The sequence below is a fragment of the Dipteris shenzhenensis genome, chromosome 15, assembly GCF_047967505.1.
Source record: "Dipteris shenzhenensis isolate YYH24624 ecotype China chromosome 15, Dip_SZ_1.0, whole genome shotgun sequence".
NCBI lineage: Eukaryota > Viridiplantae > Streptophyta > Polypodiopsida > Gleicheniales > Dipteridaceae > Dipteris > Dipteris shenzhenensis.
Genome location: NC_141610.1, coordinates 1,390,625 through 1,523,466, shown reverse-complemented (window position 1 = coordinate 1,523,466; position 132,842 = coordinate 1,390,625). Strand labels below are relative to the sequence as shown.

General features: G+C 45.0%; 2 protein-coding genes and 1 pseudogene across 2 annotated transcripts; 2 read left to right on the top strand and 1 right to left on the bottom strand.

The window, feature by feature from the left end:
• Window positions 1-18,161: 18,161 nt before the first annotated feature.
• Window positions 18,162-81,486, top strand: LOC147893195 (nifU-like protein 5, mitochondrial). The gene is made up of 6 exons (XM_087386556.1): window positions 18,162-18,520; window positions 18,749-18,923; window positions 26,595-26,770; window positions 57,377-57,480; window positions 80,352-80,463; window positions 80,876-81,486. Exons 1-6 carry the CDS (start codon window positions 18,278-18,280, stop codon window positions 80,942-80,944), a joined length of 879 nt encoding a protein of 292 aa, XP_087242682.1. The 5' UTR covers window positions 18,162-18,277; the 3' UTR covers window positions 80,945-81,486.
• Window positions 81,487-103,085: 21,599 nt separating this feature from the next.
• Window positions 103,086-104,319, top strand: LOC147893194 (aquaporin PIP2-7-like; annotated as a pseudogene).
• Window positions 104,320-121,761: 17,442 nt separating this feature from the next.
• LOC147893193 (tubulin alpha-1 chain-like) lies at window positions 121,762-124,209 on the bottom strand. The gene is made up of 4 exons (XM_087385537.1): window positions 124,013-124,209; window positions 123,176-123,410; window positions 122,704-123,074; window positions 121,762-122,608 (listed from the first exon to the last, which is right to left on the bottom strand). The coding sequence occupies exons 1-4, from the start codon at window positions 124,103-124,105 to the stop codon at window positions 121,952-121,954; spliced, it is 1,356 nt and encodes a 451-aa protein (XP_087241663.1). The 5' UTR covers window positions 124,106-124,209; the 3' UTR covers window positions 121,762-121,951.
• Between the last annotated feature and the right edge of the window lie 8,633 nt (window positions 124,210-132,842).

Here is a 132,842-nt window from a genome sequence, read left to right as displayed (position 1 = left end):
AGAACATAGCACTATCAGTGCATCACCAACAATGTGTCAAAGCTGTCCCTCAGCATAAAATAGCATCCATGTGCAAAGCGTCCATAAAAAATAGCATCCCACAAGGCAATTTGGGCCTATCAGCGCATCCAACAAGGACCGCAATGCATCCAAATGGCCTATAAATCATCCACTGCAACCCAATGCATACCACGAATGAGCGCACACTGCTCAAACTGCAACCAGAGTGATCTGCATAAGGTATGCTCAAGAAATCATAGTCCCACGGTAATGAGCGCTACTGAAAATAGAACCTGAGATGCTTCAAAACATGGGCACCATTGCATAATCGTAATCAGCAAGAAAATCTGCAAATATCTCTCTTCTGCCAGAACTCCAAAATCCCAACCGATGAGTGAGAAATGGGAATCAACACTTATCCACTGCCATGTGGCATAAATCTAAGGTTTCAAAACCTTAGAATGAAAAATGCATAACAGAGAGACGAAATCGAATACACAGAGATCTATAACTCTGAAAATCCTCCACCGAATCACGCAAGAACTGATAGGTAGGGGTTTTTGGGCATCCGGAACGCAATGGGACAGACGGTTTTGGAAACCGTGGTCTCAATCACTGGGTTCAACACATGGACTGAAAAACGTTTTTGGAAACAGAGCTATCTGTAAACTCCACCGGAGTGCGAATGATGAGCAACATAGAAGTTTTAGGACCTCCTGAGTCCACCGGAACTGACAGATCTGCAAATGGTTGCTCCAAACTTGAGTTCCAACACCCGGGCAAAAAACGCAGGAACTGATACAGTGAGTCAGAAATCCACTGAAATGATCCCAGATTCAAGAATGAAGGTGTTTCCAAGCTCCTGAAGTAATGTGGACACCAAAAGCAAGCAATAGTTGCCTCTACAAGTCAATACGGAGTCTCTGTCATCGAACGGAACAGGGAAAAGCTCAAAAAACGACTTTTTCTTTGAAAGCTCTTAACAGGCTCTCAAAACCACTTCGCAAAGCCAAAGTGACTTTTCCAAAAGGTTCCTCCAAGGTCTTTGCACACTCGGATGCAAGTAAAGTCACCCACAAAGCTTCCCACAAAGCTTCTCCTTCCTCCCACAGAGCTGCTGAGCTTCAAGCATTCACGCACGCTCAGCTAGATCACCCGGGCTCTGATACCAGTTGAGAGTGCTCTCAACGGAAGCAAGAACGGAAGAAGGAGAGAGAGAGATAGAGAGCCACACAAGTTTGGTGGGTGCAGAACCACCCTAATCTTCTTTTTCATTCATTTATATATGTGTTTGAGTATTGTACATAACTGGGGTTAAGGCACAGTGACCTTTAACCCCCACACATGCAAGTGCGGGAAGGCATCCCATGACTGACCGCACTGAGGGTAGACAGAGCATTTCTCGGGGCAGCCCACTCTTAGGTTGCCGGGCTCGTTTGGAGCCTCAAATGATCCCGGATGCTGAATGGAGCTATAGGTCAGTTGCTCTATCTTGCATGCTGATTCTATTATGTGGTCGGTGGCCTATTTCGGGACCGCCCAATCGGCCGTTTTGGGCAGACTGGGTCGGTCACCCAATTGGGTCTAACCGACCATGACTGGTGGCTATATAAGAGCAAGCCCATGAAGCCCATTTCATCACTTGGCTATAGCAACCCTGATTCCTTAGCATCCAACCTCCGTTCTCTATTGTTTCCAGCATGCCATCAAAGCTTCTTTCACAGGAGCACATAGCTGGGAGGCAACGCCATCTATTGTATCAGTTTTACAGTAATCAAATTTTTTATTCTCCATTCTATCTGTTTTTCTCTCTTGCGTACGAGATCCTGTTATCTGTTGAGCATAGACGTTGTATTGTTTTCTTACAATAAACTCTCTAGTTGTGTGTGTGAGAGAGAGTGCTAATGATAGATAAATTGTTTGTTGTGCACTGATATGGTGTGTGTTCAAAGTTGCATTACCTACTTTATGTATTCAATCATTGGTGAGGGCATTCATTTTGAGGCTATGCTTAAGTGCTTCTTTTACTGTTTTTATCATTACTTTGTCAAGCTTGGTAATATAAGATGTGCAATAGGTAGCAACTCCGTGTGGATTCAAGACAAATTGAACTTCGGTATTTGCCCCCCAGAGTCTCAATAAATTTGGAATGAAGCTATTCATGACCATGTCCTTTGGCTACCTCTTCAGAAATAATGTCACCCATGAGATGTTGAAGCATAGAGCTAGTATGTGCTCTTGTTCTGATAGGCCTAGTTGCACAAATACTTGGTCAAAATCAAGTAGCAATGTTGCATGTTGTTGCAAAAATGAACTAATACACTTGATGTTTTCTTTTGAAGGTTTAGATGTTGTCATTGCATCTAGAGGGAGCAAGATTTGTGTTTTGTGCATTGGTGGACCTGGAAAGTGAACCTACGATGTTTGCCTCTCTTTTTTTATGAAATGTTTGCCTCTCCTCTTGCATGTCTTCTTGTGTTTGTGAGTTTGCAACTCCTTATACGATAGATCAAGCCTAGAGGTGTAAGTTGTGAAGTATTGGTCAACGTATTGTTCTATCTTGTCATTCATAAACTTTTCAAAATTAGTGCATCCCCTGCCCATAATATGACCATGGTCATGCCGACTTCTTAAATTTTGGTACTTCGTAACAAAGAAGAAGTCAACAATGGTGCCCAAAATAGTACTATCATGTTTAAGCAAGGTCTTTATGGCTTTGAACATGTGGAAATAGTACAAATCAATCGTGATTGGATCCACTCAAATGAGGTTATGAATGTCAGTGGAAGAGCTCGGTGAAGTTTCAACATTTGATGTTAGTTGCAATGCAAGCAAGCAAGCAACAAGTGGCTCCCACAGCCTTTCAGAAGGAAAGAAAGTTGATGGCCCTAATTGTCTAATCATGGCAAAGAGGCTCTTAAGGCATTGCTTTAGTCTGCACATGTTCACAAGTAGGTGAAGTCATCATACCTAATTTGTGATTACAGAAGAATATTCTCAATGTTTATGTCAAACAACACATATTTGTCTTTGAGCATCGCACTTTTCAATTGAGCCTTCCTCGTATGCACTTAGGTGGATGAGAGCCCTTGTCGAATCGTGATTTTCATTGCCTCCAAAAACAAGTATTCTATGCAAAGTGCAAAACGACTGTCTTTATTTGTTAGCTCTTATCTTGGTGGGAAATTCTTGGAGTCATATTGTACTTGTGTCGATGCCCATAGAGCAGTGTTGGAAATGACAACTCCTCATAAAATTTGTTCTTAAATATGCTCAAAGGTGAAAACCCTTTCAAAGGTGTGATCTCTGTTGTTTTGTCCTCGAGGTACACTACTTCTTGGCTTGTGTGCCATGCACCAAGGTGTCTACCTCTAGTTCATCTTGTGGAAAATTGGTGTCGTTAGGTTGCACGTCAAGTTTATTTTCTTGCTTTGATGCTTGCAAGTCAAGTTTATTTTCTTGCTTTGATGCTTGCAAGCAGGTTATGTATCATTTTGTGGAAAATTGGTGTCATTAGGTTGCAAGTCAACTTTATTTTCTTGCTTTGATGCTTGCAAGTAGATTATGTATCATTTGTACTTTGTTATCTCTATAGAGAGTGCTATCAAGCAACTCGTGCAACACACACAAAGCCCAAGTGGGCCGGACTAGACCACTCATGCAATTGTACGCATACTCAAGCCTCTACTTGATTGCAGCCATGACTGTCACATTGTCAGTCAGGAATTATGGTAGCACACGATATGCTCTCGACATCTATGAACACATTGGCCACTCTTGCCTGCAAACCAAATTAACCTTCATATGTCAACTCTCGTATTTGGGCAAATGGGATCCTTATTATCAACAATAATCATTCTTCCACATTATTGAGAGCAAATGCATATTTTTTATGGTTGCCATGATCATGTTATTCATGCTAAGTTTTGGAAGGTTGTTCTTCCATATATGGTCCAAGCAAAGAGAACACACAAATCTTTGCTTTAATGGTATGTCCTCAGCCAACACTACTTGCAAGATTTAGATTTTTCAACTTATAGTAGAATGTCAGGTAGCCAACAAGAACAATGAAATTTTGGAGAGTCCTTGATTTTCATGGTTTATAGAGATTGAGTGGTGTTTGCAACTTTTTTCCTATTCCTAGTCCCAAATGGGTTTTTTTCGCAATTGGATGGTTGTGGTTGAATGGAGTGCATTGTTGCCACATTGTGTGCTACTTTGTCTTTGAGCAAACCAAGTGGATTTTCTTTACCCGTTGCAATAGCTTTGATTCTATATATTTTATTGATAATGCCTTGGATGGAGTATATGTCATGTGCATATTGTTCGTCATACAAAGTGGTTGTCCTCTTCAAAAGTTTTTTAAATTCTGCTTCATCTAGTCTTGTCAATAGAATGCACATGTGTGCGTCTTAATTATTGCCACCAATGGATGAATTGTCATCAGGATGTTAGACTCATCCACCAAGAGCACGTGGTTATTGGTTGCTATGGAGGCGCCAAGGAAATATGACATAATGATAATGTATCCACACAATAAAGTTGTACATGTAATAGCTATGAAATCATAGAGAGTACAAGCAATGCGTTTAGTGTGATTGTCATTGCCAACGAACAAATACTATTGTAATTGAATAATTTGAAATGCAATTATCATGAAATGGTAATATGTGCCATAATAAGTTCAATAAAGTGCCATGAGCAAGCAAAACATTTGTACCTCCTTTTAAATTGTTCTCAAAATTGCATACAAATGTAAATTTCTCTTCATGTATTACAATAACTATTTGCATCATTGTCATAGGATAATGCCTCTCTACTCAAGCATATGCAACGCTGTCTAGTAACTCTATGGGTGAGACATGCATACAAAACATTCAAGTAAGTAGCTAGCGTGTACATTGATGAAAGGAATCACGATAAACTACCTGCGTGTGAGATAGGCAAAGGCAGAGCAAGAGATCTAACAAGCTCATAAGGAAAGCTTGTAATGTCAAGAGGAGTTCAAGGGGATAATAGAGTCATTACAGAGAGAACCGCGAAGGAATCTAGTCAATCACTGCACATGATTCAACACACCTAGCATTTCCCAAGGGCACATCATCTATGAAACAACACTTAAACGTGAGGCATAGAGTGTCTACTCTGCTCTTGAGCTTCAAAAAGCATCATTGTCCTTGCACATCCTTTACATTTCAGCATGTTTGACACAACAAATGAGAACCAATCATATTTAGATGTAGACAAAGGAGAACATGCTTTCAAATCAAGCATACGGCCCTCAAATGACTATAGGCCATCATCTCCCAGTCATATTGGTGCCCTCTAAGCCATGGTATGTGCCATGTAGCTTTAGTTATTGGCACTTAGGTCACCTAGTACTTTTAGTGTCTTATGACACCTAGTACTAGTGGTACCACTAGGACATTGTCCTAGGGTTCCCCTTTATTTTGTACTTTGTACTTTCATTTGTTAGTTATTGATGTGATGGCTTTTAGCATTCTGCTCCACGTTTGTACCTCCTTCCACTTCCTTGAGCCTATAGTGGTATCAGAGCATGTTCCTACTCATGCCTACTGTGCCCCAACACTTTGCATCGCCATCTTGGAACATCCAGATGAGTTGACGTTGCCACTCTTCAACACGCAACACCTTTTTTCTTCCAACATAGCTCCATCGACGTACTATCATACAATCCTGCATTAACATCAAGCAATCATACAACACACTATCCATATACTGCAAATAATCTATTGTACGCTTGCACGTAATTTGTCGTATGGTCAGAAGTATGCCCGTATAATATATTCATCCGTACATGCATTGTCCATACATCTTCCATACAACATCGCTAATCGTCAACAATTTGTCCATACATTGCCGTACGATTACATCTGACATTGTCTACATAGTACCTATCAAACTTGGCACAAACTTGGCATAATCTGGGGCATTTTGTGTTCATTGATAGATTTTGTAATCAGATTTGGACATTTGTAGATATTTGGGGCTTTCCATGATTTTGCCCTCTTTTGTTGCAATTTGCCTTTAAGAAATTGGAGCTTTTCATATTGGGCTTCAGTTTTGCAAAGGACAAGGCCTTTGACAAATTCGCAAGTACTTTTTCTCTCAATTTGAGTGAGAGAATCTGACATTTGCTACCTCTAGCAGTTAGATTGGTCTATTTTGGCATTTTTGCAAGACATTGCAGTCAGATTGTAGGATATTCTCAAATTTGTAGGTTATTTTGCCACATTTGCTCAAATAGCAATGACATTTACCTGCTTTGATCTGAAATTGGTGGTTTTCAATGAAATTGACAAGAAATTACAGGACATTGCAAGACATTTGGTCACATTTGCAAAGTTGCATCTTAATTTGGGGCTTTTCCACATTTGCCCTCTTTTTGGCCATTTTTCCTTCAAATTGTGGGGCTTTTGCCTTAGCTTCTATTTGCAGTGATCTTCCTTTGATTCAGCTCTCATTTGGTCACATTTGAAGTTGAAAGCCTTAAGGCTATTTTTGCATCACTTGGTCAGTGCACTTTTACTTGTGCTATTTACAATGGCTGGCAACAACAATGATTTGTTTGGCGTTCTCCGTGAAGATGATAAGTTGGATGGCACCAACTATCCTATGTGGTCCTACCTTATGAAGCATATTCTAGTCGTAAGAAGCTTTTGTAATATTGTTTCAGGTATTGATTTGAGGCCAGCCAATGCTCAAGTGGCTGCCCCCACTGCTGGCACTCCTCCAGGGGGGAATCTTCCTAACTCTTCTTCCTCTCGTACTCCTATCACTACTCCTCCTACTCAGGATCAAATCAGATGGGACTCTTGAGATGCAAATGCACACTCATATATTGCCTTATCATGCAAGAGAATCATTATTCCACACATTCGGTCATGCAGGACAATAAAGGATGCTTGGGATAAGCTAGCTTCTCTTTATCAGGTTCACAATGAGGCACGGGTTGCATATTTGATAAGACAATTGCAAGAACTCAGCATGCAGGAAAGTGACTCAATGGATACATATTTAACAAAGGTGAAGGACCTCATGGAGCAACTTGCAAATATTGATGACCTGGTTCCTAATTCTCAGCTTGTTAGCACTACATTGAATGGATTGCCAGACACATATCAAGGGTTTGCTACAACCCTTAGACTTGTAGCCAATGGAAATCATGATCACTACTCATTTGATTAGTTAGTCACTTTGCTTTTGCAAGAAGAGCAAAGTCGTGCTAATAGGCAAGCTACTATTCCTAATCACGCATTTGCTTCATAGCAAAAAGGAAAAGGCAAGGCTTCCAAGCCTATGGGCAAGCCTAAATATGCGCCTAACAGTGGCAATGAAATTTCAGAATGCAGGAAGGCCAGGGCATGAAATTTTAGAATGCAGGAAGCGCATTGCTTCGAAGAAGAAGAAAGCAAGATTGACACAGTAAATGCCTCACATGCAATTGAATCCCATGCCTCACATGCACATGCTCTCTAACATGATTGGGCATGGGTTGTCCATTGCTCTTTTGATCCCTCCAAAGTTGATGCATTATTTTCTGCTAGTGATGCTCAGTCTTGGTATTTTGATAGTGGTGCTTCCAAACACATCACCTCTTGCAGATAGTTGTTTCATTCCTTGGCTAATGCACCTCGAGGGGGGACTGTCACATGTGCTAATAATGCTTCCTATGCTGTAAAAGGAATTAGATATGTGCAGCTCACATCCATTTCAAGCCATCTTGTCACTTTGACAACTGTTTTTTTGGTCCCTGAAATTTAAGTCAACTTGATTTCAATTTTAGCAATTGCCACTTCAGGTTTTAGAGTGATTTTTGATGGATACAGATGCCTAGTATATGGTCTTCGTGATGACAATGCCATAGTTCTCACTGGCACTTTGAAAAAGGGGCTTTATCACCTGGATTATCACTCAACTGCACTTTCTATTGAAGCATTTGCTATTTCAGATTCACAGCTTGCTAAAACTCATCTTTGGCATGAGAGAATGGGTCATCTAAATTATAGACCTCTTGCCAAATTACATTCATAGGGCATGGCAAATGATGTACCTCAAACTCACACAGTTTCCAAACATGTGTGTGAGGGTTGTCTTTTGGGTAAGATGCATCGGTTTCCTTTTCAAAAGATTGTCTAAAATTCTCACAGAGGAAATTGCAGCTAGTGCACAGTGATGTTTGTGGCCCAATGAGGACAAATGCCATTGAAGGGTACAAATATTTCATGACTCTAATTGATGACTTCACAAGATATTGCTGGGTATATGCTTTAAAAGCCAAATTTGAAGTGCTCTCATGCTTTCAAAGGTGGCTGAACATGGTTGAAAATGAATCAGGATGCAAGCTTGTCACCCTCAACACAAATAGGAGGGAGAGTATATGTCACACGAGTTTGATGCATTTTTGACTTCACGGGGCATTGTTCACTCATGCACTACTCCTTACACTCCTCAGCATAATCATGTTCCTAAAAGAAAGAATAGGTCCACTATGGAGATGGCTAGATGCATGCTTAAGGCCAAGTCCTTGCCCAATAAATTTTGGCATGATGCAGTGACGTGTGCAACTATGTGCTGAATAGATCACCTATAAGGGCATTGAGGACTGTTACACCTTATGAAGCATGGAAAGGCAAGAAGCCTTCACTTTCACACATGAGAGTTTTTGGGTCTCTTACATATGTACAACCAAATACTGGGAAGATTATTGTCAGTAGAGATGTAATCTTTGCTGAACATTTAGCTTCTCCTCTTATGGACTGCAAAGCAAAGCCAAAAGTTGACATGTTTGATGCCTTTGACTCTTGGTTACCTCTTCTCCTCCCAGGAGGGGACTTTGACCAGCAACATGATCCTCCTGTTGACCCTCCAACAAGCGATGATCAGCCACCACTAGCACCCCATGCTGATTTGCAGGTTCCTCTTCCAACACAAAATGATCCCAATATTCATGATGCAGTGATTGAAGAAAGAGCTGTCAATAGACAGCAAAAGCAAGTTCCCAGATGGCTTCTTGACACATTGAGGGACAACAAACAAGATCAACCTCTTGCTGCCTAGACAAGTTCAGGGCATAGACAGATGCATGGTCACTTTCTTGAGTTTGCACTCCTTGCTACAGCTTGCAATGAAGAGCCTTTGTGCCATAAAGATGCTTTTGACAACAAAGAGTGGATGGATGGAATGAGAGCTGAGCTACAATCTATTGCCAAAAATGACACATGGGAATTAGTAGATCTACCTCCTGGCAAGCATGCCATTGGTACTCGGTGGGTCTACAAATTAAAAAGGAAATTTGATGGTAGCATAGATCGACACAAAGCCCGTCTTGTTGCCAAAAGGGTATGCCCAACAACAAGGACTTTGAGGAGACCTTTGCTCCCACTTCCAGGATTACTACTATTAGATGTATCATTGCCATTGCAGCCCATCACCATTGGCAAGTGCATCAGCTTGACACCAAGAGTGCCTTTCTTCATGGGGATCTGCAGGAAGAAGTTTATGTGACACAACCTCCTGGCTTTGAGGTGGTTGGCTCAGAAAACAAGATATGCCGGTTGAGAAAAGCCCTTTATGGTTTGAAGCAACCACCCAGGGAATTGTATGCTAAAATTCATGCACACTTACTGTCTCTTGGTTCTTAGAATAGCCCAATAGAGCCCACTCTTTATGTCCATGGGAGTGGATCTGATTTTTTAGTGCTGATTTTATATGTTGATGACATGTTGATGATCGCGGGCCCTAATACTCAACATATTGCAGCTTTCAAGGCTGATTTGTAGCAAGCTTTTGAAATGTCAGACATGGGACAGCTGCACTATTATTTGGGCATTCGGTTTGCTCATGTTGAGGGGGGTATTATGATGACACAGTCTAAGTATATTGGATAGCTCCACGATCATTTTCAGTTTGAGGATTGCAAGCCAATCTCTACTCTTGTGGACCCTGGCTTCAAATTTTCAGCTCATGATGGCAGCCCACCATGTGATATCACTCTTTACCAGCAAGCTGTTGGATGTCTCATTTACTTGTGCCGCACCAGACCTGACTTACAATATGCAGTATCCCAGCTCAGCAGGTTCATGCACATGCCCAGTTCATAGCATTCGCAGATTGTCAAGAGAGTCTTCAGATATCTCAGAGGCACTCAAGATTTAGCCCTCTCCTATGGTGATTTGGGTTCACTTACCATGCATCCTTACACGGATAGTGACTGGGCAAGTTGTTCCGACACTAGAGTGTCACATACCGGCAACTGTTTTTTCTTGGTAGTTCATGTATCTCTTGGCTCAGCAAGAAGCAATCATTGCTTGTGAGGCTGAGTATAGGGCAGCCTTCACCGCTATAGTAAAGTGTATCTGGCTTCGACAGTTACTTGTATCCACGAGACATCCTCCACTATGGTCTACACTAACAGCCAGAGTGCTTTGGCTATTGCACGTAATCAAGTGTTTCATGCACGTACCAAGCACATCAAGGTTCACTACATTATGCTCAAGAGCAGTTGTCAGCAGGGTACATAGAGTTGTCCTACCTTCCCACAAAGGACAACATAGCATATCTGTTTACAAAGGCACTTCCTCGTCCCAAGTTTGAAGTCTTTCGATAGGCTTTACACTTGGTTCCCTTTGTTACATGATCTGGCTACCTTGTACATTCATAGGTGGCTATATCCCTTGGGATGAACATGTGCCACCATGACCAAAAAATACCAGGTATTCTAAGTCGTTTCCAGAATACTTCAGCCCATACCATGGAGGGAAGTTTGTAGGCCATCATCTCCCGATCATATTGATGCCCTCTAGGCCTTGGTATGTAAAGAGAGTGGGAGAGAAGGAAGGAGTCTCACTTGCAGCTTTCTCACATACACAATGGGGGAATACACACAAAGGTGGAGGCTGAAAACAGTTTTCCTCTTCTTAGTTGTGAAAGCCAAAAGAACTCTCTAACTACAAAAGGAATAGATGAACCCTATATGTGGGTCTCAAACCAAACTCAGCTAACCTAGGTGGCATACTAACTGAGCCACTAACTAGAGTACATAAAAATAGCTGTCATCCAGCTATTATTCATGGGCGGTGTACCAACCACATCTGCAGCTAACAAGTCGGTGACATAAATGCACAACGGTCACCCTGGCATATCACTAGTGGAGCTTGATATCTCAACACTCCCCCTGAGCTCAATCTCAATTCTTGCACACCAAGTAGGTCTCTGAACTTGCGGAGCTTCTTTGCACCCAATGCCTTCGTGAATATGTCAGCTACCTGATCCTCTGTGCTGACATAAACTAGATCAATAAAACCTACTAGAACCTTCTCCCGCACATAGTGATAATGCACCTCAATGTGCTTTGTTCTAGCATGATAGACTGGGTTATTTGCCAAGTGTATAATGCTCATCAATAAATGACAACTGGCCCATCTGTAGACTGATGCATATCATAAAGTAGCTTATGCAACCAAGCTACCTCACATGCAGCCATTGATGCACCCCTATACTCAGCCTCTGTGCTCGACAAGGCAACTGTAGGCTGTTTCTTGCTGCTCCAAGTGACTACAACACTCCCAAAAGAGAACACATCCACTGGTAGATCGTCTATCAGAAATACTACCAGCCCAATCAACATCAGTGTATCCATGCAACTGTATGTGAACCCCAGTCTCATAAAATAGTCCATACTACGATGTGGACTTCACATACCTTAGTATAGCCGCATCCAAATGCGGTTTTCTTGGAGCCTGCATAAACTGACTTACCAACCCAATAGCATAGCTCACTGGTAATAGTCATATAAATCAAACTTCCTATATGCGTCTGTACATAGTAAGGTCTTCCAGAAGCTCACCTGCATTTGCACTCAACTTCACATTTTGCTCCAAAGGAACTAAAATAGGCTTACACATGTCATCCCATATTTGGACAGCATGTCCAATCCATACTGCCTCTGCAAGAGCCATATCCCATTTGTGGATCTAATCACCTCAATGCCCAAGAAGTAATGCAGCTCTCCCGAATCCTTCATCTCAAACTTCTGCTTCAATAGCATTTTCACATGAAGGATATCTTCATCACTATCATCTGTGATGATCAAATCATCAAGATAAATGACAAGCAGCATAATGCCTTTCTCTGTTTTTCTCACATAAAGTGAGAAATCTGCCTTGGAAATCTGAAAGCCAATAGTGACAAGATATTGTCCTATCTTGTCAAACCATGCTTTGGGTGCTTGCTTCAAGCCATACAAGGCTTTCTTCAAAACAAACTTAGGATGAATAGCATGAACATAACCTGGTGGCTGCTCCATATAGACCTCTTCTTGCAAATCATCATGCAAGAAGGATTCTTTACATCCATCTGATGTAAAGACCATCCCTTTGATGCAGCCATAGCAATGACTGCTCTTACGGTTGCCATCCGTGCAACCGGACTAAATGTTTCTTCATAATCAATGCCATATGTCTGTGCATACCCCTTGACAACTAATCTTGCCTTGTATCTGTTCACAGAACCATCTGCATTGTGCTTCACCTTATAAACCCACTTGTAGCCAATTTCATTCTTGTCTTTAGGCAAAGACACCAATTCCCATGTAGCATTTGCTTCCAAGGCATCCATTTCTTCATCCATGGCTTTCTCCCATTTTTCTTTTCCCATGGCTTGCTCAAAAGAAGTGGGTTCTGGTTCATGTATCACTTTGACCATATAGGCATAGTGAATGGTTGTAAATCCATCATATTTTAGCCTATCCATAGCATACCTAGCTCTGGTAGACCTGTGCAAAATAGGCTCACTACCAGGTGCTCTCAAAACATCCCTTGTCTTCCTTACTCCAGGTGTAACGACAAAAGGAATACCCAACTCATCATCAAGGCTCTGTTCTGAGCCACTGGATTCACCATCCACGTAAGAGTGACCTGCATTCACATCAACCATGGGCTGATTTACTTTCTCTTTTCCTTTTCGTAATACTTGCATACCACTATCTGCATTGCTTTGAGGAGATCCTCCTGATCTCAATCTGCCTGTCCATGGCGAAGTATGTGAACCACTGCTAGAGGACACTATAGGTCCACTAATATTTTGTGATTGCTGCTGTGAATTCTGTGCAGCATTATCATTTTGTGCATCTACATCATCAATCACATTTACTGGTTTATACCAGCTGCTCATCTCATAAAAAACAACATCTCTACTCACTGTAAACTTATGAGTAGAAGAGTTATAGCATCTATACCCTTTCTGCTGCAGAGAATAACCAATAAAGATGCACTTTTTGACTTTTGGATCCAACTTGGATCTCAACTCATATGGCACATGAACATAAGCAATGCAACCAAAAACTTTCAAATGAGAAATATCTGGTTTCCTACCAGTATACCTCTCCTCTGGCGTCATGCCATGTATTGCTGCAATGGGAGTCCTGTTCATTATGTAGACTGCTGTAGCAGTTGCTTCAGCCCAATAATAATCTGGCAGGTCTTTTTCGTTAAGCATGGCACGAGATACCTCTCCAATATGCCTGTTTTTCCTTTCTGCAAGTCCATTTTGCTATGGGGTATGACTGCATGAATATTGTTGCTTTATGCCATGCTCCTGCAAACTCATTTGAGAGGTACTCTCCCCCTCCATCTGACCTTAGGCATTTTATTTACAAGCATGTCTCTTTTTCAACCATAGCTTGGAAATGGTTTCCTTGCCTGTTTTCCAAATTGATAGGATTCACATACCTTATGCATTTCTGCAACCTTGAACTTAGGCAATCCTGCAACAATATTTTGGGCCTGCATTAATTTAAGTCGATGTACATTAACATGACCAATGCGTTTATGCCAAATATCAATATCTGCAACTACACCGGTCCATTCAGGCATGTCCGCATCAATGTAAACATCATGCCCTTCTTCTTCCCTTTTTCTATCAAGTGATGTTTATTTTTCATATCCTCAACAAAGCATCCATACGGATTAAATCTGACCTGCAAGCCCTGCTCAACGACGATTTGACCAACAGAAACCAGGTTCTTGGTGATATTCGGGACATGAAATACATCAAACAGGTAAATCTTTTTCCCATCCTGTATAGACAAAGAAATTCTACCAATCTGCATAATAGGATGTGCAATATCATCACCAGTCCCCACAAATCCTGGTTTTTCCATTTTCCTTGCATCCTGCATCCATTCTGCATGACCTGTCATGTGGTTTGACGCACCTAAGTCAACATACCACACATCATTGCTTTCTTCTGCACTTGTCACAGAATTGGTCATGTGCTGCACCATAAACAGATGCTCATTTCTGTCATCACCCTGTCTACTAGAGGATGCATAATTGCCTTGCTGTAATTTTCCAGTCATGATGTCATTTTGCTTTTTATAGCAGTCTTTAACCATATGACCCATTTTACCACAGTAGTAGCATTCAACATTGCTATTTGCATTTTGGCCTCTCTGCCATCCACCACGACCTCTTTGGGTCCCCGTGCCTCTAAAGTTACCACGTCCTCCTCCATAGGACTGGTTTTCTTGAATTTGCTGCATATTCTGATTTCTGCCACGGCCTCTAGATCGTCGGCCTGCTCTTCTATCTCTTCCAGTATTTGAGTAGAAGACAGTTTCTTTTGAAGTTCCTCCTGAAGAAGATGCACCACCATTTCTCTGCTCTTCAGAAATTAGAAGAGAAATCAACTCCCCAAAATCAAAAAAATTCTCACGGATGGCAATGGATCTCCGGAACTGTGCATAATCCTTTCCTAGACCATTCAAGGTCACAGAACCTAAATCATCATCTTCCACTGGCGACCCAATGGAAGCAAGTGCATCTGCAATCTTCTTCACCTTCATGTGGTAGTCATTGATGCTCATATTTTCTCTCTGCACATTATGCAACTCCTGCTTGAGCTGCATTTTCCTGGCTTGCGTATTTGTGCTACACATTTTTGTCAAAGTATCCCACGCCTCCTTCCACGTGCTTGCATCTTGAATATGCACAATCATAGAGTCTGAAATACTGATAGACAGCCAGTACATAACTTTTCTGGCTCTCTCATGCCATCCTTTAAATGCCTGCAACTCTCGTTGATTGGGAACATTAGGAATAACTGGTTCTTGTTCAGCTTTAGTAATGAACTCCCAATAGCCTTTTCCCTTAAGGAAATTTGTCATTCTAAACTTCCATGCTTGAAAGTTGTTCTTATCATGCTTTTCAGTGACTATTTGTGAAAGAGCATCAGACGCCATTACAGAACACTGCAAAAATATTTTGTCACTGCAAAAAATACAACTTCTGCCTCACAAGGGCAAATCTGCAAAACTAACGAAAGTGGTATTTGACCACACAATCACTTCCTAGTGATGATTTTGCATCAACAGGCAATAAGAATGATTCTGTCACTCTCAATATCTCTGTGCACATAGATACGATGCAATTTCTACGACAACTTTTCACCGACCTGTAGAACAGTGGTCGCATAGCAAAAACAAGGCGCTTTTCTGAGTGCTTGTGAAAAACTTCCGCCACTAAAACCGGCCCCAAAATAGCCTCAAATAAAAAAAGCGTAGCATATACTGTCCTCTTGCCACACCGCGAAGGGAGTCCCAATCTGAGATAGTGCACCCTTGCACTTTCCGGCTGTGCTACCTGCAGAGATTTGCTCCCAAACTCGAAAAAGAAAAGCAACACTGATCCTCTTACCAAAACACTGTGAACTTGGTTTGCTTTCTTGAGCTCCTTACCATGAATCGAGCTCTGATACCATGTGAAGAGAGTGGGAGAGAAGGAAGGAGTCTCAGTTGCAACTTTCTCACATACACAATGGGGGAATACACACAAAGGTGGAGGCTGAAAACTGTTTTCCTCTTCTTAGTTGTGAAAGCCAAAAGAAGTCTCTAAGTACAAAAGGAATAGGTGAACCCTATATATGGGTCTCAAACCAAACTCAGCTAACTTAAGTGGCATACTAACTGAGCCACTAACTAGAGTACATAAAAATAGCTGTCATCCGGCTATTATTCATGGGCGGTGTACCAACCGCATCTGCAGCTAACAAGTCGGTGACATAAATGCACAACGATCACCCTGGCATATCACTAGTGGAGCTCGATATCTCAACATGGTACGTGCCATGTAGCTTTAGTTATTGACACTTAGGTCATCTAGTACTTTTAGTGTCTTATGACACCTAGTACTAGTGGTACCACTAGGACACTGTCCTAGGGTTTTCCTTTATTTTGTACTTTGTACTTTCATTTGTTAGTTGTTGATGTGATGGCTTTCAGCGTTCTGCTCCACGGTTCTACTCCACGTTTGTACCTCCTTTCGCTTCCTTAAGCCTATAACAACAATCCCCCACACCTTTTCCTCACCACTAGCTCTAAACCCGTTTGCATGTTAGCTCCTTTGAAAACGAATACACCATTAGAAGAGACAAGATGCCAAAGAGAACATACCATGCATGGTTTTTGATGATTGTACTCCACATCCTTTTGCATGGTTGGCCATAACGACTAATTTTCTTTTGACATGAAATCCTGTCAATGGTCACTCCAACATGCACTTTCGCGAAGCATTCATGTGAGACCTTCACATTGAAACTACTAGGAGCCAAAGACGTGGCATCAACACATGTTGCTTGTTTTCTTTCACCAATCTTCAACATCTATGCAAGAAATGTGTTTAAATATTGATAAAGAAGAAGTATGAATGCGAAGTGGGAAAATCTGAATCAATAAAAGAAAAAGAAATGCGAAATCAGGAATTCACAAAAACGATGCATTCTGGAAATTGCTACTTTCGGTGTCCATCGAATCGTTAGATTCTTCCAATTTTGCCATTCTTGTTGTGCTAGCAAATTGATGATTGAGCAAACAGATAGCATGACCAGCCCTTGCAGCCCTTTATAAGATAGAATGGAGCGATCAAAATTGGGTCCAAAGAAGACCTTGCAAGAAGACAAATGCATATTCTTTGTGTTAAGTTGAATTCGGTGACCATGAAAGTCGCCCCGTAATGACCTAGTCACAAGAAAAATCCAATGCAAAAAGTGCATTCAATTAAGGTCTTAGCTACCATGCACATTACCACATGGCTAAATTCAATGCACGCGATATTTTTAGGACTGCCAAGGCTTTAATATTTAGACGGCCACCAAATTACATTCTAGAGTGAATTTCGTTTCTTGAAAATGAACTCCTTTAGTTTGAGGACCTCCCTGCATTAGCCAGTGGGGCTGGTCTAGCACCAGTGGTAGCAGGGGAAAGTTGTAGCCCCGTCTTCACTAGCTTAGATTTCTCTAGCATTGGCATGTTGAGCCAACTTCCTTGATTTTCAGAATTCTAGCGAATAGGACAGAGAGCAGTTTCGAGGTTTTTGGCCTTGCAAGGGTCCTAAGGGATGAGTTGGTTAGTGAGGCCATAGTTTTGAAGTTAGTTCATTTGGTCAATTTGACCTCGCAAATTATGGTTAGTATGAGGCTTTAATGTGGGTTCGTAGAAGTTCAAGGGCTTTTAATGTGTTTAGGGTTTAAGGTTTTCGTTTGCTTGTGGAGGTCCTAAATGCTTTTGTCTTTTATTCCAAAAGCTTTTATCTTTTGTTAGGTATTTCTCTCTAAAGATGGAGGCTCTCTTTGTCTCTTGTATGACACCACAAATAGGCAAGTCCCCACTTTTATTTAATGGCCCATTCACCACACACACACACACACACACACACACACACACACACCCCCCTTTTCACCTCTTTTCTCTCCTCTCTTTCACTCATCTACCTTTCTCGGTATTCCTTCACCTTCACTTGCTTTTTCTCTTTTCCTTTTCTTCCAATTTACACCTATAGTTTCCTTTCACAGTTATTCGAAATATTGATGGAGCTTGGACTTATAATGACACTCCAAAAGGCCGGGCCATAGTGGGATCCCCACCTTGTTTAGACTTTGAGAAGGCAGGCTAGCCGCTAAACAGGTCTACAGAGCTAGTGCTGCCGGGACTAGCAGGAGTCTGCGAGTGCATATAAAATGTATATATTCCATCTTGTCGCGCGGTCTGACAAGTGGGGTCTCGGCACGCCAAGGGGGGAAAAAAGGACACGTGGCACTGACATTTCTGATGATGATGATGATGTGTTGAGCAAGCAAGTTGTTTTCTCGAGCAATTTTTTTGGGCAAGAAATCAACCTGCAGCGGTTCAGGTTCCCTCGTCTTCTTTGCTTCCCTCTCATTTTTCGTGTTGCCAAGGTTAGCATCTTCGTCAGACGTAGCAATGGCTCCGCTGCTTTCACGTCTGCCTTTCTGGCAGAAATTTGTGCGGAAAAAATGGCATCCCGCTCTGCCTTCATCGGATTTCTTGCCTTTGTATCGTCGATCGCTCCATGGTTTAGCCTTTCGTGGCGTCCCGCTGGATCACACTGCCGGTTATCATTCTGCTACCAGGATTGAGAATAGGATGGAGACTCTTGGTAACTTGTCATCGTCGCTGCTCTGTTCCGGAACAGGGCCATTCAAGGTACGGAAGTAGGGAATTTCCGATGTTGCGTCTGATGGCGTGAGTTGGGTCTCTGTTTGTTTCCTTCAGGGAGCTTTTCAAGCTTATCGCAAGAGCATGTAATGGTGTCTCCTTCTAGTGTCACTTTTTGTCTCCACGCGAGGAGAAAATAATATACCTATAAAAAATCTGGTGACTATTCCATTGACATTGTCTTAAGTCAATTCATTTGCTTTGTGTGATGCCTAGCTTGGCTCAGTCGGACAGCAAAAGAGTATTTTCATACAAACGCAAACGACTCCAAATCCACAATCATTAATGTTCTTTCCTGGAAAGCCGGTAATGGAAGTTGGAAGTGCAGATTTTCCGAACAGTCGGGCAGGCATGTCATCCCCACTTGCTAAGGCTCTTTATGGAATTGATGGTGAGCAATCCCTCAAATCACTCACGTTATGTCCTCGCAGTTGTCATATACTCTGTTGAAAGGGTTGATGTATCAATTTATTTCAAACATCTAAGCCATGGACCCATAACTGTGACGATACTATGGATATGTTGAAGTTGTTGGAACTTGGCCTTTTGGACGGACTGATTGGAAATTGTGGCAGTGTACTTGTTATGAACATTGAGAGAGAGAGCGAAAGTTTTATTTTTGTTTTTGTTTTTGAAAGTTTTCATTTTCTTTAGTTTTTCTTCTTTTTGGTGGCCACTTAGCAGCAGGTACCTAAGGTAGTCGATCAGGTTTCACGGCAATAAAGAGAGTGCTCTGATTGGAGGGGGATCAGTGGCAATCCAGTTTTGATGCTTTAGCTAGGATTTACTTCAGGCTTCTAGGCCTTTACACTTCAGTCCCTTCTCGACGAGCCTATGACAGATGCTACATCCCATGCCGATGGATGTTTAGCCAAACACACTTTAGACGACCTTTAGCTCATGACAGTTGAGCGCACAGGTTTGACAGGTTGCCATACCTTGTCAGTTCTACGGGCCTCTTATTCAGCAGAGAAGCGTATCATACTTGCAACTTTGGCCCCAGATTTTCAGCCCGTGGATCACTCTGTCTACATCGACTATGCAGTCTTCTATGACCCTGCATCATTTGACAGAGATTATACTTCTACTGCAGCATACCTCACACATTGCTGTCAGTTCTTTTGGGTTGGTGACACCCTTGTTTGTCACAACCTATTGGATTGTTTCGGCATAGCTACATCGACTAGCCTCACATCTGGATTCCTCTTCCTTAGAGCAGTTGCACAGTCCACAGTGACTTAAGACATGTTCAGCCTTGACATGTTCAGCACGCAGCCATACACACAGTCATCTTTCGATCGACCAGTCTTTGATCTAGGTGGACTTGACTATCTGCATATTTCCTTCCTCTTCCTTTCAGCATATCTTCTGGGTTTTATTTCCAAAGGCGAAGGATGACCCACAACTTAAGAGGGGGAAATCACATTATGTACAGGATCGTAAGTTGTACTCATTGTACATTCTTCCGCTACGTAGTCACTGTGCTCACATACGCACATACTACTCTGATTGCTTTTCAATTTTGGATGCTATCATATGCACTAAACAAAATCCACAAACATGTCTTGTACATGCACCCTCTACTTACCCAGTGCAATTTAAGAGGGGACGTTAAAGATAGTGTAAATTGCAATATCCACATAGGGCATAGGGGCAAACCCTAACCCTAACCCTAATCCTAAGGGGTTCACATGTATATCTTCATGTTCATTGTTAATACACTTAGTGCATAGGTAGCTATATCGTGTGCACTCCTCTCTCTCTCCCTCTCTCACTTCCGCTATCAGAGACACTTGCCACATATGGCTTGTTCCATTTCATCCTCACACACACCTCTGGTTGGTACTGCTTTCATGCTATAAATGAAGTTATCTTGCCTCGTTCTGTGTCGCTCTTTGTCTCCCTCTCTTACGCTCTCTCAAGTTTATGATTCCACAATGTGCAACGTTGACAGAGGTTTGTGTAATTAGCCAATTTGTAATTCAAATCCTGTCTCCCAACAAGTGGTTCAAGATTATCCACTTGTCTTGAATTATTCACCCCAGAGCATCAATCGCCATAGCAAAATGGAAGGGGGTAGGAGAACCGGGCAGGTGGCAGGTGGACAACCGTGTGAGGGCTATGGGACAAGTGTTCACTCTTGAGGACAAGGGGTGCATGCCCACAACCATACTCCATTAGCCTCTTCCTCCCTCCCTTCATCCCGTAGCGGGGTTGGCTCCCGTTTTCACCCGTATGCGTTTACACCTTGCAGGGCAAGGCTAGGGGGGAATTTCCCCCCTCTGGCAGTCATTATTGCAGCAGTTGATGGGTCTACCAGTCTTCCATCATGGACACATACATCATAGCAGCTCTCATGCAAGCATTCTGGGAGTAGGATTGTCTCCTGGAGCAGAATTAGTTCTTGCACGAGCAGGAAACGAAGACAAAGGAGGATGCAATGACATTGGACCGTTTCTAGCTTCTGCTGGAAGAGGAATGCCTTGAGCGGCCGTGCATTAGGTTAGACGTCTTGCTGACTTGGCAGCATTGGAGGTCCAGTGCATGTGAGACCAAGAGCATATGCTTTCTTACCATCAACGATTTCTCCTGGCCTGCTCATAGTTCCTCTCTCTAGCAGCAACTACTAGTGTGGTGTCCATTATCGGCTCAGGGGTCTTCCACCCTAGACCATAGTGCAGTGGACTATTCCGCAACACCCGTAGACAGTTCTTCATCTGCAGGTGGTCCTTTATATGCTTAGGAGTCTTCCATCTCAGAGCGTAGTTCAGTGGACTATTGTGCAACAGTTCAGACATTGGCTTCTCCTGGGTCTACCAGCCCAGGGGACCATTCAGTTTGTACAGTAGCTGCATCAGCTCCTCAAGGTTGTCCACTCGTGGGGTTATTGCAGCTAGTTCCACAGCCAGCTCTCAGGGGTCTTCCATCCCTGGGGCCAGGTCAGCTCAGTCAGCACGCCAAGATGATGAACCTCTTGGGTCTACCACTCATGGGGATCATCCAAGTTCTGCAACTTATTCTCCTGGGTCTACCCCCCGTGGAGATCATGGGGTTCCCACCCGAGGGGATCATTCAATTAGTACGGTTAGTTCGGACGGGTTTTTCACTCATCTAACATCTTCATCATGTCCACTTTGTTCCTCTAGTCTTCCGCCCAGGGAGTTTAGTCAGCTGGATTAGCTTTATCAGGGGAGCAGACAATTCTCATAGTTATTTGTGATGGGTCTTCCATCCTTGGATACATCTCAAACCCATCAGCAGTTACAGTAGATGAGTCTCTTGGGTCGACCACCTGAAGGGGTTGTTTAGTTCCCAAGGCTAGTTCTCTTCCACCCAAGGGGACAACCCAGATACAACAGATTGTTGTGATTGGGTTTTCCATCCATTAGGCCTCTCCATCAGTTACAGCTAGCTCCTACGGGTCTTCCACCCTTAGTCCGGATGACTCACATTCCACCTTCTCATCAAAATGCCTCCGAAGAATCTGAGTGATGGCGGGAGCTGCTAACGGAGCCTGTCCCCCGGAGATACCGATGGACTAAAACTGATGAGCACACCCTTGATGCATTGACCGAACTGTTGTCATCGCCAAGGGACCTACCGGTGTAGACACTAGTCACTGCTACTGCTGGATCTGATGAAGAGAACATTGACTGACCCACTGAATGAAGGACACAATGAAGCGTCAAAACCTCTCGACTGACAGGTATTGCAACTGCTGCCTCCCTAAAGAACTGAGGAAGGGGAACTATGGACGGAACTGCATGACTATCCTCACTAACAACCAAGGAAGCATCGACACCCATATTCCTGATAGCTACACCAGCTACTCAAAGGGTACTCCCTCCTGCTAGGCCTGATACTAGTCTGGCGAACTCCTAAGATGCCCCCTCCTACAGAGCGTCAAGGCCAGTGGGGCTGGAAACTGAGCCCATTAGTCCTGAACACTCCACATCCACAATTCTAGGAGGATGCAGCATTTTTACTCTCAGCGTTATCAGACCAGCAGAGGAGGCAAGTGCATTCCAGCTTTCTCTCACGGCAGTCATGCAAGATAGTAGTACCTCAGTTTCCAAGAGTGCATGTGAGTATTCTGGAGTTTCCAGGCTTGCAGTTTTGGCTGCCTAGCCTTAGTGGCTTTGTCCAGCAGTTGGTAGCTAGTTTCATGCCATTAGTAGTCCAGAGTGCAGTGCCTCCGCATAAGTAGCCCAATCAGTCGTCAACGGTTCAGGAGGACAACATGCAGTTCATATTTCCAATAGCCTATCAGAGTGCCATACCACCTGTTGATAAGTCGTAGCGTGGTGGGATGACTGGCCACAACAGTTCCGCTTCTAGTCTTTGCGGCAGTACCAATTCCCAAGAGTTTTAATTGAGCCGCCATTTTATCATAGCAGAGCATTCGTTCTTCAGCCTTTTGGTGCGGTATCGTCCAGTGTGTTATTTACCAGGTCTTTGAGAGGACAGTCAAGTTTTGAGCAGCAGTTAGTGGTCATCACGATCACATTCGCTTGGCTGATTCAGCAGCTACCATCATCTAGAATTTAAGCAGGAGGGAATGTCACATGCACGAGTCAGGCATGAGTTATGTTGTCTACACCCATTTTTGGGTGCTGATGACATCAGTGGGGTAGTAGTAAGTCCTTGCTATGTGATGGAGTTGATGGTTTCCAACTGCACTATGTTCTTTAGGGCATGTTCCTGGATTCATCTAGATATAGGCACGAGTTATGTGGTCCATTCCTATTCACAGGCCATGGTGGAGCTGTTTGGGTCGCCAGGGCAAAGCGTTGCGAGGTATCCACCTAGCAACAAGTTATGAAGAGGGGAATGTTACATGCACCAGGGCCAAGTCCAGGTTGCAGTGACAGCTGGTTTGTCTTGTCTGCAAATCGCATCACCCCAGGCAGCATATTTGCAAGGTTATGGGCCCCCAAAGACATGCTCCTTGCAAGGGAAAGGGGCTGGGGAAGGCGCCTTTTATAGGCATCCTTGGCCCCTACCAGGTCGGCCCCTAGAGCTGCTAAAAGGAGCCCTAACAGCCAGCCAACCAGCCGACTGGCTGGTAGGCCTGTTTGGGCTGGTTAGGTAGGGCCCTACAGTCCCGTATATAAGGGCAGCCTTGCCCTCCATTTTGGCTTTCAGTCAGCCAGCCTCCACCCTTGTTCCAGCCCTCCTGCAGCTTCAGTATGGGCCCCAGTACAGCAGAGGATCTGCCTTAATCGAGATCGCGATTGGTGGCAGCATCTACACGCCGGGGTTGGACAGCATATGGTTTAGTTTGGTCAGTCTGTTTCAGCATAGCTCAAGCTCCCGCAATTGCAGTTAGGGGAGTTTCTCAGCTCAGTTTTGTATGCGATTTGGCATGGTGAATAAAGCAGTGTACAAAAGTTAGGAAGTTTTGTATGCCGATTTGGCATGATGAATAAAGCAGTGTACAATAATTAGGAAGATTTCTTGTGTCTTTCATGCTTGAGTTCTTCTTTTATGTTCATATATTTCCGCACAGCAAGTCCCCGCATGTTACAGCAAGGGAGCCCTAATTATAGTGTGGGGGTAGGGGCTGCAGACAGCTGACCCTGTCGGTTGGTGGGCGTGCTCGACGTGACCCAAGGTCAGGTTGGGTGACCCGATCTTGGTCAGCTGATTGGCCCGACCTTGGTCAGTCTCACAGCTGGCCTGGTTAGCCCCTGCCAGCTGGTACAAGACTGGCCTTTAGCAGGCCCGTTACAAGCCTTCTAACCTGCCCTTAACCTGGGCTAAATGCCCTGGTAAACAGCCCCAAAACTGAGTGAACTACTTCTTTTCCAGGGCGGGCATAGTGGCACACCCACATAGAAGCCCTCACTCTTCACATGAGATGTTCTAACAACCTCAGCCCTTGAAAGATTTTTGATGATGTATCTGCAAACTTTTCTTCAGCCTCAGGATCATCACAATACTGGTTACAAAATAAAGTGAAAGACAAGGATTAATGGCTCTTGGCAGCAAAGGATGCCAAATAATTGATAATGAATGGATTTTTAGGTGCTCGGCATTTGAATGGCTTTTGACACTGTCAATGAAAGCTAGAAGGGATTGGTTTTTGGAAATATTTTCTGCAACTTTGACAGCTGGATGGGTTTACAAGCTGTAACAGTGGGTTAGCAGTCAGCAACTTAAATGGGCCCAGTTAGCCTTAAAATGGGGTCCCATTCATTATAAATAATTTGGTATTCTCTTGTACTTTTAATAGGGGTTCTAGGCTTCATTGTGGGTTTGCCATGTACTAATCCCATAAGCAATTGTGTTGCTTGCCCACTTTCCAAAAATATATAAAGGGGCTTCAGCTGTACTTCATTCTCATTCAACACTAATACAAGTACATTTCTTTCTTTGAGTGTTTGTACCTCCTAAGCAGCATTCTGAACATGCAAGAAGGACAGCATCTAGCAGTCATGCTAGCCAGCGCATGTGGGAGCTCCCAATTCCCATTTTCTCTTCATGTAAGAGAGACTCTATCCTTCCCCCTTGCTTCCATTTCTGCCGTCTCTACTATTTTCTGCTAAGCAGTCCCTAAGTTTGGTTATTGTTAGGAAGCATTAGTAGAAGGTTCTGTTTCAGTTGGTATCAGAGCCCTTTTTTGGGAATTTGTGGGTGAATATTCATTATCTTGTCCTGGAAATTGGAGCATCCTATCTTGAGCCGAAGGGTTACCTCTGCAAAATTTCATCGCTGGAATGAAAATTCCAGTTTCAAGCTGGAAATTGTCTTTAAAACAGTGCGCTTAATCTGCTGCGATTTGCATAATGCCTGCTGAAAATGATGATATGAATCAGGATTTGCCTCAGCTGTCAGAATATCTGTACCAAGTTTGGGTGTGACTGGACTTCATTTGCCCATCCATCTGTCCAGAAATCTGCTCCAGTAGGTGCAAATTAGGGTTTCTCTCGAGAGGGCTCAGCGAGGTCTATGCCCTTTCAGAGATGCATGAAGTTGGAATCAGACACCTGGATAAGGGGAAGTTCAATGTGGATGATGGTGTTCCCCAACACAAGCTAGTCATTACCTCATGTTAGAGGGTCTGTTTGATTCGGGGCTGGACATATGTAGAAGGTTGTGAATAAAGTTCTCGTGGACAGTTAAGAGATTTAAAAAATTTGAGTAAGAGGCAAAATATCTGCAATTTTCTGAAGATGACAGTAAATACCGCAATAGCTAGGTGACGGAATCTAAATCTCATGGACATTTGAGGTGATTTGGGAAAGAGGCAATGTCAACAACGGCCTGCTGACTTTGTCACAGAGAATAGTGAATGTATGCTCTCACATGGCCAAATATATATACATCCTAACATGAGCAAAGAAGGTATTTGTACCGACTTTCTGATAGGGAGCCCAATACAAATTGAATTGTACAGTAGTCAAACGTGTTACCTTCAACAACATCAATTGCTTGATGAATGTAGCTCTTAATGACAATGTGTATACACAGCAAAGCACCAGAAGATATGTCACATCATTCACCAAACATAATGCGTCCAAAATGGGCTTATATTCCCTTGCCAAACCACATGTAATTGCTTCTATCATTGCTTGAAACAGCCAAGCAAAGCCTGCGTTTCATTTTTCTAGACATATAATTAGGCTTACTCCAAGGGTTCATATCAAGGTTAAAAAAGGAGGAAGGCTAGCCTCACAAATTTAATAAATAAAAAAATCAAAGGGCCAAGAAAAGATAAGCATAAATGTACTAATATATGCATTTATTGACTTTAATGCACTTGTTATTATGTTTGAAGATTGACTGTTTGCATGATCTATAACATGATTTAATTACAATGGAAAGGACCATATAACACAACATTCAACTTATGTCTCAGCTCAAGCTGCTCTATGCATATTGGGGTGGATGACAAGCATCCTTCTGGGTGGCTATTGTGAGGTTTCAATTTGTATTTTTATTTACTTTTGCATGCTCAGTTGGGCAATGTTTCTACATTTGTATGTCTTTTGGGGCAAGAAACTTGTATTTTGAGTCTTAATTGAGCATAATTACTAAGAAGTATGATCCTCTTGGGCAGGAGTTGTTCGTGTCTTTTTCGGCTCAGATTTTATAACTGTTACAAAGGCAGAAGATTTTTCTTGGGATCTGTTAAAGCCGGAGGTTTTTGCAGCTGTTATGGACTTCTACACTTCAGGGCAACCACTTTTCTATGATGCAAAAGCATCTGCTCCATCTGACACCGCCATTAAAGAGGTGATAGCTCAATTTTTGGGAGTTTTGGATTATTGGTCAAGTATACCATCTGTGAATGGGTTTAGATAATGGATCTGCTACAATTTGGGCATTCAACTTCCTATTGCGACTTTTAAATGTGAAGTCTGGACGATGAAAGGGGTCTTTGGTGATGAGGGTGTGACTTTGTTTGTGTGCAACCATCAAATGTGAATATGTTGTCCAGAAGATGAAAGGGGTCTTTTGGTGATGAGGGTGTGTGAACTTTGACACAACGCTTCTCCAATCGCTCAATAGTTCATGTGCGACATGTTTTTGGTCATGGTGTACAAGCATGATGTGGCTTTGACCACGCCTTGTTAGCCACCCTTGGTCGAGCAGTTCAGGAGTTCTGCTTGTTAAAACCTTCAGCCTTCATGATCCTTGGCTTTGTTGCTCTACAATATCTTAATAGTCTCTTTGATTTGGGCAACGGTGAAGAGTGTAGAGTTAGTGGACTGGGGATGTCCTCCAAACCATGTGTGGGCTGGTTGGGAATATTGTAGAGTTTTCAGGCGTAGGCCCTTAATTTTCTCGGCCAGGACATGGTGATCTCTTTTCATTTAAAATGCTTTGAAATTACTGCTATACAGTATGCATTTTTTTTTGGGGGGGGGGGAGAAAGAAAAAGAGTTTATGAATGTCATAGAAAGACCAAAGGGTTTATGAGAGAGTGAAAAACCAAGATACAATGAACCCTGCGAGAGAGCGAAAACCCAGAAGGGGAACATCATGGGGGAGCCCTCGGTCGTCTATGGATCTGTTAGTTGCCCGTTCGAGTGACTGGACCAATTTATGCTGCCTGTGTGTCCAACTCCATCGTACGAATGAGTTGAGACAAGATGAGAGACTGAGGAGAGTCAAGCGGAGCTCATTTGGCAGTGGCTCTGGATTTGGTGAGGGTCGGTGTTGAGGAAGAAAATGAGTGATGGATCATTGCTGATGCTCAGCATGTCTAGGTTCATCCCTCCTCTATACGAGTCTTTGGATAGGCTTGTTGCTATTGCAAATTGAGGGAAATCCTAAAACCGCCTCCTCTGCTATCATTACGAAACCCCATACAGCTTTAGGAACACTAAACAAGCCGATCTGTTTTGGACCTCGATTTTGCTCCAATTTTACAGTCATCTGGCTGACACCTTTTCGAGATTACACTAGTCTATACAGTTGCACTGTTGTGTGGGCATCTCACATATGCAGTCAGTTATTGTGCAGACAGTTGTTTCTGTAAGAGATTTGGGGATTGTGCATGTTTGGTGCATTGGCAATGGCAAACGATCTTTACACTCGAAGATAAATTAGATGGCAGAAACTACCCCATGTGGTCCTACATGATCATATGTTGGTAGACAAGAACTTATTGTAGGCTTTGATATTAGGCCTCCATCACAGGTACCTGCCACCACTACACCTGCTACTACGTGTGGCGGCAATGCTATTGAGTTTCATCTTTCAGCACTGCTGCTCTTTTCTCTCCCACTCAAGAAAAGTCCGGATGAGATGGCAGAGATGCACATGTCCATACTTCCTTTTTTTGTTTTCTTTTCAAAGAAAGGAACCTTCTATCAATGCTTGAAAGATTTCATACAAGACAGCGGCCCTGAAGGTGCTGAGTATGGAAAAAAACCAAAAAAGGCTGAAAGAAATAAACCGGCCTGTTCCAGAGAAACCCAGCTCATTGCCTAGGGGATCTTTGGAATTGGGGCTAACAGCCAAGTGGGGGAGCTATACAGCCAGCGAATCCCTTGCGGAGTGAAGATGTAGAAAACACCCGCAGGCCAAGCCTTGCAGAAACGAGCACGCCTCTCGATAGTCGCCCTGGAGCCTGGAGTCCCACGCTCCCAGGTGGACCGTAGAGTGTAAATGATATCCTGTCAGATGGCAACTAGGGTAGCCGAGGGTGGAATCGGGTGCTCACCCATACAAGACCGCAGCGAGCCACCCAAATGTTCCAAGCCGTGATGCTAGCTACCACCTCCCAAACACTGTCCTGTTAGAATTCAAGAGAGTGAGAGAGCAGGAAGCAAGAGAGCTGAACGTAGTGTTTGCAATAGAAGAAGTGACTGTTACAAGAAGTGGGATGGGTTTTGTCTAAGTGACAAAACCTTATCCTTCACTAACCATAGTTAGTGAACTAACTGTGGTTAGGGGGAAAAACCTCTAAATGAGGGAAAAATGCCCATAACCTACTTATTACATTACATTGGTCACTGCTGAATTATAATAATAATTCTAACACCCCCCTGCAGTGCCAATGTCATGTACAAGAAAAATGATCAATCACCAAAAGGATATAAGTTCAGGGCATTGCAAAATGCCTCAAACTTTTCACGTGGAAGTGGTTTGGTGAAGATGTTTGCAACATTGTCATGTGTTGACACATAGATCATACTGATCGCTCCTGCATGCAACTTCTCTCTGACATAGTGATAGTGAACCTCAATGTGCTTCGTGCGAGCATGAAACACAGGATTCTTTGCCACTGCTATAGCACTCTGACTATCAGTGAGAATCGGAGAAGGACCCTCCAATGAAAGATGAAGATCAGCAAATAAACGACGCAGCCAAACACATTCAACTGTCGCTGTGAAAGCTGCCCTGTACTCAGCTTCACATGAGGAGGTAGCCACTGTAGACTGTTTCTTGCTCAACCAAGAAATGCAAGCATGTCCTAGAAAGAAACAATTCCCACTGGTGGACTGCCTAGTATCATAGTCTCCAGCCCAATCTGAGTCACTGTAAACATGCATCTGCAAGTCACCTCCTCTGGGAAACATCAAGCCAAAAGACTTTGTACCTTGCAAGTAACGGAAGATGCGTTTTACAGCTTGCCAGTGTATAATCTTTGGGCTGTGCATATACGTGCTCACCTGAGAAACTGAAAACTGAATATCAGGTCGTGTATTGCAGAGATAAATGAGGCATCCAACAGTCTGACTATAAGTCTGACTATAGAGTGTGACATCAATTGATTCACCCGCATCATGCATTGTAAGCTTCAGCCCCGGCTCCATGAGAGTGGACATAGGCTTGCAATCATGCATGTTGAATCTGTCCAAGAGCTTTTGAACATACTTGGATTGAGACATAACAATGCCACGTTTCTCTTGAATAAACTGGATCCCCAAAAAGAAATGTAACAAGCCCAAGTCTGACATATCAAATGTAGCTTTCAATTGGGCCTTGAAATCTGCAATTACTTCCTCATTTGATCCGGTGAGCAGCATGTCATCTACATAAAGAATGATGACCAGAATATCCCCCCCATCCTTCTTGATGTAGAGGGTGCTCTCAGTTGGACTATTGTGCAGCCCCTTGCTGGTCAGAAAGGCATCAATTTTGGCATACCATGTACGTGGGGCTTGTTTCAGCCCATATAAAGCTTTATTCAGCTTGCATACCTGAAGTACATTTTTTGAAATTTGAAAGCCCGGAGGTTGTTTGACATAAACCTCTTCCAACAGGTTTCCATTAAGGAAAGCTGTTTTAATGTCCAACTGATGAACATGCCATTCAAAATTTGCAGCCATGGCTATAACCGACTTGATGGTTGTCATCTTGGATGTAGGAGCAAAAGTCTCCTCATAATCTATGCCCTTTTTATGAGCATATCCTTTTGCAACCAGCCTTGCCTTGTACCGATCAATGGACCCATCTGGCTTTCTTTTGACTTTGAAAACCCACCGTGTACCTATGGCATTCTTACCTGGTGGCAAATCCACAACATCCCAAGTCTGATTTTTATGAATGGACTGCAACTCATCGTGCATGGCATTCATCCAATGCACATTATCTTTTGCTTCTTCAAATGTCTCAGGCTCCTCCTCATCAAGAAGAGTACCTGCATAAGCTGATTCAACTGAATGAGCTCCCTCCATGTCCCTTACTGCACTACGAGTTTTGCCAGGCAATGGAGCTTCAAGCCTACTCTCCCTGAGAGTCTGAAGCAACCAATGCGGGACTGTTTTGGCTGCGTGTATCTCTTGAATTTCTTGCCTGACAACTTCATCCACACCCTGAGGTTGTACCAATTCAGCTGGGGGCTGAATCTGTACTTGTGGATTTGGCGGAGGTTGCTGTAAATTCTGATTTTCAGCGGGGGAACCAAATGCTATAGGAAGCATCTCCTCAAACACATCATCTGAAGAGGCCGGAATCTGAAATTCAGCATTTGTATGTGCAGAATTTTCAGAGAATATGACATCTCTACTGACAAAAATCTTGCGTGTAGCAGGATTGTAGAGACGATAGCCTTTGCTTTGTGAACTATATCCCACAAAAATGCATTTTAGTGCCTTATCTGACAACTTGTGTCTGAACTCCACAGGCACGTGGGCATATGCAACACAACCAAAAACTCTGAAGTGGTCCACTAAAGGCTTTCTCCCATGCCATGCCTCATAGGGAGTGATTGTCTTCAAAGCCTTTGTAGGAGCCCGATTTAAAATATAGTTTGCACACATGAGGCCTTCCAGCCAAAACTTGTGAGGCAACTTCTTACTTGTGAGCATGCATCTATCCATTTCCATGGTGGTGCGATTCTTCCGCTCAGCTTTTGCCATTCTGTTGAGGTGTAAGCCTCACTGTAAGCTGATGCATAATACCTTTTTCTTTCAGAAATGTCTCAAATTCATGAGACATGTACTCCCCCCCTCGATCTGTGCGAAGTGTCTGCACCTTGAGTCTTGTCTCATTTTCAACCATAGCCACGAAGTGTTTGAAATGCATAAACACTTTTGATTTTTCCTTGAGACCATAAACCCAAGTGTAGTTGGTAAAGTCATCTATGAATGTAACAAAATAGAGATAACCCCCAAAAGCAGATGTCCTCATGGGACCGCTGACATCACTGTGAATAAGCTGCAATTTTCTTGTAGCTTTCACCGCACCATCCTTCTTGAAGGGAAGCCTATGCATTTTGCCAAGAATGCAACCTTCACATGCATGAGGACGAGGGGACTCCAAAGGAGGTAATGCATCAACCGTATCATGCCTCTGAAGTGTCATTAAGCTGCCATAGCTCATGTGCCCATACCTGGCATGCCACAACTCCGCATTGTGCATTGCAGCAGTGGGAGTGATCTTTTTTCATATAAATCAAGCTGAAAAAGACCGCGATACAAAGTGCCAGACAATCTCAAAGCATATTCATTTTCTTTGTATCTGACTGCACACTTGTCATCATAAAAAACAACCTGAAATCCTCCTCGATTGAGTGAGGACACTGAAAGTAAATTCTTCTTTATACCTGGCACATAGAGTACATCTGAAATTCTGAAATCTGTGCCATCAGTGGATGTGAGAATAATATCTCAAACTCCACATACTAAATGAGAAGAATTATTTGCACATGTGACTTTCTTCTTGGTGGGTGAAGAACGCAAAGTTACAAACAGATTTTTCTTGGAAGTGATGTGCTTTGAAGCACCACTATCAAAATACCAAGTATGTAGTGTCTCATCAACACTGAAAGAGCATTCATCCTTTGAAGGATCGTAACTGCAAGTCAAAAAAGCATATGGGTCATCATCATTAGTGGCTGTGGTATTTGAACTACCCACTGAAAAATCTGAAGTGCAAGTCAAAAAGGCATAGTGCTCTTCAACCAAGTTGGCTGCAACATCTCCTCCATCATGGCAATGTGGACCTGATGCATCTGATACAGCCATATCTCCCTCCTCCATATGTGTATGGGAAAGTTCTCGCTTCAGAAAGGAAACTCTGGCATCGTTTCTTGCTGCAAACATACTCTCCGGTATTACCCAAGCTGCCATATATGTCTTGCATGACCGAATATGAGGTATAATGAACCTCTTGACAGAAAGAGAAATTACTGAAAGAGCTTGTGCATCTCTAGAGTCCCATCTTTTCTGCTCTGCTGTGGGAGCTCCTGGAGCGGCTGCTCCAATTACTTGTGCTGTATTTGTACCTCTACCCCTGCCTCCAGCTGGAGTGACAGGTATAGGCGTTGTATCTGGTCTTTCTTCATCTCCATTGACATAATCCCAAAGATTTCTGCCAACTAAGATATTGCGAACCATGAAACTCCACAAGGAGTAGTTGGTGCCATCCAACTTATCCTCCTGTGTGAGAACCCTGATCACCTCATTTGAGTTGTTATGTGCCATTTTTGCCAGATAAACTTAGAAATACAGCAAACTGAACAAGTAGAATCCCTTCCTGGGATGTAAGATGCACAAGTAAATTCTGCAAAGAAGAATATGCCCACAGTGACAAATACTGTCATAGCCTATCAAAGGCTCAAAATGCACCACAATGCTCTGCTCAATGCCCAAAAATCTGCAAATAGAATCTGCAAAAGGTGGCAAAAGTCTGCAATTTGACTTGTACTGAGTCCAAAACTGTTTGCAAACTTCCAAAATGCTCTTTTACCTGCAAAATTGCAACTTAAATGCAAAAGCCCCAATTTCTTGTGGGAGATTACATACAGAAGAGGGCAAATGGTCTGAAAGCCTCAAATGTTGGAGAAATTGCACTCTGCCTACAAAAGCCCCAAATTTCATTGCAAAATTGCAGTGTAATTGCAAAAGCCCCAATTTTTGGGACAACGTGCAACCCAACTGTAATGTCTGCCCACGAATACAAAATGCCCCAAATTTTTCAGCCAAACAATGGCTCTGGGCACTAATTCCTGGCAAAGACAACCTTCTGTGTAAATCTGCAAATGCACTTGCAACTGTATGGAAACCTGCAACTGTACGAAATCTGTACAGCGTATGGATACTTGTACGGAACAGTATGGCGCAGACAACACTGAATGTACGGTGTACGAAAACCTGCAACTGTACGAAATCTGTACAGTGTACGGAACAGTACGGCGCAGACAACACTGAATGTACGGATACTTGTACAGAAGTGCAGAAATATTAACGGCAGTTGTACGGCGGAATTGTACGACGGTACGACGTACGATTGTACGGGCTGGCGCAACTGTACGGAATGCTGGCGGGCTAGTCGATGGTACGGACACCGTACGGAATGTACGGAAGCAGATGTAGATGTACGGACAGCGGGAGCTCTGTGAGCTTGTACGGCACCTCGAGAGCTGAAGCGTGGGCTGCTGTACGGAATCAGTCCGTACAGATTGTACGGACGGAAGCTGCAAGCAGGGAGCTTGGAGCAGGAAGGTTTTGCGGGCAAGGAGCGGGGAACTGGGAGCAGGGTCTTGCTGCTGTGATACCAAATGTTAGAAATCAAGAGAGTGAGAGAGCAGGAAGCAAGAGAGCTGAACGTAGTGTTTGCAATAGAAGAAGTGACTGTTACAAGAAGTGGGATGGGTTTTGTCTAAGTGACAAAACCTTATCATTCACTAACCATAGTTAGTGAACTAACTATGGTTAGGGGGAAAAACCTCTAAATGAGGGAAAAGTGCCCCTAACCTACTTATTTCATTACATTGGTCACTGCTGAATTATAATAATAATTCTAACATGTCCTCCGTAGGAGGAGGAGCTAGGCTGTCAGGGGGGACTGCCTCGTGGAGTGCAATCCTCTGGATGCTCTGACCTTGTATCCCCAGTAGGCTGGGGAGAACTCATCAATTTGAAACGCGTGTCCTCCCTTTGTCAACCAAGCCTTCGCTGCGCTACGATAGCTCCACATGCAATGCGGGATAGTCTCCAGGACACCATCGGAGCAACAATAGCACTGCCCCTCCACTCGCATCTGCTCCAACCACGGTCCAATGGGCAAGCCTCCGTGGGCGGCCAGCTAGAAGAAGTATGAGATCTTCCTCGGCCGCAAGTTGGACCACAACCGCGTCCAAAACCTGGAGCGCACATCCCGAGGCACTCTCTGGGTCACCCAATGTCTCTCCGTCGAAGGGATCTACCGCGACAAGTCCATCTACAGCCTCTTGCCAATCGGTGTGGTGTAGATAAAGAAGGGCACCTCATCCACCGGCTCAGCTAGGCCGTCCCTAGACCCCACTGGACCTCCCTCAGCAAGAACCACTCTCCCGGACCCCACTGGACCTCCCTTAGGGGTCTACCCTCCCACAGCTAAAGGCGCCATCTAGAGGCGTCCTGCTTTGAGATACTGGGAGGGTCAATGTGCCACTCTTTCCCCAAACGTCCTACCACTCTGATCATCTGCCAGTGTATCCCATCAAGACTCCCATCCATCTCAGGGTCTCTCTCAGTGAGTTGCTGAAGTAGGCCTCTAGGTCCTACGCGGAAGAAGCCGGGGTGCGTGCTGCCACGCTGCATCAACATCCTCAAGGGAACACCAGTACGGAAAAACTGTCCCAACCATATGTTGTCTCTCCAAATGTGAAGTCCTTCCCACTAGGACTCAGGAATGGCTAAGTCAATCTCGCCCACCTGCTGCCTTGTCCCTCGCAGATGTGCTAGGGCGTCAAGCCTCGCCTCTGTCTCCATAGGTAGTTTGCTCCAACGGCCAAAGGACCCCGCTGGACCATTGTCCCACTGTGCCCAACCAATGTGAGTCCGCTGTTTGAGCATACGTCCCTCCTGATCTCTGATCTCTGATCTCTGGGTGCCACATTAGGGGCTGGCGCTCAAACTCCTCTCTGCATTTGGGCGGAGCACGGATGAGATCCCCTGCCAGTCTCTGCCATACCCTGTGAAGACTCCTCATCAGGGGGGAGCCCTTCTCCGTTAGGGGGGCCTTTGAGAAGATCCATCTATGTGAAGGCTGCCACTGTCCCCCAGTGCGTGGGGTGTTCCTTAGAAGCCCTTGTTGTAAGAGGAGCTTCCAAGGCTCTGCACTTGGGGTGAGGCCACGAACCACCAACTTGCCTAGAAGGGCCCTGCTTTGTATCTCCGGATAAATGACACCCAAGCCTCCCAGTGCCTACGGCATGATCACCGTCTGCCAAGCTACTCGGGCCCTAGTGATCCTCGTGTCGTCTGAACCTGCCCAAAGGAAGTTATGTACCAACCGTCGGAGCTGCCCAATGCATCCTCTGTGAAAGCACCAGTAGGAGGCGATATACCAGGCCAGGGCAAGAAGGACTTGGTTTGCCACTAAGGCGCGACTTGCTAGGGAGAGTTTGGCCGAGCTCCAATAGAGAAGCTTGCGCCGAACACTCAAGGACCGGGGCAATCTGCTGCTCTATTGTAATGTCAATACCCACCTGGCATCCGAGGTATCTCGCTGTCTGGCCCTGCGGTATTTTTCTGAAGCCAAAGTCACTCCCCCACTCACGGATCTCCTGTGTCTCCTCAAAGCCAGTGAAGAAACCTATAGATTTCGTCTAGTTGACCCGTGCCCCCAAGGCCTCACAGTAAATAGCCAGGGCGCCTTTGACTCTCTCCAGGCTCGCTGTGGTGCCCTCAACATACAAGGCCGTGTCATCTGCAAACTCCGAGTCAAGTAGCTCCTCCTCTTGTGTGATTGGGAGCCTCAACCCCGTGAGACTTGCCACTTGCGATCTCAAATAGTAGCCCAAAGCCTCCGCCACAAACAAGAAGAGGAAGGGAGCGAGTGGGCAGCCCTAGCGGACTGAGCGAGAGAGAGGAAAGGCCTTGCCTGTGTGTCCTCCGATAAGCATTTGACTAGAGCTCCTTGCATATAGCGCTGAAACTCCTTTGACCCATCTGTCAGAGAAATCCAATCTCCTCATAGTGCCCTCCAGGAAAGACCACTCCACCCTCTCGTAGGCCTTCTCAAAGTCCAAGAGAAGGATGGCCATGTTGGAAAGGTCACCTCCCCATCTGTAAGCCCCCAAATGAGGAGTGTGTGGGGGAGGGAGACCTAGGGCAGGATGTGCCCAAGAGAGAAGAAAGAGAGGGGGCTGCCACATGGGCAGCACCTCACAGGATTGCGACCTGCAGATGGCGTCAGCATGGCAAGCCATATGGCGAGGGTAGTGGGCAGGTGAAGGGCCTGCAACAGACCCTGATGATGGCGCGGTACAGGCGGGTCAGGACAGCAGGATGTACGGGACAGTATGGCGCAGGACACGTGGCTGGGAAGAGCCTGGCAGAGGGCAGAACCAGCAGGCCTGGTGGAGCACCAAATTGGGGCTGTCAGTGGGCAGTAGGCATGCCTTATATAGGCTGGGTCCCTGCCTTGAATGGAGGGCCACAGGCCCTAGAAGTGTGGGGCAAAAGGCCCGGTTTTGGAGCCCTTAAAGGGCTGGTTGGGCTGAGCCAACCAGGTCGGTTGGGCCAGCCAACCTGGTCTGTCCAGTCGGCCAGATTGGGACAGACTGGTCGGTATTTTTGCCATGCCTTGGGGCCTATAAATGCAGAGGCTTTTGCCTCATTTCAGCATCCAGCAGTGCAGCTTCCAGCAGAGCAGAAAGGAGCAGCAGAGCACAACCCTTGGGGCCTACATCCAGAAGCTGAAGGAGTACTAGTGTTGCTGCAGACTTAGCTCAGTGTGAGGCTGAGACCTTGGCTGTCTTCTAGGGCAGCAAGGAGCTGAGGTCAAAGGACGGAAAGTCTATAGAAGCTCCAGGTGGAGCACGCGGGCTCGAGTCTAGAGATAGCCAGCTGATAGGAGAAGGACCTTGTGGTAAGATCAGAGGACCACACCATTGGTGGGACTCTAGATCTGTCTCTCTTGTATTGTGTCCATAGTTTTGGACGGAAATATATATATTTTGGTGGTTTCGCTATCTGGCTGGTTCATTGTCTATTGATGAGTCTGCATATCTATTGAATGCACATAAGTAAAGAAGTTTGTGATTCCACACCCACACCGCACACTGTGTGAGCTCCTGGGCATTACTAAAAGTCTTCCGCTGCGTGTACCCTCTGTTGGGTCATTTCTAACATGGTATCAGAGCCCAAGTAGGAGGCTCACAGGTGTGGAGTCTGAAGGCAGGGACCTTGCTGAAGGACGACCCTGATTCAGAAGCTCTTGGGAATCGACTTCCACGACTGGAGAATTGTGCCCTTGCGAGAAGGACTCAAGGAGGGTGACTCAGGTTCAGTCAGGTGCGTTTAAAGTTCGCAGTCCAGGTGATCTGGAGATGTACTTTTGTTGTAGACCCTGCCAAAGGAAGGACGGGTTGAAACAGACTCTCAGAGCATGGTGCCTAGAAGACTCCAGGTTGTTCACTCATTATGAGGGGGACGACTGGAAGATCGTGACGGCTGGATTGCTCGAGTTCAGAGGCGGGAACGTGACTGAAGGAGGTGGTACTTGGAGGTGCTACCAAAGATGGACCTGTGTACCAGGATGGTGTGCGGAAGCAGAACCGGACCTGGTGGAGCAGGAGCCATTGGATGAAAAGCCAGGAAAAGATTTCGACACCGAAAGGTTCCAGAGGACTACGACCAGGGAGTTACTGGAGCATCGTCATCGACGTGTTGGCATTGGGCCGAGATGTGTCGGTGAGAGGGGGTGTTGGGAAGGTCACCTCCCCATCTGTAAGCTTCCAAATGAGGAGTGCGTGGGGGAGGGAGACCTAGGGCAGGATGTGCCCAAGAGAGAAGAAAGAGAGGGGGCTGCCACATGGGCAGCACCTCACAGGATTGCGACCTGCAGATGGCGTCAGCATGGCAAGCCATATGACGAGGGTAGTGGGCAGGTGAAGGGCCTGCAACAGACCCTGATGATGGCGCGGTACAGGCGGGTCAGGACAGCAGGATGTACGAGACAGTACGGTGCAGGACAGGTGGCTGGGAAGAGCCTGGCAGAGGGCAGAACCAGCAGGCCTGGTGGAGCACCAAATTGGGGCTGTCAGTGGGCAGTAGGCATGCCTTATATAGGCTGGGCCCCTGCCTTGAATGGAGGGCCAAAGGCCCTAGAAGTGTGGGGCAAAAGGCCCAGTTTTGGAGCCCTTAAAGGGCTGGTTGGGCTGAGCCAACCAGGTCGGTTGGGCCAGCCAACCTGGTCTGTCCAGTCGGCGAGATTGGGACAGACTGGTCGGTATTTTTGCCATGCCGTGGGGCCTATGAATGCAGAGGCTCTTGCCTCATTTCAGCATCCAGCAGTGCAGCTTCCAGCAGAGCAGAAAGGAGCAGCAGAGCACAACCCTTGGGGCCTACATCCAGAAGCTGAAGGCGTACCAGTGTTGCTGCAGACTTAGCTCAGTGTGAGGCTGAGACCTTGGCTGTCTTCTAGGGCAGCAAGGAGCTGAGGTCAAAGGACGGAAAGTCTACAGAAGCTCCAGGTGGAGCACGCGGGCTCGAGTCTAGAGATAGCCAGCTGATAGGAGAAGGACCTTGTGGTAAGATCAGAGGACCACACCATTGGTGGGACTCTGGATCTGTCTCTCTTATATTGTGTCCATAGTTTTGGACAGAAATATATATATTTTGGTGGTTTCTCTATCTGGCTGATTCATTGTCTAGTGATGAGTTTGCACATCTATTGAATGCACATAAGTAAAGAAGTTTGTGATTCCACACCCACACCGCACACTGTGTGAGCTCCTGGGCATTACTATAAGTCTTCCGCTGCGTGTACCCTCTGTTGGGTCATTTCTAACAGGCCAGCGGCTGTGAGTCCTCCCTGGACCAATCCACTGCCTCCCAAAACTGGACCAATCCACTGCCTCCCAAAACGTGAAGATGTTGTCCAGGATGCTGCGCTCTTGGACAAACCTAGTCTGTGTGTCATGGATGATGTTGGTAAGATGGGGCCGTAACCTCAAACTCATGACCTTGGCGAGGATCTTGTATGCAGTATCAAGCAAAGTGATTGGCTCCACTGTCGGATATGTGACCCATCTCCCTCTTTCGGGATCAAACAAATCCACCCCTTGCTCAAGGATTGAGGGAGAAGGCTTGTGTTAAAAATCTCCTAGCAAGCTAAACGGAAAGGGGTGGAGATAATCTCCCAGAAGTTCCGAAAGAAGGTCGGAGCCAAGCCATCCTCATCCGGGCACTTCTAGGTCGGGAGAGCCTTGAGGGCTTCCCAGAGCTTCTCAAGTCTGCTGCATAAGTCCTGCGAGACTATTGTCGGAACGTGATCCCAAACTAGCTCTCGGGCCTCAAGACCAGCTGGGGTCATCCTCTCCGTCTGAAAGAGTTGGCCGTAAAAACCGGTGGTCATGTCCAGAACCTCTTGTGGGTCAGTGTGCATGATGCCCTGCGATTCCTAGAGACGTTGTAGCTGTGTGCCTGTCGATTGGGGCCCAGTGGTCTGAAAGAACTGCTTCGTCATCCTGTCCCCTTGTTGCACCCATCGGGCCCGGGAGGAGTGGTAGGAGAACTCATCCCGTCGCAGCTCTATGTTCTGAAGCTCGAGACGAGCGCTCTCGAATCTATAACTAAGCCACTGAGAAACTGTGTCCTACTCCCTGAGCCTCTCGATGGAGGCAAGGTTTCTCCTCAAAGACCGCTCACGCTCCTGAAGGGTCCTCCTCCGCCTAGGGGCATGAGCTTGCACCTCCTCACTGCTCCTCTGAATCGCATCGGCCACCCACGCAGCCCAGCCCTCACACGATCCCATCTCTGATTGCTCCCAAATCCCTGCCATGACCTGTTGAATCTCCTCGTCCTGCAAGAGGTCCTTTGGAATGCGGACCCCCTTCTAGGGGAGACCTCGGTAGGGCTGATCCAAGTGAAGTACCACTGGAGAGTCGTCTGACATCGTGGTACTTGCTAGAATCCCGGTAGATCCGCCTCTGTGTAGTGCCCAGTCCCCAACATAGAAACGGTCTAATCTCTCTAGCAATCCACCGTGTCTCCTGTGTCCAAAGGAGAAGAGAAGACTGCGAGGTGTCCTGCTGAAATCTGGCTCTCTCCATGGGTCTCTGCTATTGATCATGAAAATAAACTGCTTTCAGGTGCTACGCTCTGCTGCTGGCATTTCAGAGAACGAGGTGCCGCCCTGCTTGTCTTCCCCAAACTCCAGGTTGTTGAAGTCACCTCGAACAATCCAGGAGTCTACATCCGGAAGACACTCTGACAGCCGCCTCTAAAAGTCCGGGCGGTGCTGTCTACACGCTGGGGCATACGTGTTCAAGATCCCAATCCTAGACTCTCCCGTCCAAACTCCCATTCAAACTGCCCGTCTTGGAATGAGCTCGCCTTGATCGTAGACCTCTGGAGCCAAAGTCTGTGAGACTGAGATGCAGACCCCTCCGCTCCGTCCTACTACGAGGGAACACTCCTCTGGATTTCTCCCTGGGAGAAGGTGATGGTGTCGTCTGATGTTTGTGGCTGAAAACATGTGCTCCTGAATCATAAGGATGTCTACGGCTTGCCCTACCACTGCCCTCTGCAACTCCTGTCGGAGTATCAGGTACTGTGGCTGGCTACGAACATGGTCGTGGAGCCCGTGTACGTCCCAACTCACTATGGTCCAGCTCATGAGGATGGGGGAGTCGGGAAGAAGGCTCTCCTGTGAGTGGGTGCTTCTCCCAGAAAGACTGCCTTGTGTGATTTTGCCGGGGGTTTAGAGGGCGAGTAGTCAGTGTCTGTGCGACGCCGTACATGGGTGGATATCGGCTCAATACCGATCTTGCGTGCCCACTTCATCATGAAGGAGGCTTCCACCCCGAACAGCTTTGCACACTTCTGGAGGGGCCAGAAGTGTGCCTGCTCCACCTTTGCCTCCAGCGGCAATTTCATAACTCCTATCACCAAACCACACACCGGCTCCTTGCGTGTGAAGCTCAACTGAAAGTTCACCGCTGCGCCATGGGCATACCAAAGGTCTAGTCCGTGTGGCCCCATCCATCGTCCATCATGAGTGTAATCTGATTTCCCAAAATAGCATCGAACACCTTCGGGGACCACTTCTCCAACCCTGTGGAGACAAACAGAAATCTCCAAACGGGGTGTATCTGAGATTCCACTGCACTGATCAAACCCCCCTTCCGGGGCTGAAGGACCATGAGGTTATCTCCAATGGTAGAGGATATGAGTCCAGAATCTCCAGATAGTTCCAGGGTCCTAACCTCCAGAAGTCCCGCGGTAAGGGACGCCTAGGTTGGAGGTTGGGAGTTGCTGGCCGGGAGGATGAGCCTTGTCCCTCAGGATCCCTCCCTGAATGGACCTGTTGCTGTGATGAGGAAGCAGAAGGGGGCGTCATCGTTCCCTTGCCTGCTGGCAAGGGTGTTGAAGCGGAAGAACCTGCTGTTGAAGTGGAGAGGGGGGCGGCGGGAGAGGGAGGGGTAGGGACGCGGGGGACAGAGGGAGGGGGGCGGGTGGTGAGAGTGACCATAGAAGGGGGGGCTGAGGGGGGGGGGGGGAGGGCGCATGCCCATACTTTATTTCCGTTGTCAGTTAAAAGAAGTATAATTCCTCACATCAGGTCATGCATAATAATAAAAGATGCTTGGGATAAATTGGCCTCTTTATGTGATGTTCGCAATGAAGCAAGAGTTGCATACTTGAGAAAAGCAATTGGATGCCTTGAAATTGGATGAGGAAGAAAGCATGGATGCATATTTGACCAAAGTCAAAGACTGTAAGGAACAGTTGGTCAACATTGATGAAGTTATGCTAGATAGTTAGATTGTGTCAATATAGTTAGTGGACTTCCTACTTATATCAAGGGTTGACAACCACTTTGAGATTGGTGGCACAATGGGCAATCCCAACCACGAGCTTGTCACTTTGCTGTTGCAAGAAGAGTGAAGCCCTGCAAATTGGAATGCTTATATCAATGGTCCCATTATGAGGGTAATGGAAAGGCAACAAAGACATGTGGGAACCCAAGAATCATTGTGGTAATACTTTTGATGCCTATTAAAATGTAGACAAGAGAAAGAAAAGACAGAAAGCCAAGTTATGACATCTCTGAATACAAGAAGCCAAGTTATGACATCTCTGAATACAGGATGTGCATTGAATAAGTAAAGAAGAAGCAATCTAGCCTTCACGTCACTGATGCTTCATCTTCATGTGGGAAGGATGAATTAGCAAACACTGGTCATCGTGATTGGTCTTTTGTTGTCACATGCCAGGGTAATTCTTTGGTTCATGATTCATGTATGGCTGTCACTGATGCAGTTTGTCTGTGGTATTTTCATAGTGGTGCCCCCATACACATAACTTCATGCAAAAAATTGTTTCTTTTTTTGCATGATGCACCTAAGGGGGGCACTGTGATTTGTGTCAATAATGCGTCTTATCCTGTGAAAGATATTGGGCAAGTTGGGGGCTTTAACATCTGTTGATTTGGTCTCTCTTTAGGATGTTTTATATGGTTTAGGAACAAAAAGAATCTCATATCTATTTTAGCTATTGCTACTTTGGATATAGGGCTATTGTTGATGGTTATCGTTGTGACTTTATTATTTTAGAAACGGCAACATCATTTGTGAAGAACCAGACTTTTCGAGAATGCAAATGTGTGCAATGCATGCAGAATTTGAATGCCAATTGGCCCTCTAATGGGGAAGAGCGCCCTTGTGAGAGTACTTGTTTCTATTTCGACCTACAACGTGGGAGAGAGATGGCGGATGAATGCAATGTGGTAGAGAGAATGCTACGTGAGATTCACAATGAAAGGGTGATACCCTTTCATTAATGTCCCTTGAGATCACTCAAGTTCCATCGTCCCATTTACACCTACCCTTAGCCTATGACCCATGCATCTACCATTCAATGCACCTTAATGCACCCTTCCCTTCCTATTGCCCCTAGGACCTAGACAGGTGTGTGCACATTTTTATTAACAGAATAAGTATCACATGTCCAAATTCGATGTCGTCTAAAGCAGTGGCTCTAGCTCGACTAGTCCTATCTATTGAGATGATCCACCGCCATAACAAATCAGTCGGTGTCCATCATAAATACATATACATGTTGCACCATTGGCTTATAATATATAATAATGTTTTAATGTCTACTAATCACAGAATAGTGATTTCTATTGTCATGACACCATTGTCATCATTGGAACATTAATTAGGGGTCTTTATAGACTTGATGCCTATGAGAGAGAGGCAATCACAAAAGCACTTGTAGTAGAGGATTCAATCATTGTAGATACTCATTTGTGGCATGATCTTTTTGGACGTCTTAACTATGGAAGCCCCCCCTCCCCCTCCCAAAAAAAAAAAAAGGGGTTTACATTTAAATTAAAAAAGACACCAGTTTTTACATCAAAAGTTCTCCACCCCTGGCCATTACTATCAGGGAGAAGTAACATAGGGAGTTATCATCTAGAATTGGTCGGAATGAGTTAAAAAGGGTAATTGTTGAACATAGCATGTCAGACTGTCTCCTCCGTCGGCACCACATGAGTGATGACCTTGATAACCACAGTACCCGGGATGTGCATGTATGGACAAGAGCGCTTGTGCTTCTGTTCCTTCTCAGGATGTGCTCTCTTGGAGCGCTGAAGGGACTCGAGAAAGAGTTCCCTTGACATATTCTCATTGCGCACCTTAAAAGACGCACTTTCAGGATCTTCTGACGAGATGGGTCTCTTGCCCGTTTTTGACCGTTGGGGCCAGCCTCTCCAAAAAACCTGAATATATACCCCTCTTACCCCTCCCCCTCTCCACCAAGCTGTTAGAATTATAGATATAATTCAGCAGTGACCAATGTAATTTAATAAGCTAGTTAGGGGCACTTTTCCCCCTTTAAGAGGTTTGTCCCCCTAACCGCAGTTAGTTCACTAACTATGGTTAGTGACTACTAAGGTTTTGTCACTAGGACAAAACCTTATCTCTAACTCTTTCAGTTGTACTCTTTACACTCTTCTATTGCAACTCAGCTCTCAAGCTTTCAGCTCTCAAGCTCACTCTCTCTCCCCCCAAACTCTCACATTTGGTATCAGAGCAATTGATCCTGCTCCCTACTCCTTCCTCGTTCAGCTCCAGCCTACAACCCACGCGCCTACTGCCGCTCCTGCTGCTACATCCCGTCCGTACAACTCTAAAACGACTGTCCGTACAGTTCGTACGACTGTACGGAATCTGTACCCTGCACGTACCTTTCGTTGGTAGTGCGATCGTACTTGCCGTACTCCGCCGTACTTGCACGTACTCGTCCGTACCTACGTGTACTGTATCTGTCGTACTTGCACGTACCGTACTTGTTGCTTCCGTTTTTGTACTACACGCCGTACAGCAGTCGCTGTCCGTACTGCAGCGCCATACCAGCACACTTGCAATCAGCCCGCCGTACTGCTTGTACATGTCGTACCTACCCGTACTGTACTTGCAACAGCGCCTTACCAGCCTTACCTGCGTTGCCCGTACCAGCATCCGTACCAGCCTTACCAGTCGTACACCATCGGTCGTACCAGCCTTACCTGCCGTACAGTCGTACACCATCGGCCGTACAGCCATACGGCTTTTACTCCAAGTGTGTGTACCTGGCTGTACAGGTTGTACTTGCAGACAGCCATTGTTTGGCTTAGTTTTTGGGAGCACATTTGGGGCATCCTGTTTGTTGCAGACATTGCAATCAATTTGCAGCTGTTGAAGAAATTCGGAGCTGCACTTGGAACAAACATTGCAGACAGATCTGCAGATTTGGTCTGAAATTTGGGGCTTTCTGAGTTTTTGCCCCTTTCTGGTTGCAATTTTAAGCTCGAAATTTGGGGCTTTTGATTCTGCAGTACAATTTCTTGAAGAAATTTGGGGATTTTGTAATTACACTGCAATTTCGCAGTGAAATTTGGGGCTTTTGCAAACAGAGCGCAATTCTTGCAACATTTGGGGCTTTTGATCAATTTGCCCCTTTCTGGTTGCAATTTCGGGCCTATTTTGGGGCTTTTGTGTTGGGAGAGCAATTTTGGAGATTTCAGTTCATACTGCCTTTCTTGAAGTGTTTTGCAGCACTTTTGGCAGATTCTGGAGAGTTCTTGATGCTTGGACAGATTTCTGATAGTGCAAGTGCAGAAATCTGAGTTGCATTTACAGCCAGTGCTTGGCTGTGTATTTTGGGAGTTGTGCATTTCATTCCCAGTAAGGGAATTCAGTTTTGTATCTGCTTAAACATCTTTCTCAGATATGGCCCAGCAAAATCAGAATGACTTCCAGTTCGGTGGTCTTTCACAGGAAGACAAGTTGGATGGTACCAACTACTCCCTCTGGAGTTTTATGGTACGCAATATTCTGATTTCTCGCAATTTATGGGATTATGTGAATGGGGGTGAGATCTGACCAGCAGGTATGGCACCTAATACCCCTCCTCAGCAAGGAGGTGGAAGAGGTCGTGCACAGGGTGCAAGTTGTTGGTGCAGCTATAGCCACTACTCTAGAGCAGAAGAGATGGGATTCACGGGATGCCTTAGCTTTGTCATGCATCTTTCTTTCAGTGAAAAGATTTATCATTCCGCATATCCGGTCGTGTAAGACCTCGAAGGCAGCGTGGGATATCTTAGAAAGAATGTATGCAGCTCGGAATGATGCAAGGGTATCTTTCTTGAAAAGAGAGTTAAGTAATACACATATGGAAGAGGGTGACTCCATGTGAGTCCACCTCACAAAGCTACAGGATCTCAGAGAGCAATTATTGAACATAGATGAGATTATTACTGATTCAGAGATGATTACTACCACTCTGAGTTCTCTTCCTGAGTCTTATCTCAGCTTTCATACCTCGTTGAACTTATCATTGAAGGGGGGTGCAAATCCTCTCACTTTTCATGAGTTGATAGGACTTCTGCTTCAGGAAGAGCAGACCAGGAAAAACTTGGCTTCACGTGTAGGTGAACAAGCTATGCTCTCAAAGTTTAAGTCAAAAACAAAGGGACAGGCAAAGACATCAGTAAATCAGCCTTCCAGTGGGTCAGGACAGCCTTCACAAAAGGCTAAAAATGATGCAAGTAAGCCCAAGAAGAAGGGTTTTTGTCATTACTGCAAAAAGCCAGGTCATCACATTGGAGAATGCAGGAAAAGGCTTGCAAAAGAGAAGAAAAACAGCTCCGGTATGGCTGTTTCAGATTCAGCTCCTCATGCATCTGACAATGGGGATGCTGCAGCCAACTTTGTTGGACAGGACTATGCCTTTTTATCTTGCATTTCAGATTCTAGGCTCGTTGCTCCAGATGCTCGGGATAGTACAGCCACTTGTAATGATGATACATATGCATTTTTGACTTGCAGTTATGACTCTTCCACGGATGCATCTGCTTTCAGTGTCAATGAAACACTGAACACTTGGTATTTTGACAGCAGCATATCACTTCTAGGAAGTGTCTTTTTACTTCCTTGCATCCACCTCCCGTTGGTAAGAAAGTCACTTGTGCCAATAACTCGTCATATTCAGTACGTGGCACAGGAGAAGTTGAGCTTACTGCCATTGATGGCTCAGTTTTCAGACTTTCAGATGTCTTATATGTGCCTGGTATCACCAAGAATCTTCTTTCAGTGTCCACTCTTAACAGAGCTGGATTTCAGGTCATCTTTGAGGATGATAAATGTGCTGTCCGAGACAGGGAAAGTGATTATGCCTTAAGATTATCTGGTACTCTGCTACGTGGGCTTTTTCAGCTTGATCTTTTTGAGAAAAGAGCAGCCCATGCTCTTGCAGTTTCTACCCCTACTGCTGCCATGCAAAATGCAGAATTATGGCATGCCCGATATGGCCACATGCATTACAACAGCTTGATGACACTTCAAAAGCATTCTATGGTTGATGCATTGCCACCTCTTGAGATACCTCCTCCACATGCCTGTGAAGGGTGCATTTTAGGCAAGATGCATAGATCCCCCTTCAAAAAGGATGGTTCAGTTAAAGCTGTACGCAAATTACAGCTTATACACAGTGATGTCTGTGGTCCCATGAGGACTCCATCATTGGGTGGTCATCTCTACTTTGTTACCTTTATTGATGATTACTCCAATTTCACTTGGGTCTTTGGGCTGAAGCGCAAATCAGAAGTGTTCATGGTGTTTAAACACTTTTCAGCCATGGTTGAAAATGAAACCGGACTCAAGATACAGACATTGCGCACAGATAGAGGTGGGGAATTCTTGTCTGCAGATTTTGATGCTTTTCTGAAAGGCAAGGTATTTGTGCATCAGCTCACAGTGAGGCTGACCCCTCAGCAAAATGGCAAAGCTGAGAGGAAAAATAGAATTCTTATGAAGATGGACAGATGTATGCTGAAAAGCAAACACATGCCTCACAAATTCTAGCTTGAAGGTCTGATGTGTGCCAACTACATTTTAAATCGGGCTCCCACTAAGGCTTTGAAAACAAAAACTCCCTATGAGGTCTGGAATGGGAGAAAGCCTTCAGTGGATCATTTCCGAGTCTTTGGATGCCTTGCATATGCTCATGTGCCAGTTGAATTTAGGCACAAGTTGTCAGATAAGGCAATTAAGTGCATATTTGTTGGGTACAGTGCAGAAAGCAAGGGGAACCATCTCTACAATCCTGCTACACGCAAGATCATTGTCAGTAGAGATGTGATATTTGCAACAAATTCAGCTCACACTTAGGCTGAATTACAAATGCCTTCTTCTTCAGAGGATGTCTTTGAGGGGTTGCTACCCATTGCCTTGGATTCCCCTGCTGATATTTCTGATGCAAATCAGAATTTACAGCCACCTCCCGATGCTTTAGTTCAGCCATCATTCATCATGCCAAATGAGTGGAGGCTTCCAGGCCCTGGGTGACAGGCTGATGTAGATTCCTCTGGTAAGCAACCTTGGTACCTTAAAAGTGGGACACTTTAACTCCTCTTGGTACCTGCAACAATTTAATGAAGCACACCACCACTACCCATTAACTGTTAGCTTTTGCATGCAAGAATAATCTCTAGACTAATCCTAGTCTCTGTGTAGTTTGGGCATCCCTACCAAGCAAATTAATGCCCATGCACATACATTAATTTCTCTGGTTGACAGGGTCAACCTACCCTCTTTGCCTATAATTAAGGTGCTTTGACCCATAGTCAAGGCGCCTTAGTTATAACCAAATCTCGTTCGCCTAAGCCAAGTCTCCCTGATTGAAGTTAAGCCTTCTTGATCGAAGTCAATGCTTTGACTAATTAAAAGAACTCTTTGACCAAAATTAAACAAGGTGGGGATCCCACTAAGGCCTTGCCTCTTGGAGTGTCATTATAAGTGTAAGTGTAAATTTGCTCGATAAATATTTCCAATAACTTGTAAAAGGGAAACGATAGGTATAAATTGGAAGGAAAGGAAAAGAGAAAAAGCAAGTGAAGGTGAAGCAATATGGGGAAAGGTGATGAGTGAAAGAGAGGAGAGAAAAGAGGTGTTAGAAGCCCTTAACTACTATTAACCCACACTTAAACCATTTAACACAAAGCAAAACTTAACTATCAGTGGGTAGTTTGGGAGCCCTTACTAACGATGCATTCAAGTAAAAATGTTGAGAGCGCAGCTGAGGCTCACCGACTGACTGTGTGGTGGGGATGAGTATTGCACATTAACAGCCACAACAACACTCCTGTGAGCATAAACGATCCGATCACGGTGCACCACATCTGTGCTGTGAAAGGTACGGAAAAGAACGTCCATGGTGAATATGCATGTTCTTGCCCACTAGCCTTTACCACCATTACAATTCTAGATTGAAGGTATGGTTGGCTGAAGCTCACCATCGTTACCCACTGTGCTCCAATTGTCATGTCTCGAACAACTGCATGGTATTCGCTCTGCAGTAGACATCAATACGTCCATAATCTTTTCTCGGTGCAGGGAAAGAAACAAGGCCGTAATTTTGCTTGAGAGTCAATCCACTGTGTGCATTGAAGATTTTGAAATGTCTAGGTCATGTATCTCATTTGCCAGTTCAATTATCATAGCGTCGTATCCAGGGCTAGTCTTGTTCGGGTTGAAGTTGGATTTTGTGAACGAGAGCAACCTTCGTGAAGACATTGATGTGAGTATCCTGTGACATTAGAGGAGTCGGAACAATTTACAAATTGCCGAAAACTAGTGATGTTAGGAACAAGGATACGCAGATAACCGCACTCTGCACAGAGATCAGAAGAGTTTGCATCTACGGGAGTTGTGGAAAGTAGAAGGGCAGAAGAGAAAACAAGGTAGAAAGCAAAACAAGCAGAGGATGCAGATGTTCCCATGAAGCGAAGAGAAGGATGCGAGTATGATCTTTGGAGACCTATAGAGCAGATAATAGAAAGTCAGACAAGTTTTACAGGCTCGCAGATCTTTTTGTCGGACCATTTGAGCATATGATTGGATGCTTGTGGTTTCTTTTCTTTTTCACTCTACCTTAGTGGACGCAATTGTTTGTGCAAAGGGGTTGCGAGCATTATCGTATTAGTAATTTGTACACGAGGGAAACGAGTTTGACTTCTTTTGTCGGAGGGCCTATTGCCACACAAAAACCTACAACGTCAAGAGTTCATCCTCGCCACCACGCTTCACTAGAAATTGATTTGGTAAACAAGGAAAAACAACTACGAAGAATCGCTCAAAATGAATGTTGACAAGCTTCTAGTACATGTTCAGGTTCCATATATTAAGGTAACCTAGTGGCAATCTGATGAGATGTGAGAAGCTTTCGTATCTGTGTCTGTCAAGCTGTCTCGTGATGTGGGGGAGGGCATGGTCTCCTCGATCTCTGGATCTGGTGGGCTACATCAAGGGTGATGCCTCGTCTTTGGCGGTCGCCTTTGAGAAGGGATGAGATAGACCGGACCTTGATTGTGCGTACTTTGGGCTCTCTCCGTGTCGCACGTGGAGTGTGTGTCCCTCGTCTAGCCACATCGTGGTGGGCACTCCTACCGCTGATCCATGATGCTCTCATCTCGTGAAGCTCCTCTCCCTTGGCTACACTGGTAGCTGACTCAGATGCATAAAAGTCTTGTGACAAAAGTCAGTGATCTATCGATGGTGACTTGTAGCATCAGCCCATGCTGCTCTCTGGCCTGTTGCATCAGTGTGTCTCTCTGTCGGTGCATCTCAAGTGGGTAGAGCCCAACATAGACCTGATCGTGAAAATATCTTAGCCGTTTGAGTGGGCCAAAGCCATGTCCCTCCTGCAAGAGGCAATGATATCGTCCTCGGATCTCATAGTAGACTGGGCAGACACATAGAAAATGCTCATCCGTCTCGATCTCTCCCATCTGGCATAGTATGCAAGTCGTCTGCTCTCTAGGTATGCGTGTAGCTCTCCCTGCCTCACTCGAGAGTTGATGTGATGAGACTCGTAACTGACCAATGGCGATCCTCAGTGCATGTGAAACTCTCCTGTCCTCAAGATACTGAGGTGTGATCACTGATGACAAGACCGTGCTCTGAGATCCTCAGGAAGTGACCATGATAGAACTGGATCTTGGTGGAGAGCTCCTCTTCCCCTCAAGCCCTAGATGTATGGAGCTGGAGAAGGTCCAACCATATGATACGGTTGATCTCATCTTGTGGGATCATCTTGGGTGGTGCGTCCAGATTGTACTGAAAGGGAGGAAGTCTGTCCATCTAATTGCCGTGACTACCAAACCATGTGGATATCTGTGCGTACCATGCTGTATCGACACCACTCTCTGCTAGTCGCCTGGAGGACTCTAATGCTAGCCTCGGTAGTCTCCACTGGGGTAAGGACCAAACTCTGTGGAGGAACGTCACCGTCTGAAAGACGGCATCAACCTAGAGGGGGGTCATGGCAAACTCTGCCTGTATAATCTGATGAGGGACTGAGGGTTTACTCCGAATCATCCTGGATCCCATGGTCACCTGTAATATCTCAAATCTCTTCCACTCCGTCGCTGAAATATCACTCCCCCAAAAAGGTGTTGCGTACATGGCAGTCGGTCTCACCAGTGTGTCAAAGAGCCAGCCTTTCGTCGGGGGGTCCTGGAAGTGTGCTTGGAAGCATGGCCTCTCTAGTTGGGCTAGAGCGCCCCGTCCTCATGTGAGTCGTGCCATACCCGCATGGATCATCGTGAAACTTGGTCCAGTGAACACTATCCATAAATATGTGTAGGACTGCACACTCTCCACAGGCTCGCCGCGGTATCTGAAACTATGGTGATGGGTTACTACTGCTCGCGAGGTGTTGAAGATCATAACCTTGGTCTTCCCAAGGTTAATTATCAACTGTCTCTCCCTGCAGAACATCTCCAGAGCCTCTACATGTTTTTGCAGCTCCTCTGCTGAGGATTGTATGAGGACCCATATATCTTAGCCCAATCATAAGAGTATTGTAGTTCCCAGTGTCCATGGGATCACTTGCCTTGTGTATCGGTACTATGGTGGTGGTGCTCCAAGTAGGTGGGAAGCCATGGCATACGGCATGGTTGAACAGTTGTGCTAATATCAGGGTCAGGATCTCTTGCCCATGCGCAAAATGCTCAGTGCGTAATCCCTCATGATCTGGTGATTGTCGGTTATGAAGCCGGAGAAGGGCAGCTCGTACATTCTACGGAGTAAACAAATGGCATGTGGTGGGTCTTAGCCAAAGTATGGCCAATCATAAGAGTACGGTAGTTCCCAGTGTCCATGGGATCACTTGCCTTGTGTATCGGTACTATGGTGGTGGTGCTCCAGGTAGGTGGGAAGCCATGGCATATGGCATGGTTGAACAGCTGTGCTAATATCGGGGTCAGGATCTCTTGCCCATGCGCAAAATGCTCAGTGCGTAATCCCTCATGATTTGGTGATCGTGGGTTATGAAGCCGGAGAAGGGCAGCCCGTACATTCTGCGGAGTAAACAAATGGCATGTGGTGGGTCTAGGCATAGAGGACATATCAGGTGGTTCCTGACCTAGGACATCATATAGGGAGCAAGCATATGTGTGCCAGGCTGTGGGATCTGTGATGGGAACGGGTGACTTTCCTTCTGATAAGAGTTCCCATCCTACGCGAAAGGAGCTGATCACCTCATCCATCTTGTGCATGAGGAAAGCCCGCTTCTTACGCTGTGTCACTCAGCGTGAGATCCGTTGTGCCTCTAGTGAAGTCACATGTCCCAGTGCTATCCCACGTGTAAGGTGGGCTCTCATCTCTCTGCACTCATCATCAAACCAGGGATTTTGGGGCATCCTCCCATCTGGGACATGTGTAGATTGTGTCGTGGGAAAGGATCTGGCTGCAACATCATGTATCACCGATATAAGAGTGTCTGATGCATGTGCGAGGTCCATCCCATCGCCAAGTAGTACTGGAAGCTCAGAAGCCAGGTGGCTCTTGTACACTGGGTGGTGGGGGGGCCCTCCTCATGGCTGGTGTGGCGACCGATATACAGAAAGTGAGATATGAGTGGTCAGCTCCGAGTGGAGGAGGTGGCACCATAAAATCATGTACCCGTGGGGCCAATGCTAGTGGACCGAGCAGGTAGTCTATTGTACTACTCCCCCCTCCATGTGGGAAACAGGTGAGTCCGCCAGATAATGGCCATCTGCAAAGACCACTATATATGATCAGGTCATGTATAGCACCCAGCTCTAGTAAATGTCTCCCATATGCTGTCATTGGTGCATCTGCATCTGCCGATTGCCTCACGATCCCCAGCTCTGTTGCATCCATCTCCGGTACTATGAGGGAATCCTCATCAAAATCTAACAGGCCCACCTGTCTGTTCCCAGTACGTGCATTGAAGTCACCAAGGAGGAGAGTGTCCCCATGTTTGGAGAACTCCGTGATATCATCATGAATAGTCTCACATGGGCTGTGCCCATCAGTGGTGACCTCTCGTGCATAGGATGATGTATCTGGGGGAAAATAGCTTACTGCAATGAAGGTCAGCTGTGTGTCTGGTAACTGGATCCGAATCCACATGTGTTGTGCATGCTCCTTCCTTCGCATCATAGAGAGGAGTGGCCTCAGATGTGATCTGAAAAGGACAGCCACACCTCTGGATCCTCGTACCCGACTATCCCATCTCAGTTCCCTCCTGTGGGCAGATTCCCATGTGTATCCTGACACTGTGGGTAGCCCTCTCTCTGGGCTCTCATGTGTCTCGGTATAGAAGATCACCTCTCTGTTATGGTATGTCTCCAAGAACCCCCTGGGGCGGACCATAGGGTGCCATTACAATTCCACAATGCCATCCTCAATTTGTTTTGCATACTTGCCCCATCGTTTAGACACCGTCATGTGCTGTCCCCTTCTCCTCCTACTGCATCTCGTGCTTCTTTTTCTACCCTCTCTTGAATTCACCCTACCATCTTTGTAAACTGCCCATTTCCCCTCTTGCCTTGCAGCCATCACCCGTACCATTCCTTCCCTTCTATGCTCCTACTCTAGGAGTGTGAGATCTTCATCTAGAAAGATCCTAGTCCCCTTCAGTGCTGCCCGTGTACTCATAAGGGTGGATCTATCTGTGGCTGTTCACAGCTTTACCACCAAAGGCCTCGTTGGTGCATCTGTTTTTCCCACTCTCCAAGCTGATTCACAAGTGAGGTTTACTCCCATTTTGTCAAAGAGGATTTTGGTGTTTGCCATGGGGACTCAGGAGGTCCTAAAACTTCTATGTTGCTCATCATTCGCACTCCGGTGGAGTTTACAAATAGCTCTGTTTCCAATTCATTGGATGTATAGTCCTCCTCCCTGGTTGTTAGCCCCCATTTCGGAGATTCCATAGGCAATGAGTTGGGTCCTCTAGAAAGAGGCTAGTTTCTTTTCAGCCAACTGTTCTTTATTATTTCCCCATGATTAGTGCCTCAGGGACTATTGATTTGTGTGGTTGGTTTTTCAAGGATTAGTAGAAAGTTATTTTCTCTCAAGGACCCTCACAAGACTAGTTTTTCCAATATAAGATTTGATCTACAAATTTGAAGTAGTAGAGGAGGAGAGTGATACCATTGACACCATACCCTTTGACACCTCCTTTCGCAATTATAGAAAAGGTCACATTGTATGCATCTGCATACATCAACCATCATAGAGTCCCACATGTAGTGATCAAGACTCAATAGCAGTGGGTTGCATGACCATCCATTCATTACACAATGGATCACATGGGGGGTCTCATTCATGCCAATAATGGGAAGGTCATCCGTACAAGAATGGGAATGTTGTCCTTGCAAGAACACATGTATTATGCATGGGGCATCCTTTAGATAGACTTTCAAAAACAATAAAGTCCAATACGAGTTTATTTTGAATCAATTAAATAATGAACTTCTCATGCCTAAGCCATGTCATTTTTCCCTTGTACCGTTGTTTGCAAAGCTGCCATTTCCTTTTTCATTCATTCTCTGATTTCAGCATCTCAATGGTCTTGCATCCTTCCCCTGACGTCCCCTTTGAATTTGTGAGCTGCTGCAATTGCTCTTTAATGGTGTTCAGCTCCTTGTTAAAAGGTGGCTGAAACTCCCCTTCTTCCCAATGTGCACTTGCCTTCAGTTTGTCGTTCTCACTTTGGAGGGCAGCAACATGGGTTCCGAGTGTCTCAAATTTTGAGGTCAAATTACTGTTTTTTTCATCTAGAGCACAAGTCATGTCCTGCATCATTTGACCTTTCTCACATGTCCATTTGTTTTGCATCTCCTCTTGCCATTTCTTCATTTCATCTTGCATTTGGGCTCGGAGGTTTGAGAGCTCCTCTTCTGTAGCGTCTCTCAGCTTCTTGCGTAGGCCTTCAATTTCTGTGTCTTGCATCGTACATATTTCCTTGAGTGTTGATATGCAAGCCTTGGCGCTCGGGTCTTCTATTTGCTCTGCCTTCGTCCAGATGAGGCTATACTTCTGGTCCTTATCTCCTCTTGTTTTCTGGTCGGGTGAGCTCTCCTTTGTCCCCATATTGCAGCCTTTCTTGGTCCTTTCTTGAGTGGTCTGCTAATCTTCTTGCAGGTACAGGTACGGTGCAGATTGCGAGGAATTTAGAGGTGGTAAGCGGGCCTTGAGGTATTGAGGGGGCTGGCCACCAAGGTCAGCCTTGATGCCTAGCAGCTCAAGGCTGCTTCACAAGCAGCGCACAGCTGCTTCAGGCCCTCCTTATGGCAAGGCTGAGCAGCCCACGGGGCTGCCTTGAAGCTTCGGGGCTAAGCTGCCCCTTGTATCCCAACAGCAGGATGCAGCAAGTGTGGCGGGGAGGTGGGTGCAGCAGCGTAGGCAGCAAGCAGAAGTGTGGCGGGGAGGTGGGCGCAGCAAGCAGCAAGCAGCGCAGCAAACAGCTCACGGCGGGCAGGGCGGAGCTAGGCGGAAACAGCATGGCGGGGAGCAGCGTGGCGTGGAGGAGCAGCATGGCGAGGAGGTGCAGCAAGGCGAGGAGGTGCAGCAGCATGGCGGGGAGGTGGGTGCAGCATGGCGCGCGCGAGAGAGAGAGAGAGAGAGAGAGAGAGAGAGAGAGAGAGAGAGAGAGAGAGAGGGGGGGGGGGGAGCGGGGAAGAAAAAGATGGGAAGAGAAAGAGAAAGAAGAAGGAAGAGAGAGAGAGAGAAGAAGAAGAAGAAGAAGAATGTATTACCGTCCTCTGGGGGCCGAAATACCGACCCATGGGACCCATAAAAGTCACGATACAAGTGTCTCCTTCCTTTTATGGAAGGGGGGGAGAACAATTATTTTGAAATACATTGAGTAATACAACATTCACGATATTTAAGAACCTTGGCAATATAGTTACCCAGAGTGGCTATATGGCTATGTGAGAGCAAGCTTGCTAGGGTGTCGTGTTCCTCTGTAATATTGTTAAAGTCCCTCCTTATGCAGGCATACCGTGTGCATGTAAGGAGGACATGTGCTTCTGTCTCTACTTGTTCTTGGTCACACAGCTTGCAAAATCTTTGTTCCCTTGAGACATCTCCCCAAGCACCTTTCTCTATCTCCAGAGTGTGTGATCGGGTGCGGATGAGTGCAATGCTTCTCCTTGCATTTGCAGGTATGGGCATAGTTATGTATTTTTGTGCATTTTCTTCCTCCTTGGAGAGAGGGGGGGGGGGGGGGGAGAAAAATATGGGAAGAGAAAGAGAAGGAAGAGAGAGAGAAAGGGGGAGAAAAAAATGGGATGCAAATAGCAGTAATCAATAACCAATCCAATAGTTCCACGCAGCCAACCCCAAAACGAATCGAATATTGCCACTTGGGCAAGTCAAAAATAGAAATTTATAATCTCCACCAAAACCAAGCCTTCACTAAAGCCTTTCCCCTAGGCATGCCAAAAATGGGCAAGAAACTTGCTAAATTTAGGCATGAAACTTGCTACAAGAAAGTTCCTATATAGGAAGTTACTAATTGGTCAAACATTCGTAACTATACCATTAACTTAAGACTGGACCCTAGTCCCCCACTAACCCGGTCAAGTTGACCGACTACTCACAAACCCCCCACTCTCCCAACCCACCTCCCAAAAATCCACTCGATCCCTAAGACCCTTTGCAGGGCCAAAAATAAATGAGAAACTCATTAATTATGATCAAATAAGAGGTCAACTTTGTACTTTACTTGGAATATTTATAGCTTGGTGACACGTTGTTAACTTGCCCTCATGATTATAGGGGCAAGGACAACCACATGGGATTAAATAGTTCATGATATATATGTTTTAATATTCAGTTAAAGACACATTGCTCAGGTGTGTGTTTAGAGTATTACGTTCCGTCTCTCCCTATTTCTTCTACTTTCTTTACCTTCTTTCTTGTGCATCATAAACATTTGCATGTTGGCTTCTTTGCTATTTTGGGAGCTTGGTTGCTTTGCAGGTTAGTTCAATGGTTTCACAGCTGTTTGGTGATAATTTTTGATGTTTACATAGTTTAGTACATGCACTACTCAAGTTAATCATAGTTCATTTTTATTTCACATGTTTGCTCGCATTTAAAGGGTTATTGATGTTGGAAAAGTTCTTTATTGTTACTTGTAGGATGATGACGAGACTGTGGCCATGATCAAGGAATTGATTGAGACACGAATTCGGCCTGCAGTGAAAGATGATGGTGGTGATATCGAATACCATGGATTTGACGTGTATGTTTATTTTTTGAACATTCTCTTTTGTTTAAGTTAATGTGCATGTGCATGTCCCCCCATACATTGAAAAATGGGAAATTCCCATTAATTAGTTGTTGGGAAGAGAAGAGGGGTGAAAAGGAAGAGGGAAAGGGCATGATTAAACTAAGGGATAAAGTGGGAAGGGAGGAGTTTCAATTAAGAGGGACCACTTAAGAAGGGGGCATTAAAGAAGAAGGCAAGTACTAGAGGGGGAGGGGGAATGGGACCATTTGAAGGGGGCTTTAAAGAACAAGGCAAGTACTAAAGGGGAAGGGGGAAGAGGGATCATAATATTTTAGTTAGCACTAGGTATGCTCTTCCACTCTATAGCTTAGTGGTAGCGTTCACATGTGGGAAAAACAAGATTGTGGGTTCTAATCCTACCCTCTTAAATAAGGTGCACTCTTCTTAGGCATAGCTTAAAATAATTTAATTAACCCAAATAAATCAATCAATCCATGGACAAGTATAGGTTAATTAACCTCTATGGTCCAAAACAAATAGGAATATAATAAAGTTGAGCCAGTATGTCCCCCCATACATTGATAAATGTATAAGTGTTCAAGAAAAGAAATCAGATTGCATGATTGATTTTCGTAATCCCAATCTAAATTATTCAACCCCTATGCTATATAAAACTGTCAGTACATGTGACATCCAATATGGATAGCTATTCAAATTGACTTATTGCTATTCCATAAGAAGGAAGAAACATTCCCAACATGTGTAAATAGATAATTTGGACAAATATATGTACTATATAGAGTATTTCTGAGAATATACTCTTATTTGATGCATAACCATGCTCATCCTAGAAATTTATAGCATCTTTGATGGATAATTCTATGCATAACATATCTTTATAATTAATCTTGTTCTAATGACATATACCCTTTGTAGACCGAATATCTTGGGTATCCCATAGCACCAAGATATAGTAGGTAGGTAGGTTTATATCAAAATATGCCTTTTAGCAATTCATTTTGGTTTCTGTGACTCAAAAGTTACACCACCTGGTCGATTTTATTTGCTAAACCACAAATTTATTTCTGGAGAAGACTTCAAAGCAAGTTTTTCAATATTTGGTCAAATTTAAGTTAGTAGGCCTAATAGTGTATCATCACAATGTGGCCACAAGTAAAGTAATGAACCTTACAAAACAATACCAATTGATTCTAAAGGACATCCATTCTTCTCACTAAATCAAATTAGTCACATGACGTTGCCTTCGTTGTTATCTTTCAAATGACCAAACTTGTGGTTAAAGATTATTTTGGGTCCCCTTGGAAATGTCGTTTTGTAAAAATGGCGGTATAGAAAATTTAACCCAGAGTCATTATTGGTGACAGTGTTAGAGTCAGTGCAAGCATCGGTAGTCATCGGATTAGGCGTCTGTATATACCGACGCGCATACCGACATCTATACCGACTAGCATTCCGTCGTCGATATTGACACCTCCCTCGCCCACCAACCATACCGATGATTTTTGCGCCCGCGCTCGCGAAGTGTTAGGAGACAACATCAGAAAGAGGCCCGTGTCTCGTAGTGTGCTTGAAGCAAGTTGGAACCAAACTTGTTAGAATAATGAATAACCAAATAGCATGAATAAACAATGCATATGTTTTGAATACCTACGCAAGACCTGGGGATCAGTTGCTTGGTTGTCACTCATTGGTCCACAGGCTCTCTTCGAGGGACATGACATGGACATAGCTTTATTTGTTCGACGACAACTTGTGGAGTCATGCTCCCTCCGGGATGTTCCGTTTACTCCATTCAGAGCTCCCCAAGCTTCTGTAGACACATCTTGGGAGATTCTGGCTAGTATCACAGCATGGCATATTTGGAGAGCCAGATGTACAGAGGCTTTGGAGGACTCCCAGGTTCACCCTTCTCAGACTATGGCCAGTATCTGGGCAGATACTATACACACTTTGATGGCCATTTGGGCGAACATACAGGGAACCTCGAGGACTGCTACAGCTAGGAGGGTTGCTTTTCTCAGAGTCTGGAAGGATTGTCCTTTCTTCTCTTACTCTCCTTTAGGGATGAGGTGGCATTTTGAGCCGCCACCTGGGATTTTTGTTTGCTCATTCTGAGCGTTTTTTCTCATGCTCGACATGATGTACTCCGGCACTTGAGCTTGCTCTGCGGTTTTTATCCATACTTAATGAACTACTTTTCTTGAAAAAAAAAAAAAACCTACGCAAGATTGATTCTTTCGAGTACCTATGCAAAACTTGCATGCATATCTACTTTTCCCTTGCTTTACCCTGCTGCATCTTTTGGAACATAGCTAAGCCTTGCATAGGTCTTAAATTTTCAATCGTGGCCTTAAAGTCTCTCTGTCCTAGGTACTCTCTCTCTCTCTCTCTCTCTCTCTCATACACACACTATTTCTTCACATCACAATCACATGGATGTTTCTACATCAGATCTCGATAACTTTCTACTCTTTGAACCTTTCACATTGAAGGTTGAAAATCTTGGACACGTCCCAGAGATTTTTCACTAATTGCATTTTACACGTGCCCTTTGGACTTGGAAAACACCACATCCCCATCCCTAGAAGACATTTGGACTCTTCTATTTCAAATCTCGCACTTGGACACCTCAATTCAAATTACAGTTTGATCTATGAGATCATATTCCCTCAAACTTCTTAACTATGATCTTTGGCTCGGCCATTGTGTAGCTTGAGGGTTGTGTGTTTGAAATCATTGGTGGTAAAGAGTGAGCAGGAAGTAGGGCGTGGTACATTTGTAATGTGTGTCGAATGATCGGGTCATTGAGAGGGGATGTGGACCTCCGCTCGAGAAATTTTGCCAGAAATCCTTGGAATTATTACTAAACAGAATGTTTAGTAGTTGTTCCTCATTCTGACGGATAAAGTCTCTCTTCTTTCAATGCACCAGGCTATGATACTCTCGTGATGCTTGGTCTCGAGTCTAAGCTGACAGCGCAAGGCCTTACACTCGTCATTACACCAGCTATTGCAAGGGGCTGATCGATTGAGTGGTGGATGGGTGGCTCTAGTGGTGTGAGGGAAGGACTGGATGGTGGCATCATGTAGGAAATGGGTAGATAAGTGCGGCTCTTGCCTCTAGTATACTTTAGGTCCTCAGCATAGTGTAGAGGCGGGCAGCAAATGAATCTACTAGAAGGTGGTGTAAGTAGAGTGTGATATGCTCGGTGGTGGTAGTGGGATGGATAAGCTAAAAAAAATGTTTGCATGATCAGTTCCATAAGGTGGCTGCGGAGTAGAGAAATTTGTTATGTGAGAGCAAAGGCAAAGGATCCCATGATATAGTAGGCGAAGGCAGGGGATCCCATGATAAAGTCAAGAACGTTGCTTGTTTGGGAGAGACTAAAATGAAATCGTTTAGTCTTCACAAGCAATGTAGCTTGAATGAAGAGATTTTGGACTACCTTTTGATTAGCCTTCTCCTTTAGTGCTAGCCTTCGTCATGGCTGAGTCAGTTCTTCACCTTCGGAGTGCCGATAGAAACTCAATACATAGACTTTGTATAAATGGATGCTCAAGTATGTGTGGGTGTGTGGATTTGTATGTGTGAGAGCATATGTTTATACTATGGTCTACACCCACTGTTGGGCGCTGATGACGTCAATGGGGATGTCATAGTAGCTAGTCCCTGCTATGCGTGATGGAGTTTATGGTTTTCAACCTTATGAGTGACTATCATGAGATTGAAATTGCACTATGTTGTGTTTTTAGAGGATGAGTTTGGGCATGTTCCTGGACATCTAGGTAGATACATCGGTCCCTCCTCTGTGGGAAACAAGTGAGCCCATCGGAAGATGGCCCTCTCTCTAGACCATTGTGGTCATGCATCTTGTCCATATCAATGAAGGCATGCCCATATGTGGTGATTTGGGATTGTCGATCTGCGAACACTCGGGATATACCTGCCTCATGTAAATCAATGTGAGGCGACATGATCGAGTCATGCTAAAGATCAATGATCCATACCTGGCAGTCAGTAGTCCTGGCGTTGGAGTTTCCAAGGACGACTACTTCTCTCGAAGCTCCCTGGTAAAATGTGAGGACTCTAGAGGAGAGGAGTAGGAAAGTATCTCACGATGATGTGCTTTTGATCTGAATCTAGAATGAATCTGGCTTGTAGGTCGTGTGTCTCCACGGTGATCATCCCTGTGAGAGATGATCGGTACAAACTGCTATCCTGTCGGATCCATGTACCCCCTCGCCATCCTTGGTCTCGTCTCAATAATTAAACTCCCATGTGTATCCACAGATTGGGGGTAGCAGGTGCTCCAGGCTCTGATGAGTCTTTGTAGAGAAGGCAATGTCTTGTCCACTCCAAAAATCTCCTGGTTTTGACCATAAGGTTCCATTACAGTTTACAGTTTCAAATGATACAAGCTAGTACATCAGCCCTGTGGGTCTCATAGGCCCTGCATTCTATGTGGTTGTGTCAATGGGTCCTCACCTAGATCCATTCAAGAGCTGACCCTCATGTACCACATACCTCTTCCCCTCCTTACGCGTGGTATATGGCTGCAGAAAGGGGGATGGCCTCTCCTGTACCTGTGGAGGAATAAGGTCCTCGTCCATGTAAACATCTGCGTGCTTGCGCAATGTTGCTAGTCGAGTCCGATTTCTGTATGAAACGTATCACAAGTGGCTCATCTCTAGTAGGATCTCGTTCGACTCTACTCCCTCGATACCATGCTCTGGTACTCCCAAGGTGGAGGTAACAAAGGTGCTAGCATTTGAAATGGCTGAGCTGGTGCGTGTAACCCCGCAGATACTGATGTTGAGAGACTTATTGGCTCTCTGTTGCTGCTCAAGTAGAGTGGTTTAAACGGTTGTCTTCCTAGGCCCATGTTTCACAAAATCCACCCACTTGGAGGTCTCCAAAATGACCATCTCCATGGCAATCCTCTCCTCAATCGTAGGACTGCTCCCTGGGGCTCCTTTTGTATGGCGATGAAAGTCATCCACCTCCTTTCGGAATCAGCAGCCACTGTCCGAGCTGTAAGGAAATCTTGTCGTAAGGTCTCTATATACCTCTACTGCTAAATCTCTCCTGCCCCTCATGTCGTGTATCTCCTGCTGTAGCTTTTGCAAGATGTCCGGATGAACTATGGATTGCTGTGGGGGATATCTCATGGGCTGGAGAGGAACTAGTCATGGTCTGTATGGCATAGATATCTGGAGGGGGCAGGGAGGTAGGGGTGACCTGGGCGAGAGGACTGGATTGGAGACTGTGACAAGTGCAGCGAAAATGAACGGGAGAGAGAGATAGATAGCACACCTCACACACATGACATTGAGAAGGAGAGAGAAAGCACAGGAGAACTGCAAGTGATCTATGGAGAAAACCCTACTACAACTGGGGGAAAACCTTGGAACCAACGGGCTGCTCGAGAGCTTAGACAAACAGCTCAACAACCAAGAGAATTGGAGTACAAGGGAGTGGATGAACTGCTCCACTACCCTGCTCCTCAAGTGCTACTGTGGGCTGGCTCTGCACCTCTTCCAGGCACCAAACGGAATCAAACTGAAATGCCCAAATAAGGGGAGGGGGAGGCATATATATAGGCCAGCCCCCCCTGGTCGGCCAGCATAGTAGGGCACCGACCAGCCTACTCATGAGGCCGACTCCTACAGCCTGCCATTTAGGGCTGTCCAGGCCCTAAGAGAGGGCACACACCTCTCCAAAACAGGGGCTATATCCAGCTAGGGTGGCCGACCTGCAGGTCGGCCCACCCACTACTCACAACCCACAAAAAGGGGCCCATAGGAGGTGCCTAAGGGCAGCAAGGTGAAACACACTTGCTCACACAGCCCTGCACCCCACTTGGGAACCTCCGTGGCTTACGTGGCACCACATGAGGCACTGGAAACCACACCTACACTCACGGGGGGTGGGCACACCCACAACGCAGGCCCTCACTCTCTTCCCTAGCCTCAGTCACTGCGCGGGCACACCCACAATCAAGGCCCTCTCTCTCTAGGTGACATCAGGAGATGTTGACCTCTAACACTCCCTCTCAGCTCTTGGATGGAATAGAGATGCCAGGGAGCTGGGTGTGCCGCTGGAACAACAGGAGGAATTTATCGTGTGATTCTCCACCGTTGAAGACCGCCGCAAGTACTATTGAAGAAGCCCCCTCGTGGCACGAACTGCCTCAGCACGATCACTGGAAACCTGGAACCGTGATTCCTAGGCCACTGGTGCTAGGAACAGTCCTCTGGTCTGGTAATGATACTTTGGGTCATCTGGTACAACAATCCAACTGCTGGTATTGATAATCCTAGAACAATAATCCAATTGATATTGCTTCTGGTGCAAGGTCTGCTTCTCTGCATGGGCACCTGTATCTTAGAGCTAGATAGCACCCTCTGCAGCCCCCTCTCAAGTCCAAACTGGTACATTGTCGCCAGATTGATGAACTTTAGTGCTCCAATGGCAACGAGCATATAACAACTCACAAGGATCAATCAATTGTGTCTGGGTTCCCGCACTGGCAATCTACTGACCCATCTAGATCTCCAGCAGCATCAGACAATAGCTGCAGCAAAACACTAGGAGACCCCTTCTGGATCTGCCAGGTCATAACGCCCAAATAGAACTTTTTTTTTGCCGAAAAAACAGTGCTAATTATATTACTTCGAGAACAAGATACAAAAGGTCAGCTTGTAGCTGACGGGCTGCGTTCACAAATCGGACACAGCCCTAAAAGGTAACAAAATAAATCATACTCTCACGGAGGGATAAGGCGAGTGTGAATGAACAGCCATCGGGGTGGTGAGTAGTGCCACCGAAGGCCCTGCGAAGTCTGCTCCAAGAAGAGGCCCTGTGTGTCCCAAGCCCGTAGGAAGCGTCTCCGCTTCTCCCGGCCGGCCCGGGAATCTCCCTGAATCTGGTCCCACTGGCCTCTGAGGGTATGAATAATCTCGCTCCAAATCTCCGTCATGATCTGGGCAGTCGATAAGGAGGTGCCACCGAGGATCTGCGCGCAGCGCGAGGTCCAGATGTGCCACCCTGCAATGCTGCTAATAATCTCCCAGACTGGCTGCCTCTCCTGAACTCCTGTATCAGCCTCTGCTAGGTGCTGCGGGATACCCTCGAGCGGCCCCCACGTCCCCTTTGTGATAAGGAAAGTGGGGTCCTGCTGGCATGCCTCGAATAAGTGATGAAGACCAGGTGCGGTGCTGCACCAACAGAACGCGCCCCAAGTGATCAATCCTAGCTCCGGTGCTGCGCGAGTAAGAATCCCGAAAGTCCACCTCCACACTTCCTGGGCGCGAGTGCAGCTCCACAGGCAGTGTTTTGGTGACTCCTCATCCTCATGGCAAATCTGACAGCATCCGTCCTGGCCTATCTGCCGCAACCAGCTCCCCACTGGAAGACCTTTGTGGGCAAGAAGCCACAGGAAGTAGGAGATCTTCCGCGGCCGCCAGCTCTCCCACAAGGCCTTTCAGAAGGCCTGCAAAAAGAACTTGGAAATACCCTGTGCATACCAGCTGGGCCGCTGGGTGGGGGGGGGGGCTCTGCATCCTCCCAAGAACTCGCCTGCCCAGAGTCGTGCTGTAGGCGAAGAAGGAGGTCGGCCCCTGTCCTGTCACAATCTCTGGCCACCACCACTCTCCTGGGTCCCAATCAAGCTCTGACAAGGCCCGTCCCTCCCAGAGCCAGAGACGCCAAAGCTGCATCTGATTGTTCGATGCTAGGATCGGTACGCCAGACCTTCCCCAAAAGGCCTATGACCCGAACCCTCTGCCATGGGAGTAGGGGGTCGATGAGCGCATCCTCTCTCCTGAGTCGTCCATCCCCCATAACCGCGAAGAAGGAAATAGAGGAGTCATCCATACGTCCTGCGACCACCAGTGGGATGCCACGGGGGGTGAATTGTCCCAGCCAGCGGTCGTCACCAGGCATGAGGATCTGAGGCTCAGGTGGAACCAACCAATCAGCTGGGATCGCGCCGTCAATCTCCGTGCGTCTCGCCTGGGCGCCACGTGCACCTCCAGCTGCGTCTGCAAGATCAGCCGTCTCCAGATGTCTGTACGTGTCCCTCCAAACTCGAAGGGACCGGGTTGGCCCCCTCATCCACCCATCCCACCTGATATGTGATCTCTCCCCCAACTGAAGGCCCTCGGCATCTCTGACCTGACCGTTCCAGATAAGCGGCTGGCGATCGATCTCCTCCTGACAGCTAGGAGGGGACTGAATGAGACTGAGGCGGAGCTGCCTCCAAACCATGAGGAGGCTACGAATGAGTGGGGAACGGGGCTGAGTGAGCGGGGCGGAAGTGAAGATCCACCTGAGGGACGGTAGCCACTCTCCACCTCGGCGCGGGACACAAGAACCGACCCCCTGTTGAAGTAGCATCTTCCACGTCTGCCCCCCCGGGGTCAAACCGCGGATGACAAGCTTGCCTAACAAGGCCTGACTCTGAAGCTCTGGATCGATGACCCCCAGGCCACCCTCAGCCTGCGGAAGAATGACTGTCTGCCAAGCAACCGTGGCTCTGGTATCTCTGAGGCCATCCTCCCCAGACCAAAGGAAGTTCCGAACCAGCCTCCTGAGCTGTGCCACGCTGGATCTCGAGAAACACCAACAGGAAGACACATACCAAGCCGTGGCTAGGAGGACCTGGTTAACTACCAGGGCACGACCTGCAAGGGAAAGCTTAGCAGTGCTCCAGAAAGCCAGCTTCCGTCGGATGGAGTCTAGCACCGGGAGAAACTGCTGAGCTGGCGCGATGTCTAGGCCAACCTGAAAACCAAGGTATCTAGCTGTCTGTCCCCGTGGGATCCATGTGAAACCCAAAAACCTCCCCCATTGTGAACACGCCCCGGGGTCTGTGAGAAAACCAACTGATTTGTTCCAATTGATTTTCGCACCAGCGGCCGAGCAGAAGACCTCCAGGGCCATCCGCACCCTCTCCAGCATCCTCTCATCGTCCTGGACATACAGGGCTGTGTCATCCGCGTACTCCGAGTCCAAAAGCTCCGTGTCCTCCCGGAGTGAAAGGCGAACACCCCTGATCCCTGTAGACCTCGCCCGAAGGTAGTAAGTCATAGCCTCGGCGAAGAAGAGAAACAGGTAAGGAGCAAGGGGGCAGCCCTGACGCACTGATCTCTCCAAGCTAAAACGCTCACCCAGCCTGCCTCCAATGATGACCCTGCTAGAAGCTGTCCTGTACAAAGCTGAGATACCCTGAATCCAACCTGCTGGGAAACCTAGCCGCTCCAGAGTCCCCTCCAAAAAGGACCAGACCACTCGATCGTAGGCCTTCTCAAAGTCGAGAAGTAGAATGGCAAGGTGTGATCCGTTGTGCTGAGCCCACTCCGCCGCCTCTGAAAAGGTGAAGACATTATCTAGGATACTGCGATCCTGGACAAAGCCTATCTGAGTGTCATGGATGAGGTCTGGGAGTAGAGGCCGAACTCTGGCGCTGATCATCTTGGCGAGGATTTTGTAGGCAGTGGTAAGGAGAGTGATCGGGCGCCACTGACGAGGCAAATCAGTCCCGAGGAAAGGCTCTCTGGCATATGACCGCTGCTGAAAATCCTCTGCAGAGCTGCGAGGAGGGGCTGATGGATCTGGTCCCAGAAGGAGGTGAAGAATGCCCGGGATAGCCCATCCTCACCTGGGCATTTCTGTCCATCGATGGCCATCAAGGCCTCCAGCATCTCATCCGTGGTGAACGGTGCCAACAACGTCGCCTGCATGCTAGGCTGGACCAGGGATGGAGTGTGCCTCCACACCTCCTCACGGGCACGTCGAGTACGAGGGGCAAGCGGCTCCTGCTGGAAAAGGGTCCTGTAGAAGTCAGTGGCCAACCCCAAGACCTCCCCCGGATCCGTAATGATGTGTCCATCCGCTGTCCTGAGACTCCGAAGCTGATCACCTGCAGCTCTCTGGCCATGCGTCCTGAAGAACTCCCTGCACATCCGGTCACCCTTCCGGGCCCAGAAGGAGAGAGAGGCGTGATAGGAAAACTCTGAGCGACGCTGGAGTGTCTCCTCCAGAAGGGCTCTGGCTCGAAGGGCCTGGATCCGAAGCTCCTCCGAGCCCGGGGAAGCCTGCTGGAGTCGTTGAATGGAGGCGAGGTCCCTCCGAAGAGCTCTCTCTCTGCCCCACCAATCCTGTCGAACCTGTAGGGCTGCGAGCTGGCAGATCTGGCTGGACTTCTGCAAATCCTGCGCCACCGAGCCAACCAGATCCACGCACTCGCCCGAGTCTCTGTCCCAAAGACTGCATATACTGCTGCGCACATCCTCCCTCGAGAAAATGGAGTCAGGAATCCGGCATGAGCGGGGGGGAAGGGTCTGAGCTGCCGAATCTAATGATAAGAACACAGGCGCATGGTCGGACAGTGTCGTCCCTGGAACTATACCCGCCTGACCGCCTTTGCCGATGGCCCAATCACTAACATAATCTATCCAGCCTCTCCAGGAGTCTACCTCCTTCCCTGCGGAAGCCCCACGAGAAGTCCAAGCTCCCGTGCCAACGTCGGAAGGACGGGTCTCGCCAACTGTCCCTTCCTCCTGTCGCAAAGATAAAAGAGTCCCAAGCTGACTGCTCTGCCTGAGACATACCTGTAAACTCCGGTCCTCTGCCCTGCTGGTCCTCCAAGGTCTCCAGATTGTTGAAGTCACCTCCAACAATCCAGGAATCCATGTCTGGGAGAATCCCTGTAAGTGTCCTCCAGAAGGTGGCTCTACAACGAAGATCTGTGGGAGCATAAATGTTGAGGACTCCAACTCTGGATCCCTCCAGTTCCAGGCGTACCCAAAGGGCACGGCCTGGTATCAACGTGCCATGACCGAAAACTCCCTGGGCTAGCTGCTCGCCCACGGAGGTACAAACACCACCACTCCTCCCCAGTGCGCCGATCGAGGGCTCCCAATAAGTGTGAGAACGTCCAGGGAGAATCTTCCCGCATCTACGGGAGTGAGCAGCAGAAAGCTTGTGCTCTTGGAGCAGAAGTACATCCAAACGACCAATCACTGCTGGCTGAAGTTCCTGTCTCAAAATGAGCTTCCTAGGACCACGGGTTCCAGAAGAGTGAAACCCGTTCACATTCCAGGATACGAGGTGTAGGCTCATGGTGAGGACTGGGAGGCTACGAACAACTGTCTGCTCGCGGTCGAAGTCGAAGAAGAAGCTGACATTTCGGAGTGGAGGCGCTGACGCTTATGGGAAGGTTTGGAGGGGGAGGCGGGGTCATCTTGCCCGTCCTTCAACACCTTCAGCAAAGGCGAGAGGCCTTTGGTACCATGAACGAAAGCTTTCTCGAGCCAGCTCGAGATCTCTGAGGTGGACATGCCGTAGAAAGCGCGGAGTTTCTGAGGGGTCCAGGCTCTGACATCTTGGGGGAGGGGCCAAGACAGGGGGGCCCTGAGGATCACAATCAGTCTGAAGCGTTTGGCGGCGCAACGCCACCGCAGGCGCACGTCACCCTCGGACCACTGAGTCTCGAGAAGCTGCCCACCGGACGGGCCTATCCGGGAGCAAACCTGAGCATGTGTCTGCTCCCTGAGAGCCTCCCAGACCAAGTCGTCTGTCCAGGTCTCGGTGCCGTCGCTAAGGAACGTGAAAGCAAAGCTAGGGCCATCCCTGGGGGCCAAGGCGGCTATCTTCCCATCCGCCCCTTTGCGGAGCAGGAAGATACTGATGTCGAGGCAAGCAGGGAAAGTCCCGAGGTCGGCCACATCCAAGTAGTCCCAGGGGCCAGATCTGTAAAAGTCGCTGGGGAGCTCTCTCTCCTGAAGCTGAGGCCCGTCAGAGTCTGCCACTGAGGGGCTAGCGGACAGAGAAGCCTGCTCCGGTGAAGGTGTAGACTCAGGGTGTCCTGCCAGCGGAGGGGGAGGGGGAGGAGGCTGGGGAATAGGCAACTCAGACTCCTCAGGGGCGACTAGCGGAGGAGGAGGAGGGGGAGCGGGGGCTGCCCTCGGCTGAGGAACCGTCGGTGCAACTAGCTCTGCGGGAGAGCTGAAAGAGGCGAGGGGGGGAGGGATGGGGATGCATCTGGAACTGGGGCTGAGAAGGAGGGGGAGAAGACTGAGGAGGACGAGGAGGGGGCTGAAGCTGCGGGTCGGGAGAAATGGGTTGCAGATGGGGGGTGGCCTGGGGCTGAAAGGGAAGAGGCTGGGGAGAGGAGAGGGGGACCTGAGGCTGTGGAGGGCGGGCTACCGTCGAAGAAGATGCTCTCCCAGGTCCCTGGGGCGGCTGCCTGTCGGGTCTCTGAGGTGCAGCTGCAGGTTGGGTAACCTCAGCCTCTTTGCCTTTATCAGAAATCTTCTTGTTCTTTCCTCTTTTCCTTCTAACCTCAGTCCAGCCGCCAGCTAACTCTGGTCCGGGCTCCGGCTGCCTCTGCTCCTCTTGGCGTGGCTGCCCGGAGGGGGGGGAGGGGGCGGAGAGGGGGGGCGGGGGGGGCCGAGAAGAGCTGGCGAAGCGTGGACAAACAGCCGCCAGGTGCCCAAAGGCGTGACACCTCAGACACTGCCCTGGCTGTCCGGTGACTACCATGCTCTGGGTGATGCTGCCGGCATCTGTCACGATCTCGATCACTGTCGGGAGAGTCGCAGGATCCGCCACAGCCACACGGACTCGGGGGGCTCCTGCCGTAGTCACCGCATCGGCGAAAGTATCGTGCATAACCCAGCCAAAGTGTGAGCCCAGGTCCCTGACAATCGGCCGTAGCTCAGCAGCAAGACCTGGAAAAACTAGCGTCACTGGATGACGAGGTATATGGAACCGAGCATCAAAATCCGCTGCGCTAAATCCGCGGTACCACGGGACTATCATGATAATCTTTCCATCCACTGTCGTGGGGGAGCCAGCAATGAGGTTGCTCGCAGCTTTCGCGTTGGAGAGTTTGAGCCAGAAGATGCCCCTTCCCATAAGGGCCACCTCCTCAATATGGCCGTCCTCTAGCATGAGAGTGGACTGGAGCCAGTCCCTGATGGCTGATCTGGAGGGGGAATGTCCAATGACTCTGCCATAAACAGAGGTAAGGGCAAAGTCATTGGCAACCTCCTGAGCCCGAGATGATTGTTGCTCTGTCAGGATGACGCGGTAGGCATCTGGAGAGGGAGGGTCCGTCTGGGCCTCCGGTTCCGGGCAGGGAGCCGCCATACCGCCAAGACAGACTGCGAGGCTTCCGATGAGGAAGAGGCTGCCACCCAAAAAAGGGGGGGGGGGTAGATGCGGGAGGGTGGAGCCTGGGTGTGGCGGGAAGGATGGAGGGCGGGGGGCGGAGGGAGCGGGATGGGGGGGCAGGAAGCGGAGATGGCGCGGGGTGGAGGAGTGGGGGCGGGGAACGGGGGAGGTGGAGAGGAGGCGGGAACGGAAGCGGGGGCGGGGGAGAGGCGGAGTGGGGCGAGAGGCGGGCGGGGGGCGGGGGGAAGGGGTGGGATGAAGGGGCGGGGTGGAGCGAAGGGGCGGGGGAGACGGGGGTGAAATGGAGGGGTGGAGAGGCGAAAGGGGGCGGGAGGTGAGGGGTGGGTGGGCGGAGCGGGAGGCGGGGGGTGAGCGGAGCGATAGCGGGGAGGGGTGGAGCGGAAGGGCAAGGGGAGAGGAGACGGAGCGGGGGGGTGAGCGTGGCGAGGGGGGGCGGAGCGAGGCGGGGGGGTGAGGGTGGGGTGAGGCGGGGTTGCGAGGAGGGTGAGCGGAGGTGCGAGGGGGGGTGAGGCGGAGGTGAGCGGGGATGGCGAGGGAGGGCGCAGCGGCAGCGGGTGAGGGGGAGGCGAGGTCGAGGCGAGGAGGAGGAGGGCTAGGGGAGGTAGAGGTACGGAGGGGGAGGGGGAAGCTCGCAGGAGCTGCTGTTGCCAGTGGGATAATACTTGCTACGCCCAAATAGAACTGGTAATATACTGCCACCTGAGTCAGCGGTAACAACTCTTCGTGGCTCGAGGTCCTGCCTGAAAGCCTGCCTCGATAAATGACTCCCTGCTCAGTGCACCTGATTGGCAGGTCCAGCTGCCACAAACAAGCAAACCTGGATCCAGAAATTCTGCTGGCAGCTCCTGCCAAGTGCTACTAAAAGGCTGGAGTATACGTGGTCACATCAGTAACACTATTCACCACCTGATTATTGGACCCCTGTGCATTCCGTTGGGGACACTGACGCTAATAACGACCTTTCTGGCTACATCGCATGTAGGGGACGCCTTGAGAGCTTCTCGTTCCTCAGCTGTCAACTGCTTTCTGTCCTTCTGATCAGCTGTCAAAGCCTCAAGCTGAGTTTCATAGGTACGATCGATGAAGCACTCCTTTTGGTCAAGCACCATGGGGACCAATTCCTCCCAAGTCAACTCATTCACCCTACCACCGGTGTACCGGTGATCAAGGATGAATACGAGCCCCGTATTGAGACGATAATTGGGATAATAGAGTAATGGCCATATCCTTTGATGAAATCTGCTTCCTCGCTTGGAGGATCTCCTGCTGAAGTTCGTGGATGTGGTCCCGCATCGACGAAGACTTCTTGGGGTCCAACAACCTCATCTAGACCTCCAGTGAAACCCTCTTCATGGGAGAGGTCCGGACTCTGGTTATACATGGACACCAAATGCTCCCATATTCTTTTGGCTTTTGTTATGTGCTTCACGTGATTAGTCACTTGAGGAGTACAATTAAGAAATATAAATGATATGACCTTGGCATTGACACGGTCCCAGAGCTGAGACAAGGTCTCGGCCTTTCTCTGCTCTAGGATGCCAAGGTCCTTCGCTAGGGGATCTGGTCGGGCAACACCTATCAAGATGAAATCTGCTAGGTCGTATGACTGTAACACAGGTTCCATCATCATCAATCATACACTGCAATTGAGCCCATCCAACTGCTGGTCAACCGGGAGCGCTGGAATTCTAGTCTTGTTCTCTGCCATCTCGATCAAAGTCGCCATGTTGGAGTAAATAGGACGATGAACCGAAAGAGAAGGTGGATGGGATAGAAGGGGACTGAGGGTTGAAGAAAAGAGAAGGGTGAAGAAGAGGAGAGGGGGCTGACAGCCCAATGTCTTCACACCTCGTTCTCCGTCCCTCGGGAACACCTCCTCTCTGATGTGCAAACACCCTGCAAAGTCACCCTTCGCTGGTCACCCGAACAGTCCACTCCTCGCACACGTTCCTCCTCAAAGACACCTCTGAACAGCACCCTAATCCTCCTCTCTGTGTGTTGGCTCAACACACACTCCGCTCCTCGAGTCTCAAGCCAACTGTGGCTCTGATTCCATGTGAGAAGTGCAGCGGAAATGAATGGGGGAGAGAGAGATAGCACGCCTCACACCCACGCCACACTGAGGAGAGAGAAAGGCAGAGGAGAACTGCAAGTGATTTGTGGAGAAAACCCCGCTACAACAGGGGGAAAACCTCAGAACCAACGAGCTGCTCGAGAGCTCAGACAAACAGCTCAACAACCAAGAGAACGGGAGCACAAGGGAGTGGACGAACTGCTCCACTACCCTGCTCCTCAAGTGCTACTGTGGGATGGCTCTGCACCTCTGCCAGGCACCAAACTGAATTGAACTGAACTGCCCAAATGAGGGGAGGGGGAGGCATATATATCCCCCAGACTCTCCCTAGTTGGCCAGCATAGTAGGGCACCGTCCAGCCTGGCATGAGGGCTGACCCTCAGCCCTAGGGGCCGACCCCTACAGCCTGCCATATAGGGCTGTTCAGGCCCTAAGAGAGGGCACACACCTCCCCAAAACAGGGGCTATATCCAGCCAGGGTGGCCAACCTGCAGGTCGACCCACCCACTGCTCTACAGACTACAGCCCACAAAAAGGGGCCCATAGGAGGCGCCTAAGGGCAGTAAGGTGAGACACACCTGCACTCCACTTGGGAACCTTCGTGGCCTACGTGGCACCACATGAGGCACTAAAACCAACACCTACGCTCATGGGGGGCAGGCACACCCACAATGAGGCCTTCACTCTCTACCCTAGCCTCACTCACTGGGCGGGCACACCCACAATCAAGGCCCTCTCTCTCTAGGTGACATCAGGAGATGTTAACCTCTAACAGAGACGGGGGTGGATCAAGAGGGATTGTGTAAGTGGCCATTGGGACCAGTGGGTGGGTGGGCAGAGGTGAAGCCATCCTGATATGTAGTGGTACTATCTGCTTTACCCGTTGCTTGCTCATTTTTGCTTAGTCACCTTCTTCCTTTCTTGTTTTCTTTCTCTTTTGTTTATTTGATGTATTTTAGTAAGCACTGGTTTGCCCAAGAGACTCCACGGGTCTTGAGAGACCCAGTATAGCTGCTTATGCTTGGGCATTGATGATGACATAAGTGTTGCTTTGCTTGCTAAGTATGTCTTCCTTTTGTTTTTCATAAAAGTTTTTGTTTACCTCTTTTTTCTTCTCTTCCATTTTCTCTTTTATTTTTGTGTGTAGATTTTTGGTCTTTAGGACAAAAAAAATCTAAATTTGTATGATTGGACATATTCTAGTCTTACAAAGGTATATATTGATTCCCGTTACGGGTGTACCTTGTGTTGATTCTGTCTTCAATGTTGTTTGGAACCACAAATTTGCCCTTTTTCTCTTTCTCCCCGTCTTTTCTTTGGGCTTTTGCGCTTTGCCTTTATCCTTGTCGATATCCTGAGCCATGAGAGGGAGGACAAGAGTCGTAAGTGGGATAAAGTGGGAGGTGAAGCCCACTTATCCGAATTGTCGGAATCTCAGCTCACCATCTGGAGCTGTCGCTGTAGTGGGCAGGGCTGTGAGAAGAAGGCAAGGGAAGAGCTATCTAGAAGCTGCTGGTGTCAAGAAAGAGAGCTATGGAGAAGTTCTTGGTGCCAAGAAACCGGCTGGAGCAGAGGCAAGATGTATGGTACTGCTTGAGGGCAGTGGACAAGGGAGCAGCAGGGTAGCAAAGGCTCTGGAGCAGTCTCGAATCTGGGACAGGTACTTCAAGATTGCATCAGTCGCTGGAGCAGTCCCAAGCTAGAGGCTTTGGGTGGGTGCTGCAATCTTGAGTGGAGGCGCCCTGAAGCTGGACCGTCACGGGGCTTGGGGAGGCTCTGGGGAAGGATTGAGCAGACAATGGCGGGGCATTTGAGCAGGGAATGGCACCGACTATGGCGGATGCTGTGAGCAGGAAATGGCGGGAGCTGAGAGCAGGTAATGGTGCAGGCTTGGAGCGGGAAATGGTGGGGGGCTTGGAGTAGATAATGAGGAGAGAGGCAGTCATGAAACTAGAGCAGGTTATGGCAGGGAGGATGGAACAGACAATGGCGGGATTAAGCAGAGAATGGCACAGAGCTAGAGCAGGGAGTTGGAGCTGGCAGTTGGAAGTTGGAGTTGGCAATGCTGCAGGAGGCGGCAGGCTAGATTGCAGAGGAGAGCAGCAGGCTATGCGGAGGAGAGCAGCAAGCTAGGTGTGGGAGCACAGCAGGCTGATTGGAGGGGAGCAGCAGGCTAAGAGAGAGCATGCACGCACAAAGGCCTATGGGACAAAGTACATCAAAAGAAAAACCTATCCAAGCCTCTGTGGGCTGATGCAAAGGGCACACTAGGGCCCTTGCTGAGTGCTATGCTAAGCTAACTCAAAATCAAAATCAAAACTGAAAGATTGAGAGATCAAAATCCAAAATCCGGTGTTGTGGTGGCTCTCCGGTGGGTTGCAAAGATATCCTGGATTTGCATCTGTCGAGCTGTCTCTGATGTAGTGGAGGACATGGTATCCTCAATCTTTGTATCCGATGGGCTATGTCAAGAGTGGCACCTTGTCTGTGGCGGTCTCTTTTGAGGAGGGCCGAGATGGATTGGACCTCGATCGTGTGCTCTGGTCACTCTTCATGTTGTGTGTGGTCTCTGCGTCCCTCGGTCGGAAGCATCATGCCGTCTCTACCCGCTGCCCTCATGTCAGCTAGCTCTTCCTCCTCCACCCCGCTATGTCTTGGCGCTGACTCAAATGCATAGAAGTCTGTGACATGTTGCTGTGCCCGATCTACCGGCCTCCTGCGGTGTGGTCTCCTTCTCCTTCTCTATGATATGTCTTCGCATCTCAATTAAATAGAGCCCAATGTAGACGTGGTACTGAAAGTGGATCAAGCGTGAGAGTGGACCAAAGCTGTGCCCCTCTTGAAAAAGGCAGTGGTATCGTCCATGGATCTCATAGTAGGCTGGGAAGACACATAAGAAATGCTTCTCTGTCTCGACCTCCCCCATCGTCCATGACATGCAGATCTGTTGCTCTCTGGGTATGCATGTAGCTCTCTGTGCCTCGATCCTCAGCTAATGGGACGAGACCCACATCTGTCCAATGGCAATACTCAGTGCATGTGAGACTCCTCGATATTGATGATGAGTGCATCCTCCGATACTCTCAAGAAGTGGTTGTGATAGAATTGGATCTTTGTGGGGAACTATTGTTCCCCCCCCCACCTAATATGAGAGTTGGAGGAGATATAATCATATGATACGGTTAATCTCACCTTGTGGAATTCGCTCACAGGTGGTGCATCCAAGCGGAAGTCGGTCCATCTGAATACTGTGATTGGCAAACCATATTGTGCCAACCCCGCTATCTCTTGGAAAACCATGTGGACACACGTGCATACCATACTGTGCCAACCCTTCTATCTGCTTGCCGTTTGGATGACTCTAGTGCTAGCCTCGGCAGTCTCCACTAGGGTAGGGCCCAACCTCTATGGAGGAATGTCACTATCTAAAAAATGGCATCAACTTGGAGAGGTGTCATGGTGAACTCTGCCTGTACAATCTGCTGGGGAACTGAGGGCTTACTCCCATCATGCTAGATCCCATAATCACCTATAGCCACTGAAATCTCCTCCACTCTGTTGCCCGAGATATCACTTCCCAAAAAAGGTACTACGGTCGGTCTCACTAGGGTATTGAAAAGCTAGCCGTTCGTCGACGGATCCTGAAAGTGCACCCGACATCACTGCTGCTCTAGTTGGGTAGCTGGATGGGTCATTGTGAAAACTGGCTCCGTAAAGACTGCCCCAAGTATGTGTAAGATTGCACTATCTCCACTGGTTCACCTCGGTAAGTGAAGCTATGCTATTGGAGTACTGTGTGTGAGATGTTGAAGATCATACCTTAGTCTTCGGAAGGTTAACTGTCAGGTCTCTCTCTCCCTGCAAAACACCGCTAGGGCCTCTAAAGGTCTCAGCAGTCCCTCTGCTGAAGATATGAGGACGATGTCATCTGCATGTAGCAATATCTGTATTATCGAATCATCCCTCACCTCTAGTAGTCAATAAAGGATGTGATCTCATCAATGGAGAGCCCAAAGAGGTCGGTGAAAGGGGGCATCCCTGTTTCACTCCGAATGTGCTCTCAACCCAATCTGAGAGGCCTCCTGGGTGTGTATAAAATTTATACAAGTATATCTTGTGTATCACCAAGATTATTACTGTTTTTTTTCTAACGGACTCGTATAAGCTCATCACTCCCCAGATCATGACTTATGGGATGGCATCTCCTGGAGTCTTCTGATCATATGAGAGCATGGGACAGTGTCGAATGCCTTCTGGAAGTCTACAAAACAAGCGGAATTTTTGGGATCTCGACTTTGCCACCTCAATGATGGCCCGCAAGGTGAAGATGTGGTCTAGGGTGGAGTGTTGTTTCTGGAATCTTGCCTATCCTAGGGCTTGTTGCCCATGGCCTTTCTGTAGACGCTAATCTCCCTCTCCAAAATCGACCCATAAATCTTGGCCAAAGTGTGGCCAATCATAAGAGTGTGGTAGTTCCTAGTATTCATGGGGTCCCTTGCTTTATGTATTGGCACAATGGTGGTAGTACTCTAGGCAAGGGGGAGGCCATGGCATAGAGCGTTGTTGAACATCCGTGCCAAAATCGGAGGTAGGATCTCCTGCCCATGCGCAAAATGCTTAGTCTGTAACCCCTCATGATCTTGGGCTCTCCGGTTATGGAGCCTACGGAGTGCGGCCCATACATTTTGTGTAGTGAACAAGTGGGCCTTGGTATAGTGGACATATAAGGTAGTGCTTGCATTGGGATATCATAAAGTGAGATTGTATATGTGTGCCAGACATCTAGGTCAGATAGAATCCCCCATCCAATAGTGGGATCTCCCCCTCGAAAAGATTGGAGCACCTCATCCATCCTGTGTGCAAGGAAAGCCCGCCTCTTACGATGTATTAGTGGCCTTGAAATTCGCCGTGCCTTAGGTGTCGTCAGGTTGCCCAAGGCTTGCTCACGTGTAAGGTGAGATTTTCTCTCTGCACTCGTCATCAAACCAAGAGTTTTGAGGCATCTTCCTAGTTGGGACTTGTGTGGATCGAGTCGTGGAAAAAGATCTAGTGGTAGCATCCTGTACCACTGAGACAAGAGTGTTCGAAGCATGGGCGAGGTTTGCATCATCTCCAAGTGAAGCTAGAAGCTCAAGGGCAAAGTCACTCACATAGACTGGATCAAGAGCAGGGTCAAAATGGATCTGGACACAGATGGTGGGGGAGGGGCTCTCCCTATGGCTGATGTAATAGCCGAGACAGGAAAAGCTAGGTAAGAGTGATTAGCTCCAAGTGGGGAAGGAGGCACAATAAAGTCGTGTATCTATGATGCAAAGGCTAGGAGACCCATCAGATAGTTCACTGTACTTGTCCCCCCACCATGTGGGAAACAAGTGAGTCAGAGAGAGAGAGAGAGAGGGAGAAGTAGAAGTAGAATTTATTAGCGTCCTCGGGGGGCCAAAAATGACCCATGGGACCCGTCTCAATACAATGTAAAAAGAGTCTCCTCAAGGAGAGGGGTCAAGAGTCTATGAGTTCCTGATGTCAAGTAAAAAGACGAGTGACAAAAGATCCCAAAGCTGCTGGAGAGGCAGTGGAGAGAACTTATGTCAACTGAGTGGAGTCCTCCAGTATCTGCTGGTAGTCCTCCCTAATTGCACTGTAGAGCTACATGTGCTTCTGTCTCAACTGTCTGCATGTCACAAAGGGTACAGACTCTAGCATGTCTGGGCTGGTGTATCCCAGCTCCCTGCTCAATGGCAAATGTATGAGATCTGGTACGGATACTGGCTATGTTCCTGCGATATAGAAGGGGGATAGGTGTGCTAATATAAGGCTGAGCATGTGTCTCTATGGACATGTATGTAGACCAACATGTGGGATTTATGTTGTGTTGATAATATTCCAGCTTTACCCTCTTTTCACTTGTCAGCCAGTGATTCTGCAAAGTGCTCAGTAAAGACAGTTGAAAATCTTGCATGTTGACCTTTGCAGGCGGCATGGTCAAATATGCTTCCACTTTCCATCTGCTGAACCACTTTCTTATGTTTGTTGCCCATCCTGTGCATATGATCTTACTTTTGTAGTTCTTTTGAAGCTTTGTGCTGGCCTTCCATGCTTTATGAGGCAGCCTATCAGGTTGCATTTGCTGTACCTCTATTAGGTATTGCATGACTTTGATCAATGCATGAAATTCAATCGGTCTCCTTCCCGTTTCCAACAGAAGTACTGAGTATGGAGTAGTGGGTTTGACACCAAGGTGTCGCCTTAAGAAAGCTTTTTGCATTTTCTCAATATCATTCCATGTAGAGGCTGAATGCTGCCTCCCCATACTTCCACTCCATATAATACTGTCTGCACTACATATGCATCAAACAATACATTTCGAATTTTCCAGTTCCTGGTGTCGGTGTGCTTGCAATCATTCTCAAACTGGTAGTACTTCCCCCAGCCAGTGTCCATCCTTCTGTGTATACATTGCCACCATTTGTGATCTGCTGGGATATTAACCTGTAAGTATTTGAAGGTGTTGACATACTCAATAATCTGTCCATCAAAGGTGATCTCAGGGGGATGTTCTGGCTGATTGGTACAGACTGCCATCATCTTTGTTTTCCCGACATTTACTTGCAAGCCACTTTCCCTACAAAAAGTCTTAAGCACTTGTAAAAGTTTGTGCATAGATTCTGGATCGTATGCAAAAAGAACGACATCATCTGCGTATAGCAACAATAGCACTGTCCAAAGCCCCAATTGCGGTCCTTGCAACCCTTCCTCTGTTGCAGATTCATTGATGAGTTCCTCCAGTTGGTCAATGCATATTCCAAACAAGGTAGGCGATAGAGGGCAGCCTTGCTTCACTCCCATATTACTCTCAAACGCATCGGACATACCCTGTGTTTGTTTGAGTCGGCATAATACCTTTTCATAGAGAGAGGGGGAGGGGGAGGGAGGAGAGGGGAGGGTAGTATAATATCTTTGTACAAGGTGTTTAATGCCTGAGTTGGAGCCCGAGCTCTTCCTTTTCCCAAAAATACTTTGTGTTATCGAAGTACGTAGTACAAACTAAGGATGGATGTATCTTGGGGGGTGTGTGTGTGTGTGTGTGAAAAAGAAAGAAAGAAAAAGAGTTTATTAAAAGTCTTTGAAAGACCAAAGGGTGTATGAGACTGAAAGAACTCGAAACAATGAGCTGGAAGGTTGGAGCTTCTAAGTGGCCATCAACACTCAGGCGAATATAACATAGGCATAATCATAGAAACACCAATACATAAAAACATCTCTGAGCCCATGGAGGATGGAAGTTGTGATGTCGGGTGGACCAAAGAGTCAAAGAGAAAACACTTGGTCTTGGGATCCTGGAAATGAGAGTGAAAGCATTGCCACTAAGTGCAGCATATCCTCTGCTCAGTCGGGTCTGCCTTGCTGCTGGCCGCATTGTGAAAATCGGGCCAGAGAAAAGAACAACCAAGTATGTATAGGATGCAACAACCTCCACTGTAATCCGTGCGCGTGCCACAGAGAGAGAGAGAGAGAGAGAGAGAGAGAGAGAGAGAGAGGGAGCACAGTATATCTGACTTCTTGTGAATATTCTCTTTTGTTCTCATAGGGATACAGGTATTGTCAAGTTACGGATGCAAGGAGCATGCAGTGGATGTCCTAGTTCTTCAGTTACTCTTAAAAGTGGGATACAGAATATGCTTATGCACTATGTACCAGAGGTTTGTTGCTTCCTATCATTGCATGCACATGCCATAAGTTTTCTGTATTCTCTTTTTAGGTTTGTTTAGAGAGGAGCAGGTATCATTGACTTCGAAGGATGTCTGGTATGTCAGATTATATATGAGAGTTGCTACTAGGGAGGACATGTTCTCGAAGTGAATCTTTTTTAACCCTCAAAATTTATAAGGATGTAGATTATATATTTGAATTGCTACTAGGGAAGATGTGTTTCTCTTAGCAAATCTTTTTTAGCCCTCAAAATGTCAGTTGAGTTCCTGCTATATCTATATGCCTGTGGAGAGCTGCAATCATATCTAGTAATTCCCAATATTGTAGTGGTAGTGGTGAGTGTTAGTGGGCACTTTTAGTAACAGCACACTAACTGGACGTTTTAAAATTTTCTCCTAACAGGTCAAAGGCGTAGAAGAGGTAGTAGATGCAGACTCTTCCGAAGAAGAGGTAGGGGAGGCCAAAGCTTGAACAGTTCTGAGGAAGTACACTGTTACACCATGGCAGACAGATGTTCTGCTGTCCTGGTTGGAAGCCTCTCGCTAGTAGGGCATAGGACCTGGAGATTCCTCATGCGAAGATACATAAATTTGGTATGATAAATGGGGGCTGTATGCTGCGTATATCTCTATGTACATTAGAGGGTGTGCAATTGCCCTTTAAGAGCGCTGTATTTAAGAAAGAATTTGTGGTTCTAGTAGTAGTTTTGTCATCTTCACAGAAGAGTCAATTTCAAGGATGTCTTTGAGAAGGTTAGAAATCGAGATTTTAACCTGTCTACATAAATGAAGCATGCCCTGGAAAGTGGAATTTAGTAAACATGGCCAAAACATAGGGCCAAAAAAATATAAATCGGATGAATCTTTTAGTAATCACCAAAGAACATATTTGGATAGTCTTATATGTTCACGAACTGTTAAAAATCTGTGGAAATTTGGGTGAACCACTAGGAAACTATGGATTGAGAAAACTGAGTCTAGATTTTATCATTAAGGAAGCATTGGATTGAATCTCGTTTAAGACTGTTGCTGCTGCAAGTGATACTTCCAATGGCTTAAGCAGGGCATTAACCCTGTGCAATGAGGATCAGCATATTACTCTTGATCACCCTCGGCAACAAGGTTATGAGTCAAAGCTGTTATCAGCATTAAGGATTCTGGTGTCTGTGGCTTGATAGCCTTGTTTTGTAGTTGATTCAAACTGTCATTTTACAAGTTGTTCCAGTTGTACTCCACCCTTAGATGACAAAGTTTCTTTTGGCGGTTTGATTGTAGTTCTTTGGTGCTGTTAGTGAGATGTATCTTTGTGCCTACTTCTTCATGCACACCCAATTCAAGATCATACTGATCATGCTTATTTTTGGGGGGGAGGGGAGTATCTAAGCTAATGCTTGCATTAAGGAATCATGTAGCTATTTGAGATTCTCGATATGTGTATCTCAACACATGATAGCATTGATAATGAAAAATGGGATTTTAAGAAGGGACCCTTTGAAAGTTGGAAAATTAATTTGCCTTTAAAAGAATCAAAATGAAAACAATTTTATTATTTTGTACCTTTCTATCTCCCCAAACCACCACGTTCTTAGGCAGAAGATCATAAGCATTGGGAATTTGTTTGCTTGTAGCAAGGGTCTCCACTTTGGATGATTTTTATGGTTTTGAGCCTTAATGCATTATCTTCACCTTGCATTGTCACAAGGGTCTCCACTTTGGATGACTTTTGATGGTTTTGGAGCCTTTAAAAGAATCGCAATGAAAACAATTTTATTATTTTGTACCTTTCTATCTCCCCAAACCACCACGTTCTTAGGTAGAAGATCACAAGCAGTGGGAATTTATTTGCTTGTAGCAAGGGTCTCCACTTTGGATGATTTTTATGGTTTTGAGTCTTATATGCAGTATCTCCACTTTGCATTGTCACAAGGGTCTCCACATTGGATGTGACTTTCGATGGTTTTGGAGCCTTACATGCACGTTTGTTCTACCAGTCTCAAGATTCCAAATGCTTTGTATATAGAGGAGGGCCTTTCTAGGATAGTTCTACAGATTAGGGTGCCTCGTATGTAGGGTGGTATGACTTAACCTTTGGTTATTCTAGGAGTCTCTCTAGTATTTGTGATTTTTATGACTCCATTGTTAGTACAAGGGTACATGAGATTTTGAGACTAGAGGTTGGTATATGTTAGTAGTTAGCAACTCTACAGAGGGAAGAGTAGAAGGGGCCTATGAGTTCTTGAATTCAAAAGTGCCTTGTTTTGTAGCAGGGGTACAACAATAGGCATTTTTTGATTAGAGAATTGAGTATGCCTTTCATGCATGGGGGTCCTTTTGGATTCAGATTGGTAGGAGAGTCAACGAACACTTTTTCTCTACTCTTGGTCCTTAGCTAGGGTGGAGAAAGTGTTTCTCAAATGACTGGGGTTTTACATTAGATCCTGATGCTATCATGCATATTGCTTTAAACTTTATGTCTCCTTTCTTACTACAAACCTTTACACCCCTACTAGAGATTATGTTAGACAAAGGGTTTGGCACGCTATCCCACGACCAGTGAAAGCAAATGCGTGGATTCTACTTAATGCATATTTCACTAATTTGGAGTTTAGAATTGCTCTTGTTTAAGGGAGAATTGCTCTTGTTTCCCTTAACAAGGGCAAATCTCTTTCTTCATACAAATGCCATAATTGAATAATTGAACAATGCGTCATCTTTAGAAGCGGTTGTGAACATCAACATGACAACCTCTTTCAAAGTTAAGCAGTAGATGAAAAAGCATAAATAATGGTATTTGTAGGTGTTCCATTAAAGAAGGATGAACATAAAGTTTATGAGGAGGTGCGTAAGCAAGTTGAGCAAAATCACATACTGATGTCTTGTGTGTTGTGAATCTATGCCAAAAGTGTCACTACCCAAGTGGCCTTGGTGTTGGTTTCATTCCACAGCAAGCTGATAGGAATTCCACCCCTATGAATCTTAAGGTTATAGTCAACCAGTAATGCGAGTGGCTCATCCGTGCGTGAGTATTGCACAAGGTTTGGAGACATGAGGGAGCCCATATGCCAAGCAAATTGTTTTTGTTGTGAAATGATAGAGATGGTACTCACCGTTTGCATGGAGCCATCGGGTGGACTCAAAAGAATTATTGTATCTATCCACAAAGTCAACCACTTGTTGCAAGTTCAAGTGGCAAGGGAATATGTTGGCTCTTGTATGAAGGCCCATTGCTTGAATCCACGGAGCAACTTACGGATCTTGGAGTGCTTGGTAAATGGCCGCATTATGTTGCAAAAGTGGAGTATGGAAATCACAATTGTGTTGACTCAGAATGTGCACTTATGACTATGGTTGCTTCACTTAAAGATGCCAAAGGGGATTGTAGAAATTTAGTTACCCAATGGAGATACACTCTCTTGGGCAGTGTGGATAAGATCTTGGCAAATGTAATCAACTTGTGGTTGCAACCCTTTCTCTCAAATCTTATTCACAACACGTAGTTCACGAAGTATTGTGCATGGCTAAAGCACCTTTGATAATATATTTAGAAGACTTTGGAGTGGTAGTTAGGGTTTTGCCATCCCACTCTTTGGATTTTGAGAAAGCTTGTGATAGCGTAGATTGGGGTTTCTTGGACAGTACCTGTTGTATTATAGTTTTTTGAAGGCATGGATCAAAGAAGTTTTCTCATTGTACAAATCAACCCACAACTACATGCTTGTTAGAGGGGTTAGAGGAGAGAAGTGTTAAATTACTAGAGGGGTTCGAGGAGACTCCGAGAGAGAGGTTTTAGATTATCAGATCGATTTGTTAGGATTGCCATCTTTCCCATTTCTTGTACTTATTTGTAGTTGAAGGCATGAGAGTCGTTTTGAGATCACAACTAGATGCTTAGTAGAGCAGATAGAGTAGAGAGGTTTTAAATAACTAGGTTGGTCTGTTAGGGGTGCACCATCTTGCCCCTTTCTTGTACTAATTTGTGGCTAAAGCCATGAGAATCTTGAAGTAGATATTATTGTGCTCCTTGGGATCCCACTAAACCCCCATAAAGCAAGATCGTTCAAAAGCTAAGAGGGATGCCCTTTGGATGGGGTCAAAATATTGGCTAGAAGCTAAAGAAATGGTGTCCATCTGCCCTACAGTCTTGAGAGGCTCAAGACAAGCATCCAAGGATATCCTCATCCATGGATCTAGATAACTTGCCCCCAGAGTGCACATCAAAGACTAAGGCATGAGACCTTCGACCTGAGGTGGGATGCCTATTCTTGGAAAAGCCCCCATCCATATAATGCATCTCTCATCTGTAAGGACCCAATCCAAGGGAAAGGCTGCATTGATTTGCTCAATTCTTCGTTGCCTTTTATAAGTTGACTAACCATCTAAATCCTGCATTCATTTGGAATTTGGAAGCCTCACAAGTGCCCATATAGGAAGCGGCCCTCTCTCCCATTTGGACCACTACATGAAACTAGGAGCACCAAGAGGTTTGCCATGATCATCAAGATTAAAGTCATTCCACATGATAGGCTACCTATCAATTTCTTCTCGAGAGGAGGGGGGATCTTCCAAAGAATAATCTTGAAGCTACCCCAAGCTTTCAATATGGCAATCCTAAGAGGAGAGGAACGCACCTTGAGGGTTTAGATGTAAAGATCCACCTAGTGTAGTTCATCCAATACACACCTGAGGAGGAGGGGAAACAGGCTAAATAAAGAACTATCTCCAAGGCTCCTATCCTAGCATAGATTTCCTCACCACAAACTTGTAGTGCAAAGCCCTGCACTGTAGATTTGGTTCAATGACATTAAGTCCCCCTTCTTGATTAGGGAGAATCAAAGTCTCCCAGGCCACCCTAGCTTTGGCATCTGATGAATCATTAAGTTACACTCCATAAGAAATTCTTGATTGATCTTTGGGGTTGAGAGAATCAATCTCCCAAGCCACCCTAGCTTTAGTATATTCTGAACCATTAAGTCTACTCCATAAGAAATTCTTGATTGATATTTGGAGCTGAGAGATGTAGTCCCTAGAGTGGCACCAACAAGAACAAACAAACTACATTGTGACCAATGGTACTTGGTTGTTCTTACAAAGAGTGTGTTACCATCGAATTGCTATGATGAATGGATGAATCTATGCTTCAAGTTATTTTGTTGATAGAAGCTTTGAGAAGATGCATATCTTGCATTAAGAAAATACAATCATGCATATCTTGCATTAAGAAAATACAATCATGCATATTACGTGTTCAGCTCATCTTATTGTTGCAACTAGATTCTTTGAAAATGAGAAATAGTTCATGAATCATCTTTCCACATAGTGATAGTACATTTACATAATCACATTGACTTTCACCCTAAAATTAAAGGTCACATCTATCTCTAGGCCTCTAGGATGATATGCACACTCTACGTATAGAATTCTTACTCTGTGAACATACTCAAGCTACTTTGCATGTCACATTATGAATGCTTAGGTCATGCATGTAATACGTGTGCATATCCATGCTACATATCAAAGTATTTGCATAATCACTTTATGAAGTTGAATGGAAAGGATAGTTATGTCGTCATAAAATATCAAGCTAATGAATGCTAATTGTATAAGAAGATGCAAGTTTGAACACAATGAAGACAATATTCATGTTTGAAAATGATTCTTTAAATCATACATAAATTCATAGATACACATGGGTCTAGACAAGGGATTATGCTTAAGGGTTAGGATCATAGGGGTATTTGAACACTTTGAAGACTAGGAAGGCAACAATGAGGATGATATCAGCGATGTGCTAGGCAAATATGTTCAATGATATTGATGGTAGGAAAAAAATCCTACAAATAGGGATCCCTAGTAGCATACCATGTGGTGGATATGCACTTGGATTACCAAGTAAAAAATAAACAAATTCTATAATGGTATTGCCCCTAGGGGTTAGGAAGTAAAAAGTATGAACAAAAAGACCAAATATAGAGCCTCAAGACTCGTGTGTGTGTGCGTGCATGCAAACATGCACGTGTGTATGTAAATATGCATGTGCATGTGCATGTGCATGTACGTGTGTGTGTGTGTGTACGTACGTCTGTCACACATGTGCATGTGTGTGTGTGCATTTGTGCATGTGCGTGCATGCATATGTGCACGTGCTAGTCCTTTCATTGTGTGTATCACCTTTAGAGTTGGGCACCTTGTGATCTTATTATGTGGATTTGTGCATGCTATGAAGCAATTGTAATAATAGTAAGGCCTTTAAAATATCTAAAAAAAGTAGCCTTAAGAGTGCTAGCCTTGCCATGTTGAAACTATAACATATACTTCCATGCCAAATCGAAGATAAAATTGAGCCTTGAAAATGCTAAAATTTCAAGCTTTATATGCTAAAGTTATAGCATTATGATATAAATTCATCGAAAACATTTCAAGCATGTGTACATGTGTAAGAAAATAAAATCTCTCTCTCTCTCTCTCTCTTTCTCTCTCTCTCTCTCTCTCTCTCTCTCTCTCTCTCTCTCTATCTATCTATCTATCTATCTATATATATATATATATATATATATTTGTGAAGTAGAATCTAAACCCATTTTGGGACAATCCACTACAAGATGAACTATGAATTACTACCCGGAGACAATGTGAGTGAAGTGAATATGTTCCATGAATTAGAGAATGTGAGAGATGTGAGTGTAATGGTGTATGTGTGTATAATTGATGTCAATAGGCCAATGGTTTAGCTTCTACACGATAAGGTCTACCTATTGTACACTGTGATGATGAGCTTCTAGCCATTTGAAAAATAGCTTGGTCATAATTTCCCACTTCACCATTAGGCTTTGATGTGATTTTAGCAATTGAACAATTTGGGATTTTTCTATTAGGTCCTAATAAAAAGGATGGAAAATTTGGCCGAGCATACTTATGTTTGTCTTTATCCAAGGTGCCTAGCCATTGTTCAGATTATAAATTTGTTGCTCCTTTGTCTCCACATGAGATTGCTTCTATATTCGTACTACCAAAACAACTTGGTATGGACGTCTCTAAAATTTAGAAGATAAAAAATCTTGAAGGCATCTAATTGTGGATATTAGCTCTCTTGAACTGACATTGATGGTTGTTGCTCTTTCTTCATGGATAAAGCCTAGGTCTTTAATCATGCGATTTTTCTAGTACATGAGCATGCACAACCTGTCAAGTGCCTTGAGTGTTCTTGGCATGCCAACTAATTAAAAAGTGAATTTGAAGCTTACTCCAATTTTCATGGAATAGTTCCCTACTATATTGTGACATTTGCATTGTGTTATCAAGTTTCAAAGAGGTTTTGATTACAATTTGATGGAGATGCTTGATTCAAGAATGACGATACATGGTCCATTAAACAATCATGAGTTTTCTACTACTCCTCTCTTTTCTTTGAAAAGCTTGATTAATATGTTTGAGGAGGAGTAGAATGGTCATCGATGGCTTTTATTGAGTTGTATTAATGGTGACCACTATGTGCACTTCTTTTACAGTTATAAAAAAGGGTTTCTGCTAAGGGGCCTCTTCTCGATCCACCATCATTTGTTCCTAAGGTGGAGTTTGTTGATTTTTAATAATGGACATTGGGAAGATAGTATCTCCTATGATGGCTATCATGTGATGAATCCTCCAAACTCCACATATTGAAGAGTTTTTAGCTTGTGTGTTTCCTAAAGGCTAAAACACTTAATCTTGAATGGACCAAGCCCTCTATATTTAAATTTACCCATATGCTTCCTAGTATGATAGAATGAGTTGGCCTTCTTTAGAGTCTTTGCATTCCAAATTCCTATTAAACAATGCCTTTTTCATTATCTTCTCATTTATCATTAAATTAATGGCAAGAAGGCATGTCTTGTCAAGCTGTTTTAGTTGCAATAGTAGCTTGTCAAATATAGCACTATTAAGAAGAACAATCAAAACACCATGTTAAATGTGGCTGTCGATAGGCTTGAGTCTATAAGAGAAACAAAAAATACTTTTTCTAATGGAAAGTTTACATATCAATTGTTTTTCTTTGTTAGAATAAGTAGTGTCTTATTAGTTTGACGACACTTTGTCTAATTGAAAGTTTACATATTACTCCATTTTTCTTTGTAGTAATGTGCCATTAGCTAGGTCTCTCTCTCTCTCTCTCTCTCTCTCTCTTTCTCTCTCTCTCCCCCCCCCCCCCCCCACGCGCCCCCCCCACAAAGTAAGCTCTTGCAGCATTGGCCATGGAGAATTCCATCCATACTTGCCCAAATGAATGCATACAAGTGTATTGCATACATCCCAAATGTGGAACACTATAATGCAGGCAATATACACAAATGGATAAGATACCAAGAAAGGTTTGGTGACATGTGGCTATTATAACTAGGTGAAAAACACATGTTTTATTGCACTTTATTGGCCCAACTTATGGACCGACATGTCCAAAAAGCCCAACAGATGGCATGTTCAGAATCTTGGCTAATGGGAAAGCATAGGACCACATAGAGAGAAAGTGTCCAAAGTTTAAAGATAAGTATAGTGTGTGTGTGTGTGTGTTGTTGGCACTCATTGTGCTAGTAGGCAAGCAAAAGGTAAAGAACATGGATGTGTACCTAGCCCCTTTGGTAGATTTATGGAATGGAATAGAGGTTTATGACGTTGCAAGTCCTTTGGGCCAACATCATTTTCAAGTGACCAAAGCCATTTTGGCATCCTCTACCTCTGAATTCAAGACCAGAATCAATTTATGATTGATTGTGTTCTTCATTCACTTCTCAAGAGTGTTTTCTTGTGTCTTCTACTTTAATAACTCTCTAAGTGTTCAAATATCATGCATGTCCAAGGCATGGAGAAAGTTTGTGGAGTGATGCACATATAATTTTTTTTTTGGACAAAAAGTATATGGAAGCATATGATTGGGGATGGAGACCCCAAAATCATGAGAGGACTTGAAAGTGATGGGAATCAAAAGGGAATTTTAGTCAAAACACAGTAACAACAACAAGGTCATTTTACCGAAGGCACCATGGATGTTGACGAAAATAAAAGAGAGCTATGTGAAAAATGTTATTGTGGGTAGAAAACCCCAAACGCATATTTGCATAAGTGAAGGTTCCTTTCGTTTCAATGGAAAATTAAGTAGTCTCAAGGCATAAGATTGGCACAAAATGATATAGATAACATGATTTGCACTTGAATTCAAATATCTTTAAACTATTGTTTCAAATTTACTTACACATTGTTGTTTCATATAGTATGTACTTTGACTTTCTTTTGTGGGGATGTAATACTAAAGATGCATGGGATGCTACCACCAAGGCCAGTGTGTTTGGAAGGTATGTTGAAGGTTCTATTGTGCATTCACAACTTCCCTACTCATTGCAAAACTTAATTCCAATGTGCAAGTGGATATGTTTAAAAGAGATAAAGAAATCATCGAATTGGAAATGAGAATTCTAGCCATTGAAGACATATTTTTGATTAAAAGTAATTTCCACAAGTATTATGGACATCCAATAGAATCTACCCGTGCAATTGTCAGATGAAGTGGTATACACAAGAACTTTGCATAGCCAATATATGTTTTTCTTGGAATATTTTATGAAGGTGTTGAAAGAGTGTGTAAGGCTAAAATCCAGATTAGAGGGTAGCATGGTAGAAGGATGGCTAGTGTAAGAGCCACTGTTTTACATTATAGATTTTCTTGTACAACTAAATTTAGTTATTCTTCTACGGATCAGGAGGATGGTCTCCTCTAGTGATGGCAGTCCGGATAAGGTTTCCCCCTCTAGCTATGGCAGCTTTGATAAGGCCTCCCCCTCTAATGCCCCCGAAGCTTTTTCTCCTTGTCCCACCAGCTGCCATCCGATCAGTCTAGTCCCTGCTATCAATCTTGAGTCTCATCAGGTAGTCATTAGCAGTGCTTTGGATACTGACATGCAAGAGCCAGTTCATGATAAGAGTGACACTCCACTCCCTCCCTTCGCACTCCATCTAGAAGAAAGAGACCATACTACAACTCTAGAAAGGAGGCAAGGAGACAGACACTCTTCATAAACTTCTTGTGGAGTGCAAAACTACACTGCCCAAGGAACTGACCCAGAAGTGAGCAAGACTCCTTTGTGGCATGGGAGGCCATTTCATCAAACATTTCCATGCTAGAAGTAATCGTAAGAAGGAAAGAATAGAGTCCACTTAGCAGGAACCCTAGGCCCCAACTAAACAACATGATATCATCCCTCCCAGAGAACGTAGTGGGAATCAAAGTAAAGATACCTCTAAATCCAATGAGATTAGAGGAGGTGAAGCATAAGGAAAGGACAAAGAGATCACCACTAACATGAAAGATAAGGTGGATGATAGCTCAAGAGAAGAAGAATTTGTTGTTGCTACCCAAGATTTTGAGGCGCAATTAGAGCAGGTTGAACATGAAACAATTGAGAAGGAAGGTCCTCCTTTTACAATTATCAAAGATAGAAAAGCCAACATGTTGGGAAAAGCCAAGTTGCAAATTAAGGAGGGTGACGTCAGAGGAAACGAACTGAGTTCAATAGAAAGAGAAAAAAGAAGGATGTTGAGAGGTTTTGCAGTATCTCTACAAAACAGCCCAATCAGTTTCAAGAAGAAAAGGAATAAAAATACTTCCCAATCATCGATGCAAGACAACTTCTCTTTCCTAAGTATCAATGTTTAGGGGTTAATAAATGATATCGAACCTGCTATTTTTAAAAGATGGTTGGGATCAAAATGCCCTAGACCAGATTTTATAGCTTTACAGGAGGTTAAAGTATTAGGGACTAAGATTTGCTGGTAGCTCAGTCAAATTGACAACAAAAGATAGTGGTATTGCACTAACCATGAAGAAGGGAGAAAGTTCTTGGGGTAGCAGCTTATCTCACCAAGGCAATGACATGCCCTCTTCCCATTTTTGAAACTTTCGGGATAGGAGATGACTTTTTCCATCTCGAGCTGAATTGTCAGATTTTCTCTATCTATTCCCCCAACTCTACAAGGGAAAGGGCTCTTCTTTGGGATGACAAGGTCCTGCAAAACAACACTATTCTTCTAGATAACTTTAATATGGTAAAATCTCAGAGAGGAACGGCCTAGGAAACACTATATGGGGTAGTGAAATATTTTCGTGGAATGCTCTCAAAGACTCTACGATGCTTATTGATATTTTGTTAGACACTTCCTTCACCTAGACCAACAACCAATTTGGCCTTCTCCACAAGAAAGCCAGGATAGATAGGGCCTACTTTTCAAGAGACATTGCAGACTCAGCTCTTTGTTTTACAAGAGCGAAGCCCTTGTTTCCCTTCCCTTCTTTGACCATAAACCAATCTTGATTTCTTTGGATAAAAGTCAGGGTAAGAGAAGAAAATCTTGGTTCAAAGCTAATCCATTCTTTTGCTTACCCTATTTGCAACAAAAGATAATCAAAATTTGGGAAAAAGCTTTCAAGGGCACAGCTAGTGTTACAGAAAAATGAATCAGGGCTATAGAAAGAACATGTATAGCCATCAAAAAGCACATAGATATTGCTAGATATGATAGATGCAACCGACTTGAGGAACAAATCAAGCAGTTGGAGGAGGACGAGTCACCCCATGGACAGGAAAAGATCAAAGCCTTCAGAGACAAATTGAGATTAGAAGCGGTCATTGAGGCAGCACAATACAAAATCTACACAAGAGAATGGTGGGCAGGAAAAGGCGACAGACCTAATGAACATATGTTTCTTTGCCTTAGGAAAAAATAGGCTCAAGAATTGATTGAGTCTCTTTGACACGAGGATCACCTAATCTACAACCCAGAAGAGATTGGGAAAATTTTCATAGAGCATTTTCAAAGCATACTTGGGGACCCAGAGCCTCACCACTGAGAAAAGCAGAGTGAGAGAAAAGTGCAATATGGTTAGGAGGAAGATGGTTCAAAGGTTTGACTCCATCTTCTTGGACAGGGACCTCTCCCTTGAGGAACTAAAAGGTGATGTCACCTCTATGGTGAAAGGCAAAACCTTGGTGAGGATGGTCTTCCAATTGAATTTTATCAAATGTTTTGGGACACAGTTGGCCCCTGTCTTCTTCTTCTCTGGAAGGAGTCCAAAACAAAGGGGTTCTTGGACCCACGAATCAACACAGGCATGATCAAACTTATACCCAAAGGTGGTCCTAAGGAATTCTTAAAGAACTGGAGACCATTAACTATGCTTCATACTAGCTACAAATTTTTTGTCAAAGCACTAGCTATCAGACTATTTAAAATGAAAGACTGGATAAGGGAAGAACAAAAGGGCTTTCATTCAAGGTAAAAACATCCTAGAGGCCATTCTGACCCTGTGGGAAGGCTTAGAGCATGCAAACAAAATGAATCAAGATATCTGCTTTTTAAAAGTTGTGACAAAGCTTACGACAAAATGGAATGGGGATTTGTACTGTCTTCTCTTCAAGACATTAGACTTGGACATTTTCTGCATAGCATCGGGTTCCCCAAAAAAAAACAAGTGTTTTGCACTAATTCTTCTCCCCCCCAAATTATCCTTGACAAGGGGTGTAAGGTCCTCAAAGAGGGAGAGGTTTTTTGACTCCTCGGGATTCTGATGGGGCTTTAGCTGCTCAATCAAGGACAGGTGGGAATGGGTCATGGACAACTCTCTCTCTCTCTCTCTCTCATAGGCATGCGAAAGGGGTGGCAAATTTCCCTTTAACACTTGAAATGAGATTTGTATCCCTCACACTAGCTCTAATGGCTTGTGAAAAGTTGGCCATGACTCCTCGTCAATTGTGGTGCATTTTACATCAATTTTCTCTACTCAGTAGTGACTACCATATGCCCACATTCATATGCCCACATTGCATGAGCAAATGGTGGTTACTGCAATGTAATTGATTTTTCCTTAGCTTAAACATAAAGGAGAAGGTTATAAAAAATAATAAATAAAAGCAATAAGGTTATGTACGTGTAGATCACAACCCCATGCAAATTTGTCTCCTCCCTATTTGTTACAATGTCTCTTCTTCGATAAGCATTGTTGAAAGCATCTTCTAGCCAATTGATGGTGCATCTAGCAAGAATTTTTTATAACTCTAGGGGATAAATCCACCTCTATTAGTCTTTCACCATGCTTTTCTATCCTCCTCTATTTTAGCTCTTACGTCTCCATATCGTTTGATCCATTTCTCCATAATTATATAGACCAAAGTATTTACTTTGAGTTGCAAGGAGATACTCTTTTTTTTTTTGTTCCCTTGCCTTGTGCAAACGCTCCTACAACCCGTGGATCATCCCTATCATAATGTCTGAAAATTAACTTTTTTATTTTTATTTTATTATTTCCCAAAAATGAGGGTTTAGACTAAGATGTGAAATATATACATACATCTATCTCAAAGAGCTTTTGGCAAGAACAACTTCTTAGAGTAAAAACACTCCAGTCATGCAAAAATAAACATGTGCTCATCAAGAACCAAGACATAATGGCTGGGATTAGCAAGAACGTGATCAGTAGGAACAAGTACATTAGGAACAGGAATAGTAGCTATGGGATCAATAGGAATAGGATCAATAGGAACATGATAAGCAAGAACAGGATCAATAAGAACAGGATCAACAAGAATAGGATCAACAGGATCGGGAGCAGCAGAAATAGGGACAACAAGAACAGGCTCAATAGATTAAAATGTTTCATTTTTAATAGCAAGAACGAGAATAGTAGGAACTGGAAGAAAGGCAGAAGGTTTGCACAGATGCTCCAAGAAGTCTTTTGCCAAAATTGTCTCCTGGTGGACTTTATATGATACACTAGAGGGATACGCCCATGAAATAGGTCTCTTGAAGGGGTGGACATAAGGGGGGGTGACCACTTGGGTGGCTGCAAGTGCCAAGAGTTGGTGGGTGATGGCAGGGACCACAAAAGAAATAGGTACTGAAGAGGGGGGTGTCGAGGAGAGTGCAGGCAAGGTCAGGGTGGAAGCAGGAGGTGAGGTGTGACTGCTCCAAAAAAAATCTTCTTTTTCTACTTCGAGAGGCAAAGCAGAGTCAAAGCTTGATCCAGCAGAGTTGTCTCTTCATTTGTGATTCTGTCCTCAGAGCAACGGCCAAGCACTCCTGGATTTGGTGGTGGAGTTGACCAATCTTCTTGACATTACCTCTTCGTTCCTGTCATCAAGCATACAATTTCAAATAAACTTTTAGTATCCATTATAATATGATTAAACACCTTATTACATCTTTGCATCCATATTGACCAAAGAACAGCGGTTTTGATGGTGTTCTAGTTCTGTGGGGCCCTGTTAGGAGAATCCCCAAGTAAAATAACTGAATAGCTAAAAGGAAAGGGAGCGAGACGTCTATGAACTAGATCCCAGAGCTCCTTGGAGAGCAGACAATTGAGAAAAAGATGTGGAATATCCTCCTATGCTTTGTTACACCAATTACATCATCCATTTTTGTGGCCAACCTTTTTGTCCCTAGTGGCCATCCATACCCCCTTGTGAACAATAAGCTAGAGAAGACAAGATTGTTTCTCTGGATGTTGCAGTCCCAGACTTTAGTAAACCTTTGGGATCACACTCTCTCATCATCTCTCCTGAAGCGCATTTTATTGAGGCGAGTGATCATTTCCTCCTGGCCCTCATGGATTAGTGGAATCGGTGTTAGGTTTAGCTAACCCACAGGTTTTCTCTAGTCCAAAGTCCTTGACGTTCCTTGATTAAAAGTAGGTTGAATTTGGTTAATATGTACTTGCGCAAGAGAGTATTGTCATCAAACCAATTGCCTTGACCTCGATCCTACATATTTCCCCGAACCTTAATCCCTCTCTTATTTAGTCTGATGGCTAGTTTAAGTTGGTCTTCTATTAAAGGGTTTGAGATGTAGATAACTAAAAACCAAATTGAATCCTGACTACTGAAAGTGCCTGTTTTTCTTGAAAATCCCTTCCACGTAATATACGGTCTCATAATTTCCCAAGCACTCCACATACCTTTCCACAGTTTCGAGCCTTTCGCTTGTGGGCAGATCTTTCTAGTGTCTGCACTGGGTTGGATTGACTATCTCTGGCTTACACAAATCAACCTAGGTACATCCTGTAATCAACCAAGCTTGCATAGACTTGTCATCCAGAACTATACTTAGCTTATTGGATAATAGTTCTCATCCCAAGCACAAAGTCTTGGACGTGGACTCGCCTTTATTGTGCGTCAGTTCACTTAACTTTGTTCTCATGTCCTCTTCATTAATCTCTTGTCAGAACCTCAACAAGAAAGCTTCCCAACATGGCTTAACAATCAAGGAAATACCCAATTAGGAAACTGATTGTGCCACTCGAAGCATTTTTGTTCCAATTACAGGAGGCGGACGAAGAGGAGGGTTAAGGGTGGGAGAGGATGCGAGAGGTGGGGATGGGAAAGGGGAAGAGGGAGAGAGCAGAGGGCTGAGGGGGAGGAGGGGGGAGAAGAGGGAGGCAAAGAGGGGGAGGGTTGGAGAGAAGGAGGAGAGGAGAATAGAGAGGGAGGGAGGTGTGAGAGAGGGGGTGGAGAGGAGGCCAAAGGGGGAGGAGAGAGAGTGGGATAATGGAGGGGGTCTGGGCCCATTGTGTGGTGACAAGGGGAGGGGAGAGAAGAAATAGTGAAGGGAGTCTAGGCCTATTGTGCGAATCCAACAGGGGGTTCCCCCTTTGTTGTGTTCGCAACAAGATCGGGGGGCAAGGTAGGGGAAGGTGTCAGAGGGAGAGGAGAGGGGTCAAAACATGGGAGGATAGGGTGGAGGGGTGGGAGAAAAGGGAAGGGAAAGTGGGGGAGGGAGAAGAGTGGGACGAGAGGGGACTAGGTTTGGGCCTGCTACAAATGCAATAGGCTAGGATGGGGGAGGGAGTAGCGAGGGAGGGGAGGGGGCGATGAGGGAGGAGCAAAGAAGCAAGAGGGGAGGAGGGAATAGAATGGAAGGAGGGAGAGAGGGAATAGAATGGAAGGAGGGAGGATAATTGGCAGGGAAAGTGAGTGGTTGGGAGGGAGGGAGGGAAGGGTGTGAAAGAGGGTGGAGGATGAGGGAGGGAGTGGAGTGGAGAGGATAAAGGAAGAAGGAGGGAGCACGGTGGGGAGGGCAGGAGAGGGAGGGAGGGAGGAGGGGAGGAGGAAGAAGAGAGGAAGGATGGGAAGTAATTGAGAGGGAGGAGGAGGAGGACGAGAGGGAAGGGACAAGGATGGAGGTGAGGGAAGGGGGGGAAGGGAGGAGAGGGGGAAGGGAGGGAAAGCAGGAGAGGGGGGAGGGAAGGGAGGAGAGGGGGCAAGAGAGGGGGCAAGAGAGGGGGAGGGGAATGGAGGGAAGGGAGGAGAGGGGGGAGGGGAAGAGAGGAGGCAGGGGAGGAGGAGAAAGTGATCGACAACCTAAGTGTTGGAGACGGCGAGGAGGAGGGAAGGAATCGATTTGGAGAGAAGGAGAGGAGGAGGAGAAGGGGAGGGTGAGGAGGAGCAGGGGAGGGTGAGGAGGAGGAGGAGGAGGAGGAGGAGGGGAGGGTGAGGAGGAGGAGGAGGAGGGGAGGAGAGAAGGACGAGAGGATGGATTTGGAGAGAAGGATATGTTGAGAAATTTTTATGAGAATGAGCAGGAGTGTGAGTATATAAGGATACATGGGTTAAGCTTTACTTTAGGCCTTTTATGGAAAGTTTTTAGGTTAGGAATATAAGTGGCACAACCCTTCACTCCACAGTAATTCTTCATTCCATGCTTCATTTCACCATCATGCTAGTTCAAGTTTTTAGAATGTGGCAATAGGTGAAGCGTAAGTAATTTTGGTTTGCACTTTATGAAAATTTTGGAGATTTTGAAAAAAGTCAATTGTCTCCCAACCTCTTGCATAACATAAAATCTTTTGTTTGGTTTTTAAAAAGTGAATTTTCTCAAGACCTCTTGTGTATGCAAAAGGTTGGTTTGTTTCCCAACCTCTTCTTATAAATACACAATATCTCACAAATATGATATTATTGATCTAAAATATATAAATAGAATTTCTATTTGAGGAGATGAAGACATCCCCATCATCAAGTATATTTCGATGAAATTATTTTGTGTAATATAAAGATGACACTAAGTACCTCAGAATACTCAATTATTACACTCATTACCTAAGAATACTCAATTTCTATTCTTATTTATATGATAATCATGGGCATGGACAAGTTATTCATTTTGAGGAGTGAGCCTTTTCCATCACCAAGTTATCACAATGTGTATCGATGAAATTATTTTATACTATATGCTGATAATACTCATCACCTTAGAAACCCGAAACAACAGCCCATAATCCCTAAAACCTAAACTCTTGGGGCGCCAACTCCTTTTAGTAAGAAAACCTATCAAAATCTTGAGTATGAGATGAATTTAACAATGTGCCATGAGTAGAAATTAGTCAAACTAACATGGTTGTGCTCTACACTAAAAGAGCTTCAAATATGTCTTTACACCTTAAAATTTTGGTAACACATGAAACAGTTACATTTATTTGACAGGAGATGGGTTTTTATATTTTAGTGTATTTTTCATTTTACCCCCCCTCATCAAAAAGATGCCCCCTTTGGGGCCTCACATATTATGGAAAATATGTACAAATCTTAAAATCTTACATATTTTTCATGGTATATACCTTATATAATGTGGGAGGGGGGACATGAAATTTTCATCTTTTTCCTTGCATATTTGAAACATTTTAAGGAAATCCATGCATATTCTATATAGACCTTGTCCCCCCATAGCTTGCCCTAGGCCTAAACCATAAATCCTAAACTCTAGATCCTCCATCCTAGATCCTAAGCCCTAGACTTATGTCTTAAACCTAGAACTCTAAGCCCTAAATCATAAACCCTAGACTCTAAACCCTCATCCCTAAATCATAAACCCTAGGCCCTAAAATGTAAATCGACCCTAATTTCTAAATCATAAACCCTAGACCTTAAAGCCGAAATTCTAGATCTCAAACCCAAGACCTAAGACTTTAAATTATAAACCATAGACCCTAAACCTTGAATCTTAAAATCCTAACTCCTAGACCCTGCACCCTAAGTCTTAAACCCTGGACCCAAAAGTTTATATCTTAGACTTGAAGGCTATGAACCCTAGACCTTGAATCTTAAACCTAGATTCTAAACTCCAAACTCTAAATATTAAACCCTTAACCCTAGAACCTAAACATTATATCTTAAGTTATAGTTATCTTAAATGCTGAACCCAAAACCCAAAACCCCATGTCCAAAATCCCACATTGAATCTTAGATCCTAGACCCCCCATCTAATATCCTAAACCATAGACCCAAAACCCTAGATCATTAAACCTGGTTGCTTGACCCTAGCTCCTAGATTCTCAATCCTAGACCTTCGATCATATACCTTAAACCTAGATCTTATCTTGTAAACCTCAATCTTAGATCTTAGATCCTAAACCGTAAACCCTAATACCAAACCCTATAACCTAGATGCCAAACCCTATCTTGTGGATGCTAAACCCTAGATCCTCAATCTTAGATCTTAAATATCGAACATTGAATGATACATCCTAAATCTTAAGCCCTAAATTATGAAGTTTTATATGAGAAGAAGATATGCATGATTTTATTAAGATTGGTTTCGAAATCACATTATGCCTCATAGCTTCTCAACGTATAAATTATTGGTGACTTCCTTTGTGACTGCAATTTGGGTGATCCTAGACACTATAGTGGCTCAAAAAATTCTGAAAACTTGTGGCAAAATAATTATTGCAATAGGATATCTAAACATCCACTTGATACATCAACAATTATTTATAAGAAGATTCATCGCTTCTAGTAGACCACCCAGAAGGATATTAATGCTACGGATCTATTGTTGAATAGATTAGCAAGTAAACCTTTGTGCTATGCCATCTGTCTAACTAGGAGCTTGTTGAGAGTCTTGTGAAGAGTTTTTGGATTGCCTCCAAGTTAACCTTCTGCAATTGAGTTCTTGAGTTTATTAGCTGTGGGGATCATCAGTTGCTATAGTTGATCATAGCTCCAAGCCTAAAATTATTGAGTTGATTATGTAATTTGAGGCTCTAGTTAATCTCTTGAATGTCATAGTTTAGATGGCAATTTAGAGGTTCATCTTTCAATGCTTGCCTTGCCTTTTAACTAGATTTTGCAATCATAGCATGGTAACTTTGTGGATAAATCTAGTGATTTCTTGAGTCCTCTTGAGATAAATTGCATTCAAAAAATCAATAAAAAACTCGAGAATGTAGAGACCATCAAGAAACGCTCTGATATCATGTTGAAGGAGTGAATGAAATTATACAACACCACTCTAGATTCATTCTCCATTAAGAGAATGAAGAGAAAGTACCTGATCCAAGCTCCTACCGAATCCATGGCATGAAGGGACGACTCAAGCAAAGCGATTATCAACTTACAATAACACGATGCCAGTCATGATACTCAAAATTCAGCCTAATCGGTCAGTATTTGAGCTTCTGCATTACATGCACATTGTTCGCCACATCCTCGCCACATCCTTCTTGTGGTCTTCTCTGCATTCATGAAACCACAACAATGGTTTCATGTCCTTCATCAGACTCGTTCAGGAATAGCTCCTAGTCAATACTTTTTGTGAGGTCTGTCCTTGTTGATGGTCTGCCCGATGGTTTGCTCCTATAGGACGTTCTTCCCTTTTGGTCTGGTATTAGAAGCTGTACTCGATTTGGATGAGAGATAGTCCTTGCATGCCTTTTGTATGTCTGTCGTGGGCCTTGCTAATGTGCTGAGCTGCCTATGCCTCAGTTTCTTGCGTAAGCTCATCGCTATGGCTATGGCATCAGTTGCCCCCGCATCAAGGTCACCGCCGCACAAATGCCCCCCTCCAACAATGTCTTGTCAAACTTTCTCACTTGCTCTCCTCCTCCAAGCCCCCTTTTCTCTCTATCTACCGTTCTTTTCAAATCAAACTCACATCTAGCATCGCAGAGACCCATCGCCACTCGGTATTGGTTTGCCTTCTTAGAGCAGCTTGCATGATAGCACTGTTAGTCATTGATCTTCCCTCAAACATCCTTTTGGATGTTGCAAAATCACACTTGTTCACCAATGAGCATTGGAAATTCTAAGACGTTGATCACCTGCAAGTATTAGCAATGCTTGGTCTAGAAAGTGGAACCAATTTTCTGCTCGAACTGAAATTAAGAGGTGGTAGCAATAATGCCAAAATGCCTACCTTGGAGGAGTATGGGACTAATTTGACAAAGCTAGTGGAGGAAGGTAAGATCCTATTGTGGGCGGGCAACCTCAGATTGAGTGTGTTTTTCAGATTCTCAGATCGACAGACTAGGCATTCTCAAGCTCATCGGTGATCTCCATTCCTTGCATGATTGCCATCGTCTGGCATAAAAGACCAGTTAATTCTCTTGTTGTCTTCAAGAGGTTGCTTTTGAGACTCCTTAAATTATACTCACATGAAGTACCCTTGTAGTACAAAGGTGACCTCTCAGAATTTCTGCTTGACCTTTGGGAGTCACCACTTACATTGTGTGAGCCCTTGTAGCTGAAGGAGGAGTCATCGAAATAATTGCTTGAATCTTCGAGGTACATGCGAATGACTTCTGAGAATATTTGTCAAAAGAGTTCTATATGCCATTGCTTTGAGAGTGAATGCTAAAAGAACATCCAACAACCACACTCTGAGGTTGATGAAGAATTGTGTGGCAGGTAAGGAGGACAAGGAAGTCAGAGTGCTACGAGCATAAGAACGAATCCATTGCGAAAGAGAGAGTCAATAGAATAGACTCTGAGTTCACTTGCTTCCTTAGTAAGGATAAAAAAGCACTCCACACACAAAAATCAAAACAAAAAAAAAAAAGCATCATTCACACCATTAGATCTCTTCAACATCAATGTCTAAGATTGTGACACATGGCTTGATGAGAGCTCACAAAGAGGAAACTTCCCTCTAGGCTGCCTCTCGTAAATAATTTGTGAAGTATCTTGATAGGTTGGGTGTGATATAACCCCTTGCTTAGATCAAGAAATTTTATGCATTCAAGCACTAGACTATATTGTACCACCCAATTATAGTAGTATATCTTGTCTTTACTTTGAGTAGCATGCAAGCAACATGTTGGAGTGATGCATTACTTATTGCTTAGATAACAAAATCTCTTAATTGAAGCAAGAGGTTGTGATGTATCCCAACATGGTGCTTAAGCAATAGGTTGTATCTATGTTCTATTTCATGAAATGAAGTAGCACCTTCAATGAAGCTCAACATATTACTTAGAAATAAAACCCTTGAATCTAGCAAGAGGTTGTGTTGCATCCCAACCTATTGTTTCAACAAATGGTTGTATATTGTGTTTCATGCGACCTATCGATCAAGCGGAGTGAAATTGAACTTCTTGATTAAATCGATGAAATCTCTTGATTCTAGTTAGAGGTTGTGTTGCAAACCAATCTATTACTCAAGCAGTAGGTTGGTTCTTTCTCCAACCTATTGCTTGAGCAAAAGGTTGGGGTGTAACATAACCTCAAGGAATTTTATCGAGTCAAGAAATGAGCTATATTGTACCAACCTATTGCTCATGCAAACATTGTCCAAGTACTTTGTGTAGCATTCAACTTGTTGCTCAAGCAACACCTTGAGTGGAACCCAACTTGTTTCTTAAATCAGTAAAATCTCTTAATTCTAGCATGTGAAATTGGGTAAAAGGTCGGAAAGGACAAAGAGATATAAATCAGGTATAGCTTTGATCTTTTAGTTTTGAATGAGCAAAAGGCTGGAAGGACAAAGAGTCATAAATCAGGTATGGCTTTGATCTTTCACCTTCTTCGACTCAAAGATTTAGTTTTGAATGAATGCATCCAAGGACTATGGAATATAGGAAACAATCACTGAATGAATGAATGTTAAAGACGAACAAGGACACTAATGATAAGCGGGTTTACGTTGTGACCATTTTTTAGGGCGAAAAAACCATTTAAAGAGTCATAATGTGGCAAGAGTATATTTTGTTGGTTGGCGTGTAATCTTTTACTCTATTACGTAACCAACCTTAAAATCTTGGGCAAAAGGCCACGAAAGGACAAAGAGACACATAATTTTCACCGTTCGACTCAAAGTCTTAGTTTCGAAACGGTAGCGAAGTTAAATTAATTCATGCTCAAGACAAGGTAAAAGCAAGTTATTATATGTAAAAATCTCCTAATTGTATGGAATATCTTGTGATCGTTTCGTCTGCATGAATTTTGGTCCCGCTACCGGCAGTGTGTATGTGGGCGGCGATCGCACTTGACCTCATCTCGAATCCCGTATAAATCACCCAACCTCCCCGTCCTCATGAACTCACACAATTGCGTCTCGCTGCAGCTTCTGTATGAAAGGGAGGACGCTACTCTTCCTCTCGCCAACATAGCTTTCGAGAATAGCGTTTCCAGGGCGCAGCTTTGTTTTTCTGTGCGGCACTGGAATTATCTCCCACCGCTCAACACGAGTGCAGCTACTAATGATCAGCTTAATATTTGATTTGGCTGCGGCATAATTTTGTCCGGCACTCAGTTAGCTTCATCTCTCGTGAAAGATAGGCAGCTGCAACCGCGAAGAGCACACTGTGTTTTTTCCCAAGTCGCTGCTCAAACAAGACTCTGGCTATGGAAGTAATTATTCACAACGAAGTCCAAGCCCAGAGACCTCCAAGAGATTACAGCGACCCACCTCCTCCGGGCATCCTCGATGTGCATGAATGCAAGCTTTGGTCTTTCTATCGCGCCCTCGTTGCTGAATTTATGGCCACCATCCTCTTACTTTACGTCACCGTAGCTACCATCATAGGGGATGCTCGCCTGAATGCCTCCACGAGGAGTGGGAACCCTGGGAATTGCTTGGGCCTCAGGTGGAATGATGTTCGTTCTCGTCTACTGCACAGCTGGTATATCAGGTATCGTGATTGCCCCTCGCTGTCTGCGACCTTCTTATCTTTCAACATAAGAATTTTGCTGAGAGGATGGGCTTGCTTTGCTGCAGGTGGACATCTGAACCCCGCAGTGACCTTCGGCATGTTTCTGGCCAGAAAGTTATCTTTGGCTCGTGCCCTTCTTTACATAATAGTGCAGTGCCTTGGAGCCATCTCCGGAGCCGGCATCGCAAGAGCTTTTCAATCTTCGTACAACGATCATGCTTTCTCTATTGCAAACAGCGTGCATCCAGGCTACTCGCAAGGTGTCGCATTTGCTGCAGAGATTGTGGGCAGCTTCGTGCTAATCTACACAGTCTTTTCTGCGAGCGATGCAAAACGCAAGGCGCGAGATTGCCATATTCCGGTACCTTATCCTCATAACTTGGGCAGACGCATCGTTTTCAATTCAATCTGCTGTTTAGCAGGCAAAATTGATGCTGCTAGCATAACTTACATCATGTAGGTGTTAGCACCGTTGCCAATCGGATTCGCTGTATTCATGGTGCACTTAGCAACGATCCCGATTACTGGAACTGGCATCAACCCTGCCCGAAGCTTTGGAACTGCAATCATATACGCTCATCAGACTAATTGGCACGAACAGGTTATATTCTCGGCTTTGAATCACGAACAGTTTAGGCTCATCATCGCAAAACATAAGGATAACTCGAATATAATTAACCACATTAGGACCCTTGTCGAATTGCGATACATATGAAACTCCTCTGAAACTTTTGATTGTTTAATTATCTAACGGAATTTTGAAGTGTCTGTCATATAAGCAGTGGATCTTTTGGCTGGGACCATTGACTGCAGCAGCTCTCGTGGTAGGCTATCACGAGCATATACTACGAGCCGGGGCAGCCAGGGCCTTGCAGGGATCGTTCCGTAACAGTGCAAGCATTTAGATATCAGATGAAGATTGCCTGGCTCTTTTATGGTGTTGCCCAGTAAACCGCATAGCTTCATAGACATGGTTTATATTTATTCGCTCTTTTAGCCCTCAATTCACCGAATACAAATAAAAATTAACTCTTATGCCCGTGTAAAATTTAATGTAACATAGCTACTTCAGCTTGCATATTCAAATACAGATAATAGGCTGCACTTTTACTCAGTCGAGCCACAGCACGTTCGAGAAGGCAATTTTGAAAGAACAAATCCCACGAACTCCAAAAAGCAACCTCGTCTTGGAGGAAACCCAAACACCAACCGAAACATTCTGACGGAATGCCCACGGAAAGACCCTGCCTGCCACGGATGCAACAACGCACACAAACCTAGCAACGCACACAGACGCACAACAAAAATACTAATAAGAAACAACACGCACGAAGACGACGGATATTGAAACAACGTGAGCAGATTCACGCGCACCGACCAGGACGCATGACCTAACATAGATGCAACAACACAAACACACTTAACGTGTGTAACTGTGACAGGTATTAGAACATATTAATCCCACTCCGTTTACATTTATATCTATCTATCTATCTGTATCTATCGCCTCAGGATATCCAACGATTCCAGAGGCCTGTTTCCCTTGGACTTTGTCCAGGGGAGCATGGATCTACGTCCCCATGGCTCCACCCCCACCCTCCACCGGAATGAGCAGGCGATTCTTTTGCCGGGTAGTTGGAGCTGTAGACGTCCATTACGTAGATATACGATGTGGAGCGTACCGAATTTGAATCCTGAACCGCTCTACCTACCAACCACATTACCTTCACTAATTTCGCGATTCCTCATCCTCCCGTGCTCGCCACAGCAAACGATTCAGTGAGCTCCCTGATGTAGCGATTCCTCATCTTGGAAGCGGCCCTTGTAAGCATCAACGGCAAAGGTTGTGTGGCAGGCGGCAGCTCCACCTTCGCAATCAGCGCAGCTCCACCAAGAGTTTTCCCTCGCCTCTCTTCGCCACAGCTCCACCAGCCTAAATCTCTGCTCTCTTCGCCACAGCTCCACGTTCCGAAATCACTTCGCCGTAGCTCCATGTTCCTCAACATAGCAAGGGCAAAATCTCGAGCTGTGGCAGATTGTAGAAGACTTCTTTGTTGGTGCTAAGTCGAAACGTATGCAATCAACTCCATCTCGGAAAGGTAATAAGGCTATGCAACTGTGATGACAAACTAGCAGCCAGCCAACAACTGTGTAAATGGGATTAGTTCCTAAACGTTCCTAAATTGTGTATAAATGGGATTACGTTCCCCGAATAGAGGATTACATTCCCAGAATAGGGGATTCCGTTCAATACTTGTGTTGCATAATGGGATTACGATCTTGTTTAAAATAATAATAATAATAATATTAATAAGGTGATCTACAATGCGATTGGTCCATGTTTGCGATGATTATTGCTCTAGCTAATATTTTTCTAGAGTTGCTATGTGGAGCTCCTCTCCTTTCATGGTGCTGAGGCGTTCCTTCCAGTAACATTCCTAGCTTCCGAGATCATTCACCTTAAGGCCGCGGCATCATGCCTTGGGCTTCCTCCCATGTATGTACATCTTGATATCCCTTGGATGGGAGGTCAGCTTGGGAGGGTGTTAGCCGTGTACATCGCCTATTTCCCCGAGGGATAGTAGCATGTATACTTCCTTTATCGGTAGTCTCTTGTGGCAATGTAGTGCCAACAATGGAGAGTGGGTCAATTCTCTCAACTCGACAAGAGAAGAGGAAGACATTGCATAACATAAGATAATAAAAAAGAAAAATATTTACACATAATAGAGAAGAAGACAAGGCTACAAGAAAGAAGAAGAACATTGAAAATGAATGATGAAAAAGAAAAATATTTACACATAAAAGCAAAGAAGAGAAGGCGGCGAGAAGGCGGCAAAGAGTGAGCATCTGAAGCCACAATATCAAGGTGCTCAAGCCACAATATCAATTGCCTTATAAGGGGACTCATGAATTGTGGATGCCATGATAGTTGTAGCTTCCCACACATGGTCCCAATGTTGTTTTCTCAAAGTTTCCTCATTAGAGTCCATTTTTGTAATGCTGGATGGACCAATGTCATCCTCTTGCAAACTAGTACTTTGAGCGAGCCAAATCCATTTTTGGTTTGGGTGTTGGTACAAAATCTCCCAATAGATTTATGGGAGATGCATGAGCACCTCTTACTAGGGGGTAGGTTTGGATGATAAGGGCTCATTCATATGCAACCGTATGCCACCCCTGGCCTCTGTTGGATATTGCTTAGGTAATCTTTGGCATTGAGATACTCGGGATCGACTCGGACAACTTTGAAGAGGAGAAGGTGCATGGAGAGGTACTACACAGCTTTCAAATCTCACAGATGACCTTGTCGATATTCTCGACGAAGAAGGGATCAAGATTGGGCCAGCACAATCAATATTAGGGGAGAGAAGAAGGGCAGATTCAAATTTTAATTAAGGAGAGTGTGGGAGATTCAAGTGTAAAGTAAGAAAAGGGGAGTGTGGGAGATTCAAATTTAAATTAAAAAAAGGGGAGTGCAGAAGATTCAAAGTGAGGGAAATTTCAAAAATCTTGCACGCCGTACTCTTAAAATTTCTCCTAGACATTCCTTCACTTTACAACATTCCTTCCTTACTTCACGACATTTTGTTCTTCATGACATTGACATTTTTTTCCTAGTACATTGGTAAGTTCTGTGTCTGTCATCTGCTTAGACATCCCATCGTCATCTATCTCCAGTGTATTCTTGCCACTTACCTATTTCAACATTCTCCAAGCCCTTCAAATCATTAGAAATGTAGCTCACAACTTGAAATTGAATTGGAAGGAGGAATCGAATGAGGAATTTAGAACAATGAAATCAACTTGACAACTTCAAATCGAATTAGAATGAGCAATCAAAGGAAGAATTCAAAAACACGAATAGAATGAAAGCCAACCCCTTTGAAATGTGTTGTTTCCTGTGTCCATGGACTCAACAGACCCTTCTCATGCAGCAACAGAGCCTCTTCCTATCTCATCACGAACACCACTGGACTCTCCAATAGTCTCACGATCATCTAGATCGATATCCAAACCAACACAAGCACACATGCTCAAGATCACTTGTCCATGATGGCCGATGCTCACTTTATAGATGACCATAATCAGAAGAACCTCCCTCACAGAACACTTGCATGCAAAGGAGATCTCTCTGATTAAAGGTAACATCTTCACTCCCCTCCACCCGATACCTCTCCGTTGACGAGAATGATGGAAATCCTCTTCAAGAAAATATTGCACCACTATGAACAATGTGTCATGCAATATCCAGTCTCGATAGCTCTTTAATAGCAGTGGTCGAAATCATGTTGAGGCAAATCCTATAGTCCCATGAAGAGCTAGACATTAGGGGAGAATTGGGGTCTCAAAAGGGCCTCATAAAGAATGGATTAGGGAATACTTAGTGGGCTAATGCAAAGGGCTTGGAGGGTCCCAAAGAGGCCTAACCAGCCCAACCTAGATGGGTTGAGCCCACCTCTCCCATCAATGAGAGGAGGGGGCCACTTTTTGAAATTTGAATTTCAAATTTTGAATCTCCCTCCCTCCCTCCCTCTCTCTCTCTCCCTCCCTCCCTCCCTCCCTCTCTCTCCCTCCCTCCCTCCCTCCCTCCTCCTCCCTCTCCCTCTCCCTCTCCCTCTCCCTCCCTCCCCCTCCCTCCTCCTCTCCCCTCCTCCGTCTTGCTTCTCCTCCTCCCTCCTCCCTCTCCCCTCCTCCTTCGTCTGGCTCCTCCTTCCTCCTTCCTCTCCCCTCCTTCTCCAGCCGCCCAGGCTCCCTCTCCTCTGCTCCTCCCTCCTATAGAATCTCTCCCCTCCTTCTGGCTCCTCCTCCCTCCTTCCTCTCCCCTCCTTCTCCAGCCGCCCAGGCTCCCTCTCCTCTGCTCCTCCCTCCTGCAGAATCTCTCCCCTCCTCCTCCCTCCTGTAGCATCTCTCCCCTCCTCCTCCCTTCTGCAGCAGCTCCTTTCCTCCCTTCTACACTTGTCGCCCTACTCTCCTCCTCCTCTTCCTCTTGCCCTCATCTGCTTCTTCTCCTCCCTCTTCCTTGCTACTCTCTCCCTCTCACTGCTCCATCTTTGCCAGCTCTCCTCTACATTTTAGCCTGCATCTCACTGATACCTCTCTTTGAGTACTCATGGCACCATTCGAGGACATATGCAATAAGTACCATGTGAACCTACAATTGGAGGTAGAATATACAAGCACATGCTATTTGGGATATAGTGGAACTCCTCAAAGTGTGCTCCACAGTCTTCGATTGCAAGGGAAGAAGCATCTTGACGTTTAGGTGGATGGAAACTTGTATCCTTTAGACCTTGCCACTCGAAAGAGTCCTCCTTTTCATACAGTGCATGATGTTGTTCGGTTTGTTAGCAAGGGACATGCTGGATTGCTCTATTGCAATCGATTGAACCATTCTCAGACATTGGCTATGCAAGCAAGCGAGGTGCAAAGAGTCCAAGCAGAAGAACTTGCACATTTGGGAAATATTACTATTGTGGCAATGCATAATAGTATGCAGGATCTCCAATTGCAAAACAAAGAAGTCAGTGACAAAGCACATGCACTAGACTTGGAGCAACATGAATTGGAAGAATCAATCCAGAAGCTCACTGAAAGAAAACAAGATTTGGAAAGGTCTATCTATGGCCAAGTTCAACGTGCTGTGGAGAAGGAATGAGAGAAGTCCATAGAATGAGTACAAAAGTTGAACGGAACACCTTTGGGACTGAAGGAGAGAAAAAGACAATTGCAATCTATGGATGCATTGTCAACCAATAGTGGTGCCCGAAAGAGGAGAATACGGGCTGCAAGGTTAGTTCCCCAAATTTTCAATGAAATTTCTTACTCCAAAATATTTGTGGTGTTGCATTGTTTCCACTAAGACTCATTTGTACTCTACTTTAGGAATTTCATGGAGGATGTGATGGGAACAATGGAAATGGATGATAGTGATCATGGCATATGTTCTAAGATGTTTAATAAAGCCAAGTGATGTCATGGAAGTGTTGAAGGACCCTAGACAAAAAGGGCTACGTGAACAAGTTGCTAGAGAGGTAATGAAGGATTTCAAGGGCGTCATGCAAGCAAAGGAGGTGCTTGGAGCTTGTGATGCTACTGGTGTTAGTCATGAAGCTTACAACTTTGTTTTTAAAATTTTGAAGTCTGCTATGGAGGAAAAGTATAAGATATCTACAATGCCATTGCCAACACCGTGGCCCTGTAAGGCTTGCATGTCAAGAAACAAACCAATGTTCTAGAGAAAAGCTTGGAGGATACCATTGTGTAAGTGGCATAATGACTTGGAAGAGTAAAAAGAAATCTGGAATTCGAACGTTTGAGATGAATGCTTTCAATAATGTTTACGTGGATGTAGAGAATTTGCAAAGAGCCATGGTCAAATTCTATGGGATGAGAGAAGAAGGTGAGAGAAATTCCCTCTTTGCATTCAACTTTATTTCTTCTCATTTCTATATCCTTACTGTATTTCTCTTTCATTGTACAAATGGCAAGCTAGTATTTGTTATAAAAATGGATGAAGCTCAGTTGTGAAGCTCAGTTGGTAAAAGAGCACAAGCTAGAGAGGGTGAGCATTTATACTATGAATGACACCTTGCGTTTTGCTCAAGGGGATGAGGAAGTTTAGCAAGGTTTCTCAGTCCAATCTGAGAAGGAAATATGGTGGCTTGCAGCCTTTGAGACCCCAAAGGAGTGCCACGAGACATTGAAGTGGGTTTTGGAGAGAACTGGCAACCCGTCGATTATTCGAAGATAAGAGGCAGGGCAAACATTCATAGTGGATGGGCATGGAACGTTTCAAGTTGAATGGCATCTAGCTGGTGATTTGAAGACCCTCAAGTGTGTGTATGGTTGTGATACAGGTGCAGATGCAAAATGGACATGCTTGGATTGCACCCACTCTCAGAAGATGCAAAAGGGAAGCCTACAGTGGGAAAATGGCATCCTTTCTTGCAACCAAAGTGCAGCCCTTGATCGTTCACAAAAAGGATCCTAAGTGGGACCCCATTCTACCAATTCCATTGGAGCGGGTACACATGTGTACTTTGCATGTTGAACTATGTATACTTGATAAGTTACTCTATCTCCATCTAGTTTATGCTTGGAATTTGAGGCCACAGCAAGTATCTGCATAATACATTGCAAAAGCTGAAGAATACTCTCACTAATGGGACTTCATGAAGGCAATGTGAAGCTTAAGTAGGACAAGAAACAATCAGGAAAGACACAAAATCTTTATGCTAAAGTGTCCATGGGTGGAGGAAAGGCAAGGAGGTTCTTGTCCAACCACAATGCTGATAAAGAAAAACATGCATTGGCTCAAAGCACCCTAGGTTGGGAGTATTGGAAAGCTTTGTGTGAGTGCACTAAAAATCAAGCTTCACATCCGCGAATTGCTACTTTGAGAGCAAAATTGTGGACAAAGCGAGTATAAACCCAAAGCATCAGAAGGGAGTCCACTCTCGGAAGTAGAGACTCAATCTATGGCTACACACAATTTTGGGGAGTCTATGCCCAAAGCATCCCAGCAAAGTCCACGAGTGGAAGTAGAGAATCATTCTACGTCATAAGCATCACAGCATCTAGTCTATGCCTAAGGAATCACAATCTATCCCACACTCAAAAGCAGAGATTCAATATATACCCAGAGAATCACAACCTCCACAAGATTCTATGCCTAAACCATCACAACCGAGTCCACGCTTGGAAGTAGACAAACTCTATGCTCGAAGGAAGATTCCATATATGCCTAAAGAATAATCAAAGCCTTGAGAGAAAGAGTCTACTTCTAAAGCATCACAACCGAGTCCACAACAAGCATCAGAATCCACTTCATTGTGAAGATTTATGATGGGGTTTAGCATGTACATGAGTTTTCTTTGAAGTAGGAAAAATTTATTGGCAAGTGATGCATGTACAAGTGCAAAGTGGCAAAACTTTCATGTATTTGTGATTTTGTTGCTCATAATGTTATTTTGGTTGATTTTATTAAGTGTATGAATACATAATGATGGATACCTATTAAATGTGTGACTTGTTTTCCTTGGCTCACAATGATAATTTGGTTGATTTTATTAAATATGTGAATACATAAGGGGCATTTACTCATGGATACGTAAGGGACATTTATCATGGATACATATTAAATGTTTGATGATGAAAAGAAAGCATCTTTTAGTCCAATATATTATATACATTAAAACAATGATAAGAATATAATAATTATTTCTAAGATCTCACTTTATTCAAAATCTATCATAGGGAGGGTTTTACGGGTTTAAGAGAGAGGAGGATTGAGTGGCAAGAGAGGGGTAGGGTAGTAGGGAGGAGAGAGGGAATTGCGAGGGAGGATGGCCATGCATGGAGGAGGAGGGGAAGGAAGGTGAATGGAGAGGAGGGGAGGGAGGAGGTGAGTCAAAGGAGACAGGGAGGGATGGAGGTTTTCCATACCTTCCTCCTCCTTACATGCATGCAACCATGGCTGTGGCCGCACAAGGAGGAGGAGGAGGGGGTGTGACTGAGAGGAGGGGGAGGGGATGAGTGAGTGAGAGGAGAGGGTTTACCCTCCCCTCCTGCTCCTCCTCTCTACACGCATGCGACCATGGCCATGCCGAGAGAAGGAGGGGAGAAGGGATAAATGAGAGGAGGGGGTGGGGGGTGGGGGTAACTGAGTAAGAGGAGATGAACCATCCTCCCCTCCTTCTCCTGCATGCATGGAGGAGGAGGGGAGGGGGGTTGAGTGACTAAGAGTACCCTCTCCTCCCTATGCGCATGTGGCCACCACAATAGATATGAGGGATGACGAGGGGACGGAGGGTGAGTGAGCGAGAGGAGGTTAAGGGTGGCGAGTGGGATCATACAAGAGAGAGAGGGAAGAAACCTCCCCTCTTCCCTGTGTGCATCTGTGCAACCATGTGCATGGACGAGGAGGGGAGGGGGATGAGAATGAAGGACCCCTCCTCCCTACATCACTATCACATGGTCACTGGCTAGATGCATACAAGGAGAAGGAGGGGTGGTTGAGTAAGAGAGGGATAGAGGAGAGGACCCTCCCCTCCTACTTATGTGCAGCCCCATAGCGATGAGAGAGAGAGAGAGAGAGAGAGAGAGAGAGAGAGAGAGAGAGAGAGAGAGAGAGAGAGAGAGAGAGAGAGAGAGAGAAGGGGGGTGAGGGAGGGGGGATATTTTTAATTTCTTTCAAAAAAATATAGAATTAATTAGTTGAAATTTTTAAAATTAATTATTTGGTCACTGCTTGTTTGGGTGTAGCCATTTTTGGTGAGGTTCACGGACTTTTCTGTATATAAGTATCTTGCATGACCCTTAACTTATGCATTGCTCAACGGAATTCGGAAAACTTTGTCTTTAAGTTGTAGTACACATTCCAACTTGAACATGAGAGCAAAAAATTATGGAATAAGTATTTGGAAAGAGAATGTTAAAGCATTACAAGTGCTATGTGTTGCATGTGAAGCATGCATCCTGTAGACTATAGGATATAGCAATTTATTCAAAATCATCAAAATTCTGTTCTATACATATATGCAACCAAGAAATCATTCAAAAGTACACTATGTGAGATTCTCCTCGACCCAAGGACACACCTAAATGAGAACATTAGGCATGGGTTAACGGGCCTCCAATGTTGTGCTAAAGTGATGCATACCCATTTGAGGGCACGCTCCATAACTTTTTTTGATTTGTTGAAAACCAAAACGGATTGAAAATTTGGAATCCAAACTAGTGGGACTACTGCATACTATTCCTAAAACATTGATATTTGTTGGTATTGGTATCTAAATTCACCCTAAAATGGAAGAAGTTGGAAAAGTACAATTTGTGAATGTGGAAATATATTTTAATAAATCCAACACTATTTACAATTTTGAATTGTTTCTTTTTCCATGCACTTGCTTGCTATATGGGTCATAAGCATGCCAAAGGTCATTGCATTTAATAATATGCAGCATTAAACCCAATAGCATGCCCTTTGGCTTATTTGTGTTTTGAAGCATTTTAGGCCACATTGCACATGTTTGGGATATCCAATTCGGCTTACCTATATCGCCAGAGGGGAAAAAACCGACGGCTGAAATTTTGCTACTCCCATGAATTTCAAATTTTCACACCTCCCGCCCATCAAATCTTGAAGATTACTTGCAACCTGCTCCGCATGCACCTCGACATGACCTTGCGCAGACTTTGGTTTGCCACTGTCTTCTTTCGGGTAAGTTGTCTTCTATTCTTTGCTTGCCTCACCAGCTAGGTTTTCTTGGTCTATTCTCGACTGATCGTGGTCATGGAGTCAATGGCAACATGCAGCTCACCATGGCTTGCAAGAGAAGTAGACAGAGGCTGCGAGATAAGAAAGCTGGAAAGCCAAGCCAAGGCACAAGGAACAGAGTGCAAGTCGAGAAAAGCGCTGGCACGATATCGAGTCGACAACGGAAGACACTTTTGCAACATCTGTAAAGGGAGAAACAATGAGAAGAAAGAAGACTCCTTGCAGAGCAGCAGCAGGAAGCGATTGCAGATGCACGCATTCGATCATTGCCATCGGAGCGAAGAACATGAGCTGTGGTGTCACGATTGGTGGGAGCATTCGAGGCAGCAACATCAGACCATTCAAGTGATTACTAGTCTCGAGTCTTCACAAGCTTTAGATTGCACCCTAAAGTTTGTAAAGTAACAACCCTACCAACACCTCGGGAGATGTACGCCCAAGAGGCAATGCTCTCTAACTTAAGAAATGGCCTACAGAAAGTGAAAGGCCTACACAACTAGCTGCAAAGAGGGTCACATCAGCTATATTGGTGTCCCCTAAAACAAAGGAGAAATGGTTTGGGTGCACAATGTCGAAGATGTTGTCAATCAAAAGGACCAATGTGGCTCCAACGGCGGTTGAGCATAGAGTAGAAGCAATGCACAATCATCCCGATTCGAGAAGTCTCTAGGCTTCAATAGAATGCAAGAAAAGGAGAGACAGCCTAAGTGCGGAAGTCATTGCTATAGTGATGATGTTTTGGCATGAAAATACGAGAGTTTCTCCAAATAGAAAGGACATAGTAAGAAGCGGACGGGATGCAAGGTGTTTGAGGAGCACATCATACACATGCTAGATACAATGCACACCGTGCTAGTTTTATTAAATTGTCTTTGTAAATCCCAAATGGTAAATCCCATGCTTGTTTTTAGTATATCCCAACAACCACCGCACTGGTGGCTAATTATAATATCCTAGTGCAAACCAACCACTGTGCTGACAATAACTTATCTTGCACTACTACCGTGCTATCCCTACACTACTGCCATGCTATCATAAAATTTGTTGCACAATGCTATACTGAAACAGTGCCCTTTAGACCATTTATCGTTTCTTAATCGTAAGATTTCATCCCATGCTTGTTTTTAGTATATCCAAACAACCACTGCACTGGTTTCCCATAACGAATCCACACATCCTACAAATCCATTCATCTTGTAATAATAGAAGCAAACCACCGTGCTCGTGGCTATTAATATCCTAGTGCAACCAACCACCACACTAGCGAGGATAACTTATCCTGCATTACTACTGTGCTATCCCTACATTACTGGCATGCTATCCTAAAATTTGTTGCACAGTGCTATACTAAACCAATGCCCTTTAGATTGGTTATCTTTAACCGTCAGATTTCAACCACCGGCTACTTAAAACATTTAAGTACTAACATGGAAGCAGGTTGATAAAAAATCAGGTATTACAAGCATCATGATAAATTCCACAAATCCAAGAAATGTCGCTATATTTTTATTGTTTCAAAATATAGCGACATTTTGTGGCTCAAGGAAATTCTAGACTACCAACTATCTTATCAGCCTCTCTATGGCAAGCATCTCCCAGCTCTTTAGGCTAGTTTGATGCACAATGGCAGACCTCTTCACACACTCGAATTACACACTGCTTGCTTAACTTTACCAACTTATAGGTCCATAGTAACTCCTCCTTTCGCTGGGGTCCTCTTCATCCTGGTCTTTGTGCTCTATACATCTTCGCGCCCCTGTCATGTCTTGCCAAAAGAAACCTACATCATGAGCTTGACAAGTACCTTAAAGGAGCAAAAAAAACAATAGCCAGGGAAATTAATATTCACCGTCTCTGCCAACTCCGAAGCATGTCCTCCTTGTAGCTATTTTCCTCCATCTTTGGGTCTGTTTCTGTGAGGATGCCATCCAACATCGTTTTCAGATAGAACAAAAGAATTCCAAAGTTATTTGGGTATGCCATATATTTGTTGTAGGTGGATTGGCAGTAGGTGGATTAGTGTACAAAGTTTGGATCGATGTACAGAGTTTTGGGGCTAGATTTCATAATGGGCCCTTAGTTGTGTTTGCACTGCACTTAAATAGGGAGAGAGTTCATTGAGTCCAACCTTCTCAATCTTGAGTCTAGTAATCAAATTCTTTGAGTTCATTGAGCCTAACCTTCTCATTCTTCAGTCTCATGTTAGTTGTCTAATCGAAATCTTTCGCCTCACATTAGCTGTCTAATCGAAATCTTTCGTCTCACATTAGTTCACTAATCAAAATCTTTCAGTCTCACATTAGTGATATAATCGAAGTATTTTGTCTCACATTACTTGTCGAATAGAAATCTTTCATCTCGTTATTATCACGGCACTGGCATGGATCAAAGGATACTATCTAGTCACATAGCTGAGAAAACATTGGGCACAAAGTAAACTCTGGAGAAGATTAACAATTCAATAGATTACACAAAGATTACATAGATTACATCTCAAAGACTCCTTTACTTCAGATTACATCTCAAGGACTCCTTGTTGAGCTCCCTAATTGTAGGCTCGGCCCTCCTTGCTCATTTCTAGAATGGGGCTGGTTCCTTCCTGTAGGGGCCCGGCCCCTCCCTTCATGCCACTTCCTCTTTCCTTGATTTGAGCTTCCTGGTTGTAGGCTCGGCTCTTCTTGCTCCTTTCCTAAAGGGGGCTGGTTCCTCCCTTCAGGCTCCTTTTCCTCGCAGTTAGGCTCGTCTTGGCCTTCTTCAATTTGAGCTCCTTGTCTTTTATATCTTTTGCCCAAATGGTAAATTGAGCTGCAGTATCTACTTTCTCATCCTAGATAGATCTAGCAAGCATGCACATTTGATCTGTCCATGACCTGGGCAATGGCAAATGGCATTCTCTTCAGAATGATTTTGTATGCACAAACAACCCAAAGCAAAAAACGTGCATAGGGTGGTAGCACACGGGCCATTAGATACAGCAATCATCTCTTATGGGGGTATGGTAGTCCATGCATTTCTAACCTTGTTGCATAGCAGGATAGGCATCCGATTTAACTATTGTGGCTGTCAATACCATAGTCTTGCTTTGTACATGATGCAGTTGCTTCTTGATTCCTTCCTCCCTCATCCTAAGGCTACAGATGTTCTCCTTCATCTCCTCTACTTTTTGCTCACTCTATGCAACAACTTCATCTGAATCCCTCAGCATTTGTTGAAGCTGCATAAATTGCTAAAAAACATCTTCATGGGCCGTTTCCAAGACTTCCACTTTAGTTTGAAAATCTCTGAGGATGATGGACTACTTTTCATAACTGTCAAAAGCCACGGCAAGCTCATGCACACATATATTATGATCTTCTTGCAGGGTCTTGTAGCTTATTCTTTGGATTTCCAACAATGTTTTGAAAAAACAACCCTCATCGTTGGTTGCTACAAATTGCTCCACCATAGCTATTGCAACTTGATCCACCGTGGTTGCTCTCTGCATCCTTCCTGACTTGGGGAGCTACCTCGTTATCTTGTTCAACCCGACTGCTCTCTGCCCCATCCTTCCTATCCTTGAAGCTCTCGCAGTTCCTGCATCACCTCTCTCATTTCTGCATTCTCCCTTTTCAGCTCCTCCATCATCTGGTCTTTTTTAATGTTCAATACATTCTACATGTTGCAGAGCCGTTTGTAAAGATCCTCCTTTTGGGCTCTCTGATCTTCAAGATTCTTTCGCATCTTTTCTAGCTCCTTGTCCGCCATGTCCCTGTCATTTCTCACTTCTTTGAGCCTATCTCGGAGCTCCTTCATGCGCTTCTCTGCTTCTTCTCTTCTATGCCTTTCCATGTCGACCATTTTTGTAGCGGCCTCAGCTTGCTCTTGTTCCTACAAGGCCCTCGCTTGTGCCTCCTCTACCTTGGCTTTTGCAACCCTGAGACTTTTCTCAAGTTGTGCTACCTTAGCTGCATTGGTGGATTTCTCTTGTAGAAAAGTCACCTTCTGAGACATCTGCTTATCGTATTGCTTAAAAATCCCTTTGAGGGTAGATGCCATCAGGTGCATTGCAACTCTAGTGGACTGAGATGACAATTGGGATTTGCCATCCATGCAATTCTTCACGTTGATTAACACGCTCTTGGAGATCACCCTTGAGAAAGATACATCATGTCCTTTCAGTTGCTCTACTACTGCTTGAACCTGCCAGAACTTGCAGGTTCCTCTCATATCAGAAAAGAAGTGAATTGTCTTCTTCAGCACATCTTGGCGGTCTGTTGGCAAGCTTGAAATCTTGACTCCACCATCTTTCATAATCTGAGCATTGGGGTCATCTAGAATATCCTATCTCTTCCATTGTTTCTCAAAAAAGTGTGATTGCAAACTGCCTCCAGAAATACCTAGAGAATTTTCAATTACGCTTTCATTGATGGTAATCTTCTGACCTTGACAGACTAGTTGTCCATCCTTTATGTTCACCTCTTGTACCAACCTGGTGAAGTTTTGGAGAGCATCCAAATCAGGCTTTTGAAGAGCGAGAGAGGAGCTCCCATATATCATGATTTCAAGATCAGGGGAGGAGGGGCTCTCGCACTATGCTGCAGAGGGGGAGGAAAGATTGTGTGAGGAGCTCCCTGATTGTGCAAGGTCCATTACAAGAGGGGATAGACGTTGCAAGAAGAGTGCAAGGGAGATAGAAATGGTTAAGAGGGATAGAAGATGAAACAGTGAAGGAAATGGAAAGTGGAGGCTTGAGTTTGCAGTCCGATTGCAAGGGAGAAAGAAATGGTCAAGAGGGATAGAAGATGAAGCAATGAAGGAAATGGAATAGTGTAGGCTTGAGATTGCAAGGGAGAACGAAACGGTCGAGAGGGATAGAAGACGAAACGGTTAAGGGAATGGAATAACAGTTTGTAACCCGACTACACTGTCAAGGTGAGAGTCACCATGGTGGTTGTAGCTTGACTACACGGTCAAGGTGAGAGCCACCGCAGTAGTTGGCTCAAATTTTGATTAATTCAAGGCGGCAGTACTAACTTGCATGTTAATGAAAATTAGAGGTGGTGGCATCTAAGATTCCCAGCCACGTCTGTGGCTAAGACCCACCGGGCTAGCAGTTAATTACCAGCCACCGTAGTGGCCCGCAATTACTCAGCTTCACCTACACGACGATGCTCCCTTTTCTTGTGTCTTCACACAGGTAACAAAAGCACCATTTATACTTTAGACTATTCATCATCACCAAAATCTAACAGAGTTTATAAAAATTTTGACATAAACGTTTTGCCTCCGAATGTAATAGCTGGTTGTGCTTAGGCACCCAACAACTGCAAGCTTAGGGTACTCGATGTGTCCTCGAATGTCTTGGGTGACAGGGGGCATATCATCTCCATGATGCTCTGAGACAACCGTATTGTGACCTTAAAATATTGCATCTTTGAGGCAAGGACAATGCAAAATGCCTAGCAATAAACATAGCAAAGGCTCTTGAAAGTGAGGATTACAGCTTGTTGGGTCTTGAATTCTCTGGAATGGGTCCGAATGGCAACACAACGGTAGTGAATGAAGACAGGCTCAAACAATTGTGCAAGCCTTATGCAACCCAAATTGTAAGATTCAAAGCTTAAGGATATCATATTTCAATTTCACAGACATGGGTCTACAACTACTTGCTAATGTTTTAAGCAATGAGGTTGCGCTTCAGGTGATATTTGTATCTCCTTGGACATTTCTATAGGCATAAGGCATCTGTATGGAGGTGAGAATTACCTGATTCAATCTTTGCAGATGAATTCCAAGTTGACAACCTTTCTCTTCCCTTGGGAAGATGGTACTCTTGCGGCTCGCTGCCAATTGTTGCTATAGAGGAACTGTTTGAGAAGCCAAGTTTTTATCGATCGTGAAATTGTAAAACGGGATTCTCAAAAGAAGTAATCGATCCTGATATGGTTTGGAAGGCGATAAATGAACTACAAATGCTAATTGCCCCTTCTATACTTTCTTATTTTGAAGAGTCCACGTGCCCTTCAAAGGCTACCCCTCGTGCCCCTCAAAGGGGAGTCCTCTTCTTAGCAAGAAAGAGAAATGGGCAACAGTAGAGGCAACTGCAAGGCAATAGGTATGATGCCACGTGTCCGTCTCTATCCCCTGCTCTAACTGATGAGGCTGTCATGCAGTGACCAGTCCAATCTCGCGCGTACTGGTCGGACTATAGTCTACCAACATTGCCATGTGGTGGTTATCAAGCAGTGCAGGGCTAATCACAACTAGATCCATGACCTGGTGGGATGACGTGTCGCGAGAGATGGCCCGTTAACTTAGCACAGCACAACGAGATCCACGACGGATCTACGATGCTCGTGTTGGCATCGCATGAGCCACGATGGAGAACTGCACCTTGGTTTCTATGCCGGTTGAGTTTACTGGAGAGAGAGAGAGAGAGAGAGAGAGAGAGAGAGAGAGAGAGAGAGAGAGAGAGCGGGGGGGGAGAGACAGAAGAGTGGGAGACTGAGAGAGAGAGAGAGAGAGAGAGAGAGAGAGAGAGAGGGGAGGGGGGTAGGGAGAGAGGGAGGGATAAGAGAGATAGAGAGAGACAAGAGAGAGGGAGAAGAGAGGGATAAGAGAGAGACAAAAGAGCGGGAGAGAGAGAGAGAGAGAGAGAGAGAGAGAGAGAGAGAGGGAGGGATGGAGGGAGGGAGGGATAAGAGAGACAAGAGAGAGGGAGAAGAGAGATAAGAGAGAGATAGAGAGAGAGAAGAGCGAGAGAGTCAGAGAGAGAGAGGGAGGGACGGAGGGATAAGAGAGAGATAGAGACGAGAGAGGGAGAAGAGATGAGCGAGAGAGAGAGAGAGAGAGAGAGAGAGAGAGATAAAAGAAGAGGAGAGTGAGAGAAAGAGAGGGAGGGAGGGAGGGAGGGAGGGAGGGAGGGATAAGAGAGAGAGAGAGAGAGACAAGAGAGAGAGAGAGAGAAGAGAGGGATAGAGATAGAAAATAGAAAGAGTAGATAGAGATAGAGGAGAGAGAGAGAGTGTGTGTGTGTGTGAGTGAGTGAGAGAGAGAGACAGAGAGACAGAGAGAGACAGAGAGAAGAGCGAGAGAGAGAGAGAGAGAGAGACAGAGAGGGAGGGAGCGAGGGAAAAGAGAGATAGAGCGAGGTAAGAGAGAAATAGAGGGAGAAGAGAGAGAGAGAGAGAGGAGAGAGAGAAAGAGAGAGAAGAAATAGAGATAGATAGATAGAGAGTGTGTGTGAGAAGAAAGGGATAGAGAGAGACAAGAGAGAGAGTAGATAAAGATAGAGGAGAGTGGGAGGGAGGGAGGGAGGGAGGGAGGGAGGGACATGAAAATTCATCCTCTTTCCTTGGAAGAACTAATTAAGGGGAGGAATGTAAGAGCCATCGCACTAGGGATGCTAAGAGCCATCACACTAGGGATGCTTTAAGAGCCACCAATGTGGGGAAAACTATGGCAAAGTTACCGAGGAAGCAAGAACAGACTTGAACAAACTTTAGCACAAATGTCACATGTAGTTTCAAACTCAATATATTATGAGTGGGTGTGCTCTGAATAGAGACAAGAGCTTTTCTTTATGACATTAAAGAGGCCTTTCATCATCAGAATTGTAGACATAAGGTCAAAGTCTTGCTTGCATGATTTATAAATAGGGAGACTCTGCTCCACTTTCTTGGGAAAAACTACAAAATCCATAACAAGAGGCTTATAAGTGAGCAACAATCATATGCACATTATAGGAAAAGGAAAGCTTCTGAAACATTAGGACGTGGGCTACATATGTGTTGAGAGAGAGAGAGAGAGAGAGAGAGAGAGAGAGGGAGGGAGGGAGGGAGGGAGGGAGGCCCCTAGCCTGTCGTAGAGTGGTCAGGCTACTCGTAAGAGAGAAAAGAGAGATGGCAAATGAAGTGGCACACAATCAAACAATCTCTCTAGTATTTGTCGGAATCACAATTGCTATCTCTTGTGTTCCTCTCCAACTCCACATGCGTGTCATCTCGAGGTGGTAAAGCGTGAAATGATGTTAGACAAAGAGTATGTAGCAAATAGATGGGGAAGGGGGACACACTTGCGCTAGATAGAAAGAGCGAACTCCAATAGTAATATGAAAGATATATACCTTTGTAAGACTAGAATATATCCAATCATACAAATTTAGATTTTTAGTTGTGCTAAGATCCAAACAGTACGCATTTCTAAGGGCCTCTCCACCTTATTTGGGTATGAATCTCAAGAGGATCTAATGAGATAGAATCACAAAAAGAGGATCTCTAATATTCCTCTCCATCTTCACCATCCTCACCTTCGCCTGATTCGGCACCAACTTCTTCATAGTCTTTCTCGAGAGCAGCAAGATCTTCACGAGCTTCTGAGAACTCGCCTTCTTCCATTCCCTCTCCCACGTACCAGTGAACGAATGCTCGCTTCGCATACATCAGATCAAACTTGTGATCGATCCGAGAGAACACCTCTGCCACACTCGTCGAATTCGATATCATGCACACTGCCCTCTGCACCTTCGCCAAATCTCCTCCCGGCACCACCGTCGGTGGCTGGTAGTTTATCCCGCACTTGAATCCCGTTGGACACCAGTCCACAAACTGTATCGTCCTCTTCGTCTTAATCGTTGCAACCGCCGCATTTACATCTTTCGGCACCACATCCCCCCGGTACATCAGACAGCAGGCCATGTACTTGCCGTGCCTCGGATCGCACTTGGCCATCATCGACGACGGCTCGAACGCGCTGTTGGTTATCTCCGCCACAGACAGCTGCTCGTGATATGCCTTCTCCGCAGAGATCACAGGCGCATAAGACGACAGCATGAAATGGATTCTCGGATATGGAACCAAGTTTGTCTGGAACTCCGTCACATCCACGTTCAAGGCACCGTCGAATCGAAGGGAGGCAGTCAGCGAAGAAATGACCTGCACAGACGCCATCCCAAACCTTAGCATCCATGGTGCCAAACGATCTGACTTGGGCAGTCCAACCACGATATTGCAGAGCGAGATCGACGTACCTGGGATACAAGCCTGTTCAAGTTAGTGTAAGTTGGGCGATCGATGTCCAAAGAACGCCTACAGATGTCGTAGATTGCCTCGTTATCGAGAAGCACTGCCACATCCGTATGCTCCAGCAAAGAGTGGGTGGAGAGAACGCTATTGTATGGCTCCACAACAGAGGTTGAGACCTGAGGGGACGGATAAACGGTGAAGCCGAGCTTCGACTTCTTACCGTAATCCACGGACAGCCGCTCAAGGAGTAAAGATCCAAGCCCGGAACCTGTTCCACCTCCAACAGCATTGAAGACCAGGAATCCTTGAAGGCCTGTACAATTGTCCGCCAGTTTGCGGATCCGATCAAGGCAGAGGTCTACAATCTCCTTACCGACTGGTTCAAAGCAGCGATTTGCAAAATTCAGCATTTGGCAAAATCGAGAAAGATGGATTGTGACTTGGAAGGAGCTAATAAAATGCAAGATCTCCACTTACTGGTGTAATGGCCACGAGCAAAGTTGTTAGCGGCATCTTCCTTGCCACTGATCAACTGTTCTGGGTGGAACAATTGCCGGTAAGTGCCGGTGCGGACCTCATCTATGACAGTTGGTTCCAGATCCACGAACACTGCCCGGGGGACGTGCTTTCCTGCTCCAGTCTCGCTGAAGAAGGTGTTAAAGGCATCGTCACCCCCTCCGATGGACTTGTCACTTGGCATTTGGCCATCAGGCTAACAATCACGGGCATCCAAAACAAGAAATCAAACCCATTAGAAAACCAGGCATCGTCGCCACGCAGAGGATGCTTAGAGCACTGTTCGACAACAAAGCACAGACTTCTCCAAGACGCGCGGAGTTTCGAGACTGCTAAAGACTGCACGCATCTACTGGGAAAAAAGAGAAGATCTTCCCCTGCTCATTCGGAACCATGTGCCACTGTTTCGCAAGGCGTTTCACTGTGCGAAGTGAAATGTCCTACCAAGCTCGAAAACAAAGCACGGACTAGTCCAAGAAACTAATGAATGCGTAGAATTTCGAGACTGCTAACTGCACACATCTACTGAGAAGAAAGAGAAGGTCTTCCTCTGCTCACTCGGAAGCGTGTGCTGCAAGCCCCAAGCCGTTTTACTGTACAAATTGAAATGTCCTACAAAGCTCCGAACGCGCTCAGAGGTTTCTCAAACGCTCCAGAAATGAGGAGTCTTTTCTCCTGATTCAAAGGGTGACACAAGCTTCGAAGCGAACAAGCTGCAGCAATGCAGCTAGCCAGGAAGAGGAGAAAAAGATCCGTTAAAGAGACAAAGAAAGGCAAGGCAGAGGCAGGGTGTAAGACCTGGATGCCATGTTCGAGGCAATAGAGCTCCCAGCAAGCGTTACCGACTTGGATGCCGGCTTGGCCGATATGGACAGAGATACACTCTCTCATGGTGAGGAAGGGGAAGGGCTGCGGGAAGGCGTATACGAAGACGCCTGCGCGGAGCTCCCAGAGAGAAGGAGAGAGAGAGAGAAGGAAGCAAGCTACGAAGGTAGGTGGTGGTTATGGCGGAACGTAAAGCAGCGCCTGGGCTTTTATTTGAAGAAGACGATAGCCACTTTTTTCTTTTTTCCCTCTTTTTTTTGGACACCAAATTTCCAGCTGGCACCAACCCATCCACCACCCACCACGTGTCCGGGCTTTTTCAACGCACATGGTAGTCCCCCACCCTCCTCTGAAAAGGCCAATGCCTTGTTGGGATTAATGCCTCAAAAATACTTGAACACGAGATTGCAAGACCTCTAATGCGTTTCAAGGCCCTCCACGAGGCAGGGAGACCCCTTACATTGTGAAGAATCCTAGTTGTTCAAGGCTTCATCGGACAAGTTGGAGCAAAAGATCATGCTTATCCCACCATGCTTGGTGGAAATGGACACTTAATGTGGCCACATGTACCATTCAATGTTGCCTCGATTGTCTTCCACAAACAAATGGCCACATGCATCTATAGATGCAACTACGAGTGCTTGTGGCCATTTTACACGTGGATGAGAACGGAGCAACACCATCAACTAAACATAAAAGTGCATTTATTTCCTCAATCAGCATCACACAAACTAGCTTCCAATTTGTACATGCTAAATATAGATTTATATGGTGCTTAGAGATAATAGGGCTTCTTAGCCCTCCGTCCATGGTTGGAATCGTGATGAGCATGGAGGTGGTGCCCTCTATCCTTGCTTGCGTGCATGCGATCGAGATCATTAACTCACCATGTGTCGATGGTTCAACCTCTCTAAACATTTATGCATCTAACCAAGCTCTAACCACACAAGGCACTCATTGCTCATGCAAACTTCCCTTCCTAGCCAAGACCCCGCGCCCACTCTTGATATCGTGTGCACCCTCTAATGGGAGCATGCAAAGTAGTGCTACCAAAAGCTATTGGTTGCACATATTTGCAATTTGCAACTTAAGAGCTTCCCACATAGATTTGCCAAGACCACCATGCTAAAAGTCTCTCCTACACCTGCGCTGCATATCCTATGAGGTAACCCTTCAAGGAAAGCTGGTGTTGACCTCAAACTTGAACTAGCTCCTCAACACTTTGTAAGGTTGCCATCACAATGCCACCTTGTACTTGCAACATGATTGCAATGCTTACATAAATTGGCCTTTGATGGATTTAATAGCAATATAAATTCTCAATATCCTAAATGCTTACCCTTTAATTTTGAGGCTAATTTTTATGTATTTAACCCATTATGTTCAAAACTCAAGTTTAATGTTCTTTAATAGGCATTGAATCAAGATGAGCACTTGCAAGGGCTATAAGGACTACAAAAAGTGCTTCCACACTGTTGGAGCAATCACATTGAATTTGGCTTGGGAAGGGTTACGTACATTGATGACACAAGAGAAGCCACTAGATTATTAAAAAAAATTAGATGGACACGACCACCACATGGCCAGCTTCATGTTTGTGTAGTATAAGGGGTAGATAATGTATGCAAGGTCTTATATCCTTGAATTATGCAACAAAATAATGTGGTGACCTTAGGTCATTACCACCAACCCATGGACCATGCTTTAAAATTTTCGCAATGTCAGACCCTACCTTACATTGCATACAAGTGATGGGGTAACCAACCTAAACAATCTCATTAATTTGGAAATAAACATCCTTTACCCTTACGAAAGGCTCCCCCTTCAAATTCAAGGACACAAATCCTCACTACCCTCAAATAACCATTACGCTCTTTTTATCTAAGTCCATAATGAGCTTTCCCTTTGCAATCAAGTGCTCCTATCTAGAGTTGCAAAGTCATATCAATCATGGCATGCCACTTTAACCTCTCCAATTGCAAAATGTTGTCCCACCTATCAACTCTATACTCTTTAAATTCAACTTTGCATTTATATAAGGAATTCAATCTTTTCTACCCACAAGACTCACCAACTATCCCCTTGTGCAATCTATGCTATTCTAAACTATGTAATCCTTCCCTCACCTCCCCTTTACCCACATGTCAAAAAATCCATTTTAATGCTTATTGCACCTAGCGTCTCCATCTCATCTCCATTAAGTAGGTTGGCATATTGCACTCACATACTCACCTAGCTCCTACCTATCATAAATATAAGTATATGAGCTTATTTTATTTACTTTCTTCCCATAAACCATTTTACAAAACAAATATCAACAACTATCAAGCAACACTTTCTTGCTCTAAAAGTATTCATGATCTAAGCTAAGCATGAGCTATCTTTTCCTTTCTTCATAAAGATGAAACTGAAGCTTCAAGGAAGAATCAAGTTAGACCTCAAAACTTCATTTTGAACATTTAGACCCCACAATAAGAATGCATCCTCTTCAACTATAATCAATGAGTATTGAAGCATATTTTTGCATTTACTTGAAGTGCACACATCATCATTGTCTTAAAGAGACGTCTCATTTCCTAGGAAGCTGAACAACACTTATCATTAAATATGCTTTTCTTTGACTTCAATTAAGTAAGAAAATACTTCTCACAAGACTATTAAAAAATGCCTTAAGACTCGTAGCTTCAAAAAAGATAATTCACAATCATTAACTATGTAAGTGATTGAGTGACTCTCTATGTGTGTGTGTGTGTGTGTGTGTGTGTTTAAAAAAATAAAACCTATAAACAACATGGCACACGATGCTCAAATAAGGGTGGATAATAAACTTCTCATCTTATGGGTGTACATAAAATATGTATGCAATTGGTGGAAAGTGTCGAATCCGTCAGGTAGTCCAAGCTCCAAGGTCAGGGTCCACTTACCTACCACCATCCAAGAGAAACTAGCTATTAGAACAACGTAGCTTCAAGTGGGTAGACAAGTAATGCCTGTTAACTTACTGCTTTTACCAAAGAATAAAAACTACTCTACATATTCTAAAGTGATAAATAATAAAGCACGACAATATAAAGATTATGAAAAAGGATGGTAGCAATAATTGTGAAAACAAAAGTTATTAATTTAAAATATCCCAAGGGATGACCAAGCAATTAAAGTGAAAATATTTCTAAGGGAGGTATTCCCCACCATGTAAAATTAATGGCCACAAAACTAAAGATCATAAAGGGGGTTATTCACACCCAAGAGCCTCAATCATGTGACAATAAGACATAATTTTAAATGAAATAGGAAAGACTAATTGATATCCCAAAGAGGAAATATTATTAGAAAAAGTTGGAAAATTATTAATTGAAAAGTTAGAAGGATATGCATTGAAAAGTTTCAAAAAAAATCCACTGAAAGGTTATGGAAGAGATAGAGAACCACCAAATGAAAAAATTTAGAAAAAATATATTAAATAAGAGACATTTGAAAGAGTTAAAAATGTGTGTGCGTGCATGCACGTGCACGCGTGTTTGTGTGTGTGTGTGTGTGTGTGTGTGTGTGTGTGTGAGAGATATATATAAATGTGTGTGTGTGTGTGTGTGTGTGTGTATAAAGGTACACAAAAGTGTTCATAAATGAGGCTTAACTCGAAGCTTCCAGACTAGAATAGCCAGATCGAGTCGATAGCCAACAAGAGGTGGTCAAAAGTGACCTGACCAAGAGGTTACGGTAGAGCACAGTTTCACAATGTCTTCCCAAGAGTATTTTTAGAGAAGATAAAATCCATAAATGCCTCCCCAAAAGTATGTTTTAATGCGCCATGTGTTTCAAAGACCATTAAACTTTTTTTTGAAAAATATAACCATCCATTAGTAACAAATAGATGAATAAAGCTTAAGGGATATGGTCTATGGCTAACGAATTCAGCCAAACGTAGACCTAGAGAACATTAATTGGAAGCAAGACCCAGGTAGTACATAAACAGTGTGCAACACAAAACCAAAATTAAACCGGCCGCTCAAGTCCATTGTCATGCAAAACACAAGTACGCTCAATCAAGAGAAGGAACTCAACGATGAGCTGGCGATAGTAGCAGACTTTCAAGTCGATACCCACACGCAATCAATCACCAAGATAGAGGAAAAGTGAAGACTGTAAAGCTACAAGGTAGTAAGAGGCATAGGTAATTGTGGATACATGCACACAATCTACACGTAATAGTAGTACAACACTAAAAAGCCAAGAGTTAAGCAAAACAACGGATGTATCTTACAACCATTCCTAGCTTGGGATATAGAAAAAAAAGGCGACTCAAATCCACTACCTGAACTACCAACAAAGAAACACATACTAAAGCAATTGAGCTCACGGCTCATAGCCCAACCAAGTAGCTTCAATAAAAAGTATAAATAATAGCAACGATAGGACCTTCCAATGTGAATCAGAGAGAAAGTAACCAACGGGTATCAGTATATCATTCGAAGGGGGGAGTAGTATTGCTCCATCCGAAGTTTGCCAATAGAGGAAGGATAGCGAACCTTCCAAATGAGACCATAGCATGCTTTGGAAGAGCTCAAGCAAGAACTTGGGACATTCTTAAGTGCCAAGCAAGGAGAAGATGCCAAGGTGGCAGACCAGTAGTAGCAACACAGTAGACTACAACAACAAGACTAGAAAGCACAACATAATGAAAAGACCAAGAGAAATGGAGGTAGCATGGCTACCGTAATCAAATAAGGATCCAAGGTAAGCAGCCACTCCATCACGATGCATGAGCATGAGTTAATAAAGAGATGGAGCTACAAGCGTGTATCAAGAGATGGAGCTAATGTATCGGGTTGTAAAAAGAGAGTGCAGGCATAGAAAACGGACCAAGAGGAATCACCATGAGCTAGCTCCCTAGGACCAAGTAAAAATGCATGACTATTGACAATCATATGCTAAAGTTGTAGAGAAACACCATAGAGGAACAAAAGCACTACTGAGGCAACAATAGAAGAGTGAAACAACATGGCAACCAGATAGGGTAGGTGTCAATAGATCTAGGAAGATCAACACACAAGAGACGCTCTTACCATCCAGAGAACCATGAAGCTCAAGGACAAGATACATGACCACATGAAGGTGAGGAAGGGAGTGTAGGAGCTACAAGTAAGGTACACAACATAAGAGTGTGTGAGAGCTGTCCAAGACTAAGGACAACATGGAACACCGTCCACTTGAGAGAACATGTCGCAGCAAAGGGAAGCACATACATGAAAGTGTAAGAAAGGGGAAGATAAGCACTCATATAGTCAAAGCTATTTGGGAAGAGGCCATGGTTGAAGGGGGAAGCAGTGGTCATGGAGGAATGATCGTGTACACAAAATGGAGAGCACAGTAAGACACAAAGCGGGGAGAGAGCATTAATATGTAGGTAGCACCACCTTACAATTAGTGTCCATCACATGCACTATGAATCATGCCACTAAAGACCACCTCATCCAACTTTAGTCTATCTACACCAAATTCTTAAAATAGATTCATTCTAAAGAGCTCTTAGACACCGTCGAACTTCTCAGGTTCAATACATAAATTCATTGAGTAGCATAATCTATCATAGACACTGAAAAAATAAGTCACAAGCCATAGCGGAAATCCTCACCCATCTCTGGCACAACTTTTAAGTCAAGTACAAACCAATGAGAAATTAGATATCGTAGAACCACCTAGGTTCATTTCATAAATCCATGTAGTTAGCCTAAGGTATTATATATCCACAATCAGAGAAAAGGCTAGGATTCAAAAGAGTGGGCTTGGAAGAAAAGCAACCTTGCTAACCACCTAGATGATGAGTCATTGCATTGATTCGAGGTTTACTTCAATAGCTAGAAATAAGAAGGGAAATTGCCATGATTACTATTTAAGGTTTGAGCCATAATTATGGACTAATACCACCACCATTCATAGGATAGCAGTGATGAAGGGAATGTAGATCTAAAATAGGCCATCACCAAGTACATGGTCAATTCTAATACCATCATTTGAGCATAATCATGGACTACTATCACCATCAATTGTAGGATGGCAATGATGGAGGGAACGCAGATCTAAAATAGACCATCATCTAGTACATGGTTGATGCTTGTATTGCTATGGCTAATAGGTGTATGCATGTTGGGTTAGAATGGATTTTGCATAAAAAGCATAGATGCACTCTTTGAGCACTAGTTATGCTTCGTGCTCACTTCATGTGATAGTTTGAAGCATGTATATTCATGTATCATTTCATGCGACAAGTTTGAAACATATTTTTAATGTAACAAATGATCTTGGTATGTCACTAAGTATTCTAGAGACCACCAATTCTCCCTCCCTCCCTCCCTCCCTCCCTCCCTCCCTCTCTCTCTCTCTCTCTCTCTCTCTCTTTGAGGATGGTTTCCACTTATAATGTTAGCAATAAGTAGGATTTTGCCAATCCACAAGGGAAGGGACAGTAAAATGACAAAAAACTAAAGGACCATCATGGTGAGTAGCCTGATGGCCAAGCTATATGGACCCATTCTTAAACAAAATATTCAACAGATAGGCTAAGGCACAAGGGGTCAGAGCACCATCACACATAGGGTTTTGTCCCAAGCACTTCATAGTGGACCATCTGGTTGCCATCAGAGCAGCAATTGAAGGAGCAAAGAGTAGGAAGGAGCCTATCTTTTGCTACTTTGTAGACTTCAAGAATCTATGTTTGGCCTAGTAATACATAAAAAGCTATGGAGAGACTAGAAAATCTTCTAGTCCCTCTTGAATATCAAGGAAGCTACATATAGATGCAATTGTTTTAAGGCATAATGATAGTTGTTCCAAGGTAGAATGCAATCATCAAGTGGACCATGAAAAGGTCAACATTTACTTGGGTGTAGCCCGTCGTGGAACTATTTTCAGGGCCATATTGGGGCCATGACGCAATGCGTTGATGGGTGAGATTTCGAATTTTGCACAGACCCATGCTTTCACCGAAAGTTTTTTCAGCATCATGATTGCCGCACTGGCATAATAATGAGACACAATCTTATCATTATCAATAGCGCAAAGCTCGACACATGGCACTATATGCATTTACTCATGAGCACAAAGACTATTGTTTTGCCTCTAGCCTAACTACATCACACAGCTTTTGCCTTGCCACCTATCATTATGCAGCTTCGCCATCTATCACTACACAACACAATCTTTTGTTACGCTGACCACCATGCTGGTTTGAGCGATGATGTTGGCATGGAACGACCACCACGTTGGACTGACTACAACATAAAACTTTTGCCTTGCCACCTATCATTGTGCAACTTCGCATCTATCGCTACGCAACACAATCTTTTGTTGCATTGACCGCCGTGTTGGTTGGAGCAATGATGTTGGCATGGAGAGACCACCATGTTGGCATGAAGACCACCGTGGCATGTCAATATCTAAAGGGGACCCCTCAAGGTCCATATCCGCAACCACCGTGTTGGATTTTGGAGTTTTAGTTCTAAACCAAGGAAAATATAGTCTTATTTTAGAGATATTTTAGTCATAGAACTCCTTATGCAACAATTTCTCAACCACCGCATTGGTTCTTGGAGCTATTTTAGTTCCAAGCTAATGAAAATGTAGACATTTGCGATTTATGATAGTTTTCTTGCAACCACCATGCTAGTTATTGGAGTTATTATACTTCTAAACCAAGGAAAATATACTCCTATTTTGAAGCTATTTTAGTCCTACTAGTCCTTGTGCAACAATTTCTGCTAGTTCTTGGAGCTATTTTAGTGCTATTTTAGTTTCAAGCTAAGGAAAATGTAGTCCTATTTTAGAGCTATTTTAGTCCTTCTGCAACAATTGCTTGTGGAGCAATCACACCGGTTGCACTGGTTGTAGTAAATCCTAAATGAGGGGAATGTGTGAACCATTTTCACTACAATAACAATAGGTTTTTCAATAGTTTCTTGTGCAACCAGTTTTTTCAATAGTTTCTTGTGCAACGATCCCTATGGTTGCAGTAAAATGTAACCAAGGGCAGAAATATGCCATTTGTGATTCTTTATAGCCACTTTCACTATCGAAGTAGCAGGAATAATAGTTTTGGCGATAATGGTACTACATTGAAATTGAAACAAGAGAAATTACATTCGATAGTTTTTGCGATAATAGAAATGCATCGAAATTGAAACAAATTAAATTACATCCAAATCAAGCATTTAACAAATTAGATTACATACAAAGATGCTAACACTTTGTCTTTGTGACACTTCTTTAAACACTTTTAGCACTTGTCAACACCACCGTTGTGGTAGGACTTGGTGTCACCTTTTGCCTTTGTTAGCACTTTCTTACATTTTTGACTTGGTGCCTCATATGCAGGGGACAATACGAGCACCTCATAGTGCTATTGTAGTTAGGAGTTTCTTAGGAGGGGGCTGAGGGCGTGGGCAGGCGGGCGAAGGGGGAAGGGGGTGGACGGGAGGGGCGGAGGGCACGAGAGGAGGGGAGGGGGCTGAGGGCGCGGGAAGTAGAGGGCGCGGGCGAGCGAGAGCGAGGAGTGTGTAGGGGCAGAGGGGGGCACTGGTGCAGAGGGTGGGCGAGCACTACAAGCATCGGGCCTTAGCAACAAGGGCTTAATAGAGCGACTGGCGAGGGGGAGGTAGAGAGAGAGAGAGAGAGAGAGAGAGAGAGAGAGAGAGAGGGGGGGGATGGGGAGGGGGGAAAGGGGGTTGGTGAAGGGGGTGACGGAGTGGTGGAGGGGGTGGTGGAGAGGGGGGGGGGGAAAGGGTGGGGGTGGAGATGGGAGGGGGGGAAA

Coding starts and splice junctions, on each gene's coding strand:
- LOC147893195 (XM_087386556.1), top strand. CDS start 18,278: ATGGCTCCGCTGCTTTCACGTCTGCCTTTCTGGCAGAAATTTGTGCGG. Junction 26,771..57,376: donor CTGACACCGCCATTAAAGAG/GTGATAGCTCAA, acceptor TGTTACTTGTAG/GATGATGACGAGACTGTGGC. Junction 80,464..80,875: donor TTATGCACTATGTACCAGAG/GTTTGTTGCTTC, acceptor TTCTCCTAACAG/GTCAAAGGCGTAGAAGAGGT.
- LOC147893193 (XM_087385537.1), bottom strand. CDS start 124,105: ATGAGAGAGTGTATCTCTGTCCATATCGGCCAAGCCGGCATCCAAGTC. Junction 123,075..123,175: donor TGCTCGTGGCCATTACACCA/GTAAGTGGAGAT, acceptor GCTTTGAACCAG/TCGGTAAGGAGATTGTAGAC. Junction 122,609..122,703: donor TGAACAGGCTTGTATCCCAG/GTACGTCGATCT, acceptor GCGTCTGTGCAG/GTCATTTCTTCGCTGACTGC.